Below are 144,179 nucleotides of genomic sequence, written 5' to 3'. Positions count from 1 at the left end.
CAACGTATAAGATGCATTTCATCTGGCCCCTTCCCATGTCTTTATAAGGCTCTGGACTTCTTAGCCATCAGAGTGAGATTTAATTCACTTTAGTTCTCTGTGATTCCATTTTCGAACTTACTCTCCTGAAGAGACCACATATTATGAGTTTTATCAGTAAGCAGTGGCTATGAAAGAACAGATAATCCCAGAAGGAATGGCTGGATGCCTGACCTATGATGTAAAGTATATTTCAGGGACGCCTCAGCGCTGTCTGCTTTTCCACAGCCACAGAGAAGCTGCCTATCCCAGCGTATCTCTGGTTAGCTCTCTTTCCCCACAGCTCTGCATCAACCACCCTTACACCATTCCCCGTGGAGCATCAGTACAGCTCAATAACTGCTGTCCGACGCTGCTCTCTTTGTAGAAAGCGTCTCCAAATGTCTCCACATACATGGGGCATTGTTGTGGTTATTGCCTCCTTCGGGGCGTCTTTCCAGGTTGGTAGCAGCAGACTCTTCAGTAGCGATGTTGTCACCTGCGCAAGGGGCAAGCTGTGCTCCTCATGCTGTGTGGGATGCGGTCCTCCGGGCAGGCGGGTGGTGGAGGAGCCGGACATACCTTATTACGTTGCCCATTTTCTCTGATCACTTCTGCTTTCACCTGTGGTTTTCACGAATTAATTGGCAAGAAGGGTGTGGAAACAGTAAGAGAAATGCCCCAGGGACAAAACCTGTGGGGAGGAGGAAGAACAGGTTGGGGAACTTCGAGATTGCAGCAAAGTAGTTGTGAAACCAGAGGTGAGGGAGGAATAATTGATAAGAATGTCCCTAGACCCCAGGGTCTTGAGAAAGTCTTTGATGGGATCTGGAGGGGATCCTTAAGAAACTACCTGGATGGAGGAGTCTGTATTGGTCAAGAGCAGCCTGGCGCCAATGTTTCTGCTTCGTTAACTCCTTGACTTGGCATCCTAGGGTCAGTGTGAAGGTCTCCTTCAAGATGGGTGAGATCCTCTGGTTCCTCTTAAGAGAGGTGTGAGGGGGCTCCCCTTTGTACACACTCAGCTAATAACCCCAGCTCTCAGCTCTGGAGTCTACATTGCTGCGATCAAAGCTTGTTTGTGTCACTTGTCCAAGTGATCCCTGGTAAGGTACTTAATTTCTCTAAGCTGCATTTACTGTTTCCTCTCCGCTTCTACTCTCTTCCCTCCCCTTCTCCTTCTCTTTCTCCTCCCCTCCCTTTTGCTCTTCCGCTATTCTTTTCCCTCTCCCCTTTCTCTACCTTAGCACCCCCCCCCAGGAATTCACTACATAGCTCAGGTTGGCCTTTAAGTCACTGTGTAGCTTAGGCTAGCCTCAAGCTACCTTCCTGTCTTCCTGTCTCAGCCTCCTGAACACTCATGGACACTGGTGTTAGATTACATGTGTTGTTTACAACCACATGGAGAAGAGAAGACTATTTTCTTGTTTGAGTTCTCTTGTTTGTTTGAGGGAATAGAAGAGCTGAATTCTTTGTTAGTCACTTCTTGAATGTGACCCTTCTCTGATATTGACCAGAAAGAGACTGTTTTCTCAGGGAAGATTAAGCAGCGTGCATCGAAGATAGTTTTCTGGGTCCAGATTTGTGTCTAAACCCATAAATAATGGCAGACCTGGGCAGACAGAGAAGGCTTCTGACTGGTCTATTGGTTATGTTCAAGGATGTAGATGTGGTAACCCCAAGCCAGGCTTCAAGACAGCTATTTAATTATACTGAGATATTCTCTCTCATTATCTTCCATTTTAAACCATCCTAAATTACATTAAGTATTTCTTTATCTAATTAGACATAGGACTTTAATAATAATATAATCTTCCTTCATGATAACAGGGTTATCCCTGTGGCCATTAATTATTACCCCAGGATATATAGGACAAAAGCTTTGGAATTTAAAAGCTTTCAGATGTCTTGTCTCCTAGATAATTGGGAATACACACACACACACACACACACACACACACCTAAAACATTAGGGTTTTTTTTTGTTGTTGTTGTTGTTGTTGTTTTGTTGCCTGTTCTTGAAGCAGTATACTCATTTCTCCTTCCCCAGTTCCAAGAACAGAGGCCTAGTAGTAACTGTACTGTCAATGAATTAAGGCAAAGAATGCTGTGACCACAGTTGAAGTCTGAGAGGTCCTGACTGGAATTGAAGAGGATGTTTAGGGGACCTTCTGCCCATTGGCTCCAGCCTTGAGTAGTCCTCCTCCCTCCCTCCCTCCCCCTCCCTCCCTCCCTCCCTCCCTCCCTCCTCCCTCCTTCCTCCTTCCCTCCTTCCTTCCTTTCTTCCTTCCTTTCTTGGAATTATTTTCTTAGGACTCATTTCTACATTGATAAAACAGAAACTTGGAACAGGGATATTAAAGCCTCAGACTGGGACATGTTGCACGGTGTTGGTAGTCAGACTTTGTTGAAAACGATGTTAATTTGCAGGGGCAGCTTAGTGAAGTAGATGAGGAAGCCAGTTAACCTGCACACCACTTCCTGTTCTCTGTATTCGTGCACCATGCTGCTGGTTTGCAGCACCGTGACTTGTGGGTAAATCTGACGAGGAAAGTTCCACTTACAGTCCTCCTTATCCAGTAGCTAGACCTTTGTTGGTGTTGGTTGCTTTTCTCCAATGGATTGAAATCTTTTTTTTTTTTTTTTTTACAAAGTAACATTTTATTGATTCTTTCACTGATTTATAAAGCTAAAAACATAGTTAAATAAGACCTCAACCACCAGTGTATTTTTCTTTTTTTTCTCCATCTTTATTAAATTGGGTATTTTTTATTTACATTTTGATTATTATTCCCCTTCCCGGTTTCCAGGATAACATCCCCCTAACCCCTTCTACATGGGTGTTCCCCTCCACATCCTCCCCCCATTACCGCCCTCCCTCCAACAATCCCGACCACTGGGGGTTCAGTCTTGGCAGGACCCAGGGCTTCCCCTTCCACTGGTTCCCTTACTAGGCTATTCATTGCTACCTATGAGGTTGGAGCCCAGGGTCAGTCCATGTATAATCTTTGGGTAGTGGCTTAGTCCCTGGAAGCTCTGGTTGGTTGGCATTGTTGTTCATATGGGGTCTCAAGCCTCTTCAAGCTCTTCCAGCCTTTCTATGATTCCTTCAACGGGAGTCCTGTTCTCAGTTCAGTGGTTTGCTGCTTGCATTCACCTATGTATTTGCTATATTCTGGCTGTGTCTCTCAGGAGAGATCTACCAACGGATTGAAATCTTATCAGCAAGATTAAAAGACAAAAGACCTCAGAATTCCCTCCCCCCATCTCCCCTCCCTGACTATTTAAAAGCATCGAAGTGTCATTAACTAAATAGACCACTGGATGTCACACTTGATCTACATTCTATAGATAAATTTTCCTATACACGGTGTCAGTTTGACAGATACAGGCCTTCAGATTTTGAGCCATCAGCGATCTTCCAGGCCCAAGTCAGAAAAGTCACAGGCTGTCGGGAGGTTTTAATTTTGCATTTGTCTTATTTCCCTTTGTTTCAATTAAACTTAAGTGTGTTTAGACAAAATATGTATTCTTCAATCTGCTCAAGAGTTGACCCAGTTGGATCCTATACTAGATTCCTGCTGGGATGCTCATTCATTTGAGTGACCCAACTGAAGGCACCAGTGTGGAGAACCTTGATCACATTTTACAAAGAAAGAGCCTGATTACTCGACATTTTGACGAGACTGGAGATGGGGTTGGGACTAGAATTCAGGCTACTTAACCTTTCAGGCATGGAGTAAAGCATTCTGGAGAAGCACTGAGATTATGCTCTGTTAAGAACTTTCTAGCAGGAGCTAGAGAAATGGCTCAGTGTTTAAGAGTCTGTAAGGCTTTTCCAGACAGACCTGAGTTTGGTTTCCAGTAGCCATATCAGGCAACTTACAATCACCTAGAACTACAGATTCGGGATACAGAGGCCAACATTTTGGATTCCTATGGATACCAGCAATCACATGTACATGGCTCTCCCCATGTAATCAAAAATTGACTAAATCTTAAAAAAGTAAATTCTAAGATTTAGAAATACAATGAAGACTGTGAAGCTGCCTGTGTGTGCTTTGGTGAGAAAGAAGTGTCTGGACAAGGAAACACAGATGCTACTGCAAAGAAAGAGAAGGAGCATCAGAAAGTCATAGGAGAGACGGGACAGTGGAAAGTAAACAGACAACAAACATTGCACAGAAGAAAGTAAGGAGAACACAGTACAAGCCATGGGACTCCATGGGAGTTGTGGGCAGTCATCCAAAAGTAGTATTTTGACTTCATCCTATTGGTTTTCTTGTATACTTTTATTATTTCATTTTGTTCCTCTTCTTGCATTTACCTAAGTTTGGTTATGCGTTTTCTTTCTGTTCTTACTCTGTACTCTGATCTTTTCTAACATTTTCCATTCTTCCACCTATTTAATTTAACCCTTCTCTCCCAGTTTTCACCATTCTCAGCTCCCTTCCTTTATCTCATTTGTTTATTATTCTATCCTTACTCCAAATAATAAACTTCATAGTACACTCTACACTATTTCACCATTTTCTGGTTATGTCCGTTGGTGACCTACTTGAAGTTTTAAATCAGTTTCAAGACTATTTCTATGTCTTGTATGGTTTCCGTTTGCTTTTTCGAGTGGTACCAGGGATTGTATCTCTAGTCACTATGAAAATATTCCTGTTAACGTGGATTAGTTACCCCCAAACTAATGGATGTACAAATTGCAACATGGAAACCCAAGAAACATAAAAGAGCAAGGCCTCATGGGGTAGAAAAGGAAGGCGATGTAGATATTACAATATCTGACGAAGTAGGCTTCAGACCAAACTTAGAGGAAGCAAAGAAAGACACTATAAACTAATCAAAGCACGATTCATCAAGACATAACAAGTGTGTAAAAAACACAAAGACATAAATGTAAAGGCAGAAATCAAGTGGTCATTTCAGTTGTACAAAATGACAAAGTTCAACATTCCTTCAGAATAAAAAGCCCTGAAGGAAATAGGAGTAGAAAGAACACAACATTAAAGACTGTGTATGACAAATTGCTAGCCAATATTCTACCAAATGGGGAAAAACTTTATGTAGTCCCTTGGCAGAGACAAAACCCCCATTCCCTCTGCTGCTGTTTGAAGTGGGGTTTGAAACTGTATCTGGAAGACTACACGAGGAGTAGACGGAAGGAATACAATAGAAAAGGAAGACACCGAATTACCTGTTTGCAATGGACACGATCCTATACTGAAAGCCAAGAGGCCATCTGCAAACGCTCAGATTGGATAAACCCGTTCAGCAAAGGTAGCAGATACCAAAAGCAGCACACCAAAATACAAAGCCATTTTTTATATACCAATAATGAACCTGTCAAGAAAGAAATGAAAGCCATTAAATTCTCAACAGCCTAAGACAACAGCTACAACAAAATAAACGACAATGACAACCCCCAAAAAACCAACGAATGAAACACAAACAAAGCCCACCTAGAAATAAACCCAACCAAAGGAGTAAGAGACTTCTACAGAGAACACTTAAAAATACAGACAGGACTAGAAGACAGAAAGGCCTGCCACGCTCGTGGATCTGTAGATTTAGTGCCAGTCATTCAACGCATTGTGCACCAAAATAATAATGCCATTCCTTACAGAACTAGAAAGAAAAAAATAATCTCAAAGTTCACAGGGAAGTACGAAAGGCTCAGAGCAGCTAAAGCAGTCCCAAGCAGAGAAAACAAGTTAGAGAGAATGCTGAGACCTGACCTCAAATGATCTCAGAGAACCATAGTAACAAAACCATCATGATATGGGAATGAAATCAGGCACATGGGCCGATGCAGTAAATAGAGGACCCAGAGGTATAGCAGTCTCGCCCAGCTGTAATAACCCCAATGTTTGGCAAAGGTGTCAAAAGCACACACTGGATAAAAGATATCCCCTCTCCCAACTGGTGCTGGATAAAGTGGATGTCCGCACATAGCAGAGTGCAGTGGACACACATCGCTCATCCTGCACAGAGATCAGTTCTAAATGAGTCAAAGAGCTGGATAATACAAAACCCTTCGGGAGAGGCAGAAATTTTCCGAAAAGATCTCTAGTAAGACAAGACATAATCCCAAGGAGTAATAAATAGGAACTTGAGAAATTAAAAGGTTTCTGCATAGCAAAGGAAGCCCAAAACTGAGGAAAGAGACACTCTACCAAATGGGGAAAATCTTTGCCAAGAATTAACTTGATAGGGGATTATTAAAGACTCACTGATAACTGACCTGGACCCCTGAGATCTCTCAGACACTGAATTACCAATGAGACAGCAGACACCAGCTGATATGAGGCCCCTGACACACATACAGCAGAGCACTGCCTGGCCTCAGTGAGAGAAGACGCACCTAACCCTGGAGAGACTTGAGGCCCCAGGGAGACAGGAGATCCGGTGAAGTTGGGGTAGAGAGACATCTTCTTGGAGACAGGGGAGGAGGGATAGGAGGAGGAACAGTCAGAGGGTGGACCGGGAGGGGGATAGTGCTGGACTGTAAAAAAAAATGATATATACATCCATTGAAACTAGACAATATTGATGAAGCCAAGAAGTGCATGATATAGCCATCTCCTGAGAGGCTCAGAGTGTGACAAACACAGAGGCGAATGCTAGCGGAGGGGGATGGGATAGGGGGCGTATGGACGGGGAAGTCAGGAAAGGGAATAACATTTGAAATGTAAATGAAAAATATCCAATAAAAAAGAGAAAAAAACTGAATGAATAATAAAAAAATACTGATATTATCACTCCCATCCTGAATCCTCCAATTCATGAGCTGATGCAATTTATAGACCGTTCTCAAAAGGAGAGGAACAAATGTTGACTAATATTTGGAAAAGTGTTCTAAATTCTTAACCATTGGGAAAATACAGATGGGAACTGCCTTGTGATCCCGTCTCACTCAGAAATCTCTTTCACCAGGAAAGCCAAATAAATGAGTGCCATGAAAATATGATGAACGAGGCATCCACATTCAGTGCTCGTGGGAGTGGGAACCTGTGCGGCCACTGTGGGAGGCTCCCTGACAAACGGAAACTAAAATGGCCGTATTATCCGTATTTGCCGATTGTAGGTGCATTCCTAGAGGATGCTGAGTTAGCAGACACAGAGAGCTTTGCACATCCATGGGTGCTGCTGCACTGCTCACAGGAGTCAAGGTACAAAGCCTGCGAGGTGCCCATCAAAAAACAGCAGAATGGATAACGGTGGTACAGGTACAGGTGTGAGGAAGACTCGAATTATGACATTTGCAGGAAGATGGAGGGATCCGGAACCATTATGCTAAGCAAAATAAGTCATACTGATGATGAGAAATGGGACTTGCTTTCTCTAATATGTTATCTATATTTAAATGTATACCTGTGTGTGTGTGTGTGTTTGTGTGTGTGTGTGTGTGTGTGTGTGTGCGCGCGTGTGTGCATGTGCATGCACTGTTTAGGTCGTATTAACAGGAAGGTCACTCTGAGGAGAGAGAAAGAAATCTAAAGGGAGAATAAGACTGAGAGGGTAATGGAGTATGTGTGTTATGGCAATAGCAGGGAGAATTATTTGGGTGGATGAAGAGGATTAACAATAGGGAGAAGGGAGGACTGTGGGACATGAATAAAAACACCAGTTATGTTTAAAAACATCCCGATAAGACACAATGAAGAATCATCACCAGGCTCGGCCTTTGTCTTAAACTCCATCTAATCCCAGGCCACAGAAGCTTTTTTTCTTTGCTCCAGCCCCAGCTTGGGTGTCTCATCTCATGAATATTTTGTCGCATCAACTTGGTTGGGAAGGAGACTGTGGTTGAACGTCGGAATATGATCCCCAAGGCTCTCAGGAGAGACACATTAGCCCATGGAGGAAGTGTACGACTCTAACAGGAAATCAGTAAGACAAACCAAGGGTCATGATTCATCCCAGCTCTTATCGGAAAAAGGAAGCCAAGAGTTCCCTCCGAGATCTAGTAAATTGTAATGCGAGTACATGTCTGTGTGTACATGCACACACACACACACACACACACACACACACACACACACTTTAAATTATTATAGCTGCTGGACAGATGATATGGTAACATATTGTCCACACCACAGTGCTATGTTAGAAAGACAAAGCCAGAGACCATAATTGTCTTTACAATTTAGTTTCCGCTAGTTGTGCTGTCATCAGATCAGCAGAAAGCAGGCAAGACAGCTACAGAGTCAAGAATGACTCAGGGTTAACTGGGTCACATGTTCTGAGAGCCACGTCCTTGTGCAGGAGGGAGCACCTTCCCTGGAGACCAGGAAGCGTTGCAGGTGAGCTGAATTGGTCTTTTAGTCAGTAGACAAGTTGAGATTTCCCGAGGAACTTCACTGGCAGTCTCTTTAATGCCTATTTTGGAGAGAGCCGATGTTCGAAACAACAGCACAGCTGTTTGAAGCTGTCCAGTATTAGAGCATCACTCCTCGGCACGTGACACCACAGTATCAGAAAATGGGTCCAGGCGTGGAGGAGGACTGGGCTATGGAGCAATTCAGCTAGGTTGGCCATTTTTGAAACCAGAGCACTGGACTCATCCTTCCTTGATTTTTTTTCTGATTGTTCTGCTACCTTTCCTATTTCATACCCAGGTTTGGTAGTTGTTATATAGAGGAAGTATTCATACCCACTAAGGTACACATAGTGTTCTATGACTTGATACATTCTGACAGATGTTCATTGGCACAAAATCATCACCACGGTAAGGTGACATACCAATCTCACCACATTTAAAAGTTTCTTAGTGCGGTTGGGTGTGGAAGTGCGAGCTGGTAATCCCAATCCTTGGGAGGCCAAGGCCAGAGGACTTTTGCAAGCTCGAGGTTTCGTTGGTTTATGAATGAGCTCAAGGACAACCTGAGTTTCATAATAAAACCTTGAATCAAAATTAGAATAGAAAGCAGGGAAAGGAAAGGAAGGAGCAAGGGAGGCGAGGAGGGAAGGAGAGGGATGGAGAGAAGAAAGGAAGATTCATATTGGGGCCTGTGATCCCTCCCCATGCTTCTCTACCCTAGGCAGTCACTGATCTGCTTGCTTTCTCTTTAGGCAAGGTTGTGAACTTTAGGAATTTATACATGTAAAGTCATACAGCATACACGCACACGCACAGACTTCCTTCACGCAGCATACTTAATTCTGAGGAGTCCTTGCTGTAGAACGCATTAGTACATCAGACTGCTCATTGTTGAGAAGCCGTCGAGGTTTGAAGGTATCACAATTGACCCAGCCTGTTCATTCACCTGCTGATGGATGTTTGAGCTGATTTGGGTGATTGGTCATTGAAAACGAAGCTGCTGGAAGCTTTTGGACATGTGTCTCTGTAGGGACACGTGCTTTTGTTCCTCCTGAGTCAGTACCGAAAAATGGAATGGCTAGACTGATACAGATGTGTTTAGCTTAAGAGTAACTTTATTGCGGTATAATTGAGATATATGCATATGTTGCATATTTCAATTGCATAAATTAGTATGTTTTGACACTATCTATGGAAATGTCACTCTATCAGGCAATGAGCATGGATCTGGGGAGATGACTCAGTGATGAAGAGACTTCTCGCTCTTGCACAAGGCTAACAGATGAGGAAACAGAAGCGGGGATGGTCAGGACAAATCCAATTCTGACTGATTGCAAATCTATGCTTGTGCCAGTCCATGCTGAAGCCTGAGGAGCAAAAGACCAACTTGGAGCTCTGTTGAGGTGGGTGTTAGAGTGGAAGGTTTCAGTATACAAACAGAAAAGGAAAAAAAATCACGTAATTTTTCTATGGCTATTTTTTGTCTGATCCGTGAGGATGAAACTGAAAATCACCAGGAGTCACCCTGTCACTCCAGAGGGGTTGAAATTCTAACAGTGGTCTTCCAGCTTCTGAGATGACCAAATCTCTGTCCCCGTCACCGCCTTTACTCTCCTTGGGAAGTCTCTGTCATGTTTAGGGCATGGGCACATTCTTGGGCTGTTCCAACTCACTTTGCAGTTGTTCTGAATCCGGCCGCCGCCTTGTTGGCTCTGCTTGGAAGCAGAATTTCAATTCCCCGTGTGCTTGGTTCCTTACATTCATATTTTTTCTTTCCCCAGCTCCATCTTGCTTTAGCTCCAGGACCACACATTCCTCTCATTGCTTTTCTATGATACTGTGTCTTAATTATGAGTTACTTTCTCTCTCTTTTTACTCCTCCTATCAGACATGCCCAAGCTCTGACACCAGGTGGGCATGCTGTTGTTGTCTATAACCTTCCTGCTAGAGAACCACATAACTGAGTCTGTCTGTCTGTCTGTCTGTCTGTCTGTGTCTCTGTCTCTCTCACACTTAGTGTGTGCGTGTGTGTGAGCATGTGTGCGTGCATGCACACACATACACACATACACATACACACACAGAGAGAGAGAGAGAGAGAGAGAGAGAGAGAGAGAGAGAGAGAGAGAGAGAGAGAACACCATGAGAAAAAAACCCTAATGCTATAAGTTGTTAAAATTTTGTACTGGGCCTTATTCTTAGCTATTCTGAATGTACAGTCTGTGAACTGGGACATACCTATCAGGACACTGTAAATTATTTTAGCTACTAAAACTTTTGGTAAAACACAGTCAGAACATTTCATATTTGGCAGGTACAGAAGCAAAGATGGACAGATGAACTTGCTGAGAAAATATGGTGAGAACAGAAGTAAGTTATTACCCAAAATATTTGGCTACAAGTGAAGACATCTGTATTGAGTTTAGGAAACCAACACTTTGATTACTGTCTGCAGAGAGGTGTTGCTTTTTAAAATAAGCTGTCTGTAAGTAGTTTTGCTAATAATAACTTAGTTTCCTGGGAGTAAAGACAAAAACTGAGTGTGTGTGTGTGTGTATGTGTGTGTGTGTGTGTGTGTGTATGTGTGCATGTGTGACTCAATTGCATGTCTTCTGAAAATTTGTAAATGACAATAGCATGTTGCAATCTCAAAGCTCGGAGAGGGATGGTTTAAGGAAGTAAAAGAGAATGCAATTCTTAGTGAAGATAGCGTTGTGGATAAGTGGGGAGAGGAGTGTGATGCCAACAGACTGGCCTTAGGTGCTATCCTCAAGCATCGTACCGTATATCTGTATGCATGCCTGTGTGCATGTCTGTATGTATGCATGCATGTATGCATGTATGTATGCATTCATGTATGTCTTCCTGTATGTCTGTATGCATGCATATATGTATGCATGCATGTCTTTATGCATATATGTATGCATGCATGTCTATATGTCTGTATGCATGCATGTCTGTATGTATGCATGCATGTCTGTCTGTATGCATGTATGTCTGTCTGTATGCATGTATGTATACATGTATGTATGCATATATGTATACATGTATGTATGAATGTACGTATGTATGTATGTATTAGAGAGACAGGCTTTCTCATTGGCCTAGAATTTGTTGAGTCAGTCAGGCTGGCTGGACACTGATCCCCGTAATCTATCTTTTTTGTCTCCTTAGTGTCAGGATTACAAATGAGAATTGTACCTGGCTATGTCTTGTGGGTCTGGGCATCAAATTCCAGTTCTCTTTCTTCTGCAATAAGCACTTTACTAACTACTGTCTCCACAACCTAGAAAGCACCATTATTCTGAAGTATTATTACATTGCATGACTTCTTGTGACTATGTGAAGACCTGAGATATATATAATTGAGGTTATTTCAAAGGTCAACAGAGACCAGCTGAGTCAGTTTCAATGTTTGCCAAGGGCGGGGAGGGCTTGGCTGCCCGTATGCTCCCTATGGCTAGGCCTCCTTCTGCATTATCATTTGTTGCTCCTTAGGGACATTCAAAGGAAACAGAAATTTAGTGTACCAAGGAAGCAGGCATCGTGATCATAATACATTCACGACAGGAAGCTTTAAAAGGCGTTGACCCAGCTGGGTAGTGTGGTGCCCACCTTTAATCCCAGCACTCAGGAGGCAGAGGCAGGTGGATCGCTGAGTTTGAGGCCAGCCTGGTTTAGAGTGAGTTCCAGGACCGATGGGGCTACACAGAGAAACCCTGTCTCAAAAAAAGCCAACCAACGAAACCCAATATTGACCTAACCACCATGGTCATCACATGTTTGGGTCTTTATTTTCTGTCACAGTTTCTGAAATCCCAGTCAGGTCAAAGGTACCACTAGGGCAGAGATTCCATTCTTCACAGGACTTACATATCCTTAGTTTTCATATGGGAAGGTTACTTCCCTTTTGGTGAAACTTCCTGGATCTAAAGTGGTTCCTACTGTGAAGTGCTCAGAAAATGGAAATTAGATTGTCCCCACCCCTGTTCTTTTCTGTTTCTTCCATTCTTCTCCATTCTTCCCTCCCCCTTTACACCCCTGCCTTTCTTCCAACCCACTTGGTTTTTCCCTGACTGCCTCGCCCCTCTCCCTCCTCTCCACCTGTACCCTCCTCCTTCACTCATTCCTTCTATGCTTAGGCACCCACTTTTTCATGTGTAGATATTTCCTTGGTTTTTATCTTTTTGGAGGCAGACCGCATACTCCCACGTACATCAGCAGCAAGTCTTTATCCGTTGCCGTGACTCTCAGACGGCAAACACATTCGAATTCATTATCATTTTTACAACTTGTGTTGGTTGTGTCAGTTTGTGGACTCATAAAAAATTTTCCAGAAAAATGCAATTTCAGGGACGTTTGTAATTTTGATGACCCCGAGGCTCTGTCCTCTGCTTCAGAGACTCCATCAGCTGCACCCAATGCATTAGTCAGGCCTCACGTCCCCTCAAGGCTCAGCTGAGGGTGCTGAGCTCTGGTCATGGTTGCTGGCAGGACTCAGTGTTTCAGGTTCTGGGCTTCAGACTGCTATTAGTTCTTTACCACAGGATCCATTCCCCTGCACAATGATAGCACGGAAGTTTTCTTCCTCATCGGGACCAAGCAAGCAGTGCTAGGGAGATGGAAATGATGTCTCTCTAGAACCCATGCTTGGGAATGATACATGGTTACGTCTGCCAACTTTACTGGCAAAGTGAAGCCACCAGATCCAGGCTTTACTCAGTAGGAGCTTTCGTGCTGCTGTGGATGCCCGTAGGTAGGTACAGGTCACTGCAATCCTCTCTACTACTGTCCTCTGTTCAGTACTTAACAATACTTTAAGAAACTCCAGGGTAACGATCTCCTCTTAGCTGATGAAAGCAGGATGACAGGGGAGCAGGGGCCACAAGTTTTTGACCACATATCCAGGCACATTCCTGATGAGATCCTGTGCACTCCTCGAGTTTGATTTTCACAAACTTCTTGTGGTGTATCTGTGGCAGACAGCTAGTTTTTCCTCAATATTCATGTGCTAGTCTTTGTCACATGACTATTATGGTTCTCTAAAGACTGCATTTCTCAGTTGCTCTTGTGGCAGGGAGTGGTCAGAAGCTAAAGTTCAACCCAGACCTCAGTGTTGTAGCAGCTTCCAATAACTCTCTCTAGGAAATACTGGGAGGTGACTTTTGTTCCTCTTTAAACCCCCTTCATTCTTCTATTTGGAATATAAATCCTAGATGTTGAAACAACATAAATAAGTTAACAAGAGGGAATCTGTGTTTAAATGCTATGAATGTGTGCTCAGTGTCATTCTTCCTCCTGTCCCTTCTGGGGCTTACTTAAATGTGTGCTGTTGGGTATCCAGGTATTAGCAGGCTTGGAAGGTCACTGAGGATGGGCCTCTTTGTAATTAGCAGCTTGGGAAAGCAAGAATGACATTGTAGGACTCTAATTGATGGTCAGAAGGATGGACTGTGATAGGCTAGAGAGATGGCTTGATCAGCCATTAAGAACATGCAGAGCTCTTGCTGAGAACTTGGGTCAAGTTTAGTTCCCACCACTCATGTGGAACAGCTTTCACAATACCTGTAACTCCAGTGTCAGGGGAATCCAATAGTGCTTTCTGGTATCCAAGGCCACTCATGTTCATGCCCCCACCATATACATAATTAAAAATAAAAAAATATATTTTTTAAAATAAAAATAATGGAACATGAGTGTTTTCTCTGCTGGGGCTCAGCTCCAGCATTCAGGTACTGAGGTGGGACACAGCACTGAATGAAGGCCAAAGGCTGAGGACTTTTTACTGTTCTGGCTATTTAACTCTTACTATTCTGGGGCCAATAGCTGATGACTTTTGGCAATTTCACAGAGAAAGAAAAGAAAGAAAGAAAGTCAGATGCACCCTTTTCCCCCACCCCCCACTGCCTGGGCCTGACCACCTATTTCATCAATTTTATAAGTGCACATACATATTTATATACATACACATATACCTACATACATATGTATGCACATGCATATAGACAGATATATATATACATATATATACACACACACACACACATATATATATATATGTATATATGAAATAAAATGTTACACAAAAGGAGAGTTACTGAAGGATGTTGATAGTAAGTTCAAAGCAGTGCTTCATTCTATCAGCTCATTATAAGTTCAGAGCAACAGTTTCACATGGCCTTGCTTTATCACAGGGCATATCTGTGACTGCATCCTTGGACCTGATCTAGAATGAATGTTTTTCCTTGATCACAAATCTGTCCTAAGCCTATCTTTCTTCTTAGTGTAATTTATGAAAACTCATTGTATTCCTTATTATGAAAAATTTACTTACTATTTTATGAGGAGGGGTACATTCCTTTCTTGATTCTAACTTTATTACATCTTTCTGGCATAACAACTAAGACCATCTACTTAAATTTTCTTCCTGAAATTATTTGAATCAAAAAAAGAAGTCATTAATTCATTTAAAGCCTGAAATCATGAAAATTCATGTTCATTTTGATCTGCAGGAAATTTGCTCAATTTTTAAATATCCTCTAATATTTGTTGTTTCTATTTTATTAATCATTCCATTCATTTCCATCTCAAATTCTATCTCACTTCCTGGTTACCTCTCCATAACCCCCATCCCATATCTGCCCTCCCCCTCCCATTTGCCTGTATGAGAGGGCTCCTCCACCCAACCACACTTTCTTGCCCCACTGCTCCAAGGGCCTTCCCTCCCATTGTTGTCAGACAAGGCGATCCTCTCCTACATAGGTATCTGGAGCCATGGATCCCTCCAGGTACACTCCTTGGTTGGGAGAACTAGGTGATCAGGGCAGCTATGTTGTTCTTCCAATGGGGTTGCAAGATCCCTCTGCTCCTCCAGTCCTTCCACTAGCTCCCCCACCAGGTTCCCTAAGCTCAGTCTGATGGTTGGCTCCAAGCATCCACATCTGCAATGGCCAGTTGCTGGCCTGACCTCCTAAGGAACTGCCACACCAGGTTCCCGTCAGCAAGTGCCTCTTGACCACAGCAACAGTGTTGGGTTTGACGTCTGCAGACATGATGGATCCCCAGGTGGGGCAGTCCCCGGTTGGCCCTTCCTTTAGTCTCTGTTACATTTTTTGTCCCTGTTCTTCCTTTGGACAGAAACATTACTGTATTAAAAATTTTGATAGGCTGTGCCTATCTACTGGAGGTGGTCTCTAAGGTTCTATCTCCCCCTTCTCTGCACATTTTGGCTGAAGTCATCCCCATTGGATCCTGGGAGCCTCACATTTCCCTGGTGTCTGGGACCCTCTGGTGGCTATACCAAGTTCCTCATCCCCCCTACTATATATTTTTGTTTGATTTCCTGACCCTCTGTCCCAGTTCCTGATATTGCCACCCCTATTTCCTCCCCCTCATCTCTCTTTTTTCCAGGTCCCCCTCTCCTGTCACCGCCCATGATCATCCTGTTTCCCCCTCAATGCAGGACATCCTGGTCTTTGTTCCTTCTAAGCTCCATATGGTCTGTGGATTATATCATGGACATTGTGAGCTTTTGGACTAATATCCACTTATCAGTGAGTACATACCATGTGTGTTCTTTTGTGTCTGGATTACCTCACTTCGGATATTTTCTAGTTCCATCCATTTTTCTGTGAATTTCATGAAGTCATTGTTTTGAATAGCTGCGTAGTACTCCATTACGTAAATGTACCACATTTTCTGTATCCATTCTTCTGTTGAGGGACATCTGGGTTCTTTCCAGCTTCTGGCTATTATAAACAAGGCTGCTAGGAACATAGTGGAGCATGTGTCCTTGTTATATGTTGGACCATTTTTTTTGAGTATGTGCTCAGTAGTGGTATAGCTGGGTCTGAGGTCAAAATACTTCCAATTTTCTCAGGAACTACCAGACTGATCTCCAAAGTGCTTTTACCAGCTTGCAGTCCCACCAGCAATGGAGGAGTGAGTTATGTATATCACCCAGTTTTTCCCCAATTACTTAGTGATTTTAGGATCTCAGCTTTTGAGGGGTTAGAGAACCAGGCAGGCATGATGGAACTTGAATGCCATTAAGGAAAGACCCAGTTTTGGGGAATCAAGTTTGGCTTATACTTCCTATTCCTCTGTAACATTAAAAAGGGAAACCCCTTCTTAGGATTTAAATATGATACAAAAAGTTGGAGGTATCTGGACTTGGTTGGGGCCATTAGGGCAAAACTACTTCTGTCTAGTTAAAATAATAGAATTCAAATATTATATCTGGCTCAGGGGAAACCTGACATTCTCAGATACTCAACGTGTTCCTTACTACTGCCCTCTCCTTTTAAACACTTAATCTAGCTGAGGTTGTTAATCCCACAAACAGAAGTCTACCTCTAGGAAAACTGCTTCTTCTGAAGACATGCTAAGTAGAGGGGAGGACGGACAATCCCACGTAGTATCCTTTCCACAGCCCCTCCCTTCCTGCTGACACTTTCCATAGCCCCTCCCTTCCTGCGGACACTTTCCATAGCCCCTCCCTTCCTGCTGACACTTTCCATAGCCCCTCCCTTCCTGCTGACACTTTCCATAGCCCCTCCCTTCCTGCGGACACTTTCCATAGCCCCTCCCTTCCTGCTGACACTTTCCATAGCCCCTCCCTTCCTGAGGACACTTTCCATAGCCCCTCCCTTCCTGCTGACACTTGCAGCCAGTGCTTCCATCACGGAGCACTATCAAGGGAGCACTATGGAGCCTATCCAGTTTTCAGAGACCTAACTTAGAAAAGTATACCTTTTCTCTCTCTTTTCTATCTCCATTTCTGACAGATACTGCCCCAAGTCTTAAGCACACTTCTTCTGGTACTTTTCAGCTTTCTCTGTCTTTCTCTGAAGCCCCCTCTCTTGCCATGTGGCCTCATAAGGACCTCTGCTGATGACTTGCCCGTTTTCTTGGACCAGCTCAAAAGACATGGTCTCCTCTTTCCTTTCTCCCTTTTCTTGCTCCTGGCATCTGGTATGATTTGCAGCTTGCCTGGGCTGCTATTTCTCTTGAGCTCTCACACAATCCTCACTGAGCCCCCTCTTTTATTGAGGCGATTAAAAGCCCCGAAAGGGGACTCCAATTTTCCCAATAAGAAAGGAAAAACTTGGGGGGTTGGGAATTTAGTAAGCGCAAGGCCCTGGGGGGTGGGGGGAAGAAAGGAAAAACTTCAGGCTTTGCTATTCAAGTATAATTGTTGATAACCACAAATTCTTGCTTTTTAATAATTTTTCCTAAACATCTTTTAAAATATTTGTTATAAAACAAACAACAACAAAACATTCTTCACTAAGCTCTTTTACTAATAGGAACAATTTTTAGCTGAGGGATCAACAGACAGGATTTATTCCCAGGGGACCATTTATTGATGAGTTTTCCTTTTCTCTAAGGATTAGCAAATGCTCCCAGGCAAACCTTGACATCACGTTAACCTGTCTGAAGGCTTTTTTTGTCTTTATTTTTAGTTTCTGGGTTTCTTTTGCCTTCTTGTTGACTTGGAAATGATATGTACTCTCGGAGGATATGCTATAAGAAAATGACATAAACACAGTGCTGGGAACTAACCCAGTGCACATTGCAGGTGTGCACCATTCATGCTCAGATGCTTAGTGAGAAAAACCCAATCAAAAAAAACTATAGCTTTCAGGAAAGAAAAATTAGCAAGCCGCATTGATAAAATTTTATTATGGAACTTGAAAACATAATTAAACCCATATCACCATCCTGAAATTTCACAAAATTGTGTCATTTCGCATTTCATTTTGATTTATGATTCTAAGGTGACCAGTACATTTGTGTTTTCTAAAGCAATCATCATTTTCCTAATAATAGAATGATATAATTTTACTTAATATAGTTAGATTGTACAGCTCTATAAAACATTGTACTCTAAGTACAAAAATAATGCTTTAGGCACATTCTTTAATACTGTTCTTTTAATATAACTTTCTTTTGGTACTCTAGATAAATCCATATAAATAACAATAAAAAGAAAAGAACCAAGAGTGTTAACCCTGTGAACTGGAAATACGGTTTGTTTAAAGCTTTGTTTTCAATAAAAGATAACAGATAAAGTAATATCTGACCATATAGCAGTCGCAAAAATTGGTTAAAAGAAGAGATTTCTGTGAGAAAATACCACTAAAAATACCAGTGATTAAATAGTTAAAGCAAGATAATGATGCAATAATCATTATTAAATGGACATATTTGCAGTTTGAGCTCTGAAACATCTCCTAGGAATTATATTACAAAATAACAAGTGTGAACATAAAATTGTATATTTGTAAAAGAGACAAAGACTACAGTGTAAATCACTTCCGGTGAGAACATGGAGATATGGTTAAGGCTTGGTAAATAGAGTTTTGAATTTTATAAACACAAGCACATTTAGCAACCAGAAATACATGATGACTAAAATGTTTTCAAGTAAATAAGCCTAGTGTGGGCTCATCACCATCTTAAATCAGGTACACATTCCTTACATCCATAAGTTTAAAGCTTGTAAGTAACTAAACCTTTGTTTTCCATTTTTGCATAGTTCTTGGTATTTTTCAGGGAAGAAATACTTGAAAATTCATTAGACTCTAAGAACAATCATTGTTCTTCAATGTTGGGTAGTCATACTGGATATGCAAAGGTTAGGATGGAATTGACTTATTCTGGGGATTTCGACCAAGTGACAAAGTTACCAGCTGATCTAGTTATGTTCAGTTTTGAAAAGTGCAGGATGCGCTCCTTGGATTGTGTGCCTATCACAGAGAGGAACAGAAACATGTGTGTTTGTATTTCCCATGTCTGGAATAACCGTGGGCATATAGTAAACAAAGAAGACAGTAGACAAAGACGCGTCATTCTGCCATGGATGAACAGGTGGGTCAATCAATACGGCTTGTAAAATTCTCCACATTAATTAGGAAAGGCAATAAGTGATAGGCAGGAAGTTCATGAAGGGGAGCATAAGCCATTGTTGCTACTTCCCACTAGGAATCGACGAAAGCCTTGATTGGGAGAATGTGAAGCATTTGGGTGAGGAAGCTGAAGAGCAATGGGAACAGAGAAGTTAAATGCAGAGGAAATTACCTTGGCAGGCATCTGTTAAATGAAAGGAAAGGGCAAACACATTTCCACAGAAATCCTTTCGAGTTTGAGGTATCACTAGCTTAGCTGAAGGAAGGAGAGAAGCAGCAAAAACTCTGAGACCCTCCTAGTCCTCTGTGAATAAGGATATATTTGGTAGGATAAGCCAACATCCCCAAGCGCCATCTTGTCCCCTGTCCAGTCTGGCCTAGATTATACTGGCTCTGCCAAATAAAGGTGGAAGCCAGGTCTGTAGTCCAGGGAGGCTGAGAGGAAAAAAGGAACAGACACAAAATAGTGAGAGGGACAGCTAGAGAGAGGGTGGCAGAGGTGACTTGGCCTAGAGGGGATGCATTGCTTCAGATCACTGAGCTCCTGCACTGATTTGCAGCTGAGCCCGTTAGTTCAAGCTGCACCTGCCTCTCAGAAGAGCAGATATTGCAGTTGCAAGACTGAGAACCAAACCAACATAGCACAACAAAGAGTCAGTGGGGGAAAGGGTTGGTGTGGGGAGACAGTTGAGATTAAGAGGGGGTACAGTCCTGTGGGGTTCAGTCATAGCTAGGGCTGCCCTGCCTAACAGGATGTCTTGTTACCCATAGAGAAACATTGCTAATCCCTGAGCAGGGAAATACTCTTCAGTCTCCAAAACGTTCCAGTGACTTTCTTTTCTAAGGGGCTGGGTCTTGGTATCTCCCTTTCTATTAAACAGGGCATAAGAGAGAAGCGAGGAGCTTTGTTCTTCCTCTTGATTTCTCTCTCAAAATGGAGAAATGTCTGTTGGGAGAAACAGTGTAGACTTCCAGACTTTACCCCAAACATACTTGAAAGAATGAAGGCTTTTGGTGTGTAACTTCTTTCACTTTTAGATTAGTTACGAATTCATTACCACAAAATTGAGGTGAACTGGGACCAGAGATTTACAGTTTGCCATGAATGATGCTGGGTGTTCAAGATGTACATTGTGGCACTGTTCTTTGTGTAAACATTTCCAAACAAATCTAGCGCTTGAAAATATTGGTCATAGGGGTTTCTAGAATATTCTATACTAACTTCTTGTTTGATAAAAATGCAACGTTTTACTTCGCAAGAAAAGAGATACGATAAAAATGCTATCATTTTCCTAATAGCTTCACTCCTGACAACATGATACGCTTTGTTCCAAGACTGACATAAATTTAAGGCCTGGAAGGGTTTTTCCAAGACAGTGCTAGGATAAAGGGAAGCTTCATCACTGAGTTTGAGAGCTGGGTAAAGCTGTGGAGATGGTGTCAGGCACACCAAGTGGCAATGAGCACCTCCTCATTTCCTTCATCTGTCCAAGCTGTATAAAAACTCATGACATAATGCCAATGTTTTCTTCTCTAACTATTTATGACACAATCGCTTATCACCCTGTATTTTAAGTTTAAATTTTATATGTAATATTTAAAGTGTATTCATAAGATAGAGAATGCGCCAAGTCTCCAGGTTAATTTTTTTAAAATGTCCCTTTTACATGAGTTCAAGGAATTGATCCTTGGTGACAACTACATGTGACAATTGAGTATTCTGTGTTCCCCCTTTTTCTTATACATTACTTTTAAGAAATCTTGTGTGGGGCCGAGTTGCTCAACACTAAGAAACTTCACCAATTTCATCTGAATTAAAGAAATTGTATTCCCAAATATTAACTTCATTTTTGGCCCTTCCTCTACAAAGGACAAAATGGTGCATCTCCCCTCTAACAAGGATTTCAGTCATGGCTCAGTTAACCAAGAATTCTTAGAGCTATGTAAAATATACTGAAAATGAACACAATTTGAAAATCCCAGATAAAGCATTTTGCTCTTCTATGTGACTGAAAGAACTTAAAAAAGCTTTAAAGTGAAACAAAAACTAATTTTATGTGTTTAATTCATGACCCTCCTTGTCAGATATTTTCGATGTCACTGTTCTGTTACTCAAGGTAGTTTGCCAGCAGTGTATCGAGTGCTGTTCAGCTCGATCCTGTGCTGGCTGCTGGAAACACCGTAAGTCATTCAGGAGCATTTTGTTTGCTGCAGTTGGAGATAATCTCCTTGGTTTGCTTAGGTATTGGCTAGAAGAGCAGCCCTTTGAGGAAGGACAGCAGTTGACGGGCAAGGAAAATGAGACCATATCCCACCTGTTTCCATTTTTCTCTATTCTAAGTGACACCCAGCCGGTTTCATCAACAACCTACCAAGTGACAGACTTTAGAAATCAAATTCTAAGTTGGCAGAGGCTTCTAAATGATTGCTCAGGGTGTCTGTCAATATCATTTGGTTGTGCTGACGATTTTAAGTTTTTCTATGAAGAGCTAAGAGGCACCCGGGGAAGGGAGAAGAAGATGGAATATGGTTCATAAGGTCAGGAGGTATTAGTGCTAATTTGCTAAATCTAAAATATAAACACTATGCAAAACTAACCTTTTATTTGACACTTGATGTTCTCAAAGTTTATCTTGAGATAAACTCATGGGGGTACAAGTCCATGAGTCTGGCACTCAGGAGGAAGGGAGAGGATGTTGAAGAGTTTGAGGCCAGCCTGAGCTGCATAGGGAGACTATGTCTTTAAAATGTAAAAAACAAAACAAAGCACAACAAATCTAAATCCAATAACAATACCTCCAGCCCAAATAGCAACTTGTTTTCTCCCTAGATTCAAACCTAGTGCACCAAAATTTGGCCTGTCACTGTAGTAACACACTGACGCTGTCTGTGAGTATTTTACAATGGAATTCAAATTCTTCTCTATGTATTACTAAATAAAGTAAAATTTCAGAGTCACTCCTCCAAAAAAAGAGGAGGAGGAGGAGGAGGAGGAGGAGGAAGGAGGAGAAGGAAAAGAGGAAGAAGCAGAAGAAGAGGAGGAGGAGGAGGAGAAGAAGCAAAGAAGAAGAAGAAGCAGCAGCAGAAGCAGAAGAAGAAGAAGAAGAAGAAGAAGAAGCAGAAGAAAAGCAACAGCTATTTCATCCATCCATCCACTTAATAGTATGTAGAACAGCCCCAGGGAGGCAGATGCCATTAATTAATTGTGCTTTCTCTCAAAAGTAAGCATGTGCCATCCCGCTGGTACTTTTCTTGACACTTCCATTCTTTTTTTTTTGTAGCCTTTGGTATTATGTTGCTAACCTCTTCAGTGGATAATGCTATCAAGCAGTTATCTTTTCCTTTTAAATGGATTTCAATCTTCTACTGCATCTTTTATCTTGATAAAACATGTAGTGGGCCCTTTCCTATTTATTTTTGAGGATTTTTAAAGAAATGTAAAACTTTCTCAGGTAGATTTGAAATGTCTTTTCAGGCTGAGGAGAAATTTGCCTGGCCAGAGGACATTTGTGTGTCAATGTAATCTCTCTCTCTCTCTCTCTCTCTCTCTCTCTCTCTCTCTCTCTCTCTCTCTCTTTCTCAAGAGGTTATGGCAAGTGTAAATTTGAATATAAGAATTGCTTTAAGGGACATTCAATTTTCCTTTTAAAGTTTGACTTAAGAATTAGTTTGATGCCAACATAAACTTCATTCAAGCTCAGAGCATGTGTCAGATGACTATAAATGGTAGCTATATGATCATTTGTTTTTGACTAAAACAATGTATATGCATTGTGTAGTTGGTGCAAGTTGAATTATAAGGGAAAGAATGAAAGAAGAGGAGTGGCTCTACAAGACTCTTTACAGCCCCACACCAAGCTACTCATTCAAATCACCCAGGAATCTTCTCAAAACACTGACATCAGGCCCTCACGCCAAGACTCTCTAACACGATTTCTAACACGTGAGCTTGGCCTTAACGTATTGGAAGCTCTTCAGGTGTTTTGGATGCCAAGTTTGGGAGTTCCTGTGCTTAGGACAAGAATCTGAGAAGGAAGGCCTGTCCAGAAAATCCAGAGCCTTTCAGCCTTCGCTGGAGGTTCTCTGTTTTAGGTGTCCAGTTGAAATTACTGAACCCAAAGGTTATGAGGTAATCATCTCTGGTTAACATTTGATTGGATGAAATTTGGCCTGATTTTAGATTCTAGAATTCCAAGAAGGAGTTGACAATATTTTCTGTACCTTTGTCGTCTTTGTTTTCTCTTGAATTCTCCAGACTTTCACAGGAGCCAAAATTTTTTTTTTTTAAATGGGGATTCAAGCATCTTATCTCCTAAAAAAATCACTAATAAAGGCTGGAGTTATATCTAATTTGTTTCAGAACATTCCACCCTTTTTACCTGTATGCAGCTTCCCTCCCCAGGTCACTACCAGATGGTCCAAATACTCAGGAACACTTTTACTGAACAATGACAGGATGGTCTCTAAGCAACCATGATGGGTGTAAGGCTTTCCTGGAATAGTTTCAGGGACTCAGCCACGGTAGAGCCAGCTGCACACATTGAAAGAGAATTAAAAAAGTGGGGAAGACAATGCCTCTCGGTAGATTGATATGAACTGGGTAGAGAATTCAAAGGTAACCTCAATTTTAACATAAGTGCTTGGAGGTGAGTATGGTGGTGTAGCAACAACACCAGCATGGGGTGGGGATAGAGGCAGGGAGATCACAAGATGGAGGCCAGCCGGGGCTACACACTGAGACAAAAATCAACCAAGTTCACTTTTCTCTTTGAGATGACTTTTTGGTCAACTTTGATTATGAAAATATCATGTGATTTTTTATATAGATCTGATTCACTTTGTAGTGTTTGAAATCAGCAGAATGAGTCTGAATGAAAACAAATTAATATGGACAAGCCGGACTTTCCAGACAAACAAGTCGTCTTTCACTCTAGAGCTTGGTCCTGGCATGGTGTCTGTGATTTGGGAGTCCCTGAGCAGGGTAAGAATTCTAAAGGAAAACAGTGCCTTAAGGGGTTGAATAAATACATGGCTTGGATTTGCCTCAAGCATATCTGAAACACGTGGTATTGATTACTTAGAAAGTCCCCAGAGGTTGCAGGGACAGGAAGGTGCCGACCTATGATAGATAAAAGGTATGGAACTTTCAGACCAAAAGTAACAAGGGATCTATAACGTTTCAGACAGTTTTGCTGAGCTCAGCCTGGTCATACCCCACACACAATGCCGAAGGCCTCTTACAAAGCTTCCTGGTTTCCTCTGGTGTCTAAATTCTGTGAATGATGAAGCAGCTGTGAGCCGGCGACTGAGATGGGGATTTTACTGACTGTGCCTTGCTACTGACTGCCCAGCTCTCGGTCCAACAGCATACACCAACTTGTCAGGGTGTTCTCCTCTTCCTGAGACATCCAGGATTCTTGGAAGAACTTTTGCTGTCCGTGGGTCTTCAGGTTTCTGTTAAGTAAAAGGCTCCTTCACCTTTGATTTTGTTGAAGAGTAAAATTCACATTTTGTGAGAAATATGATAAATAAGTCATGTGGTCTCAGGGAAGGCATTGCTTTGGGGAAGGCAGACTTATGATCATGAGGGATCTGGTTAGAGGTTTGTGTCTCCTACAGAGCCTCCTGTAAAGGCTTATTCTTAGAGGAAAGGGATCTTCAGAAGGCGCCATATGCATCACCTCGGGTGGTCACTGCAAAAGTAGGGTAGACCTCATAGGTTGTATATGCTGCTAAGTCTTGTCCAAGTGTCACTGCTTGCTTGAGCTGGGCTGTAGACACAGGAGCGGTGGCACTGGGGACAGCGTATCCTGGAGGAGGAGGCAGAGAAAATTTTATGAAAGGAATTCAGATTTCCTCCCTCTTTGGCACATTGCTTTCTCTTAACAATACTAAAAATTAGCATATTGCTTAAAGCAAGCGAGTATGTATGGTGAAACTGTGCTCTGAGGAGATACAGTATGTGAGCTTAATTGGGTAGAATAGCATTGGTTTTATTTGTCCATTTTTGGTTTTGCTCCTTGAATGTTTTTGAAACAGGGTCCTAGCTAGCTATCCTGGAACTCATATGTAGATCTGTACCTCATAGAGATCCACCTGCCTCTGCCTCTCCAGGGCTGAGATTAAAGGGTGATACCATCACACCCAGCTGGAATAGCATTCTGAGTGAATATGACATTTTCCAGAGGGAACCAACTTCCTTGTGTGAGGCTTACTTCACCCTAGCAAGTAGAGACATGGGAGAGAAGGTCCGGAAAATGGAAAGGTACCTTGTGTTTCCAGCTTGCAATACAGAACTTTGCCAGGAATGCGAGCCAAGATGTTGGGGAGTTGCCATGGTAGCAGTGAGATCTATGGATCTAGTTCTGCTGGACACTACATTGGTCTAAAGCCTCACACTTAAAAAAATAAAATTTCAAGGCATCCTGGTTCATGCCTTTAATCCCAGCATGCCAGGGAACAGCATGGAGACAGTAGCAGGAGGATCTTTGTGAGTTTGGTCTACATAGAGAGTTTCAGGACTGTCAGGCCAAGAAAGAGACAGAGACCATGTCTCAAAAAAAAAATTAAAAACATCTTTCATACAATTAGAACAAATAGAGACAAGGTATTCTAGTAGATGAGATACTGTTCTGTTTTGGAGCATCTTAATGTATCACCGTAAAAAGAAATGATTCTTTAAAAAGATATATTTTGTCAAATATATCTATATCTTTGTCAAATATATTTTTATCTATTGCAAATGCATAAAAGATTCCCCATCAAATGCTGCTAATGGAGGCAGTAGAACCCTGAGAACTAAGCTTTTGGTATTCTTTAGAAAAGTAGCACAAATCACACTGTAAATGTCTTCGAACTTGGCACAAAACAGAAAAGTTACCTTTTCTTTCTTTGGTTTTTGGATAAAAGCTACACATGCTTTCCCTGGTACTCTGGGCTTTCTTACTTTCTCTGAAGAAGTCCCACCCACTTCCTTTGGTCATGTGGCTTTTGTGGATCTCCAGGGCAAACAGCATGGCTTCCTTTCTCTCCTCCTCTATTGCCCTTCTGCCAAGACTCATTGCTTGCTTACCTGTTATGTATGTACCTATGTATGTATGTATGTATGTATGTATGTATGTATGTATGTATGTATCTTCCATCTATCTATCTATCTATCTATCTATCTATCTATCATCTATCTTCCATCCATCATCTGTCTGACAGTTTATCCCTATAATTTAACTGCCCTCAAGCTTCTTTTAATCCATTTAAAATTTTGTATTAAACAGTCTAAGAATCCTCGAAAGAGATCCCAGTCTTTCTGGTAACACCAGGTTCAGTGAGAGACTTTCTCAAAGGATGACATGCAGGGATTGGAGAGACGGCTTATGGTTGAATACACAGATATTGCTCTCACAGAGGATCAGCAGTCATGTTGACTGCCCAACTGCTCAAAACTCCAGCTTCAGTGGATCTAACATCGGTGGCCTCTTCAGGGGGTTGCACTCATGTAAACACACACACACACACACACACACACACACACACACACACACACACTACACACTACACACACACACACACACACACACACACACACACACACACACACACATATGCACACAGCCCACATGCATACTTTTATTTTAAAAAGATGAGGTAGAATGTGAGGGAGCAAAGCAGCTGATCCTGACTTCTAGGCTCCACATATACACTTGCATTCACACAAACATAAATATATATATATATATATATATATATATATATATATATATCACAGACATACACACGTATATGCACACATAGGCATACAAACATAAATATTTTTTAAAAAGTTGAAAAAACCCAAACAACAACTAAAAGTTAATCAATAGTGGTCAAAATGCTTAATCTTCCCACTCCTAAACTTCTTTATTTGTAATACGAAGGGATTGCATTCTAAGACAACATTAAGTGCTATAAGGGTCATTGGGGGGAGTATAAAAGCTTGCTGAGTACTTCAGTGAATGACCAGATCATAGCTAGAACTCAGGTAAATACCAGCAAATAAAAGTATCAAAGTCTCCTATTAAGAGTGAAAGCCAATCCACACCAACCCGGACTCCGGGGTGTTGATTCATTCAGGATCCCACCATTTAAAGAAGAAGCAGATGCCGACCAGGTAGGCTGCTCTGGTTCAGTTTCTCAGATCTCTTTTTTGTCTGCGTGTAGTCGAGGTCCTACAAAGAAGCAACCCCCACCCCCACCCCCAGACATTCTGCAGCCTGCAGTTTCTGGCTTGACTGATCCCCGCTCCCCAGTACCTGGAAACACGGTGGCGGATGTGGCAGTGGGTGCTGTAGTCCCAGCGTCCCCTCCTTCTGTGGGGATGCCTAGTGTCTGTAGGGTGTGCTCTGCGGCGTACCTCTTTGCTTCATCCACGTAGGCGCTTAGCTTTGGGGGTGTGAAAGGGTGGCTGGAAAGGGCAGTCATTCATGTTAATTATTTAGAAATTTGAGTTCTCAGGTGAAAAATCAAAGACATTTTTAGCTTTTAAAGATGATTGGATGGTGGGATTTTGTGTAGCGGGGGTGGGGTGGGGGGATGGTGTGGGGTGTGGGGGTAGCGGAGTATTTTTTCTTGTTTGTTGTAAAAAGCTTCTACATAGAAGCCTACTCGGGCGTATTTGTGAATTGATCTAGCACTTTGTTAGCAGATGGGATTCCTGGGAACTCATATAATTTTATGACTCTTCTAAAGTAAAGATGGTTCGTAAAGTATACAAATGCAGCCTGGAGGTAAAAATCCAGAAGCTGATATCTTCTACTGATCGGGTCTTTGATGTGAAATTTACGAGGTGGGACCGCGGGTTATGTACTGAAGTGGCAACTTTGCACAGATCACCTATGTCAATCTCAGCACTGCAAGAAGGAACCACTTACAGTCTGTAACCATCTAACCATTAGCCAGTTATCCTGGAGAGTCCTCCCAATGTATGAAACCATGTGGCTTTTAGATGGCAGTCTAACAGCTGGAGCATATATCCCAGCTGAGTGCCTGCTGCTTTGTTTAGTTACAAGTGAGTAGGTTGAGTATGTTTCTGGAGTGAGGATCACATACGGTTAATACCCAGGCTAATCTTATCTAAAATTTCTGTTACTAGGAGCTTGGAGAAGATACCCACATGGCAGGATTCTGGCTGGCCAGCGCTGGGATAGTTACTTTGTATAGGAATAACTGTCTTTGGTCTTGTCCAATGGCAGAGTGCAGCTGGTACACTGGCTGTCCCCAGTTATTTTTCTGACAGATTTCTTCTAATATCTACAAGAGAAAAACAATGGTTTCTCCCTCAAATGCCACATTTGCATTGCTTCTCGAGAAGTTAAACTCCGAGCTCTGAACTTCAGATTCAACTAATAGAAGAGAGAAAATGTCATGAGGTGTAATGACTCATAAAATTTAAGTTGAACTCAATCTGGACTCTGTTTGAACTGTGAATATTTATTATAGTTCATAAAACCATTTCCACATCATTTACTCTAATAGTTTTAGTTTAGTCCATATATATGAATGTCTACTACCAAGAGCTTAGCTTTCTTCTCTCTCTCTCTCTCTCTCTCTCTCTCTCTCTCTCTCTCTCTTCCAGTTTTTTTTTAGGAAATTGTGGTTGTAGTAGTTTGTAGATGGATTCTCTCTTATCTCTACTTAAGCCCTTGTTCATAGGGTTATGCTTAGGGTTAGAGTTCTGCTTATTATGGCTATGATTAGGGTTATGGTTATAGTTATAGTTATGGTTATGGTTAGGTTGGTTGAGGGTTAGGGTTATGGTTAGGGTTAGGGTTAGAGTTCTGTTTATTATGGCTATGATTAGGGTTATGGTTATAGTTATGGTTATGGTTATGGTTATGGTTAGGGTTAGGGTTCTAGGGCTATGATTAGGGTTATGGTTATAGTTATAGTTATGGTTATGGTTATGGTTAGAGTGAGGGTTAGGGTGAGGGTTAGGGTGAGTTAGGGTTATGGTTATGGTTAGGGTTAGAGTTCTGTTTATTATGGCTATGATTAGGGTTATGGTTATGGTTATGGTTATGGTTATGGTTGGGGTTATGGTTAGGGTTAGCGTTAGGGTTAGAGTTAGAGCAGTTAACCTGAGAACATATCTTTACTTCTTACCATTCATCAAATTTTTTAACTGCTTTTTAAAAAAAAATCAGGAGGTCTTATGGGTCAACATTTATTTTCTCACCTATTTCATTTGTTTTGTTTTATATGTATGCGTGTTTTGCCCGATGTATGTGCATCACATGTATATACCCACAGAGGCCAGCAGAGGGCATCAATCTAGAACTGGAGTTACAGTCGTTAGCCACTATCTATGGCTGCTGTTGGGAATCTGACTGTGTCCTTTTCAAGAGCATCAAACGTTTTTAACTACTTAGCCATCTTTCCATCTTTTGGGGGCAGTATTTATTATTTATGGATAAACATTAAAAGGTAGTCACAGCAGTGTTTTTCTTTTTATTCGGTTGGCAATGTGCCACTTTTAGTTATTTTTACGAGAACCTGTTTTTATAACCCATCTGCATATTTACTTTTTATTTCTGTAATTCCCCCCTCCCAAATTCATGCTTACTTTACTATGGTACTGAGGTCCTGATCCTTTATTCACACAGCAGATTCAGTATCTGTGTCAAAAGAACGGTGTAAGGGAACGATGCCCCCACCCCTGTTCTCTGGAGCCTCTTGACTCATTGCTCTCACATTAACCCAGCTGCTGTCTCCCAGGACATTTTCCAGTTTATTAATTTGGAGATTGAGCTTATTTTTCCCATTATTAAAAAGCACTTAGTAACATCTCCCATAGTTTGTAAGCATGCTCTAAGTTCCTGAGTAATGTCAGTCAGCTTTTCCTGTCAGATGGCTGTCTGCCCATTTATGCCAGTTGAACAAACAAACACACGGAGAGGCATGTTCTCTGCAGCTGCCGGTTGGGCAGGGCACCTCTTGATCCCTACTGGTTGGCAAGTCCTACCTCTAATGGGGGATTAGCCTCTAGCCACATTGGCTGGGGTGGCATGGTCTTCAATTTTTCAACTCTATTTGAAAAAATTCAGAGACATCCTAGTTAACTATCTCTCACCATGGCCAACCTCTCCCCTAGGTTTAATGTATAAGCAGAGAGCTTTGCTCACAAGGGCTATTTTCATGATGACGCTTACCTGATTTCATTATAGTTATCTGTTCATGTGTCAACATTATTCTATGGGGTGCCACCTGAGTTATGATCGCAAGGACTTTTCTTATATTCATTTTTGCCTCTTTAGTATCTAACAAACATGTTACACCAGAGAAGCTCAATAAATGTTATTTCTGAAACAAATAATCCCTGTTTGTCACTGGAATAGACATTCTTTTGTTTATTTATTTATTTTTTCTGATTGCCTGAATAGAATCTGAAGAAAAATTACTTAAACGTTACATAACAGAAGAACATTGACAATACACCTGCCTCATTCTCTGGTCAAACTTCTACACACCATGTTTGCCTCTGGTTTGTAGTCCTGATGCTACTTTTTCCCTTAAATCGGAGTTCTGTTTTCCTCCTGAGAGCAAGGATGATTCCTGTATAATCCACAGCCCATAACTATAGCGATTTGGCCGAAGTGGCTTCAGAGGGAGAGCAGGTGATGCACACTAAAGAACCCGGGCTTAACAGGGATCAAGTCTTTTTTGTTTTAATTTATCAAACATGGAATGTAGCTTCCCTATTGGAATAATAATTGTAACTTTCAGTTTCCGCTAATTAAAGCACAGTCACACAGAAACACAGAAACACAGACTATTAAATGAAAGCAAATAGCAATTACCATCATGAAACAATTACCACTATAACACTGCCCAGTAGAGAGCACTGTAGAAGACTTTATGTGACTTTACACAGTTAAGAATTTACCGGGATTCCAACATGTCTCCCTTCTCCTCCCTTTCTCCAAAGCCTCCCGCCTGCCCCTCCCACTCGCCTTCAAATTTGTTGCCTCTTTTGACATTAATTGTTAATGCATGCCTATACATATCATGTGCATATACCTGTCTAAATAAGCCATTTTGTTTGCGTGATGTTACTTGCATGTACACTTTGGGGCTGACCATTTGGCACCGGACAACCAATCGGTGTGCTCTTCTCCAGGAAAGGCTACCTTTCCCGCTCTCTGATTGCCTATAGTTACTCAATTGCTATAGTTACTTGTGGAGGTTGGGATCTACCGGATATTACCCATCCACTATGGCATGTCTATTGGTGTCGTTCCATTAACTCCAAGAGGAGTTCTGAAGAATATACACTGGGATCCGGCTGTGGGGCCCCTTCTCTGCAGTTGTCAGCCAATGCACTTTAATGGGCATTTATTCTGAGCTGGGGGTCTCTGCCTTGTTTCATTTTCATTTAAGATTTTGGTTGACATTACTTTTCAGTATTTTTTTTTTATTTTGCTGGGTCATGATGAAGGTCCATTTAGTGCCAGAATGGCAGTTGGTCTCAGCAGCCCGTCAAAGTCTGCTAAGCTGTTTGCCACAGAACAGTAGCCCAAATGAAAGAGTGGAGCAGAGACTGAAGGAAAGGCCATCCAGAGACTGCCCCACCTGGGGATCCATCCTATACAAACACCAAACCCAGTCACTATTGCTAATGCCAAGAAGTGCTTGCAGACAGGAGCCTGGTATGGATGTCTCCTGAGAGGCTCAGCCAGAGATTTATTGATACAGATGAGGATGCTTGCAGCCAAACATCAGACTGAGCACGGGGACCCCAGTGGAGGAGTTAGAGAAAGGACTGAAGGAGCTGAAGGGGTTTGCCACCCCATAGGAAGAACAACAATACCAACCAACCAGACTCACCAGAGCTTGCAGGGACTAAATCACTAGCCAAAGAGTTCACATGGAGGGACCCATGGCTCCTGCCACATATGTAGCAGAGGATGGCATTGTTAGTCATCAATAGGAGGAGAAGCCCTTGGTCCTGTAAAGGTCCGTTTTCCCAGTGTAGGGGAATGCCAGGGTGGGAGTGGGAACATTGTCATAGAAGCAGGGGGAGGGGAATAGGGGAGGGGGGAATGGGATAACCTTTGAAATGTAAACACACAAAATAATCAATCAAAAGAAAATCAAGTCTAATCACTTGAACAATGGTCCCTGGCCCAACTTAACTACCTCTGGAGCGAGCTTACCTGAGGAGCAAGTTTCACTCCTTGTGGTTTTAAAGAGATAGTATTCATCGGGGTGAGCTCCATCCCAGGCAGAAGGTCATAGAGTTTGTCTTGTCTCTTGTCTCCTTTGACCTGGTATCCTCGACCCAGGCCTGTATATGCCAAATACCCACGGCCGCCCAGTCCTCTCACTCCCGCAGCCCCTACAGGGACATTCATGTAAATTTCTAGGAATGTAAGAAGGCATTAAACCGAATCAAACCACCAGAAAATCACCCTGAATCTTACTGTAATGGAAAAGTTAGCCCGAGTCACATTGATTACTGCCCCGAGGATGGACAGATAACCTAAGATTCTAATGGAATGAAACTCAACATCAGGTAAGGCTCACAATAGACTCTTGCTTTCTTAAAGCTCCTCCGGAAGAAAGCAGTCCCTTCTAAGAGATTGATAAGTACAACACCACTTATAATTTTGTCAGAAAGAAAAGTATTTTTTAACTACTGTTTTGTTAAGTTTTGGGGGGAGACTCACTAAGGTTCAGTATGTACTTACTGACACATCCCAATATAATAGGACCACTTGAATTATAGTTAGTCTGGGATAGAGACTATCAGAGTGAATGCCACTCTACCAGTCAGGCAGGAATGAATTTGACTGTCACATCCCTGGTGGGTCATCAGGTAGACATTTGGAAAGCACCTTTTCTTTAAGTTCACCACTCTCTCATTCATTGTTGAGGTGAGGCTTAATTTCTGTTGAGTTTCATACATAGATTCCTTTTGATTTTTGTTTTGCCATATTTTCATATTGATTTCCTATTGGTGACATGAAGGAATAAACCATTAAGTGGATCACTCTATGCCCATAAATATCATTCACTGATTATGTTTTTGTTAATGCTATGTGTTATTTTCCCTTGGAATGGAGTTTGTTGTTTTTTTTTCTACATCACAACTGGCTGATAATATGTAAGATGTATGGACTGATTAATGATATGTTAGGTAGATGCATAATTTGTTATGATATATAGAAAGTATTTTGAATAAAATCTTCATTATTACTTTTACATTACAATTTTTGTAGGGGTGATTGTATTGTAAGCATAGAACTCTTAAGGCCATTGAAGAGTTCTTAAGATGCTCAATTCATTTTTTTCCATGAAAAATAATGCAACACAGTAAGGGAATTATTTCTATAGTAATCTGTATGGGCCTATTCTAAGTTACACCTGAGAGTGGATTTAAACACTTCGTTTGTTCCCATTTTCCAGATTGCTGTCATATGCAGGAAAACAGGATTGGGATCCAGATAATGTTGGCTATAACCAAGAAAAAACTGTAGGAAAAGTTACCACAAGGCAGAGACAAACTATCTTTATAATTTACTAAATTTACTGAGCTCGGAAACCTTCTCAAACAGTGAATCTGTGTAAGATTTAAACATAAAACGCAGTCTGGCAGTGAGATTGAGTTTGTTTTTCTATTTTTAACTTATTTGGTTTCCATTATGCTAAAGCAATATTAATCTCCTTGTTTGATTTGTTTTTTCAAAGTTATTGCACGTGTATGTGGTGCACACCAGCATGTACAGCAGTCAGGAAGCAGAGGTAGATGCTGGGAGTTCTTGAGCAACCTGGAATATATAGTAAGCCCTTGTCACCAACATACAGACAAACACATGGGCTAGCAAAGGTCTAGCACACATATCCGGGAGAGAGGTTATATGAGAATGCCTCATTTGAGGCAGGTCCCATTGGGCCCCAATGCTCTCCCTTGAAAGTTCTGTAACCGGTCTAGTTGGTTTAATAAGGAGGAAGAGGCAATAGTTATAAGAGCAAGGTTATATTGTGTGCATATTTTGTGGATCCAATTTATATACTAAAAGGATCTCATTTATGGACTGGGCTCATTCATACCACGTTCTGACAAGTATTTTTCAATAACCAGTTGTAATGTGAAAAAAATAGATTCCTATATGACAAGAGATACTGATATAGTTGATTTTTTTAACAGTTTTCTACTCTTTTTTTTTTTTCTCCCAGTGATTCCATCCAATCTATTTAAGGCTTCTGAAGTATAGTTTATAGTTCATTTAAACTAGTTTATTAGTCATTTGAAATTTGGAGTTATGAAGAGACAAGAGCTAGCTAATGTTACCTCTGACAGAAGGGGTCCGGATGAGAGCTCTGTTGCTGAGATGTCCTTTGGTAGCTGGGAAATGAAGACTTGGAATGGCTGCGTAGGCTTGGGGAGTATAGAAGACAGGAGCTCCAAGGTAGGTTGTGGTAGGGTCATAAACATGGCTCAGAGGGTAGGTGTATTCTCCTTGCAGCATGGTGTTCCTGCCCCCGGTACCCCGGGTGTATCTAACGTAACTGTCCTTGTCCACTGGCTTGGCCAAGGTCACTTCTATTGGGGAACCATCCAGCACCTGTTTTAGAGAGTGAGGAAAAGCCAAGCAGAGAAGCCATCTGACTACTGGGGATCATAAAACATGTCTACCATTTGCTGACTTGAAATTCTTAATGGTTTTGTCCCTTACCAGGTTCATGATTCTGTTTCAATTGATTATTCTCTGAGTAATCTTGTTGATAATTGCACAAGACGCCGACAGGCTTAACAATGCCATTTTGACCACTGAATTTATAATATAGAGGCAGTTACTGAGACATAAAATTATGCAATATTTTCTATTAAGTGTGGTACTTGTGTTTAAAATTACATAGTTATTCAAGTCTAATACGTTGGGGGTCTTTAGGGGTGAAATACAGGTTATGCAGCATGATAAAATGAAGGTGATAGAAACCAGTAAAAATAGCATTTATTAACACCATGAAGAACAAGTCCCGCCAAGCTCAACAAATGGCTCATTAGAGCAGATACACAATAGATATTTCCTAGGGAATGGAGAGGAGCCTAGGTAGATCCTACTCAAGGCAGTGGAACCTAGTGGACTGTTGGTGCATTGTTCATATAAAGCAATTGTTTGCCCTGCTGAGAAGTTAGACGTTTCTAAACAGGAATGGCAAGGGTTGGGTTATAGGTGAGAGAGATACTGAGAACTCTAACGTCATGTACCACTTAAACATGCTCTTGAGAATTATTGCAATAGTCGGACAGGTGCATACACCTTTAATAGCAGCACTAGGGAGGTAGACAGTAGGATCTCTGTGAGCTGGAGGCCAGCCTGATCTATATAGTGAGTTTCCAGAAAGTCCAGACTATGAAGAGATACATGCCCTCCTTCTTAAATACCCAAATTAATTAGTTAATTAATTAATCTTAAAAAAGAAAAAGGAAAGGAGAGATCTTGCTACACACCCTGTGCCAATTCACTGGTCTTCTTAAATTATAATATGATCACCATCTTACAAAAGATCCCCAAAGCCTAATTTTTTCTAATAAATATAAATACCCATAGGGTATAATAAGCAGCTTAGGAAAACTTGTATATTTTATATTATGCTTAATCATAGCAGTTAATAGTATTCACTAGTAATATTAAACACATATTTAGCTACATATTTGTAAACATTGTTATAGAAGTGTCTAGGCACAAATAATAACTGAGCTTCCTGAATGGATACAATGTGACTAGTCATCCCATGCTCTTGTCACTGCCTCCAGCTCCTTTGGAAGAAAGCAGTACATATAAGGGGATTGATCAGTATGAGAGCAATTTAAACTATTTATAGTTGCATGTTTATTAATATTTTCCTATAGATTCATAATGTTCAGTACGGACTTATTAAAACATCCCAACACAATGCGACCACTTGAGCTATATTTAGTCTTGGCATAGAGACTGTTCTAGTGAATGCCATTGTTTCTGTCAGTAAGTCAGGAAAGAATTGGACTAGCTCATCCCCCTCCCTCCCCACCATGATGGACTATCTCTTAAAATTTAAGCCGAACAAAGCCTTCCTTCCTTAAACATGCATTATTTTTCACTGGGATTATTCCAGTGTATTATTTAGCACTGGGTTTATGATTGCTGGTCTTTCTCAGTAGAGAACATCTACATTCAGGCATGTTTATCAAGAGAAAGGTACCTTAAACATTGTTTTTGAACTAGTATCATTTCTATGATGCTAATGTAGTAATCAATGAAGAAGTAATGTTTTGGCTATATGGTAAATTTAAATATCCATTGATTTTACTTTATATTTTTTTTAAGACTTCAGAGCGACCTCTTTCTTCCCTATAAGACTTAAGGATGGTGAAGGTCCCTGAGGCTGGACGTGCCCTAGGCTTCCCCACGTCTGGAGGAATCTGTGCTAAGACTTTCCCTTGTCCTTCAGACCCAGTTCCCACCAATGTCCAGTCTGCAGTCTATTTCAGTAATTATTCTATAGAAGTTCCTCTTTGGGCTCCTGGGCCCTCTGCTTTGTCATTGAGTTTGGCCAACAAAGAACCTTGGATATGAGGACAGGATGAGACTTCAGTGAATATAGAGTGTTTTTGTTCCTGGCTTCCTCCCTGAGATGTCTTCTTGGACCCACTGTATTCTTTGACCAAAGAGTTTTCAGAGAAGACCCAGCAGCCTTAGGGTAGGTCAGTGTTCCTTTCCAAGGGGTCTGCTCTCCACAGCTAGCTCTCATTTTGGTTTTCTACTAATTCTTCAGCTCCTGTAGGAGGAATGGTGATGGCACCTTTATGTAAATGCCAGAGGCTGAGCAACCACAAAAGCATCTCTTGCAGGAGGACCTAATTGAGGACTGCCTGAGAGACCAAGGATTGCTGGCACAGACAATTCCAGCCAATTGGGTGTACAGCGAAGGACCCATGGCTCCAGATACCTATGCAGCAGAGGACGGCCTTGTCTGATATCAGTGGGAGGGGAGGCCCTTGATCCTTTGATGTCTCAGCATGGGGAGATGCTGGAGTGGTAGGGTGGAACATGGTGTGAGTGGAAGAACACCCTCATACAGGCAAACGGGAGGGAGGAGAGGGCGGATGAGCAGGGGTAACTGGGAAGTAGGATTTCATTTGAGATGTAAACAAATGGAGTAATTAATAATCAAAAAATATGACATCAAAGACAAAAAAGGGAAGAGATGATTTCTTGGGACCAATGGGGCATGGATGGAGGGTATTAAAGGAGCTTGCAGCTGTGTTTAGATGAGCTTGCTAGGGCATTTCTCATCTGCTCCTTCCTTGTGCCTTTACTGCCAGAAATCTGTGAGTGCTAGCTTCTGACATTGTGGTTTTAAATTCCCCTTTTTCACAACTGTGGAGTGAATTTCTTTCTACTCATCTTCTACTGGAACCTGAACTGTTAGAAGACTCAATGGACAGAGCAAGTCTCCTGTGTATTGCGCTCTGCCCCAATTTGCTGTTCTCAGATTTTCTCTTGATAGTTCAAATTCTGTCTTTAAGTCAGACTTCCCTGGCCGTGATTACCCTTTGAAAGTATATCCAACTTCCATAGGTTCTTTTGCATAGTATCTTCTCATCCAGGGTGGTTTTCTGAATGTTGGTGACCCACTTTTCTGAATGTCTTACTTTTTTTTTTTTTTTTTGGTTCTTTTTTTTTTTTTTTGAGCTGGGGACCGAACTTCTTCCTAGGCAAGCACTCTACCACTGAGCTAAATCCCCAACCCCGCGTCTTACTTTTAAATGTCTTCTAATAACATTGAGCTTTGCAGAGGTGTTTGTGGCCCCTAGTTCTCTAGACTCTTAACTCCTTAACAAGCATGTTTGCTTTGATTAATTTTCCATCCTGGACATTACTAACAGATTAATGGTCCATAGATGGGTTTTGGTATTTATTTGATTGAGCCAAATACTATAAAAGTTTTTGTAGGCAAATATATAGTAGGGATACAGAAGTTGATTTTACCTCAGGCTTCACTCTTGGCAAGGAAAGGAATTCTAGGCCTCCATGTTGGGAAGATCAAATACTGAGATCAGAATGACAGCTATCTTGACATTTTCTGGCTAATGTTCCTTAAATTACTGTATTATAAAGTGCAATGATTAGAAATAATTAGAACTTAGGGGATTTAGTGCTTTGAATGAGGTTTGCATGTTTAGTTCCCAGTTGATGACCTGTTTGGAAAAATTAGGAGGTGTGGCCTTGTTGGAATAGGTGTGTCCCTAGGACTTAAAGCCCATACCAGGCCAACTGTCTCTCTCTGCCGGATGCCTGCAGACCAAGATGTGAAGCTGTCAGATACTCTGCCTGTCGCTGCATGTTTTCTGTCATGATGATAATGGACTCACCTCTGAAACTGTAAACGAGACCCTAATTAAATGATTCCTTTTATAAGAGTTGCCTTGGTCATGGTGCTTCTTCACAGCAACAGAACACCAGCAAGGACTGGGGAAACATCTGGAATACTTTAATCCCTTCTTCACACAAAAATTGAGGTCAGCAACTTGTTCAAGTCATAAAAAGAAGAGTTGGGATTAGCTATCTAGCCACCTCCTGTTCTCTGTATCTTTTTCTGCCATTTCTCTATTGTGCATCCCCAAAGGACTGCAGGTTCTGGGTCAGCGATGGGGAAGGAGCTGGCCTAAGATGGACTCCAGAGATTATGCTTTGGTAGAGCATGCCCACACCGAGCTTGGATGGAATTCTTGTGCATTTTCTTCTCTCTTACATTACCTTGCCATTCAAAGCCTTCATGGCTTCAACTGCATCTTCTCGGTTACTGAAATGCACAAAAGCATAGTCTCGGATCTTCTTCACCCGCTCCACAGCACCTGTAGATATAATGCCAGTAGCACCATTAACAAACTTGAGAGAGTGATGTGACCAGCTTCCAAGAGTGTAAGCATCCTTTGTGTGTCTAGGTTTAGAATTTTGTACAACCAATGTAAGCTTTTATTTGCCATAAAGATGCTTATGATCTGATTTATTACAAATAGTTATGAATTATGTTTTTAATTCATAGATTATAAGAAATTTAAAGATAAGAATGACATCTTGGTAAGGAGATATAAAAACATAAAAGGTAAGAAATAGAAACGATAATATTCTATCCAAGGTAACATGTTACTAAACTGACTTGATATCGGTCATCTTGTACACCTATATTTAACTCATTTACTTCAAAATACTCTTGTATCATGGAGGTCCAAAGCAAGGTAAGGAAGTAAGAAAATGCAATTGCAGCTAGAGCAAGAGGATGAACAGGGAACTACTGCATGCAGCCTTGGAGAGGAGAGATGGGTGCTGAAGTCTTTCCCCAGTCTCTGTTATGGAGAAGAAACAATACTGTGCAATGATCCATGGGTGGAAGAGAAGTCACCATTTCCCATCCTATTCCCATTGGTCAAATTTCACCCTGGGAGTGTTCGCTGCTCCATTTTCCCTCCCACCTTCTAATCTGGGTTAGTGTGATTCCATGGAGTGCCTGATCCCGTGTCCTTCCTGAGGTGGAACATGCATCCACGTCTGCTGGGAAGAGAAGGAAACTCGGGTCATGCGGATAGCCAACGTCACAAGAATGTGATGGTGTGTCTGACACACCCTTCAGAGTTCAGTACTGTCTGCCTTAGTTCCAAGATGGCAGAAGCACAGTGTTCAAAGGCTTTCCATGAGGTCATTTACTGGTAAGTGATCATGATGTCAGTGGAGTGTGATTCAGGCCACTGTAGAAGCCTATGGGAAAAACTTAACTCACTACCATTAGAAACACCACGCTCACTCTGCTGAGAATACCCTATTTTATTGTGTATAAAAGAAATCTGGAATTAGGGGAGACTTTACAATGCGGAGTGCTAATTTCTGTTTAATTATTGGAAAACATTACATATCTGTCTATGCACAACTATTTTCTATAAAGATAACAGTTATGCCACTGTAGAAATAGCAAAATATAGCAAGAGCCATTTTCTCAGAAATTATTAAATTTGACACATTTGTACAAACTCCATTGAGCCTTTAAAGAGATTAGAGTAGGATTACACGTACTCATGTGGAAGGATCCAAACCCTATAGTCTGTTTCTAAAATTTATTATCGGATAAAGTGTATCTGTTTTAAATATCTAAACCCATACATAAATAAACACAAACCCACATATATCTATATCCAGAGATACTGGAAAGGTGGATATCAAACTGCTAAACACGGTTACTTCAGGAATGGAGAAAAGTGTTGGGGAAGGTGAAAACATTGTAGATATTCGTTCTATTTTTAATTACATGCATATGTGTGTATGTGTCTGTGTAGTTATGTGCATGTGAGTGCAGTGGCTGGTGGAGGCCAAAAGGTGGTGTTAGATCCCATGGAGCTCAAGTTACAAGCATTTGTGAGCCAGCTGACATGGATGCTAACAACTGAATTGGGGTCTTCTACAAGAACAGTGCAAGCTTTTCCAGCTCCATGCATGAAAACATTTTAACTGACATGTTTTTATGGATGAAGCAAAGAAGTGCAGGCCAACAGGAACCGGATGTAGATCTCTCCTGAGAGACACAGCCAAAATACAGCAAATACATAGGCGAATGCCAGCAGCAAACCACTGAACTGAGAACGGGATCCCCGTTGAAGGAATCTTAGAAAGGACTGAAAGAGCTTGAAGGGGCTGGAGACCCCATATGAACAACAATGACAACCAACCTGAGCTTCCAGGGACTAAGCCACTACCCAAAGACTGTATATGGACTGACTCTGGACTCCAACCTCATAGGTAGCAATGAATGGCCTTGTAAGATCACCAGTGGAAGGGGAAGCCCTGGGTCCTGCCAAGAATGAACCCACAGGGAACGGGATTGCTGGGGAGAGGGCCGTAATTGGGGGGAAATTGGGGAGGGGAACACCCATCGAGAAGGGGAGGTGAGGGTTAAGGGGATGTTGGCCTGGAAACCGGGAAAGGGAATAACAATCGAAATGTGAATAAGAAATACCCAAGTTAATAAATATGAAAAAAAAATCCAGAAAACAACTTAGCCTATTTTTATGTAGAAAGACCGCTATACATACTGATGATAACAGGTTAAAGAAGTAGTTGAACAGAGATGCTTAGCGTTATCTTTTAGACATATTTTTGCCCACTCAGTATTCTAAACGAATGTTTTCTTTAGTTGATGGTTAAGGGGAAATTTGTCTCCCTACCACTTGAGCATGTTAGCTAATCTGTCTTTTTGAACGGCTAGGCTTTCTTCTCAGAGATGACATGATGCGGCACCAGTCTGAAGAACAGGAAGAGAAGAAAATCCTTTCCCTATCAGAGTTCCGTTGCTCTCTCAGATTCGGGGTCACTGAAACATTTAGAGCTCATACTGTATGCATGGTTCGATGACTATGAATTACTTTCCTTTGGAGCAATGGGAGACATATAATCTAAGGATAATTTTAAACTATTGCAGCAGTTCTCTTTAGCTTTGGTATCTCGAGTATCATGAAAAGCCCTAGTGTCTCATGACAATAATTACACAGAGTGAAATTATCTGGCCAGACTGAGAAAATGAAATAAAGGCATGTGAACCCATGAAGCCCGGGGCATATAATTAACTGAGATTTTAGATCAGTCTCCTCGGTCCTTCGGGGTTGGATGGAATGGTGAAAATGGATTCATGCCACAGCTTGTTTTGGTCAGAGAACCAAGGCATCATCCAGGATGGCCCCCATTCTTCCCCTCCACTCTGCTCTTCTGATCTATAGTTTCCCAAGGCAGGGGGAAATGCTTGCTTTAGCTGCACAAAATGTCATCTTCACCTAGCTCTTAAAGGATACAAGGGCTGGTCTCTCAGTAAACACACAGAGCCAACATATTATTAATCAATTTCCACATACCCCATCAGTCATGTGAATTATGTAGCATTTATGTTGATAATGGCTTTGGGTGTTCTCAAGTTCTTGCTAATATTGAAATCATCACACTTTTGTTTTGAGCAGCAATAGTCAGACTTTGCTTATGGAAAGCTTCATTTGTGAAAAATCTGAGCATAGAAAGTAAATTAGAAAGTAGGGGTTTGAATAATACGACATGGATTTCTCCCATCGAAATACTACCCCGGCCTAACCCTACTCAGAGACCAAACAAGAGTCACCACGTTCAGGGTTATGGTCAGGGTTGACCAGCTTCTGTAGAATAGCGGAGGCCACATGCCACTTCAATAGATTCCTTCTCAGTGTTTGCTACCATTATTCATGGGTTGTCCATCAGCAAAAAAACAGATCTGTGATCCGAACACAGAGATTAGCAAAGCACACTCAAAGTATAGTTCTTTACTCAGTAACATTAGCTGGACCTGGGAACTTAAGAAATACAAATTTGTGGACTCAACCAGATGGGGTAAGCAATCTGCTTGTAGCAGCCCTGCAGGTGACTCTGCTACTGTTGAACTGTTTAAGGGAGCAGATTCTTAAAGAATACCATACTTAGCACTATAGCAGATACCCTAGACTTCATGGGAACAAAATATCAATGGCACAATGTTTCTGTGACGATTGTTGTTTTCCAGAGTATTGATGCAGTATTTTCCTAGGTTATTTGGGGTTCAAATGATATACAAAGTCAGATTTCTCAATGGATAATGAGGTTTCTCCAAAACCCAAATCTTTAAAAAGAAAAATTTAATGTTATTTTTCTCCTTCCACAAAATTTTCTAATACAGTCGTGATACAGTATATTGTTGCACTGGAGAAGAAATTTGTGGATTTGTTTTTTCTCTCTCTCCACAGGATCGATATCTGCCTATTGTTCATATTCTTTTATGCATCACACACAACATTATAGAGCCCTGAGTATTGTGTCACTGGCCTAAGAAGTGCCCCAGAATTGCTGGGAATGTTTCGGCTGAAAACAAGGATAATGTAGTACTATGCTGGGGGTGGTTGTAGCTGAAGTCATGGGAGGAGGGGGGGAAGAGAGAGGAAGAGGAAAGAAGGAACAAGTTGGCATTCATTATTTTCTTACAGCTTCTAAGGCATTAGAGTCTAGGCGTATCTATCTTAAATGTGCAGACTGGACATTCACATATTAATTGTGTGATAATCATTCACAATTAATTTAAAAAAAGTCAGTCTTTTGACAGTTTCTCGTTCTAACCCCTTTCAAAACAAAAGCGCCATTTTAACTGGGAGGGAATGTAAGTATTATTCACTCTGGGAAAAAGAAATCCCAACCCGGAGTGGACGGAACATATACACACATGTACTAGTTCCCAGCCTGGCACAACCACATTGGGGTTCACCCTTACCCGTGAGTGACTTAGGACTTGGCTCTGCATGCCGAGAGCAGGATGGTTTAGCTGTGACTTCTCTATAAATTCCTTCCACACACAGCCCACATCTGCTAATTCCTCCCCCAGTACGTGGCATGCTGAAGCCACTGATGGAGCAGCAGCTGCATGAATGGCTGTGTGACTGGAATGAGGGTTGGTGTGAGGGTTCAGGAGGTTGTTAAATCTGGGGTCTGCCAGCTGCTAGCTGTGTGACGATTTAACTACTCTGGGCTCTGTTTTTCACATTATAGGAAATAGGAGATGCCATGAAGGGACCTCCAGGATAGGGCATTGTGCTGATAAGTGGCATGTGATGTGAGCACGCCCATTCTAATTCTAGTGGATTTTTTTTTTCAGTTTCTGTAGTAACTGTGGATTCACAGCTGTTGGTATGCAACCATGCCATGATACTAAATGTCAGGGAAGGCAGAGCTCGTGAGGGTGAGGGAAGTTTATGCTTGGGAAATCTGTAAAAGGAAAAAAATAGTATCCTTGACAATTATCTATAGAGCTTACCATCCTAGTATACATGTGACATCATATCCACTTACAGTTGGAAACAGACAATCTCAGGGTGGAAATACTGTCAGGAGGCTTAATACAAGAGCATCATGGCCCGTGCTTGTTAGCATCCTATAGAAATTGCCCGAAGCCCAAGAAATTCTCAGTTGTGGGAAGATGTTTCTGTGATGGACACAAGCTGGTATGACTAAGTACATGTCAGACATATGAATGAAAATGTCAGGAGATGCTTTTGGTTGTCCTCTGGGGCAGGTTGCTATAGCTGGCAGGGGTAGGCATGGACCTTGCATGTTGTTCAATACCCTGCAATCTACCAAGAATGATTTGCTCCGAAATGTCAGTAGCAAAGAGGTTGGGAAATCTGTGTTAGAGGGTAGACATCCAGTAAGAGCTTGGCATCATTAACACAGTAAATATTTACTTTGTTCTCAGTCTGGGTCTAGGGACAGAGGAGCTAATTAGAAGGAGAAGAACTCGCAGAGTTTGGTTTAGCAGAGGTGATGTGTATTCATTAAATAACTACACAGATAAATATATACCATAATATTCCTAAGTGCTGTAGGACCGTATGTCTCTTTCAGAGCCCCAAAATGGTGAAATACCTGAACAATACACAACCGATTAGGAGAATAAAAGCTATTCTCTTTAGCATTGTGGGTGACGCCCTCCGGCATAAGTGTTTTTAAAGCACAGTTTGAAGAATTAATTGCTCATGTGACCCACCTGGTTTAATACTGTTGAATTCCTTCTCAATCATCTCTTCCGAGGTAGACAGCATAAGGTTCCTTACGTACAGGATTTTCACGGAAGACATCGTGTCTTCGTCAACTTCGACTTCTGGCTCTGCCCAGTCTACTGCGATAGGATGTCCCCACAACTGTATTCTTCCTGTTGACAACGATCAGAAGAACGATGAATTATTTAGAAATCACGGCATCCTCTCAGCTCACGCTGATGGTCTTTTAAATTGAACTGACCGTTAAGGTCTTAAATGACCAAGACCACTAAAAAAAGATTATTATTGATTTTTTTAAGACATTCGAATAAAGCAGGAGTTGGATGGGAGAGTCTTTAGTGTGACTAGTGGCTTATCGTAATGAGTGAATGTAGAGAGAAGCAGGATGTGGTTTGAAATGGAGAAGTGGTGGGCACATCTGACTCGAAGGACAGCTTTTACAGGGGGGAGGTAGGCTTTAAGGTGAGATAATAAAGGGGGAGAAGGAGCAGATTTAGGGCTCAGACACAGAGTCTTGACTCCGTGAAGCATTAAGAGGTCACTTGGACAGCATCCGCCGCGGTTGGAATGTGCTGTCTATTAGCCGGACACCACCACTGAGACATACACAAATGAGCCAGGGTTGGTGGATGGGATCAAACATTCTTTGTTCTCAGTCTCTCATATTTGATCCAGGGCTCAGACCAACTGTGTGCCTTCCGAATCCCCAGTCTGAATACAGGCAATGTGAGAACTCGGAGAAAACATATTTAAAAAAAAAATCCCAATTCAGAGAAGACTAAGAAGGCAGTTGAGGATAAAAAATTAACTCGTCTTAAAAGAGTGGGTGTTACCCAAGTCAGCACAGGTTCCTGTACCCTACAGTGGCAACTTACTAGATGGTTCCTTCTACACTGTGTGTTTCCCATGAGCCTCCCAGTTCTCTCTCATCATGATCTTGTGGAAGGGGGACAGCACCCATGTTGCCAGCTTCAAAGATTGTCACCAAACAGGAATTCCCCATTACTACTTCCTTCCCCTTTGATGTTGCCACCCAACCACCATATATATCCCTGGAGGCTCCATGTTGAAGCGGTGGGATAAGGTGAGAAGTCAACTCAGTTTCCACATTGTAGGGAAAATCTGGGTTATGTGTTTAATTCACTGATTAGAAGCAAGCTGTATCTTGTAGGGCGCACAGAACTGGACAGAACAAAATCAGGAATTGTCAGTGTTCGGAAGAAGGAGTCATGGGTGCAATTATTACATAGGGGGATCAAATATCCATCCTTTCATTTCTTACAAATCAATCATGATCTTTGACGTTCCAGGAGCATACAAACCCAAGTGTAATCTCTTTAATAAATAGCACTAGGGGGCATTGGGCATAGTGGTACTCTAGGGGCAGAGGGCAGAGGAGCTCAAGTTTGAGGTCAGGCAGTCCTAAGTAATATTTTAAAAAATTCTGCAAAAAGTGGGTATCCTAATCCACATATAGAAATCAGATCTCTATCCTAAACTGTGTAAAAACAGTAATGAGTGCTGGAGAGGTATCACCACTTTTTTTAGCTGCCCCTCTAGCTGACTTCATTTCAATTCTGAAAGCCTACGAATGGCTCACAACTGATTGGGACTCAGAGGAGGTAAAGAAGATGATGGGGAAGAGAGTCTACTAGAACACTGAAAATGTCTCAATGCTAACTTATAAAGAGCAGACGCAGAGCTAGGACCTAGCTGAGCGTTCGAATGCTGGCCTAGGTCGCTCAAGACCCTCTGTTCAATCAACAGCCCCATTAAAAACCAAAAGTGCAGTCAAGAAGGACTACATGAAGCCGAAATAAATTCAGAGTTTTGAGCCGTTCCACCTGTCCTCATCTCTCACAGTTTTTATGAGCGTGGACCCTAGTGTAAAGCTTTTTACCACACTAGATCACTGATTCTCAACCTGTGGGTCAGATATCCTTCATGCTAGACATTGAGTGATAACAGTAAGAAAATTACGGTCATGAAGTAGTAATGAAATAATTTTATGGATGGGGTCACCACAAAATAAGGACCTGTATTAAAGAGTCAGTATTATAAAAGTTGAGAACTACTGGTCTAGATAGTTTTTTTCCCATTAGTATGAATTCATATTAGCACTTGACTGTGTTTTAGTGAATATTTTACAGAAAGCCAAGGAACTTTGAATGCTTGCCTGCATTGTTCTGACCCAGGCAGTTAAACTCATGAATTGAGGCTTGGTGCTCATGTGTGTCTGGAGTGCCTAAAGAGAGATGTGTGGGAAGAACGTGTTTCTTACCTCCAATTAGATGGAAATGATTAGAAATTGGGAAACACACTGAAAGCATGTCTGGTGGTTATCCTTGGGCTGGTGAGTGTCTATGCTGTGAAAGATAATACTGTCCAATTCTAACTAGCCTGTGAACTAATCTACATGCAGCTATATACGTGATGGGTTTGTTTAATCTTAAAAAGTGTCTTCGCCGAGGATCCTCTGTAGGATTGCTATTGATCAATGTTCTTTCTCCTCTTGAGCAGATGTATGACTTTCCAGAACACATCTGTAAAAACGTTACGGAACTGAAATAAACAAGATGAAGAGCTGAAAGGCGACAGGGAAGCTCATGCGAGGTCTGCTGCGGGTTTGGAGTCCCTGTTCAGGAACCAGGCTTACCTGGCAGCAGCCTCCGCCTAGCCATGGCGGCTGCGCGGTGACTCTCATATTCCACGAAGGCAAACCCCCGGTTTTTGGTTTTATCGGCAGCGCTTGGGTAGACAATGACATCAACAACTCCTTCAGTGACCTTTTTCATCTCTGACAAGATTTCTTCTCTCTTTTTGGTTTTGGGGATTCCCCCCACAAACAACCGGCAGTTGTCCACACTGGCACAGACGCCCAGGAGACGGCCATTCCTAAATGGGGAAAAGCAATTTTCACAGGTGAGAATCTGTGTGTAATGGAGGGCGGTGGCAGAGGTTGCAAATGTATAAAACTTTCGAAGACATTGTGGTTTCTTTAGAGGAAAGATGTTCCAATATAGACTGACACCCCTCCCCTCTTTTCTTTTGTGGTACCAGGATCATTGCGTGTGCTGCACAGATTCTGCCACTGATCTCCTATATATACCCAGTCTTGACCTCTGAACTTTTTAAAAAGGAAAACTAGACGAAGGGCTGATTGGTACCTGGTCTCTTTAGACTAGATGTAGGTTTACCACTTGCCATCCATTTTCTTCGCATCCTGATGTCCCAGCGCCAAGGCATCCATACTGGGCCCTGCTCCTACGCCTACTCACCCTGTGCTACTGAGGTTTTGCTACTTCTCATGATGCAGCAAGTCGAGGAGCTGTTCTGATATGATTACTGTTAAAAACGCACCCCTCCCCCCATCTTAGTTAGGGTTTAACTGCTGGGAACAGACACCGTGACCATGACAAGTCTTATAAAGGACAACATTTAATCGGGGCTGGCTTACAGGTTTAGTCTATTATCTTCAAGGTGGGAGCATGGCAGCATCCAGGCATGCATGGTGCACGCATCGCTGAGCGTTCAACATCTTCATCTGAAGACTGCTAGTGGAAGACTCACTTATAGGCAGCTAGAGTGAAGGGTCTTAAGCCTACACCACAGTGACACGCCTACTCCAACAAGGCCACACCTCCTAATAGATCGACTTCCCGGGCCAAGCATATACAAACCACCACACCCCCCCAGTCCCAAAATTACGAAGAGCCAGCAGTATGGCTCAGTGGGTAAAGGCGCGGGTTTGTAAATGTGATGATCTGTATTCTCTCTCTGAACTCACATGGTGGGAGGCTCGACCGAATTCCCACAAGTTGTCCTTTGACCACCATACTCATGGTGTATGTGACATACACAGAATAAATAAAATAAAGTAGAATTAGTTTCTTATCTAATACAGATTTTCTTATATTATTTGTCCCATACAAAAGAGTCTGCGAGATGAGCAAATTAGGTGTTATTTCTATTCTATTTTCTAGACAATGAAATTAAGTGACTTGTGTAAGGCCTTATTGATTCTGAGAAGTGCAACCAGCCCTGGGGCCTCTGTTTATTCTACTTTGCAGAGCTACCTCTTAGTAAGACGAAGGAGGCCCACACTGGTACAGATGACTGACAAGTGTGCATAATTGTCGACCAAACAGTGCCCTTCTGGAACAGACGCTAGCAAACAGAGGTGAGGTCCAAGCCATAGCATGCAGATGGTCACTACGCTGCCCTGCACTACACTGCACAACAATACAATCCTTCAAGGTAGCTTTGTTGAAATGACATATTCTTGTACCTGGACATTGCCCCACTGTGTACCATAGCATATTATCCTCGTTCTTTTAAAACGCTTTCCTCTTTTTATGTATGTGAGTATTTTGCCCATGTGCATGTATGTGTATCACATGCATGTATGCAGAAGAGGGTTTTGGATGCTTTGGGACTGGGGTTTTAGACAGTCGTATACCATCATGTGGGTGCTGGGGACCAAATCTAGACCATCTGTAAGAGCAGCAAGTGCCTTTAACTCCCAAGCCATCTCTCCAGGCCACCACCCTGGTTCTTGACCACTTTCAGTCAATGGACAATTGTCAGGTCTTCCAAAAATGCCTTCTCCTTTCTAAATGTGTATAAAGAATGGATAGTGTTGCTTCTGACTGAGAAATTCTAGCAAACGAAGGGCAGGCTTTTCCACTGAAGGATGCTCTACAGCCGTTAACAATAGCAAGACAGAAGAACATGAAGCAATCAGGAGACACTTTACATTACACTCAGAGTTTGATTTTTTGTTTAGTTTGTGTTTTAGAATGTGAGAATTGTGGAGGTCATTCTTTTTTTTAACGAATAGTTTTAACTTTCATGCCGTTTGCCTTTCGATATTTTCTGTGTTAGGTTTTAGGCTGGGACTTCCTCCTGGAACTGGGATGAAGAAGTTCCCCACACTGCTCCTTCCTTCTTCCCCTCTGCCCTTCCTGGTAGCCTTTCTCCGTTTTGGTTTGGCTGATACTTTGTTTTTGCCTTTGTAGCTTCCACATTCAAGAGACAACAACATTAATATTTCCGTGTCCAGCTTATTGCTTAACATGGTGTCCGCTAAACAATAGCCATTTTCCTGAAATTACATACTGATAATATGTTTACTACTAGCTGAGAAAATACAATTATGTCTATTTACCAACACCTCGTTACATATTTATCAGTTGAAGAACATCTCAGCTAATTCTGTGCTTGGGGCATGTGAGTAGTGATGTAATAACATTATTGTGTAGATTTTTCCCCTTGCAACTATTTCCCTCAGATACCACCAAAGAGTGGCAGAACTGAATTGTACATATCATATTAATGTTATTTATATGAAGAACCTTATTTGCATTTTTCATATTGGTATCGTATGACATTTCCGACTACAATAAATGCATAAATGTTTCCATGATATCTGTAGCAGCATTGACTATTTTAATTTTATACCATTCGTGATAACTGGATTATGCTGGCATATTGACATATTATGAATTGAACTTTTCTGATAGCTAAGATCATTAAAAGATTTTCGTATAATTATAGACTATGTGTATTGAGAAGGACCCCTTTTAATCATTTGCCTATGTTTATTGATTTTTTTCTTTTGATGTTAGAAAGTTTCTTTTAAAATTCATCTACTCTCTGAACAATTTTCAAATTTTTCTCCTACTCCTCAGAGGATCTCTGTATTTTGATATTTTCTTTGCTCCTCATAAGCTTTTACTATAAAGTACTCCCATTTGTCGATTCCCAATTTATTTCGTGGTTATTGGCATTCTAATCAATAAATCCATGCCTTTTTTGAGATTGTGGGAAAAAAGTATTAGGCTGGATTTTATAAATAATGAATTCATTTTATAAATGAAAACAGTGAGGCCTCATTAACCAAAACTCATGTTCGTCATGAGTTAAAGGTCTCCTCTAGGCAGGTGGGAAGGAGACCATTCTGATTTTTCTGGAAACCAGTGACTCGTGGTTGTGGCACGGGTGTTCTGATCTGTCTGGTCACTGCTCATTGCTTCTCCTTTGCCGAAGAACCAAGGGCAGGAGTGAGAATTCACAAGTCTCTCTCACTCTTGCGACATTCCCCAGAGAATGTGGTGTCTTGGGGAAAGTGGGGACCGACAAAGTGATCTTCCTGCTGGTTTCTTGGTTTGTTTGTTGAATTATTTCTTTCAACTGTATTTAGTCAGGAGCTCACGTGTCTCAAGCTGGTTCCAAATTTGCTATACAGCCAGCTATGGCCTTGAACTCCCAATTCTTCTCTCTCCCTCTCTCAAGAGCTAAGATTGCAATTGTATACTACCATACAGGCTTATGAGATTCCTGGATTAAAACCCAGGCTTTGTGCATGCTAGGCCAGCACTCTATCATATACATTGCACCTCTAGCCCCTAGTTATGTGTGCTTTAAATTTTACTTAAGAAAGTATAAATATCTCTCTCATTTACTTAGAGATACTCTGGTTTTGTTGTTTTTTGTTTTTTGGTTTTTTATGGTTAGTGGGCTGTTCTGGTATCAGTTGCCAGCAGGAGCGAGTCTAGAATTTCTAAATGTGTGTCTGCTCAACATCCTTTCCCAGAACTGCCTGGAGATAAAATTCACTTTCTCACAAGCCAAGGACATGACTTTAATGTCTCCAGAGCCAGGCATTTAGAGGATGCTCAGTGAATATTTGATGGGGAGGAAGATGATGTGATAACTGCAGCTCTTCCCTGGGTAACAGCCTCATCCATCCCTGGAGAAATGGTGGCTGACAGCAAAATAAAGGTTATTGTTCCTTTCTGGAAGGAAGGTTTTTCTCTCTCTGGCAGATTGACCACAGAAGAGTGGAGGTTGTGAAGGTCTCTTCTTGACTGGTTCATGTTGAGTTTATCCCACTCCCTAATTTTTAAAGATTCTCTGTGCCTTTACCTTGCGTCTGGCTTCCAAATGGAGATTTGGCTATTCCCGGACACTTTCTCTTTCCATATTATTATTTCCCCCCTCTTTCTCTGCCCTCCCCACCAGTCACCCCCACAATTGCCAGTCAACTTACAGAACGCCCAATCCTTTGAGTGCCAGAGATCTAAGTACCTTACCTTTGCTATTTGTACGACACCCTGCGAGATAGAAATAATTTTAAAATCTGTTTTACAGAAAAGACAGTTGGATTCACGGAGGAGACTGTCAAGGAACTATTACCCTGTAGCATGGTGGGATTTATTTCACATCTTCTCTGTTTTCAATAGCGTGGTCAGTCCCTGCTGAGTAACCTCGGGTCGAATAGATACAACTCGCTGTCAATCTCCTGCACAGTCCAGTCCACATGTTGCAAATCAAAAGTCGCCTTAGGATTGCCCTTACCAATATGATGTCTATGTTTCAGAGAAGACTCGGAGATGCAGAGCCCTCTCATTCCTGGAATCATATAACTAGAATGCATACTTTGTTGGAATGGCTGCCTTAGTCTAGGTGAACGCTTTGAAAATTGGTACGATTTTAAACGTTATTTTTAAAAGATAATCATTTATTTAGTTTTATGTGTATGTATGGGTACCTCCATGTGTGCCTGTGTACCATGTCTGTACCCAGTGCCTGAGAGAACATAAGATGAGGTCAGAGCCCCTGGAATTGAGTTACAGACAGTTATTTTCCTCCATGAGGACGACGGGAACTGAACTCAGGTCTTCTGTAACAGCTTCAGGGGCTCCTAACCACTGAACTATTTCTCCAGCCCCTGTATGTTTTTACTTGTGGTTTCATTATTATAAAGTGATCTTTTTATAAAGCAAGTAAAATGACAATTTTGCAAAGCCGTCTCCACATTTGTCAGTGTATATTATTTTTGTCCGATATTTACAGCATTGCTGTGTGATATGATCAAGTACAGAGACAAAGGTGATGTTCCAAGAAGTTGAAGGTAAACCAAAGGGGAAAAAATGACCTCAGGTCTCCTGATTGGGGATCCGGTTTTCTGCACATCACACAGATTTCTTTTTAGCTCTGTAGAGGCTTGTGTGGAACTGACCAGCTTAGGCGGTAAAGATTGCCACACCCAGTCATTCTTCATGTAGCTAAAGAGTTGAAGAAAATTGAGCTAGTTTTTAATTTCTTCCCAGGATTGCGAGGATGCTTTGTGATGCAACATACTTTCTTATACAAAGTAGGAAAATACTAGGCAGCAGGCCACGCTGTCTGTGGTCAACAAAGGTAAGATTCCACTAATCTTAAGGTTTGTCTGCATTACAGAAAAGGGATAAATATGGAAACCGAATTTTGGAGTTGAACTGTGGTAACCTTTGTTATCTGTTGGCTACTATGTCCTAAACATCACATTAAGTTTTCAAAACTCTTTGATTTATCTTTATAATCAAACCCGGGAAATGGATATACTCTCTACTTTATAGGTGAAAGCTGGGGCTGGAAAGATGGGTCAGTGGTTGAAGCATTCATTGCTCTTGCAAAGGACCCAATTTGGTTCCCAGTATCCATGTAGGGCAACTCAAAACCACCCATTACGTACAGTCACAGGAAGTCAGGCGTCCTCTTCTGGATTATGCAGGCACACACTTACATGCACACACACATGCACACTCTCACACACATATACATACAAGTACATAAACACACACATACTTAAAAATAAAGTAAACCTTAAACACATGAAATCGAGTCACAAAGAAACAACTACTCACTTCCCCTTAAGTGAAGCTTGGCTGCCCCAAAGATTTACCTGTTGCTCGCCCTCCCAGGCGGCCCAGGGTTTCTTTAAGAAAGGATTTATGGCAGATTTTAATCCCTGGTGACATTTTTAGAAAGACAGTCTTATGAAATCATATTATTGGTTATACATCTTCAATTTTACCCTCCCGTGATCTCATGGTTTAAAATGCTGTAGAAATGATGTAATTGTGACCCCTCTCCTGCCTCTACTCTCGTACAGTTGCGCTACATCTTGCCTGAGGTGTCACATGCTTCCTGCTTCTCCCCTCGTCTCTCCTTCCCAATGGCTCACCCACTCTCGCAGACACTTGGAATCAAATCCCATGATATTTGCCCCATATCACATGTGATATCAAGTCATCATGTTTCCCCTCCTCTGGCTTCCCCAGTGTGTCTAGTTCTGACCCCTTTTTGTCCCTTTTGCTTGTGACCACTCGTTGAATCACTGTTATTCCTAGGATGTGCCTCAGCCTTTGACACGGTTCCCCTCTTTCCGGTCCTGCTCTACCGTAGTTGTCTGTCGACTCAACAGCTGTAGCAATGCTTTACAACCCACAGCGCCATCTAAAATTCTCCTCCAGTTCCAAGTCTTTGTATAAGTAAGTTCAGATTCTTCAGCAGGGACAATGTTCTCCAACTGTCCTGCCTTTAACCATTTCTTTTCTTTTTTCCCTGTCTTTTCTTCCTGTCTTTTAAACACATCAAACATCAATTTTGTTTCAATTTTAGGAATTTTTTTTCTTGCAGTTTGCTGCTTTTTCTTTTCTTTGAGTAACCTTGTTTAGGGTCTGACTGTCTTGCCTGAAATTTTTATCCAAATATCAGATCAAATTTCACCTTTTCATAGGATTTATTTTCTTAAAACCACCAAATTCAAATAGCATTCTCTCTACACAACCTTTCTGCTTCTTGTTTTTTTTGTCTGCAAGTTATTGATTTAATCTTTTATATTTGTGTTCTATGGGGACAGAGGATATCTTGATACATTTCTAATATCTTGAAGAGTATTCAGTACATATTAATGTAATTGGTTAATTAATAAATTTTATCTCTGTGGACTTTATACCTCATACAGAAATGAGATTAAATAAATGTTTAACCAGATCACTTTTACCGAAGAAAGACCTAACATTTCACTCCTAGTTTGGTTAGCTTACACACATACACTATCTTGATAGGGAACAGATGCAGGTGCAGTTTTAGAGTCAGCTTGCATCTGGCAGATGAGGAACTTACCGAATTTCATAATTATTAAGTTGCTTGATTGCATTCTTGGCTTCCTGCTTATTTGAGAAGGTTACAAATGCATAGCCTCTGTTGTTTCCATTGAAGTCCATCATCATTCTCATTTCATAAATTTTACCAATCTGCAGTGAATAGAAACAGAGCATTCTTATCTACATATTATATTCCCAAATGTATGTACACACACACACACTCACACACACACCACACACACATACACACACAGGCACACACACACAGACACACACACACACTCACACACACAGACACACACACTCACACACACAGACACACCCACACACACACTCACACACACACAGGCCCAAGTGATACTTGCTGAACTGCCCCCTGCTGTGTTTGGCATTTATATCCGTGGGGAATGGCTTGCATTCTTTTATGCCGGCTTTAGATTAATTATCTAACTCATGGGAAAAGCCGAGTTAAATAAAGAAAATATAGACAAATGGCATTTCAGCCTCCGCTAACAGAATGTACTTTTGGCTGAGCAAATGACCTTTGTCATACAAGTATTTGGAAATTTATGTACTGTCTTGGGGACCCAAAAATGCATTTGTCATCAAAAGCACAGTTTCCTGGTAGATTTGCCCATGCCTTCTGAGTCGTTCTCTTAACTTCTCCGTGCTTTGACCTTTACTTGGCTATGTTCTGTCACTGACATTTATAACAGGAAATGAGGGTGCTCATTTGGGACTTTGCAAAGCTAACTTCCTGGCTGTCTTTTCCCCACTGCTATGATGTCAGAATGAATACATCGTATTTCATAGGTGGCCTGGGGAATGCTCTTATTTTAGCAGTTTTCAGGATGAAAAGAAATGTTTGCCTCAATCCAACTGATAGAGGATCAGAACCGCATAGAAAACAGTACTTGTTCTCCGTCCACCCAGCTTGTACTCCAACTGTTGTGAGTAATGCGGGCTAAGCAGTTGATTACCCCTAGCTTTTGCAAGCAGGGTGGTCCAAATACATACAATGGTATATGGGAAGAGATGCCATTAAGCATTACTTCAATGCTTGGATGCTTTCTTTTTTTAAAAATTTTATTAGATATATTTTTTATTGACATTTCAAATATTATTCCCGTTCCTGGTTTCCTCCCCTTCCCCTCCGCCTCCCCTTCTTCTATAAGGGTGTTCTCCTCCCTAGCCACCCCTTTGCCCCCACATTCCCCTACACTGGGGGTCCAACCTTGGCAGGACCAAAGAGCTTCCCCTTCCTTGGGTGCCCAACAAGGCCATCCTCTGCTACATATGCAGCTGGAGCCATGGGTCAATCTTTGGGTAGTGGTTTAGTCCCTGGGAGCTCTGATTGGTTGGCATTGTTGTTCTTATGGGGTTGCAAGTCCCTTCCATTCTTTCAATCCTTTCTTTAACTCCTCTAAAAGGGGTCCCATTCTCAGTTCAGTGGTTTGCTGCTAGCATTCGCCTCTGTATTTGACATGCTCTGGCAGAGCCTCTCAGGAGACATCTATATCCTGTGATTGGGTGCTTTCTGCTTTGCCTTTCTCTACTAAACTCCAAAGGACTCACTGAAAACGATCTATTTCTCCTTCATGAAAGATGAGCACAGTTTTTACCTGTTCCATGTGCCTGCCATTTTCAGGAATTTTAGTATGCCAGCTGGGACTCTGTGTATAAAACCAGGGGCACTGGTTCAGAGACTACACTTGCTACCAATTGATTTTTATCATGTAGGGGAAGAGCCACATTCTCGTATTAAATGTGTGTGCCGAAAAATATACTTGGTAAAGTGTTACAAATTAAGTTTCAGATTTTGTTCTTTCTAATTTTGAGTCTAGTCTCAAGTTGCCATTTGGACCTAGGGAAATGGATTCATTAGTAGTCATATAAGGACATCGATAACCATGTTCTTAAGGATATTGAGTAACCATGTCCTTAAGCTGTTCAGTGCACTAAGTAAGACAGTCAATTCTACTTATAGAAGAAAATTTTATTCATGTCAATGCATATGGATACATATTTAAGCCATGACAAGCATACATCATTTCTTATATGAAATGCTGTTCTTTATGAAGTCACAGTAAGAGATCAAATTGGAGCAATATCTTATCACTGGCTGATTGCTACTCTGCTCTGTACTGTTACATACATTGGATTTGCAGTGATTCAGCTGCTAATACCGAGGCTGGGGGAAGAGATACGAATTTGAGAGTTGTCAACAGTGGTCTTTCAATTTTTTAATTCAACAAGACAAAGAGCTGGGCAAAGGCACTAATAGTAAGGGGACAGGAAGATTTTAACACTGTCTATATTTGATGTGTGCGACTTGGGAACAAACCATCAAACTGGGCACTGGAGAGATGGCATACTGGGCAAAGTGCTTGCCATACAAGCACGAGGGTGTATATAAAGCCAGTTGCGATAGCACACATCTGCAATCCCAGGGCTCCTACAGTGAGCTGGGATGCTGAAATGGGAAATCGGGAAGTTCCTGAGCCAGCTAGCCTTGCACGTGCAGCAGTGAACACTAAGAGACCCCGACTCAAATCAAACAGAAAGTGAAGACAGATACTGGTGCCGTCTTCTGGCTTCCACACATATGGATGAGGCTTTCATCCATATTCACACACACACACACACACACACACACACACACACACACACACACACACACACACACACACACATTGTACACATGCATTATACACAGAGATTTAAAGAAAGGCAAACAAAAAGTAAAAGCAAACTAGAGAGAATGGTATTTTTCTCCTGAACGAAGAAATTAAATTTGGACTCACTTTTTCACACAATGGTATGAGTTCATCCTCAAAAAGGTCCCGGGGAAGTTTCCCAATGAAAATCTCGCAGCCCCTTTCTGGGGGTGTAGTATCCCAGCCTGGTGGAGGACCACCATATTTTCTTTGTCCATTTTCCTGTGTTCAGGGAAGAATGGTGTATGAGGGAGAAAAGAACGTAACAAAGTCTTTAGTTTGTTTTTCTCATTTAAAAAATCATTTCAGTTAAGGACTATTTGGGGGAAATATTTGAGATTGTCAAGTAAAAATAGTTGATTATCTAGAAGATAAAAATTAAAGACCTATTTATGCCTCAAGACAGCACTTCTCTGCTTTAAAGGCTTGCTCAAGATAAGCATGGCTGACATTTACAAAGTGCCGAACAATAGAAATTATTCAAAGATATGTTTACATGATCAGTTACAGTGAGTGGGGGTATGCACCCTAATGGAGAGGTGTGATTCAGAACCCACCACAGGTCTAGGGAAAGAGCCAAAATCTGTGACTCTGTGTTTCATCTTTTAGGAAATTACTATCTTTGTCATTTCATTTTCCTGTGTTAGAACACGTAACTGAGTCCTAGCTTCTTAGCAATTAATGAGATAGTTTGCCCTATGGTTGTAGGAATGTCCCAAAGGTAGATTATCAAGTGATCAGTTATAATTGATATCTGGGCTCTGATTTAATGTTAGAGTCATGTGAAGTGGCAGCACTGCTCGAATGGGTTGTTTTGACTCCATTATTCACTAGCTGTGGGACTCTAGGTAAACGACTTGGTCTCTTAGCATCTTGGTTTTCTCATGTACAGAGTAGTGGCATCAGCAGCCTTCGTCGAGAGGGTAACCTACATCAACTAGGCAAGGCTTGGCTCTTGGCCCAATACTCAGCTGTTACTAATTCCTCTTTTCCCTTCTTCCCTAAGTCAAGCCAGGCAGTGGAGAAATCCTCTAAATAGAAAAACATGAAGATCAACACTTGGAGTTGGGGACTGGCTAATTTTGGGGATAGCTGCTGGGGGATTTGAGTATGTTTCCAAAGATGACAGGATAGTAGGATATGTTTCCTAATATTGTCTCTCATGTGAGGAGCAACGATGCTCTCAGTCCAAATAGCTCTGACTTCTATTTTTCTCTCTTGACCTAATAGAGGTTCTTTTTGGAGAAGGATGACACTGGCAACTCTCTGCTTTCCTAGGGGTTAGAGAGCAAAGCTTGAGCTTTGCTGCTTGATGCTGCAGTTCATTTGCTGGAGGGGGGGGTAGACAAGCTACACTGCACACCAGCGCAGTCAGAACTCTAGACTCATGACTATTAAAGGGGCCAAATGTTAGCATTCATCACAAAAGTCACCATTAATACATTAGGTGGTTTTGTGCCAGGATGCATGGCACGGTGTTGTGTATCAAATGTAATACACAGGCTAGAAAGAAAAACACCCACGTATCACTCCACCTGTCCTCAACAGTAATTGCGGGCCGGAGCTTCAGTCTCCCTTTCCAAATGTTTTCTGTGTATACTTTAAAAAGGTATGTTTCAGTTTACAGATATTGTTTTGTGAGGTGACTGTTTATTGTTTAAAATCAAAACAAACCAGCTTGTAACGCCACCTTTATTCTTGGCATATACGACCGTCAGCCATCATTTGTCAGAGTTTGCTCTAATGCTCTTTGGATGGCAGTATTTTAAATCATGTTTGTCGTCAGGTTCACCTTTATATGCTTAGCATTGCATATGATGCTGCTTTAAATAATAAGACACAAGGTTGCCTGGTTATCTCTTTGCTTCAAGCCATTGGGCAGGCTTCGTCTTATTAAACCTTTAAAGCTTCACCTATGGAGTGCTTGTAATTTCTTATCTTATCATCTTGCCCTAGCAGCTAAACCTTGATATCACTAACAAACCAGCAGAACTCTGTATTTTATTCATTTACTAAGACAACAAACGTATACACCTGCCGAGAATGTGGAATCTATAGCTTAACCGAGAGTTTTCTCAACATATCAATTTGACGTTTGTGAAGTTTTATTCAAAGTTTCTTTCCTGGTTACTCAGCTAATACCTATATGCCACATAAGATCCTGGCCTCAGAGCAATGTTTGGTCCATAGCCATAGTGGTCCCATTTTACAGAAGATTCAAGGTCAGAGAGTAATTTGTTGAGGTCATAAGGCTGTTATGCAGAGAAGGCAGTTTGAACACTGGAAGTCAGCCTGAGTTTATCAGCTTAATTCTTACCTATATTACCTAATTATATAATATATGTAAATTATGTAACAAAATATGTAATTATATATTATATAATTATTACATATTATGACATAATTTGGAAAGCCTAGGGACTTACAACCAACATAGACATTAAACTCAACATTTGAAAATGTCTTGTCACTAAAGCAGAAAGTGCCCTGCCTCACTTAACAGTCTTCAATTTCTAGTCACTCAATTACACAAAATTCTGTGGAGAGCATATTTTATACTGACTGTGTACAGATTATTATTAACAAAATTATTAATGTTGATCACCATTCCCTCTCTGGGCCAAATCTCGCTACTTGGGTGATGGCTATAATGTTTCCTGAGCATTTCAGATATTTGTAACACCCAACTAATCATTAGAATACACAATATGAATTTGACTAATATTTTTACCCCTCAGATTGAGGAAATCAAATTCATATTCTCTAATGGCAAGGTGAAACCCTCAATTTCCCAAGATTCCTTTGACTTGAAAATAACGAGCAATGAGCAGATTGACCTTTTGAAGTCCCATTTCTGTTGTCTTGACTGCTGTAGTTACTAAAAACACTGATGTACGCTACGGCTACGAGAGCTCCATTTGCTCATGTGCTTCAGAGGCTTATGAACTGTGTTTTTGTGGTTTCTATAAACACATGAAAAAAATGCCCAATAATAGTTCTGGGGATTGCAGAGTCTGACTGGTTTAGAGATGCCCTGAAGTTCATGCAATGGGGAGCATTTGCCCTGGGAACCACCCACTAGGCTTGGAATGCAGCAGCAGCAGCAGCAGCAGCAGCAGTAGAAGTTCAGAGCAAATTGAAGCAGGCCTTGGGCATTAGTCACGGGGTCAGAATAGCTGTCCATTACTCTGAAAGGACAGTGGGCTGATATTTCAGGCCCTATTTTTATAGTTGAGGAGTTTAAAATAGGTAAAGCCAGACTAGAACTGTGCTTTTCCCTTTTGGCTTTTATCCTCTGGGCCTTATTCTCCTCAGCAACCCAGACATATTGACAGCTTAGGGAAACAGGGTAGAGATATTTTCTTAGAGGTTTTTTGTTGTTTTTGTTTTTTTGTAAGTGAGAGGATGTTATTCAATTCTGGGAACTTTTACCTTTTTTATAATCAATTTTTTAAAATCTTTTCTGTTTTTTCACCCACATAAATAGGTAGAAAACTTCTAGCTGTCCAACTAAAAATAAAAGACTCAATTCTAGCTACAAACCCTGTTTCTTTTTTATGCATTGCATGCCGAGGCTGCCTCATAACTTGGTTTATGTCAAGAGTGTTTGGAATTTCCTCCTCCTCAGATATTTCAAGTTTTTCTTAATGAAATTATGGCTACCACCTTCTTGACCCTGCATAAAACCAAATAATTTTGTTTAATAGATCATGATGGGTAATAAGTTTTAGAATTAATGCTAAAAGTTTATTTTGTCCACAACCCATTGGAACTTTTTGTACACTTTGGAAAAAAATACCTTCTTGAGGTTTTAAAAATGTCAGACATTTGCTTTTCTAGCTTACTTTGCAAATAGGATAGCCATGGTTTTATTAGTGATAAAACTGAATTATGGCACAAAATTTTAATAGCTCACACTTCAGTGTTGAGCACTTGAGAATGGTGGTTAATTTCCTCATAATTATAAACCTGTGATGTGCCTTTGCCTTTCATACAAAAGAGTTTCCCTTTAGCCTGGTTTTCAAAACTTAAACTTTTGAAATATAAATACATGTACATATGAGCAGCACTAAATCGACACACTATGTTTTACATATATATATATATATATATATATTTCATCACTAACAATGCCAAAGAAGAGATCAGGAGGAGAAGAGAAAGAGAGAAGAGAGAGAGAGAGAGGAGAGAGAGAGAGAGAGAGAGAGAGAGAGAAGGAGAGAAGAGAGAGAGAGAGGAGAGATGATGTCAATATGGTTCTCATTTATGAAATTCTCAAAATATTGAATTAAAAACTAAAAATTTTAAGATACGATACTTTTTAAACACAAGATTTTTCTGTTTAACTAGCCAAAATTAACTTCTGTTGTCCTGGGAAGGCTTGTTCCCCCAGGGGAGGGGAATGCCAGGGCAGTGAGGTGGGTGGGAGAGGGAGCACCCTCATAGAAGCAGGGGGAGGGGAAATGGGAGCAGGGGAACCAGGAAAGGGGGATAATATTTGAAATGTAAATACATAAAATATCCAATAAAAAGGGATTAAATTGAAAAAAATTACCCAAATGACAATAATAAAAAAAAGTGAACAACAACAACAGCAACAACAACAACAACAACAACAGCCACTGTCAGTAAAACACCAGTGCTGTGTAATTGAGTCAGGCACTGCAAGGGCTCAAATGTATCGACTCACATAATCTTCCCCACTTGTGAAGATGAGGAATCAAAGACACAGAATGCACCTAAACACATGTACATAGTATTAATGGCAAAGACAAAGGGATCCCAAGACCAGGCTTTTAGTTACAACATTGGTTTCCACGGTTCATACAGTATTAGCCCATATTTACTTATTTTATGGGAAAAACAGGGTTCAGAGAAATTACATAAACTGTCTAAAACCCTAGCGGTTCAACTTATTGCAGAACACACTATACTGAAGATCTCATGGGTCTCAATCAAGTGAGATTTATGACAAATTTATTACTCAAACCTTTTTTTTTTTTTTTTGTTTATTTTATTCTCAGGCTAATTAACCATTTGCTCTCTGGGCTACTATGCTTACTTTCTTCCCAGTTTCACCAAATGGGTAGACCAGATGGCGATTTCTTCCTGTGTGTGAGTTCATTTATAAAAATGGAGATCATTAATTAATGACCCTCACCCGGTTTTTATTCATTTTAATTCTTTTGATGACTGGAGATTTTTATATTAAGTTTGTAATAGTTTTTTTTTGGTCCTCTTTGGTGCTTTGTATTTCTGTCTCCTCTCAAAAAGAGAAGAAATTATGCATCTTTCCAAATTGACTGCTTTAGGATCCTGACTTTATTCTCTACCTTGTTTATACACAGATGCTGGCCAATGGATCACTTTGTGGTAGCATTTCTAGTTCCCATAAGTCTGCTATAGGCAGAAAAATGGTTTTAGGGTGAATACCTCTGCATGGTTCTCAGCATCAGCACCAATGCATTGGGAACACGTGTCTAGGTTGTGTTTATGAAAGTTCATGAGTCCTCAGTATATTTTCCCAGCTATCAATTTGCAAGATTGACTAAAAGATTTTATTTAGATAGTATTTCTTTGATATTCTGCCTACATTACATCTCTCCCATTAGATGACAGGCAAGTCTCATAGGCCCGAGTTAAGATATACTAAAATGTAGATTTTTTTTTGCCTTCTACAACAATGCTATAGTGAACATTTCTCTTCTTAATTCTACACAAAGAATCATTTTGGGCATAGTTTATTTATTCATTTAGTGAGACACAGGTATTACCAGGTAGTCCAGGCTAGGGTTTCATCCTTCTGAATACTGGGATAAGCCCAACACTCTCATGTGTTTTGGGCTTTTACAGTGTGCCATTTAGCCAGTAGGCTCAGCTTGTTAAACTCCAGGTAATGTCTTCCATGTGGGGTTGTGTCAATAAACGTGGAGTCCTGAAAATTTTGGTACCAATAAGTTTTGCAACACTCAACAACCAAAAGGGTATTAAATAAAATGCGTGATGAATCCTTGGTGTTTCTGGGGGCGCTCACCTGCACTGCAACTTTGCTGCAGCCTTGGTTGTAAATACACAGCATGTGAGCTGCTTTATTGGCCCATTCCATGCCAGGTGAGTGCTATTAATACACCAGGGCTCCAACTCAAAACTATCCTATTTCACAAATTATAGTGTATTTTACTTACATATAACATTTTCTGGTTTGACAGAAGCATAATGGTTTAATTATGGGAAATGACCATTTTCTTACTCTTACCCCTCAGCATTAATCATTAAATTAGTGTACCTTTGGGTTTTATTATGTTAGGATGACTGACTTTTTTCAAGTTTTCCTTGAATTACTGACTTGAGTTAGATAATCATCAGATGAATTTTGGCTTATTTTTGGGACAGTTTCCAACAGTTTCTGAAATGGGCTGGCCTCTTCTGGTCTGTACTATGTGTGTATATGATGAGCTACTATCAGCATCATCGATTATAAGATCAAAATATCAATCAATTCTGAAAACCAGTAATGATGTTCTGAGCCTTTCACTACCAAACAAACGTGCAGCCAAGATTTAATTCTTCATGCAAATCAAGCACATTAGCTCTGAGTATTATGTTTGCTTCCATTGGGGTCAATGATAAAGCCATGGGTATATATCAAAGGAGACTTTTAAAGATAAATTTACTCTGACTTATTATCAACAAATGCTTGATTCGTATAGCTATTTTATATACCCATATACATAGGAATGCATGAAAGCTTACTAGGCAAAGGGGGGTTATGAATAGAAAAATGTTAAAAGACTCTTAAGTTAGGTATACCTTTTAAAATTGACTAATAGAGTAGCAGCTACAGATCTAGACAAACGACACGAACTGCCCATGTGTACATGGACATGGTAAGGGAGATTGGGTTTGGATAATTACTCTTCTGTCTGTCCCGGTTTCCACACATGCCAAGGTCTGTCTTCTTTAACGAAGCTGGTTTTAGGTGTGTAAGACATTCCACAGTATCTTTATTCTCTTTATCCCATCCTTGTGAACCTTGATTCTTTGAAAGCCAAGGGACTTGGCAAGACAGTGCTCAGTCAGTCTTTCTTGCCTTTAAGCTATTAAAAGTAGCCTTTGCTAGGTAATTGTAGTAGTCTTGTGGGAGTGTCAGAATGTTTTTGGAAGGGAGTTTTGATGTGGTATTGGAATGTGTGAAAAATGTTTACAGGATGAATGTGAGCCAATCAGTGGAGGCCTTACAAGTACTATTCTTTCAGTTAAAAAGACAGTGGATTTCCAGTGCACACACATAGCTATTCTGTTAGTTCCATAATAACTTCCTTTGAACTGTACCACTTCGATACCTAAAGAAGATTATGCATATATATATGTATATATATGTGTGTGTGTAGCATAAATCAAGACAGATATAATGATATTTACAAAACAAGGAAATCATGATCATGTTATTGGTTGGAGCCATTCATGTACCGAGAGCTCAAATCATTTGTCCTGCTCTCTCTGTTTGAATGATTATCGGGGCTGAAGGATTAAGACAGGACTCCAACTTTCCTTACCAAAATGCCTGAATGAATTGAAAATGGAATAATTCTGAATGGGATTAATTTCATTTAATACTATTACAACATTCCATGTATGACTGCCTCAGCTCCCTGCCCAGTACTTTTAGGTCAACATTGTAAAAGCTGCTGGAGTCATCAATCTCCCTATTGATTTGTATTTGACGATGTATTGATGGGTTTTATTGCTGTTGTTTATTTGTTCTGTTTTGCTTTTTATCTCTGACTAAAGTTTGGATTCTAAAAATGAAGAGTCACTTGTTCCTGCTTGCTAGCCAACATCAACAAGAGGATAGCTCTTAGGAAACTCTTGAGTTTGCCTGGAAACAAGAGTCCATAGTTAAAGCCCCTGTCTGCCTCTGCACATTTGGATAATGAAGCTCACACTAATTTTTAAGTTGATGAAATAGGACACTGCTTTGCTTCTAGTCTGAGGGAAGGCACCACAATGCTAGCTTGTGTCGATACTGATTCTTCTGTTTAGAATCTCTTGGGCTAAGTTTCTATTGGGGGTATTTGAGGATCAATTCATCACTATTTGAAAACAGTTGCAGGAACACATGTATTTCCTGGGATGATGGAGTTCCCAATCTCATGATGTTGGACCCACTTACAAAGGGGCTCACAGGATTGTTCCTTCATTTGGAGGATTCCACACTACTTCATTACATCTCTGTCAGAAGAAGCTCCTTCTGAGCTTTAAAACAAAACTGGCCTCTGAGAGTCAGGAGGGACAAGCCTGTGGAAGGAGAATGTCTCCAAGAATTTGACTCTTCCCACTCTGTGCTCTTAGACCTGACACACATGATCTAAGTTTTTGGACAGCCTGGGAAGGAAGAGGTGGTGAGAGGAGACAACAGAAGAGAAAGGGCCAGAAACTGTGCTTCACTGTGAAGTCTGTTTTCTCTCCCTTTAGGATGTATGTGCAGGGATGGAAAAGACTAACTTAAAGCTGCTCTGATATTGCCGCCTGCCTCTTTCTGAGCCAGTGTAGGTGACAGCAGCTAGTCTCCTCTGCAGTCCCCCTTCCCCCTGCAGTCCCTCTGCATGCCCCCTGCAGTCCCCATGCTGCCCACTGCTTTTATCCCACCATTTGCAGCCTTTTGTCGACTGAGTTCTTTATCTTTGTTTGATAACCTTTGTCTTCTTTTTTATTTCACATGTGTGTAAGGGGTGTCTTAACTTCTTATACTTCTTTGTGTTCTGCATGCACGAGTATCTTCCTGCTGCTTCACTTGAAGTTCACATGCCCTATCCCCAGGTGAACGACCATTCCCATTTAGTTGCTTTGCAAATTGTTTATTCCTTTCTTCTTTTACTGTCTTCCGCTCGGTTAAGTGACTCTTCTCTGGTAGTGTATTTTCATTTGTTTTAAAATGTAGCTGTAATGAGGATTTTACAATAAGATTAATTTTAATTTTACATGTGTTCCTCAAATACCCTACATATATGGGTCTTTTACAACATGCATGTGTATGTAATATGTATGTGCTTAGTACCCAGAGGCCAGAAATGGATGCTGGATCCTCTCAAGCTGAAATTACAGATACTTGTTAGCTGCTGTTTGGATGCTAGAAATCAAACTCCATGACTCTTAACCACTGAGCCACCATCTCTCCAGCTCCCTATAATGAGGTTTTACTTTGAGTTTAGCAGGAGGCTCATAAAACCAATTCTACAGTTTAGATTATTTTTAACCAATAACTAGGATCACGATTTTTTATAAGTAACTGATATTACAATTCATGCCTGTGGTAACACATCTCTCCTTGCTAACACTGTTGCTATTATGACTATCACTAGGACTATTACTATTTTGCAGAGCTAGAAGTGGAATCTGGGACCTTGCAAATGTTAGCAGTCTTACTCTGAGGTCTACCGTGTTCCTGTTGCTTTATTTTCTAATCATTTCATCTTTTGTTTGTCACACAAAAGATATAAGCAGTTCAATGTGATGCCCAATCTTCTGTGTCATTATGCCACAGTTGGGAAGAGCGAACTTAAACGGAGGAATTGCTTCTATTAGACTATCATATGCATGTGTCCCTGGGCATTTTCTTGACTGCTCATTGGTGCAGGGGGCCCAGCTCACTGTAGGTGGTTCTATCCCTAGGCCTGGGGAGCTGGCTCTATGAGAAAGGGAGCTGAGCCTAAAAGTAGGTAATGTTCTTTCCTACTTAAAGTTCCTGTCCTGCAGGAGTTCCTACCTGGCTTCTCTCAAGGGTGGACTTGTCACTTGTAAGAGGAAATAAACCCTTCCCTCTCCAAGTTGCTTTTGGCCATGGTGTTTATCAAAGCAACATAAAACCAAGCTAGAACACTTACATAGCATCATTAATCTTCTAGAGGATTCTGAACCAGCATTGATGTTCTCCTGTGAGTTTTTATACCATCAACAATTTTCATGTAACTCTTTGGTATCTTTTTGTCCTGAAGATCTCACTGTAACATATTTTCTAAGATAAGTCTGGTGGTGATGAATTCTATCTGCTTTTGTTTGGGACACTCTTGATACCTCTTTCTAAATGCTGCTTCTACTGGATCCAGTATTCTTGGTCAACAGTTTGTTCCTTCAGAACGTTGGCTATATACATTCACTCTCTCCCGGCTTGTAAGGTTTCCACTGCTCAGCACAATGGACTCTTGTATTTCAATTACTGCTCTTCTGTTGGTGTTCTCTCCAGTTCTCTTTTTGTCTGACGCTTGACAGTTTGATACATCTAACTAAAAGGATGGAAGTTATCTTAGTGTCCAAATAGGATATGGAATTATATGCTTTTATTCTAATTTGCAAATAATATTAAGCAAACACACAAATATATATATATGTATATATATGCCGTACTGTAAAAGGAATGGCATTAATTCAGCATAAATCTGTTAATATAATTCCATTGAAACCTTTTTAATCAGGCAGCCTATATATAGAATTTAAGGTTGAGAATTAAAGAGGGGGATTGTTAAAGTAACCAGGCTCATGCCTGGTTAATGTGGCAATCTTTGAAACAAATGTCTTTACTTCCTCAAAGCTGTTATGCATTTGACAACTATTTCAGTTAAGACAAGGTTCCTCTGCCTGGAATGTTGGTCTCTTGTCAGATCCTTGACAGGCTTGCTTGTTTCCATTTCTTAAATCTTCAGTGGCATCATGTCTGAAGAAGGTCACTTGCCATTTTGTCATGTGGCCTGGTTTATGTGGTCCCAAGGCTCTCAGGACCTGACTTTGATTGTTACTGCATTTTTTCTTTCTTGTTTTTGTTTTCCAAGGAGAATATTCTTCCTAAAGGTAGAAATTACAATTCTCTTGCAGAGTCAATCCATACATCAATAGCACATGGAGGGCTAAAGCCTCAGTGCTTGCTTGAGTTAGCAAGAATGGCAGAAATAAAGAAGGCTGCATCTATTTCCCAGGACAAATGGCTAAACTGGTGTCTATTTAAAATATCAAAGTAGGCCTGGTGCCAGCTTCTTCCAGCATCACTTGGTCCATAGCTGTTACAGAGTTTAGCTGGCGTACCCCACCTGGGCTGGGCTGCTGTTCGCCAGCAGCTCTTCTCCATATAGTCCAGCCATTTTGGCTATGCCTGTCCTTTTACCCTGGGCCACCTGTCTTGGTAGGTCCCTGGCTCCTCTGTTGCTTTCCCTCCCTCTCTCCTCTCTTGGTCTGGTTTAGTCTGCTGGCCGTGTTCAGCTTACACTCTTCCCTCCACCTGCATCCTTCCTTGTATCTACAATAAAAATATTCTCCATACTTCAGGAGGGGTCGTGTCCTCCTCCTTTCTATTTCTATTTCTTTTCTCTCATTCACTATTGTCTTTGGAAACATAATTTTCTATGTTGGAAAATTTCCTTAAGATTTGTGGATTAGCTTCTGAGACAGGGTTCCAGCTTAAGGTCAACATTTGAGATCAGGAGACTCATTTCTGTTAAAGGACCGATAGTTGAAATTTAGGCTTTTAACCAAAACATTAGCCCTTTAAATTGTACTTTGCATCCAGCCTTGAGTTTGGACAGGTGATAGCTGTACCTGGCTGACAGATCATTGTCTTGCAAACTGTGGGTGCGTAATTCTAGGGCCATTGTCTTACTGCCAAGAGGGGGGTAGGGCTCTGTCAATAAGAAGCAAACATTAAACACAAAGACTTGCCCAATGACTCCAGGTACTCATCGCCCAGCTGAGCCAGTGAATTCTCCTCTGTGAAAATTGCCCAGTTTTCCTAATGGAGCAGGTATGGTAGTAGTTTCTACATTATGATACTTTCCCTTCAAATAACCCTGTCACTGCAGAAAGACTGGAAAATAAAGACAGAGATCAGGCATGAAACCATGTACTTAATGGGAGAGAATATTTTATTTTCCAGTTTTAAAATAATGCATATGCAGTTTCTTAACACGTCATTTCAAGCATTCAGGTTTTAAGACTGACCGTTGAGGTGTAGACGCTTTTCCATGTCCTGTGATTTTTTTCCTTTAAGTCTCAAAACAATACTTGCTGGCTTTAGAAAGCTAGGGAATGTAATTAGGAGTGGAAAAGTAGAAAAAGAAAATCCTCAAATAGCTTTACCACCCAGAGGCAAGAGCTTTTTACATTTTAAAACTGTCGCACAATTTCCAAAATTTTACCTCATGCAGCACTGCCATGGGCCTTAAACTTTAACTTGTAGTATTTATATATATATATATATATATATATATATATATTTAGAAGCAATATTTATTTAAGTATTTTGGTTTTAAGGAGGTTGCATTGAATCTCTTTTCTGAAAATATGTTTGTTAAACACAGAAGGATATTCAGTTACATAAAAAGAGAAGTTACAATTTAGGCTTTTAATTCTCATAAGCACACATTGTTGCATCAGTGCCACATTAAAGGCTAGCTTATGTTATTAAGTAACTTGTAAAATTCTATTTTTGATAGCTGTGTTTGCCCTGCTGGTGATAAGAGAGCACAGATCTTTCACCTCTGTGGTTTGAATTTCGATACCACTGGAAAAACACAGGAAGACAAATCCTTCAAGTCAGAAGGGAATCAACATCTTCATTTTTGTTCAGAGATTTTTTTAAACCGATACTCTCTTCTATTTTCTATTAGTCATCGACATCCCTGAATCATAGAGCCCGTGGCTTTGTGGACTCTTCCACCTAAACAGCCCTGTTGGCTGCCCACCAGTAAACTGAGGTGATTCAGATCACAGATCAAGGCTAGCAGTGTGGGGACAGACCTTACTGACCTTAGGGGAAATTAACGTCTCCAGAAATTAGGAAACTTAAGGTCTGGCATGTGATAAGGAGCAGGTGAGACTGCAGAGCTTCTGATTGTGTCGCGTTCCACATTTTGAGCCCAATGCAGGACACATTTGCCAATGCAAAACCATTTAATTATGCATGTATTTTAAAACATGATAAAGTATATTATATGTGTATATATGCATATGTATGTATGTGTATATATGTACACATACATATATACATACACACACATACGATCACTTTAGTTAGAACACTTAGTTCTAAGCACCCAGTTTTGGAATACTGTGCTTCCATCTCATTAGAGACATCAGATCCAATAATCATTCTGCTAACAAATATTACTGAAGTAGTGCTGTGGTGTTTGTCCAACAAGGTAGTGTGTGAATGTCTCCCCCTCTCTCTAAAATGCCCCATGGCTTGTCTTCCGTCCTCTCATGAGGTGGCTAGTGTCTGAATGAGCTCAACGGAGAGAAGCCTAATCAAGGAAAGGGTGGCCAGAAGAGGGTCTGTGATCTTACAGAGGCTCCCAATAGCTTCAGTACCTCAGTTCCCTGTGCCACAGTTACTCAAGCATAACCTCCTCCCTGCTCTCTTTTTTTTATTCATCCTGCTGCTTCAAGGCAAAGTAAGACCTTGCAGTTAACAGAGCAAAGAATAAACAGGGAAATACAAAAGAAATTCTCTTCCACCCTGATGTGTATAGGAAAGAGACTCAGAGCTGAACTTATATAACTGTACTTGATAGAAATCTTAGCATTTTGACAAGAAACCCCATGTTTTTACTTTAATGTTCCTAAAACATCATAAGGCTTACCCTACCCTACCCTAAATTCTATTTTGCACGTGGTGTGCCCGTGTAGAGAATAAGGTTAATCTCTATGCTGTAGGATTTTCTCCTTGCATTTTGTTTGTTGAAGTCAATGGCTATGAGAGTTCATTTAATCATTTCCTTACTTTCTTCTACCTAGGTTTGTGATAGCAAGGCACTCATTGCTGTTCTAGACAGATTTTTACACACTTCTAGCTTAGGTAGACTCCCCTAATGTGCCTAAAACTGACCATTAGGTCTTAAAAGGTTAAAATATCTTTTCACGGTCACTTCCCCTGAACAAATGTTTCAGGCCTAACGAAATCCAAAAATGAAAGGAATTGATAAAGTCACTTTCTTTTTTTAACAATATTTACGGAAGAATTTGACCAAAATATTTATAAAATTTAGAGAATTGACTAAAAGAGAAAAGAAAAAATCTCATTTTAAAAAGAAAGATTACCTTTACAACAAACTGTTCCTGTCAACACATGAAAAAGAAATTTCATTAAATATATTTCTTCTGTAGACTGAGTTCTTTACAATTTTCTGTGATTACTTTAGTGTGGTGGAAAGATACATAAATATTTAAATTATTCATTAATTTTAGAGATTAAAAATATTTACACTTCGCTAATTCAAAATAACTCAGCTTTTAGTGGAGCAAATATCTCAGCGTCTCCCTTGACTTAATGAAACTTTAAAAAGTCACTACAGAATAATAAAAATGCATGAAATATTCAAAAAGCCTGAATAGCACTTCTTATTGGGATAAAAATATAATACTTGAGGCATTGTATAATGTATAATAATGCATTCATGATTTATAGCATTAGTATAGGAACATCTAGGGCATTTCCAATAATCCAACTCTAGGATGTGGCACATTCTGTCATTACTCACATATAACGGTTGTATTTCAAACAGTAGGGAGATTTGAATTTATTGGAGAAGTATGTAGGTGGAAACCAATGGCTGTTGGATTCAAACACATTGTCTTACTACCAAAGGGCATGTCATGTATCCTAATGGGGTAATTTTGATGATTCTAATACTAGACTGCTCTTTTATGCACCATATATTCCCTAAAGGCATTATCACAATGGCAAGAGTCACATGCAAATAATTCCTAACATTAGGTTTTTTTGTGATCCTTGTATTTTTGCTTTTCAAACGTTCAGCATGGACAGACGTTATTGTTGCATTCCCTAGACTGGACAAAGTGGAATAGATAGGCTAAAAAGAAAAGTTACCTTCTTTATCTGCAGGGACCTCTCTGGAAGTCCAGGTGATTATTCCTGAAGTTTGTTCTCCACTGATTCCTAAACCATTCGCTAAGGTCACCCTCCCTAAGAACTGGAGATTCTAACTGTCTTTTTGTATTCTAAAAGTGTTTTCTTTGAAATGGTCATAGCCTCCCTGACTGTGGTTAGTGGTTCTATTTTCAAGCAAAACATTAAGTTCTAGTGGATAATCCAGGTAGAAAGAATCCAGGTTACCTTGAGAGCTGAATGAAATATGCTATTCCTTCTTTTCTGTGAAAGACATTTGTATGGGAGTTATACCAGGGGTGCTGGCTTTCTGCACCAAAGGACATCAGTGTTTCCAGGACTCTGGATTTAGTGTTGAGTCTCAGCAGACGTTACAACAAGTTCCTACCTGGACCAAGCTATATCCTGTGCGCTGGACCAGTGCGCGGAGTGCTGCTTCCTTCTGGGTGCCGCTCAATCCATCCCCGGATTTGTGATTTGATTCCATTGAGAGTGATTATCAGCAAAAAATCAGGTTAATTAGGGTTGCTCACTGAAACCAAATTTAAGATAAATTAAGTAAATTACTATAGCCAAGTCTACATTGCCCTTCTTGTGAAGGGCAACTTTAGGATAGGTCTATACAAGAATCATTAAGGCTAGAACTGCCAACTGCCACATTCAAACAAGACTGGCCAACAGTTTTTTTTTAAATGATGTTTGTATAATTATATATAATTTTAAATGTTCAACCTTTTAAATGAAAACTGAATTGTATCCGTTCTCTAATTAAAACATACTCCACTCATTCTCAGTGCCTTTAGATGTCACTAGTCACTAAAATACACAAACAAATTAGTTCATGTCAGTTTAAAAAGATGTGAAGGGATATGGCTTCGCAGGTAACACTGCTGGGTGTTCAAGACCTAAAGACCTGACTTTGAATTTCCAGCACCACCTACAAAGCTTGTAACCCTAGCTCCATGGTGGCATCCCTGGAGCTTGCTTGCCACCAGCCTGGCTCTGGGGTCAGCAGAAGACCTCCTTTCTAAGAAGTGAGGCAGAGAGTGATAGAGCAGGATGCCTGATGTGTTCCACATGCCTTCAAGTGTACACTTGCTCATCATAAACCTGTGCATGTAATACAGAGAGAGAGAGAGAGAGAGAGAGAGAGAGAGAGAGAGAGAGAGAGAGAGAGAGAGAGATTGGGAGGGCAGAAGAAGAGAGGAGAGGAAAGGAAGGGAGGGGAGGGGAGGGGAGGGGAGGGGGAGGGGGGAGGGGGGAGGGAATGGTGCTTTATCTGTATAGATTCACGAAGAAGGAACTATCACTAAATCAAATATCCTGAGGTAAGAAGTAAAAATTGTGAGCTTGAGTCTGATCATCTATTCTGTGTTTCATGAGAGATTCTTGTCTGTCCCACAATCAAACAAGACTGGTTAAAAGATTTTAAAAAATCATTTGTGCACACACACACACACACACACACACACACACACACTTCTCACATTTTTATATAATACAGTCACATATATAAAAATTTAGAACAAAGATTTCAGTGTTTACAGTTAGAAAAGTTTTTTTAAATTTTCAAGTATTTAAATTAATCAATGTGTATGTGTGTGTGTGTGTGTGTGTGTGAGTGTGTGTGTGCCTGTTCACTAACCTTATCAGATCCCCCATGTTATGTAAATGTCACTAAATTTACTAAATATCGTTAAAGTTATTGTTGAATCAGAAAGCTCTCAGGCTCTCCCATTGTGCCTAGCTCATCCTGAAGGACCAGGAAGGACATGGGGGATACAATAAGGTTATTTCTATATACCTTAATAGCTTTGGCAGGCTGGAGAGATGGCTCAGCGGTTAAGACTGCTCTTCCAGATGTCCTGAGTTCAATTCCAAGCAACCACATGGTGGCTCACAATCATCTGTAATGCCCTCTTCTGGTGTGTCTGAAGAGAGCTACTCTTAAAAAAAAATAGCTTCGGTGGCAAACTCTACAGTCTGTTGGCTAAGAGAGTTTGTTTTTTGCTAGACTTCATTTCCATCAAAAAAGGTAACAGTTCATGGTTACATGATGAGTTCATATTTTGCAAAACCTGCCTTGAGTTTGGGTTAATAATTAGTAGAGGTTATTAAAGAAAATTTTGACATCAGAAAGGTCTCCCTGCTCCATTGGAGTACACTGTGAAGTTCTGAGAAGTCCTTCACAATATCTAAATCTCAAACCATTGCAATTGAAACTCACAATTTGCAACCGAAGGCACTTCAGGGATTGGGTGTGTTTTCTAGTGGCAGAACATTTGAGTAACAAGTTGGAAATCCTACGTTTAGACACCAGAACTCCCAAACAAAAGCCAACCCAACCCAACCCAAAACAAAACAAAACAAAACAAATGAAAAGGCAAAAGAATAATAGAGTTGGGGAAATTTGTAGAAGAAGCAGAGGTTGGCTTATGGGAGTGCTGATTTTCACAGATAGACTGAATGGCTGGCAGACAGATAGCCAAGTCTGAATTTCACGGGAGAGTTCCAGCCAAGACACTGACTTGGAGCTGATGTATGACAGATGTTTAGTCTTGAGACTGGATTAGCTCATGTAAAGATTAGGGAGAGGGTGTGTATCTAAGGCAGATCTCAAGATAACTCCAACTTCTAGAAGCCAAGAGATAAGGGAGATCCAGCAAAGGAGATCTAGATCACATACTATAAGAGAACCAGGATGCTGAAGTGGTTGAGAAGCAAGTAAAGAGGTCTGGGAATGGGGAGGTCAGCTGCCCAAGGCCCTCTAATTAGGCAGAGGCCTGAGCAGGAGCACAGACATGGGAAAAGCCTTCTTGTTCTCTTTTTGCCTTTCACTGTTGTCTCCAGCAGTCTCCTCAACACTGTGTCACTTGCAGCAATGATATCCCATGTCACTCCGGGGCTTAGGAGAGCAATATACTGAGGCAGCATTGGGAAAGCTCCTGGCTTGTACTGTAGAGTAGCATTAGGCATAGGATCCTAGCAGTAGTCAGTGGAGGCAGGGCAAGGCAAGGCAAGGGTCACCAAGCATCTCTACTTTCAATTCCCAGGTTCTGCTATGAGAAGTTGGGTTCCTGGCACAGCTGTGTTTGTCAGCGCAGATAAAGAGTGAGATAAAAATAGGAGTTGTTGGAAGAGGGTCGTGGCAGAATCGGAGGGAAGATTGTATTTGCATGCCCACTCTGAACATCAGGCTTTTCGTTTGTGAACTGTAGTGAAACAGGCTGTGGACACGTGTCTACAGTGAAGACGAATGAGAAAACACTTCCTATGTATTTTGTCAAGGTCTAGCACGTGTGATTCAATGCAATTTAGTATTTCTGCTAATAAGGCATAATGGCGGATATCTGTGAGATACAGGGGCGACAGAATAAATCCAGAAAGGCCTTGTCTTAGTTTATTTACAAAGTTGCTGTGATAAACACCACGACCAAAAAGCAATTTAGGAGACAAAAGTGTTTAACTTACAGGTTATAGATCATCCTTTAGGGAGTTCAGGGCAGGAACTCCAACAGAAACAATGGAAGACTGCAGTTTCCTGGTTTGTTCACTGAATTCTGCTTAGGTAGCTGTTCTATACAGCACATGTCTACTTGCTTAGGAATGGTACTGCCCGTAGTGGACTGGCCCCTCATATCAATGAGCAATAAAGAAAGTTCTTCACACACATGGACCCACAGGGCAGTCTGATAGAGGCAATTCTTCAAAGGAGGTTCCCTCTTCCCAGGTTAAATGGTTACATCAAATTACAACAAAGGCTAACCGGGACAGACTCCAGGATAGTATTCATTTGGAAATTTTGATATAAAAATGTCCTGGATCTTTGCTAGCACTGCCTAGCTACCATTTAGCAGTCTCGGGTCAATGTCTCCATATTTCCTAGGGCTATATTTTCCTTAGCAATGAAACTCTTATCTCGACTGTATATGACACAGAATATAAGTACATAAAAATTGACTCTGAGACAAGTGAGATGGCCATATCTGTTACCCAAGTCTATTTTGGAGGCTGCAGCAGGGGAATTATGAGTTCAAGGCTAGCTTGGACTACATAAGGAGATCCCCTGTTCAAAGAAAAAGAAAGCATTCACATGTATTCTACTTCCATCCCAATAGAAGGTCTTTGAGTCTCAATGTGTTTATATATATGAAATTAGGATAATAGTGTATCTTATTTCATAGTTAAGATAATTATTAGACACTCAAAATAGTCCCTGGCATTTAATACATGCTCAGCATTGGCTATTATATCTCTACATAATTCCATGTGGTTGATAAAGTCCCATGTCACCAGTATGACACATTCTCCTCAGTCCTACATCCTGGTTTTCCTTTGCTCATCCTTCGCACACCCCTTCTCTTAGCACCCATATACTTCCTTAGATCTCCAAGCTCACCGCTTACACTTCCCCTTCCTGTGTCTTCCAATGTCACTGTTTGGTCTCATTGATTCGATTTAGATTTGTTTGAAGCCTGTTTGCTCTATGATGCTTTCTTTGACAGCCTCCCTGGGTACCATTAAATGCCCTCTCCTTGGTGTTCTCAGGAAAGCCTGGACAGCTCTGCATTGCCTCACATGGTGTTGCAATGTTCCCCTGTCTCACTGAACTGTAAGCATGAGGCATGGAAGGGTTGTCTTCTACTTGTCATTTGTGCTTGATGTTATGCCAAGTGGTCAGAAAACACATGAGGAATGAACAGAAGACTTAGGGCCAACAACTTTATAGATTATAGTGACTTGTAGTCGATCAGAAGTAAAAAAAAGACATAAATTAAATGTCCTTGTATTCATTATTTCTAATTATTCCCAATAACGTTATGTAGTTCCACCCTAGAATAAACTTAAGGTTGAGTTTTGATGTTTTCTGCACATGTCATATTCATGAAAGAGACAAGAGCATATGTTTCTCAATGACAAAGTTACTAAAACTGAGCTTATATGGACATGATTTCTTTTCTACGTATTTATGATTTTTACATCCGTAATACCCATTTCCATTTGATTCAGCAGGACCTAGAAATTGTTCTTCAAGATCTCTGCTTCCCTTGAAGCTGAGGAAAGATTGGGATGGCCTTTTATCACCTCTCTAGTCTACCAGAGTTCACTGCTGGGAGGCATCAGGTCTCTGGTGGCAGTGGGACTTGGGTCAGGGAAGGTGGAAGGAGAAAGGATGCAGAGAAGGGAAGGTGTTGTGGAGAAAATGGTATCTGTCAGGTAGAGACGAATGTTGCCCTGCAGTTATAACCCTGCCTCTCACAGAGAAAGGAAATACGTTTATTTTGACAGTAGAAATTTGGTGCCACAAAGAGTTGCAAGTCACAAAGGACAATCAGGACAGGTTTGAAGATGGGGATTGTCCCTTGGATTTTCTTTTTGTCCTGGAGTGGCGACCAGGGAGACAAAAGAAATAGAGGAACAAACTTTACTTTCATTTCTAAGGTTTTTCAACAATGTGAGATGGGCAATGAGACCAAAGCTGGCAAAATGCACGAGAGGGAAGCCTGTTTAAAGCAAAGAAGTTAGAGCTTGGGACACAAAAGCAGAAATGACAGGCAGAGAGCAAAAAGGGAGGTGCAGAGAGTCAGCAGGAATCTTGATTCGAAGTGAAAATGAAACAGTTATCCTCAACTTTAATGAAGACTCCAATAAATATTGCTTTCCTCTAGATGAATTTCCTGTCTTTGGCAGTTTAGAATTTAGAAGGCTTAGTTCTGTTATTCCACTTACTATGCCACCCTCTTATTTGATGCTCTGGAAGAGGTTGGACAAGAAGACTTCACGGGGAAAGAGACTGTGACTTCATCAGCAGCAGATAGAGGTCCTTCTCATTGAGTGGGAAGATCAGGGCTGTGGTGACACCAGACCTCATGCGCATTTGAAATCGTCAAAGGCTTCACTTGCTGTTCAGATCTCTCTAAGCCATATCATCTTTTGCTAATGTTTTATTGTGAGCGGGTCTTGCATGGTATAAGTGAGGTGTTCATAACCATTATTAAACACGTACAAGTCGTTTTGAAAAGAAATTCAGCCTTTTAAACTATCTCCCGGGACTTTCACAGAGTTACAGAAGTGAAGGGTTTGTGTTAAAAGTCTCTTAATGATGTGAAGTAAATAACACCTTGCATTACTCAATAAAAGAAATATAAGTTAGCTGAAAACTCGACAGAAAAATGTGTACAAATGAAAGCAATGGCTTATTCGAGTTTGCATCGTCAGCATAGAAAAGAATAAGCTTATCCACACATTCCAACGGGTTGCCGTGGTGATTACATGGATTAAAGAAATAGACATCATGCATTTGGAGATGGAATAAAGGGAGATAGTGAGAAGGACTTTAGGGAAGAAAGAGAAGGAGGGAAATGATATAATTATATTTTAACCTAAAAAGCTAAAAAGTATTTTAAAAGTCTTAATGTATCACCTTATTTAAAAATATTTCAATTAATTAATTAATCAGAACAATCTTCCTGTTATTAAGGCATCAGTTAATGTATGACGCATTAATTTGGGCCCAGATCATCTTGAAATAAAGAAATAAAAGTTGTTTTTAGGGATTGTGTTAATAGCAATTGTAATTCACAAAACCTTCTGGGTAGTAATTCTGTATTGGTTGAGAAGAACACAGTGGTATTTCAACTTCTGTTCTTTCACCATGATTTTAACTCTCTGAAGACTGGTCTTTTTCTTTCTCCATTTTACTCCCAACTCTCACAGAGCTTGTAAGGAAGCTAGACATTGCCCAAATAGCCAGCAACAAGGAGATATTTGCTTGAATAGTGGTATAACACTGGCTGATGGTCTAGACTAAGGAGTCACAACTGACTTTTGGGGAACATAACTGTTAGGTAGGTTGTAAAAAGAGAGTGTGGTTGAATTTAATTTATGTTAAATTTATATTCATAGGGCTGTTGATTATAAAAGGCTAACTGGTTAAACTGGGTGGTAGATAAGTGAATGTTTTTTTTTATTTTATGATATATGACTTCTAAAATTTACAACATAAAAATTCAAGTTTTGTTACTTTGTGAATATTTGATGAAATAGCATGTTCATCATAAAACTGGGTCAAAAATCCTAATCTGAAAAAAAAATGAATTACTGAAAACAGAAGTCACTGCAAATTAGCACTCAAGAGAAGAAGGTAGGAAAGAATCACAGTGGACCAATAGGAACCAGAGACAAAGTAGAATTAGCAAATCAAGGTTCTACTGGGTGAGAGGTGACAGGAGACAAGAGTCTACTCCACTGCTGCTGCCTTATGACCAGGGAGAGAGATGTGAATTCTTCAAACGAGAGGAGGGACCATAATCACAAGCCAGACTTATCACTAATGAGTATATGCTTCTAATAATTAAAAAGTAGATACAATGGTGTATTGGATATTTACTTAGAAAAGCATGGTTTTTTAAACAAATTTGTTCCAAGGATAAATTAATGTTTTACATAAACTAATAACTGTTTACTTGAACTGTGCTCTTATTTTAAAAAAGGTTTAGGCATATTTTAAACACTATTCAAGTAATTGTGGCTTGAGAGATGGGTCAGTGGTTAAGAATATTTACTACTCTTCCAAGAAGGTCATCATTCAGTACCTAACACCTATGTCAGGATGCTTCTAACTCCAGGGATCTGATGCCCTTTTCCGGGTGTAGGGGCTCACACACACAACACATGCACACATGCACACATGCACACACACATAAATAAATAAATAAATAAATAAATAATAGAATGAATGTAGAGAAGTGAAAGGAATAGTTGTTTTTATTACAGAAAGCCCTTTGAAGAATGGAAAATTATGGAAATTTATGAAATTGTGTGTGAACATATCACATCTTTGATGAAAACCACACAAATATATAATAAATCAGAAAACTAGTAGAAAAAAATCACAGGTAAGTTTAAATATGAACTGTCAGCACAGCACCGAGTTTACAAGACAGCATGGTTATAAAACACAGATTATTGAGTATTAGGGGTTCTGTAAATTTCATTCTCTTTGCTAATAAAAACATGCACGATTTTTATAGTGAATAAAGAAGTGCTACTAAGTGAAATGATATCTATATTAGTTTAAAGATACTGATGTTTTTCAGTGAGTTAGGAATAGAACTCAATATCCTCCTAGCGATAAAGGCATGGGAACATTGTCACATCAGGGAAGTACAACTATCCATTATCATTCAGAATATGTAAATCAGTTCAATGACACTGTTTTGCAGCTTGTCAGAGAGCACTGCAAGGGTAAGTCTAAATGTCCGCCAAGAGAACAAACGAGACGCCAGGAGAAAATCTGACCAATAAAAGGATAGAATAAGAATAAACATACGAAGTGCCTGAAATCATGTGAAGAAAATGATAAAATTCAACAGAAAGCCCTAATGAACTGTTCAAGTGAAAAGTCTATTACGTAACGAAATCTGTTCTTCCACATTTATCAAGTATTGTCATTCTAACTTAGATTCTATCATTTTGAAACTCAAGAAATTAACCCCATGATTCTTCTGGCAGCAAAAATACATTTGATAGTTGCCACAAGATTTATCAAGCTCATGGAATGACCTGGAGCCAGCTTAACCAACAGCAAGAAATGAAACACTCCCAAGAACAGAAAATCCATGTCACAGAATCAAAGGCCTTGATCCATAGCTGCTTTGAGATTGGTGCTTGCCAAGGAAGGGGTGTTATTTCAGATCCTAGGGAGGTTGTGGACAATTTGAGAAATAGATAAATTTGGACTATCACCTAATAACCTATGTCCAAATTCTAAGAGGATTAAAGAGATAACCTTTAAAAGCATTACGTAACTCTTAGAACACAGGAGAACATTCTTATACTCTTGTGGCATGGAGTCTTTCAAAGGAAGTGTAAAAATCCACAATGAAAAGACTGCCAGATTTAACTGCATAAAAATCACAAGCACATGTAATTGTAATGTAACCTTGGCAGAGACTGAAATAAATGACTGACAGATAAGTAAGAGTTAAGAATGATATCTGTAAAATGCAAAAAACAAAAACAAAACCACCCGTGTTTAAATCATTAACAGAGAGACTCACACATCAGTGGACAGATAATCAAAGGGCACAGTGGGTCAAAAGGAATAAAAATAACTTAAAAACTTGGGTTTCCCACATGATGATGATGACGATGATGATGATGGTGGTGGTGGTGGTGGTGATGATGATGATGATGGTGGCAGTGGTGATGGTGATGATATTTTTATAATAATTGTAACCATGTAAACCACAATTATTATTATTTATTATCATTATTATTATGGTTCTTTTGAGACAAGGTCTCTCTATGTAGCCCTGGTCCTGGAACTCACTCTGGCCTGGAACTCATAGAGATTATCTGTGTGTCTCTGCCTCCCAAGTGCTGGGATTCAAGGCGCATGCTGTCACCACCACCACTAGGCTCACACATGACAACCTTTAGTGACCAAGTTAAAATGCTGTTACTGCTTTTTGGCTGTTAATTGGCAAAATTTAAAATGATAAGTAAGAATAATAAACAAAGTCACCATGTACTAAGCATGTATTCCATGCTATGCTTCACATTTAAACATGGCTGATTTTTATCCCCATAAGAATCCCAGGAAGTAGGTGTTAGCATTTCTATGATTTGTGGTGAAAGCAGTAAGGCCAGAAAGAGAAGTTAGTTCACATGCTCAACATACTGTGGGTAACAAGTAACAGACGATCTGAATCTAAACATCCTGAGGCTCAGATCTGTGCCTTTAATCACTAAATTTTTCCTAATTGACTCTGTTTTCCTTCTAAAGGAAGTGGGTGAGGGTTGAAGAAATTGCAGATATCCCTTAATTCTGTCAGAGTATTGCTGTGAGGAACACAGGGTGCAGTGGGAAGTCAGAAAGGGCAGTGCTGTGAATTTACATTCTCACCCACAGGTTTGTTTAACTAGAGCATTGCACAGTTTAGTCTCTCGTCTGGACTGGAAATATCTATCGCACTAATTCTGTTGACTAGGCCAAGTGGATTGTGGGATGGTGCTCATGGACCAGGTCCTGACTTCCTTTGCCTGTGGTCCAATGTGAACATGTGATCATTGTCAACCCTGTGTTATACCCTGGTCAGTTCTCATTCAAATTCTCCAGCAGAGCGTAGCACTTTCATGGCTTACCCTGGGCCATATCATTTGGCAGGATATAACATGACGTTGTACTTATTTTTATTCTTCAATGTGAATTAAAGCAGTAAGTTTCATCCATAGCTCTTTGGCTCTTCTAGACTATAGGAAGTCAGACAGAAGGAAGTCAATTATGGACCAAATGCCTGACGGGATAGTGAGATGTCGGGTCTTGAAACTATGGAACCTTGTACAACACTAAACATGACTGCCCTGAGCGTAGGGTCTTGTCCTGTCTGCTCAGTTGCAATCCCTCACCCTTACCCTACTTCTTGCTCTTATTCTTGCTACAGCTTCTTTGATGATTTTCATGGCTAAGAAGTTGCTGATAGCCATGCTGAAAGCATGGATGAGCAATGCTGAAAGGCACAAATTTCTAAAGAAAGAGCTTTTGCAAAGGTGTTTGGAGCCATCATTAATCACTTCGGTCATAGCTTGCTTGTGCCTAGAATCCACACACCATCTGATTTGGAATCATCTGGGGTCTTACCTATAGTAACTTGAGCTAACAAACCCAAAATACTGAGAAATTACACCGTAATAAAGTATCTACAGAAAAAATAACTATATGAGGGGAACCACTGGAGCTATTGACTTAGAGTTCATTAGAGAAAAATAATAAGCAGATATCTCATAAACATGATATTTTGTATATTTTATACCACATACACACAAGTATATGAATATGAATTAGTGAATATATATATATATATATATTCACTAATTCATACATTTAAATTTGTTCTAAGTCAAGGGATTAAAGCATGCATAGTGAAGAGGAAATATATTTTCTAATATTTAACTTTTTTATTGGGTCAAAATATTTTTTTACTAAGGCACAATCTAATTCCAAAACATTACCAGAACTCTTGAGAAAATTTAAACGTAATCAGAATGGTGAATTGATCACGAATTTGCAAAACAATCTCGATACATAGATATGTTTTTTGTTTGAGGACGAACTGTAGTTAATTAGAATCATCCATTTTTATTTAAAAATCTGATTAAAATCCTATAGTGTGGTTCACTGGAAATGCTTCTAGCTAGGTGATAGTCTCATTAAAACAGGTGTTACAGAGATAGGCCTTTTCTGTTTCAAAGACATTTTGCCACTTATCTGCTTGAAACTTCCTTTAGCTGTTAAAGAGAAGCCCTTGAAATCCCTGGGATTTATTTAGCTGGAAACTAAACCGTACAAGAGAAGAGAAGAAAAGTGTTAACTTCTCTACATCTCAAAGCAGGGCGTTTGAGATTTAACTGTGTGCTAAAGGTTAGTAAGTGCCACTCACAACACCGAATCTCACGCCCCCTTCCTTTATCTTACTGTCAGAACAGCACCGTCATCTGCTCACACAGAGCTTGTGTCCAGCCTGAGTGAGGTCCTCAGGCTTTAGTTACTTGAACCATTAATTACACATTACGTGTACTGTTCTTTACTCTCACCAGAGAGCAGCCTCAGTAGAACCAGCTGATAACACATCCGAGATGGTGGGGACCTCTGAAGAAAGAACAGACGCCCGTTTGGAGTCAGCTCCTCTTCGGTGTTATCCCTTCTCAAGGTGTATGTGGTGTGTGTTTGTGTGTGTGGGTGTGTGTGTGTGTGTGTGTGTGTTGTTGTGTGTTTGTGTGTATGTATGTGTATGTGTGTGTGTGGTGTGTGTGTGTGTTTGTGTGTGTGTGTGTGTGGTGTGTGTGTGTGTGTGTGTGTGTGGTGTGGTGTTTGTTGTGTGTGTGGTGTGTGTGTGTGGGTGTGTGTGTGTGGTGTGTGTGTGTGTGTGTGTGTGTGTGTGTGTGTGTGTGTGTGTGTGTGTGATGTGCTCTCTATGTGTGTGTTTGTGATTTAAAACCAAGAAATGATATAAGTGGACCCTTGGTAACAGCACTATGCGATGGAGTTAATAATAGCTCACTGGAGCTCTAATATAAACACCATATGTGTTCAAACAAAGTAACAGAGAACAATTGAATACATACTGTCAAATAGGGTAGACACATAAAAGTGTACTGAAAAGAAGAAAAGAGTATGAAGGAAGGAAGAAACGAGATGACAGGAGAGAAAACGAGCCCGCATTTTCTTTAATAGTTTGCTGTTGACACACTCATGACCTTCAATGGATAATTGTTTCATAAGAGAGTCTCATTCTCCTGTATCATTACCAGATCTGGCTCAGCTGATTTGGGTTGGACTTAGTCTTAATGAAGTCCAGACAAGAAGTATTTTTATTAATACCTTAAAAAAGATATTAATATTAGCTGTACAAAATGATAATTTGTAGTGGTGTTTAGAGGGAAGGAAACAGCTATGAAGAGAGAATGATTAGGTCAAGTCAAGAAACTTTCATGTGAGTTTGAAAGGACAGAAAGTAGCCAAATAATTCTGCGGAGTCCTACCTTAGAGGCTTTTAACAATCTACGTGGCACAATATCCTGGATAGGGGTTCAGGGAGCCTAGGTCCTAACTATTCTTGACGCCCATGTATACGTATTCTTACTGGATGTTGTCCTTTCTCACAGTCTATGGCTAACACAAGGTCATACCCACTCCATAAGGTGTTGTGAGTAGGTATATGCTCACAGACTGGCGATGGTGACTGTGGATGTCTATACACAAGGGCAAATGAAGCCCTGGTGGCCAGTGGTGACAGTAACGTGCTGTTTATTTCTCCTTTCTTTTATGACTAGCCTAGAAACAAAAATCCCTTAGACAGCACGATGGGAAGATAAGAAACAATGAAATGAAGACATTCAAACACGATTGCTATTCTTTCAACATTAAAAATTTAAAAAGGAATGGTGGCTTTTTAAAAAATTTTAGTCCAAGAAACAAGTTCAGAAAATGTTAACAGATGAAAATTGCAAGTCTTTTGTAAGGAAGTTGGGGTGAATAATTGGACCTAAGAGAATTTTAGGTTCAAAAAGCATAAGGATCTTTCTTTAAGTTTATCCTGCAGTTAATTGTATGGGTCAAGTCATGTGGCTTGTTACAGAGATGACAATTCAAAAAGCTGTATTTGTTAATTCAGTATTGCTCTGAGATGGGATCTAGTCTTTCAACCTGTAATTCCTCTGCCTCAGTCTCCCTATGCTGGAATTACTTGCATAGTTAACGCCCATACTTTATTATTGTTTTCATTTACTGATGTCATTTATTATAATGAACTCATGAGTGAAAACGTCCCATAGCAACTCAGATTAACCCTTGCCTATTTCCAAGCTCTACATCTCAGTAAACTTCCGTTCAGTTAGAATGGCTCTTCCGATGACAGAGCTGCATTTCGTGCTTCACACGTCCCCATCAATTATATCTTTATATGTTTATCCGCCATCCATAAAAGAAAACAACGCTGACAGTGGAAGCTGTAGGAACAATTGCCTTGATGTCTTTTTTCGTGCCATGTGTGCCCTTGTGCCTGCAATCTGTCCTTCCTTACCCTCTACTATCACCCTTCCGTGGCCTCCTTTTTAAATGCTATTATACCCACCTGTCTGCTTCTGTGTATGTCCACATTACAGACTGTGATTCACATATAAGAAAGAATAAGGTTTTCTCTTTATGTTCCCTTCCTTATCCATTTTACTGCAAATATCCTAATTCAGCATTTCCACAGCTGAATAATCATCAATTTTCACAATTACTAATTTTTCAGATTATTCCAGATACAATATGCTCTGCTTTACTTAATTTTACAATTGTGCTGTATGATATTAAAACCCAGAGCCTCTCATCCAATATTGATTATTATTCATGATTATGATGTCATCTTCTTTGATTGATGCTTGAAGGCTGCAGTTTTGCCACTTAACACTATGCAAGCCTGGGTCAGGTTAATTAAGCCGTTTCTTCATTCTGAGTTTGGGTTAGGGATGTCTCCTCCACAGAGGCACAGTAGCAATTCAGCAGGCCGGAGAGTATGACTATCCAGCACGGAGTTTAACAAAGGGTACTCGAAGCTTTCTTGACTTTTCTCCTTCTTCTTCCTTCTTCTTTCTAGTGAGGGAATTCTTTCATCCTATGAATGAGCAATGTAACTTAAAAAAGAATAGAATAACTTTTCTGCCTTTAGGAAACCACCAGTTTACTACAGTTAATAGGGATACAGATTTTTTTTTTTTTTTTGGAAACTAAGAGACTTTGGGGGAAAAAAGGATGATTGTTTAATCTCAGTTTGCGAGAGATGGTTCTCCAACTTCTTTGATTTTAGAGACAACACCATCCTTACATTCAACACTGCACTTAGAAAAAGACAGGCTTCTACGAGGAAGCGCTGGCACACGTGAAAAAGTCAGTTCTCAGTGTGTAAGTTGTAATAGCCCCAACTTCTTCATGGGTGAGTCCAGCATCCAGATCCAACAGGGAAGTTGGCATCAACATATCACTTGAGACGGGAGGATCCGCCTCAGATTCTTGTTCACGAGAATGGTCAGCTGCTAACTGACGTGGAGCTAGAAATGGAGTGCAGATTGCTTAGGACGGTGCTGAGGACTGTTGCAAAAAACCCAAACTACTAGAATTCTTGGTAGCAGAAGGGACCTCTTTGTCCCACATAGAAGGAAGCATTTTCTTGGTGTCCCTTAGTGGATACAGGTCTGGAATTCTTTCAATGCAGTCTTGCTGATTCTCTTAGCCCTCACCCCATCCTATCCTCTACATTTAATTTTCTCCTCTGGGATATACTCATTGTAAAGTTTCTACACTTGTGCAGGGGTTTGAGGACTGGATAATGTACTGAATGCTTGCATTTTTGACACACTAACATTAGATGACTAGTAATCATCTCTTTAAACAGTCACCTGGAGTTTTAGAAGTGGCCTTGAGTGCTGAGTGGTTTGGGTTTCTCTGGCTGTAACTATGTCAATAACAAAGCCTGAGAGATTTGTACCGTAGTGTAAAGATTCAGCCTTCCACTTTGCTTGCTTTAATGATTACCCAAGATCCTTCAAGTCATTCTACACCAAAAACAACAACAACAACAACAACAAAACCAAGAAAAAAAACCACAAAAAACCCAAAAAACAAAAAAGCAGAGAAAACAAACAAAAATACAACCCAAAACACAGAAGGTCCCGTCAGTGATAGAGAATATTTATCCCTTGGGAAAACTGCCACAGAACTGTGGGTGAGGGGGTGCCAAGCTCACATTTTTCAAACTGGGGGTGAGAATTCTGTTAATTTCTCAGTCTCTTTGCATCCTAAAAACCACTCTCAATGTTTCAGCTCATGGTCCATCTCTCTCCTAATCATTTTCTTCTTCTAAAGCATTTTGTTCTCAGCATAGAAATGTGATAAGAATCATGGTTGTACCTAAGGTTGGCTGACCCTTGCTTGGTGTTGTCTGAAGCAGGTCACATAGAAATTCTGTTCTCCTTCGAAAAATTATCTTGATTTTAGTAGAAGTTAAGTAATTGACCCAAAGTCAGTTGGTCGAGCTAGGCTACGAATCTAGGCATTCTCAGACTAGAATATTTTGTTTTAACATAATATTTCCTTCTGCTATGTCAGTACCATATATTATTGGTCTTTATCTCATTCTTTGAAATTCTGAGATAATAAAGAGTATTGTTATTATGAAACATATTTAATTTTATGTGTTATCTCTGAAAGGTAAATGAAAATGAGTTTGTAGACATTACAGGTTGTTTTAATTTAAATTTTATATTTATGAATATTTTTCAAGCATGTACATTTGCACACTATGTGAGTGCCTGGTGCCCACACAGGCCAGAAGAGAGAGGTTTTGGATTTACTAGAACGAATGTTACAGGTGATTGTGAGCTGCTGTGTGGGTGCTGGAAGTTGAATCTGGGTCATCAGGAGGAACAGCCATTGTTCTTTCCTGAGCCAGTTCTCTAGCCTCATTATAGCCTTTTGAATTTAATTTATTTATATATTTAGTGTCTGTGTGCATGCATGTGTACACATGTGTCTCTCTGTACATCTCTGCGTGTTAGTATGTGTCTAGGTATTAGGTGTACATATGTGCGTGAAGTCAGAGAATGATTATCAGGATGTGGACATCCAATTCATGTGATCAGTCCAGCCCACAAGAGCTCTCGCCAGCCCCATTTTAGGGATTCCCACTCAGGTATTTTGTTTTGTCCTTTTTTTCTTAAAGGATCATATAATAACATTCTCAGGGCGACTCGAGTTCCGATCACTGCACATGCAACAGTGTTTGTTACACAGCGAGGGAGTGAGGGACACGCTGGGGTCAGTGTCCAGTCTATGTGATGCTCCCTCGACTAATAAGAAGTCAGAATTGTTTAATAAGTTTAACTTTTCACACAGACACCTCCTTCAAGTCCATCATTTTAGTCTCCCCTCCATGCCTTCTCTCCTTCACTATTCAACTTCCCCTTACTTACTTACCATTCCTACCTAGCTATGTAATACTTGGTCTTATCTAGGCTTTGAGTGCTAGAACGCACAGTCTACCTTCCAACTAATTTATTTTTTCTAGAAAACATATGAAAAACATTCACTCTAATGGTAAATAAATCATAATCTATTCAGGCTGGTGAAGTCATATTTAGGACCATTTAAATCTTCATTTAAAGTCCCAAATGAACGTGGTCTTATCTAGGACTCCCTGTATACACACAGAGCTAGTTAGTCTTCCTACTGGGTTAAGGATGTGTATCCAAGGAGATAATTTGTTATCTTCCAGATATCACAAGAATTTGGATGTGAGGCAGCCAAGTCCTTTATAGCAATTGCTTCATGTGTTCAGTGATAGCTCTATGGCTGGCCCTCCCACTGTGTTAACTATACCTTTGCACACATGGATTTCTTCTGTAAGTTGAACCTCTAGGTCCATAAGTCACATTTGAATTTCCTTTAACTGAATCTCTGTCTATGAATGTGATCACAGAGAGGAAGGTGAGACTTAATGAAGAGATAGGTCCTTATTGACATTGGAGGACCTATTACCCTGCCTCCTAGAATTTGCAGAGAACCAGGCTGAATTTCAGATGTGTGCAGTGGGTAGTAATACAAAGCAATGGCCCGCTAGAAGGCTAGAGTTTTGAATTTTGATTGCTGTTTTTAGAAAGACATTCTCCATTCTTGGGATATTCAGTTAGTTTTTCTCTGTAAAGAGATCTCAGTTTCCTAAGCTGCAATACGTTTTAGAATCACCCATCTGCTCTTAGTTTGCAAACTGAGGCATGCGGCATGGCTCGTTCTGGTTTCTTTATGTTCCTAAGCTTTAGTTTCTTGATTGGAGAAATGATATAGTAATCGTATCTATTTTGCAGAAGGATTAAATCGGCTCACCAAAGTGCCGAGCATGTGGGAGAGCCACGGGAGAATGTTAAAGTTAACTTGTTAATAATACCGCTATTCTCATAATTACAGCTTGTAAGTCCTAATTGGTTAGGAGTAAATGTGTGCATCCTACTGGGAGTGTGTGTGTGGGTGCTGTTATGTGGCTCTGAGAAAGAGAATTAGAAGATTCTTCTGCCAACATTGTTCATTCCCCCATGGTATCAGATTTAGATTCCTGACTTCCAGAACAAATAATCAGAAGCAATAGGGTTTGAGTACATCTAATAAGCCTGTTTGCTTCATGCTAATAGCCCCAGCAGAGTAGGTAAGTGCTATGCAGAAGCCCAATAAAACAGCCAAAGGGAAGATTATTAACACTGCTAGAAACAGAAAGCAATTGCGTCTGTCTGTGATGCTTCGCACTCTCCCAACAGTCTGTTAGGAGATTTTATGATTGTCTATACCTCCATTTCTCTCACTGCATTCTTCCACAGTAATGGAATGGTTCAGTTTGTTTTAGGGCTGCTTTCTTCTAGACCCTCTTTGGAACTGACTTTTCATTCACCTTGATGTATCCTAAGTGTGTTGTTAGCCTCTGACTGATTGATAAGTCAGTTGACATCTGCTAGAATAGCTGAAGACCCCTGAATCATTAGCACTCTACACAGACAGAGAAAATCTTCTTTAAACATCTTGAACCCATGGAATGATGAATCATAACTCATTTACTTTAAACCAGAACATAGTAAAATGAGCATGAAGAAGTTTGATATTAACTTATTTAATTCTTAGGTATGAAGTATTTTTAAAACATTTACTTGTTATAGCTAGTTGTAGAAGCAGTAGGATGCACCATCCCATGTGGGATACTTTTTCAGGAATTGCTGGTTAGTAAGCCCCCAGAAGTCTCCTCAAACAGTTCAAGTTCCTATCTTTAATCTTGGTTGCCCACCAGACCTAGATGATATGACTCCTTCATTCCTGATGACAACACATACCTTGATTGTAATGTGTGTGTGTGTGTGTGTGTGTGTGTGTGTGTATGTATGTATGTATGTATGTATATATATTAAGCTGGAATTGAACTAGATACTTCTATTCTGCTATATAGCTTAAAGGTGCCAGAAATGCTACTTAGACTACAAGGGGGAGATAATATATCATTGGTCTTACTCAGCTATCTACCAAATGAACTAGTATATCAACCTATCAAAACTATGCTCACATACACAATAGAGACATGACTGTTATGGGGCTGACCAAGCACTCCCAGGATGCATTGTTGGACCTGCCCTATAAGAGGGAATTCATGCTTGGCATTGTAAACTTGGAGCAGAGACTAAAGGAAAGGCCATCTAGAGACTGTTGCACCCTGGGGATCCATCCCATATGCAGCCACCAAACCCAGACACTATTGTGGATGCCAAGAAGCATACTGACAGGAGCCTGATATAGCTGTCTCCTGAGAGGCTCTGCCAGAGCCTGACCAATACAGAGGCCGATACTTGAAGCCAACCATTGGACTGAGAACAGGGTCCCCAGTGAAGGAGTTAGAGAAATGATTGAGGAGGTGAAGGGGTTTGCAATCCCATAGGAAGGACAATATCAACCAACCAGATACCCCATAGCCCCCAGGGACCAAACCACCAACCAAAAGGTACATATGGGCAGACCCATGGCTCCAGCTACATATGTAGCAGAGGATGGTCTTGTCAGGCATCAATGGGAGGAGAGGCCCTTGGTTCTGCCAAGGCTGGATCCCCACAGTGTAGGGGAATGTCAGGGCGGGGAGGCAGGAGGGAGTGGGTGGGGAGCAATCTCATAGAAGCTGGGGGTAAGGGGATGGGATAGGGAGTTTCTGGAGGGGAAACCTGGAAAGGGGATAACATTTGAAATGCAAGTAAAGAAAAAATCCAATAAAATAAGATAAAATAAAATAAAATAAAATAGGAAAACAACACTACCATGTCTAGGGAGGTCATAGATCCTAGAGGCCAACTTACTTCTGCTCTTTAGATAAATAGGCATACCACCGTACTGCGTTCTGCACATGCATGTTTATACAGATAGACAAATTCTATTCTTGGTTCTAAGGAGAGAAGCTTCTCTCTTCCATGAATAGCAGTGAATGAAGAGACTCATGACTGTCCAAGATTTTGAGAATGATAGGTTGCAGGCTCATGCCTCAGCAAGAGCTTCTATTAGTCCATCTGTGCCTCAGGGGATCATTCTGGAAGAAGGCATGGGACAAATATAGAAGCCAGAAGAAAGGGAGGAGAACAGCAAAATGCTATTCTCTAGAAATGACATGGCCATTGTAATCATGAAGTCACGGCATCTACAGTGACTTGCACTAGGCCTTCATAAGACAAGCTTTGCCAATAACCAGTAATGGATGGGGAAGAAGCTCACAAGAAGAAGCTCATTCCTTACATCTTAACTGATGGATTCTGGGAGAGTGAGAACCATTGTTTTCAATTGTGCCCTTATTTCTGAACCTACTAGGTTCCAATGGTTATTTCCAAACTCATCACGATCATCATAGCTGCCCAGTGGGCAAACTCAGTGAGTCACAAACAAAACAAAGTGCCTTGAATGTGACAAAAAGATTATTGGAACAAGGGTGAGAGAGACATAAAGGGGTAGGGACAATGAGGAGGTTGGCGGAAGGATAGTCAACATTAGAGATGTTTGAAAAGGCCATATAGGAATCCATTTTATAACCTTCACACATCCATATAGTCATATAAAGTCCTCAAATTGGAGTTACCCTACACAGAGGATAAAGAAGATGCTGCTCTCTCAAAAGCCACAGTCTCCAAAGTCTAGTGCTAGGTGGGATACCTTGCCTTGAGTTGTTGGTCAAAGGTAACCCATAGACCTCACAAACAATACAGGCTATTGACATTGCTCTTCGTTGCCCACCAGAAATGGATATATTTTTTCTGCTAGCAACATCATATAGATTGTATACAGAACATACAGAAATCAAGGCAATACTAACTAGGAAGTCTCCTCCCAGTTGAAATGCTTTCACACTACTGGAAGGAGCTATGCAGCTTACTGAGGGAAAGTCATCCACAGTCTTACTTTAGCTTGGAATCCTTGAACTCCATTGGTGTCTGGCATGGTAAGACATGGTACACTAGTGGGACAAATGTTATAGGTGTAACCAGCTGCTTTCTGAATGGAGTTAAGGCCTGCCCCACAGAATGAAACTCATGCTCTGTATTGCACACCTGGCCAAGAACCCATGATTAGGGAACTCATAAGCCTGAGGGTTGAATCTGACACTACTATTCTGCTAACCTGACATAGTATCAAGCTTCCCTCTAAATTCATCTCTTTCCACTCGTTGATTAGTGCTTGTCTCAGAACAAGTCAGAAAAGTTCTGTTTTGTTATGATTGGACAGTAGTTTGTGTAGAAACTCACATCTGGTGACAGTACAGAGTATAAGTGACCATAGGGTGTCAGCTACCATTATGGCATTTATATCACATTCACTCCTCATTACTTGGGGACCATTCAAGAAGAGGGGAAGAAGAATTGTAAGGGAAGGTGGTTGAGACAGATCAAAGTGAAAAAGTGACATGCTAGATTTTATTAACTCCCAGCAGTTGTGGATGCCTGAATAAGACCTACAGAAGACCCGCCCACTGCACAAGATCAATCCAGCCAATGCTCTAGCATGAAGTGAGAAGGGCTTCATGGGCCTCCCGTCCTTAACAGAGAAGGTATGTACAGTTGATAGCTTCTCACAGAGGCAGTTTGTTTTGTTTTGTGTTTGTTTGTTTGTTTTAGAACGTGGCTCCTCGGAGGACTAGTCAATCACCTGATAGATGGGATCGCTTATGTATCTCATGGAAGATGCATCCAAAAATCTCAAAAATATGGCATCTGAACAAGAGCAGAAATAGACATGCCTATGTGGATTGTGGGAATCTCACAAGGCTGCATGTGTAGATGCAATAGGTAAATAATGGCAAATGAGGTAGAGTCAGTCTTCTCCAGGGATCAAATCCCCGATGGCTCATCCAGTTCAAAGTGGTTGGCCCTAAACACATGTACATATGGGCAGCACTAAGGGACTCAGCAGCTTGGATTTGTAAATGTATGTGTGTGTGTGTGTGTGTGTGTGTGTGTGTGTGTGTGTGTGTGTCTAACTAAAATAATTATGAAACAGGAAGTCATGACTTCAATAGGAAGTTGCGGGAAGCATGGGGAGGACTTCAAATGATGGTAGGAAAGGTAAATGATATCTAACAATATTTGTGAAATTCTCAAAAATATCTAAATAAATGCATGAATAAAATTGTGAAGAAAAGGAGATACGGCTTCTGATAGGCCAACTTCTGCAGATAGTCTCATACCGAGATGTGTATAGACAGCACATATTTGATTTGATGGGTTAGCTATTTAATTAAAAATTGAAGACCTGAAGGTGAGGGACCCGGGAAGGTGAGGATGGATCATAGAGAAGTTGGGAGTAAAATGTGATCAAAATGTAGTGTGTAAAATTTTCAAAGAGTTAACACTAATATTTTTCAATAGAGAGGTTATGTTGAAAGCAATCACACACACACACACACACACACACACACACACACACACGGAAATGTCAAAGAACAAATTTAATCCATAAAATTTATTATTATTAACATTGTTATTAATTGTTGATTATTATATGCATGCATATGTATGATGTATGGGTATGAGTGTGGATGTGTATATATACCAGAGGAGAAATTTGGGAAGTTAGTACTTGCTTTTCATTATGGGTTCTGGGAATTGAATTTGTGTTTCTGGCTTGCACAGTGATTGCTTTTACCTGCTGAGCTATCTTTCTGGCCCTGAAATACATTTATAAACTAGACTGTGCCATGGTAATAAGATACAAGGGTAAGTAGTCCCCATACTCATCCCTAGTGTTCTTTAAATCAATAGAGCATCCCAACCGATTACTATTTCCTAATTGTTGGAAGAAGTAAAGTCATTACTACCAAATTGAAAAATAGGATTTTATAGAATTATTATTGAATTTGCTTATTTAGATAGTCTGGTTAAACTGTCGAGTGCTAATTCTCACTAGACATATTATTTATTGACGCAGAACACTCTGCAAACCAGGGAGCTATCATATCTTTATGACTATGTCCTTTCACTATTGCTAGAAAATAATCCCCAGTAGAACAAGCAAGCCTGGGATGTGTTCACATGATTGTGAATATCGATGCACATAAAATTTCCTCTATAAATCCATAAAGAATACACTTTCCTTAGATATCTTTCAAACTGTCAAGATAGAGAGTGAGGATGTCAGCATAGTTTAGTGAAGACAGTCATTTCTACAAGTGCAAACATACATGGACATCTGAATTTGTAGGTTCTCTATCCATAGATTCAGCCAACCACAGATTAAAATATTTGAAAGATGGGGCTGGAGAGCTGACTAAGTCATTATGAGCACTGACTGCTTTTCCAGGGTTCCTGAGTTCAATTCCCAGCAACCACATGGTGGCTCACAACCATCTGTAATGGGATCTGATGCTCTCTTCTGCTGTGACTGAAGACCACTACAATGTACATACATACATACATACATACATATTATAAAATACATAAGTAATTCTTTAAAAAATAAAAATATTTGAAAGAAATACATCTGTCTCGAACATAAATAGGCATTTATCTTGAATAAGATATATACAATGTATACAATATATACAATAAGATATAAACAATGCAGCATGAAACTCTTTAATAGTGTTTACAATGTGCAAGGGACAGGAAGTAGTCCAGGGAGAGCTTAGAGTGTGTAAAAGGATGTGTATATGTTATATGCAAACACAGAAATGTTTTTCTATAGGAGACTTGAGTATATGAGGATTTGGGTACCACCGAGGTCCTGGGCCCAATCCCTGAAACCAATTATCAATGTATGACTATATTTTAGCTTTTTATTTGAAGAGGTCAAAAATATTCAACACAAAACTTCGGTTGTATTAAATTAAAATGATCAATCCTAAATTTATACAAGTAACATCATATGGTCTGAGTAGGTTGTATTTATATATTTAAGAATATCTATCTAATTATCTTTCTATCTTCCCAAACTGCACGTGCGCGCGCGCATGCACACACACACACACACACACACACACACACACACACACACACACACAAGTCATGTATTTGAGAAAGAGCAGTGGGAGGTACATAGGAAGGGTTGGGAGGAAGGAAGGGAAGGGAGAAAATGAAGCAATTAGAAAAACAAAATTCTAAATAACCTTAAAAGCTTATAGCCTGGTTGGAATAGGGCTGATGGCTTAAAATGATAAGTCAATTTTCCTGATTCGTTTGGCAGTAAATATTTGTTAATGATAACTGACAAGATTTGCAGTTTTAAGCTAAGGAACAGATGGGTTTTAGCTGTTGAATATGCATGGTCACTGCAGGAGTGAGGCTTCTCTTCCAACTGCCTTTCCTGGGGGAGTTTGGACTGTTAGAGATGCACTTGAGAGAAACCTAGTTACTGTGTCTATGGATAAGATAAAGCGATGTTTATCCTCTGTCGATCGATACTGTCTTGTTTGAACTTTCTGAGTCATGTACAGACACATGTGGTAATGAAAGCCATTGGGCAATAGTACCCAGAGTATTAACCAGCATCCTAGGGGATACCAGAGTTTTTAGATAGTTACTGAAATAGGTTTTAACCCATCTGTCTGTGTAATAAAGTTAACATATACAGTGTCAGAATGTCAGAGTGGGAAACTATGGGTGCCAATATAGACATGTTGAGTTTTTAATAGCAGTTTTGAGAAATAGTCTCTAAAATAAAATTCATCTTGTTTGTAGTTGGTGTGTGTGTGTGTGTGTGTGTGTGTGTGTGTGTGTGTGTGTGTGTGTGTGTGTGTGTATACAAGTTCCAAAGAAGTGCAATGGCTTATATAAATAATGAGTGTATATTTATATAGTTTTCTATCTTAATGGAATTGTTTTGAGAAAGCTAGTGGGTGGTAAGTTTGGAAAGTAAGTTTTTCTGGAAAAAAAGAATTGTTATTAATGGGAGCATGGTAGAAGGGGTCAAGTGGGCGCCTAAGCACCGGTACATGGAACTTTATAATGTTCCGTGGGTAGACAGACATCCATTTCCCATCTGAAGAATCTGAGATCTCGGGAACTCAAATAAGGTGCACAGCTTCTCAGGCCAGGGAGGTTTGGAGTGAGTGTTCCAGCCTGAGTAAGCCTGTAGAAGAATCTGGCACTCTTGCTGGGATTAATTTTAAAGCCTTTAACCTGGGCTTGGCTTTGTTTGGTGGAGGATTGTGAAAGCCTGGGAGTTCTCGGATGGTTTGACTGAGACCGATCCAAACCTGGTGATTTCAGGTGATCTGGTTGTTGTGAATAACAGGCATGGGGTATGAAAGTATTTTACCCTTAGCCCGTAGTCTAACAAATAAAAATTTGGAGAGATGCTGATAGACAAGTGTTCCTGGAAGAAGGAGTTCTCTATAAAGGAAGGGTAGAAATCTACATTACCTGTTCCTTTGGCTAGTCCAACAATAAACACCCACATAGTAATACACATAGGATACACATCACATGGTAAATCCTAGTGACTTAGTACAGGGTCCCCATGTGCAAGGAGACCACCCAGCTGCATAACCTGGCCATGTCACTTGCCTTTAACAACAAGTCTGTTAAGTAACTTGTCTGCCCCTCAAACAAGTAACAATATAATACATGGTAGAATAGAATGATGATAGTATTGGCCTCATATGGGTATTCTAAGAAAACATGAGATTAAATTTGTAGCAGGTGCTTAGAAATGTGCTTGAAAATCTAATACCCAACAACCATTAGTTATATTGAAGGGCACCCAACTAGTAAGAAGACCTCCTTTCTGCTGTCTGACTTGACTCATTTGATTGCCTGTGGGAGACACGTGTTTGTGAGTCCCTATGTCCCCGGAGTGCAGTGCGGGTAATGTTGATATTGAAACATCACAGATTAACTTGTCTAGTTAAAAACCACTCCTCATGGTTTTGGATCCACTGTAGCATTCTGTGAGTGTCACTTAAAACAACCTGTTTCTCGCCAACTGTCTTTTATCTTTCCCCTATATTTAATGCACAGTAAATCTGTATGCATTTTTTAAGCTGAGAAAAACCACTCTTATTCAGAAAACACGGCCTTAAAAATAAACAAGGTGGATCTACTCCATGTCAGCAGGGGAACCCCTAATTGTTTGGACAAGTAAGTGACTTCACCTTTATCTCCAGATTCTGTTCTCTGACAGTGCCTTGTGCTTAGGACTTTAGGGTTTCAAGCTAGAACAACTCATTTCCATTCTCCTAAATTACAACTTGAGTGGAAACTTACTAATATGTGGCTTATAAAACATTAATCTTCTAGGATGTGCATTAAATGATTTCTCACTTTTCATCCCGTGTAGACCTCCATCTGTAACTTTCACTACTATAGGGATGTGTTCAATGGGGCCGTTCCGTGGCTGGCTTTTCTGATAGTGAAGCAACGACGCTTCACGCACAAAGTTGAGATTTCTGATAGGACAGAGAAATGCCCTGATCTATTTCCCTCTTTAGAGCCATTGTACTGTGGTTTTTAGCTATGTTTTAGGGCTGAGAAAAATGGTACTATGAAAATACGCGAACTGTGCTGTTTGCTTAGTCTATGAAAGCGATCTAATAAATAGATATCTCAAGGTTGAGATTTAACATACTCAAAAACAACCGCTTTTCCATAACGTTTTTCTTTCCTTGCTAGAAGGAAAAGCAAATATCTTAGGATATTATTTTGGTTAGCATGTTAATAGCAGAAGAAATAGCAAGAATCCATCCTGATTCTTTTTTTTTCTTTTTTAGGGTGGTAGTACATAGGAGTTGATTGAATAAGTGGGGTCTAAAGTATGATAGGACTCGGGACTGATACACACAACTCCAGAGGCTGTTGGAGAAGGGAAGCTATGTCTTTTGTTAATCACGTTTCTGTTTCCAGGACCTAAGAGTGGGACAGACAGTGAAACCCAGGTCTCCCTGATGGCAAGTGGAGGTTAAGTTTGCAGCACATGAGTTCCACTTGCGAACCCACAGTGATGACTCCACTTTCCCCAAGCCTTGGAAACATACCCGATCAAGAAGTATCTTGTGGAATTTTATCTCCGCTTGAGAAGACAGAGCAAGCCCAAGACATTGCTTTGATTTTCAGATAGTTTCATTAGTAAAAGACTCAAAGGACAGCTCTCCGGATTAGGCTCAGGGATAGGAGAGAGAGCACGAGTTGTTTTCATGCATTCTAACGGACACAACAGCACAGGATTGAAACAGAAAATACGAAAAAAGCATGGGCCATACCTGAGTAATTTCTGAGGTTCCCCCACCCGGAAAAGGTTTCTTGATTATGGTGAATTCCGCACACCACGTTAGTTATATTCTAATCATCGTATCAAACTCCAAAGGTTCAGTGGCTGTAGGTTTGGTTTACAATTCCTGGGAGTTAAACTTTAACTCACCCTCCTCTTGCATTCACTCAGCCCTTTGACCAGGTAATTGGGTCACTATGGCCTGAACAGAAGCTACAAAACTGTCTTCCCGTCTTGTTTACAAAATGAAAATGTATTTATTTCATATTACAACCACGAGGATCCATACTATTTTGAATCTAGCTTATGAACATAAATTTTAAAGTTGAATTCGTTCCATTTTAGGTAACTAAACCCGCCTTATTTATTTGCTATGTCAAAGTGATATACTGGGCAAGGTAATCTAGGAGAACATGTTGTTGTCGCCCCACTTTTTCTATTGCGATTTTTTGCATGGAGTAAAGTGTAGAGTTTTAGGTCAAGTATGGTAGATAAATGCTGGCTTTCAAACGGAAAATACAAAAAGGCATTTATATAACAAAGTAACTGAATTCAGGCCAGATCAGGCTTGGAAAACATTTCACTTGGTAGGAGCTGCTCATTCAGATTTCAAGAGGGAGCTCGCCCTTATGTAAGAGCCAATGCTGCTGTTCATTGCTTGAAAGTGCAGTACTCACTGTGCTCCTTAAAGAATAGAGAACTTGTATTTTGTAAAGATGTAAAGTCTATTTTTAAATTATGCAGCACGAGCAATATATATATATATATATCTTAAAGGATTTTTAAAAATCTATTTACAAATAAAAAGAACAAAATCCCCTATTATTTATTTATTTATTTATTTATTTATTTATTTATTTATTTATTTATTTATTTCATTTAAGGCTTGTGAAACACAGGCTGTAAAACTGGAATTAAGGAATAGATTCCCTTGGCTTTAGGTCACGTAAGAAGGGTTTAATTTCCCAGAAGCCAACTTTGCGCATTTTTTTAAAGCTATAGCAAAATGCAAATGAGCAAGGGGTGCTACCATCGATGAGTGCCTCTGAGTAGAGAAATTAAAGATCTCTTTATTGCAGTAGTCATTCTGCCTATAGCAGAATTGACTTACATTTGTCCCAGTGAGTTACATACCTGGTCTAACAAACACCTCTAGAATTGATTTGCCCTGGAATTGTGCTTATGGAGAGACAGCTAGAGCTACCAGTCACCCACTCTCACCTACGGACGTTCAAAGCTAAATGTCTCTATTTCTTTTAGGGACTGGATCTGGTCACCAAGAACCTTATTAGTTTTCCCAGGAGAAGCTGAAACAAGGCTTGTCTGGCTCCCCAGTGAGTAAGGAATTCTTACTTTGACTCTGATCCTACACAGAATCTTGATATTGAGAGGCTGAAGGTCCCGGCAGCAGCAGGGAATCCTCAAGTGTGGTAGGTGGCTGGGCTGTGATAAGTATCTGAGGAAATATAAAAAGGAAAGCAGGACCTCTTAGGAAGTTGGTGGAGACAGAAAAACATAACACACACACACACACACACACACACACGTACACTGAGAGAGAGAGAGAGAGAGAGAGAGAGAGAAGAGGAGAGAGAGAAGAAAAAGAAGAGAAGAGATAGAAAAAAGAAAGATGATAGAAAGAAAGATAGATAGATGAAATGATTTCTTTACACCCCCCCCCTTTTAGTTGAAAGCATTCCAAGTTTAAAGTGCACTTCCTCTGGCTAACTTCTTCTATAAGAGTGTTCCCCTCCCCATCCATCTCCCCTCCCTTCCCCGCCCCCGACATTCTCCTACACAGGGGGTTCAACCTTGGCAGGACTAAGGGCTTTTCCTGGGGTTCAACCTTGGCAGGACCGAGGGCTTCTCCCTTCATTGGTTCCCTACAAGGCCATCCTCTGCTACATATGCAGTCATGGGTCAGTCCATGTATAGTCTTTGGGTAGTGGTTTAGTACCTGAAAGCTCTGGTTGGTTGGCATTGTTGTTCTTATGGGTTTCCAAACCCCTTCAGCTCTTTCAGTCCTTTCTCTAATTCCTTCAGCGGGGGGTCCCATTCTCAGTTCAGTGGTTTGCTGCTGGCATTCGACTCTGTATTTGACATGCTCTGGCTGTGTCTCTCAGGAGACATCTATATCCGGTTCCCGTTCCTTTCAGCATGCCCTTCTTAGCTTCATCAATCTTATCAAGTCTTGGTGACTATATATATATATATATATGGGACACGGCTGTGAATGGCTGTTCTTCAGTTTCTGCTCTAAACTCTGCCTCCATATCCCCTCCTATGAATATTTTTGTTCCCTATTTTAAGGAGTGAAGCATCCACACTTTGGCCATCCTTCTTCTTGAGCTTCATGTGGTCTGTGGATTGTATCTTTGATGATTCGAGCTTCACAACCTATTTTTAATGAAGATTCTTAAATGCTTTAACTTCCCTTTTAGTCCATCACCCACCAGAGGTAGTGGGAAAGAAAGGATACAGGGTTGGAGGAGTGAACCTGTTTAGAAAGGTTCTTTGGAGCAACTCGCATCTGTGTTGTCCAGAAATCGGCAGTTGAGTTCACAGGTTAGCAGTGGCAGCTTGATCCACTCGAGAACACTTCACAGATACACCAGCAGTCCAGTTTTGGAGAACAGGGTTAGCAACAGCAGTGACATGACCAACAGAGATAGGCAGGCCTAAGCCTTGACTTGAATCAGCAGGAGGGACCAGGAGGAACCCCAGGAGAAGTTCTCAGCTGTGCCTCTCCCAGCAAAGCAAAGATCATAGGAGACACAAGACCCAGCATTGCAGCGTTAGCTCTATAAGCAAGCCTAGCTCAGCCCCCGTCAAGTTCTACTTAGACCCTCCAAACATCATATGTCCTCTGCCTGTCTTGCCCCAGCACGTGTCTTGTCTCAGCTGACTCTGCCAATTAGTCCATGTTCATGGAAATGACAAAAAACAGCTACTGCACACTACCAGAAGTTTTTTGGTTCTCTTCTCTCTATGGAGTCCTGACAAATGCAGCTCAACTATGCAATGTAATGCAGACCAATACATGGGTAGTATTAGCAAAGAATCCTTTGTCACACGTCCTTTTACGTGCTTGCTTCAGCAGAATATCCTTTCACCTATGTCTGCTTCAGCTAAATGTTCCCTCACGTGTTTACCCCAGCAAAATGCCATCCAACAGACTTTCCAAAGAACCCTTAAGTTTCCACCTCAACCAGCTCTAACCCATTTACCTTCAAAAGAACCTATTTCCAAATGCCATTGAATTGATGCTTAGTGTTTTAACATGAAATTTAGAAAGAAAGCAAACATTCTATTTCCAATGGTTTCACATAAAAGTCCACTGTCTTAGAAAAAGCCTGTCATTTCACATGGTACGATATGTTTGTGTTAAACCATAATCCACATTTAATTCACGAGGGCCAATGGCAGTAAAGAATTCATTTTATTCATGAGGGCCAGTGGCGGTAATGAATTGGATCCATTGTTAGCTTGTTTATTTTTATTTTCCAAACCATTTTATTATAACAGTAGGGATTTATTGACCAGAAATAGAGCAACACACAGCCAAGCAGCTTCACTCATAGTGGATCAGTCCCCGGACAAAGAATCCATCAGAATGGGCTCACTGTGTGACCTTGATTCCATCTGTCTAACCATGGAAGTTCACTATCGTCACAATCACAACATTTGCCTTTATTTTGTTAAAACAGCCCCAGTTTAAGCATTGCTTGGAAAAATACCAATTTCCCACTGGTTTATCTTACAAATTTCTGGAGAACTATTTTTTCTTAGGAGCTTTCATGATATAATAACGGTTTAAAGTATAGGACTGGTGATATGGCTCAAACAGTGAGGTACCTGTTGTACAATCATCAGGATCTGAGTTTCAATCCCCAGAACCTTTGTGGAAATTTGGACACATGACTGCAATCCTAGTAGTTGGGAAGAGGAGAAAGGTAGATCCCCAGAGTTACTTTAGCCAGTCAGTGAGCTCTGTGTTTAGTGAGAGACCCTGTCTCAAAAAATAAAGAAGAGTCATACTCATACAGAAAGATACTCTGGTGTTGATCTCTGACCTCCAAACATGGTTGCATACACATGTATGCATACCCAAATGTGGAAGAGAGAGAGAGAGAGAGAGAGAGAGAGAGAGAGAGAGAGAGAGAGAGAGAGAGAGAGAGAAATGGAATGGGGTAGGGTGGGGGACAGAGACAGAGAGACAGAAGCAAGTCAGACAGAAAGAGAGATGCAGAGAGAGATAAGTCTATTAGTAGGTTGTAGAACTAATATTCTATCAAACATTCTAACAAACAGGAAGGGTAACTAATACCTATAAGAACTTTCTTTTTCATGTAAGGTGGGTAATACCGTACTTCAAATGAGAAGTGATGGTCTAGGGAGATTTCTCAGGCAGAAATATAACTATCATGTAAGTATATGTGTGCTGATCATGATTTAAATTTATTTTCGATCATTGACCATTTTCTTTTAAATTTGCAAAATACTCTGCTAGATTTAGGAGTTTCATGGCTAACAAACCAGACCCATAAAGTGAATACATCATTATAATAATTGTTATGAAGGAGAAGCATAGAATGCTAAACAGTATTTAAAACATAAGAACCACATGCAGGGTAGGGATGGGTATTTAAAGTAGCTCAGGGAGCTCTTTAGAATACAAAGTATTTCCTTTGGATTTGATAGATATGTAGGGGTGTGTGTGTGTGTGTGTGTGTGTGTGTGTGTGTGTGTGTGTGTGTCTGTGTGTCTGTGTGTCTGTGTGTCTGTGTGTCTGTCCTTTCTAGCTGGTACAATCAGCACAGCTGGAGTCTGGGTTGAGTTGAGCACAGTCAAATGAACAGAGTCATTTGGAAATACTGGAGGAAAAGGAAGTAGGAGAAAGAGACTGGAGTTGGTGACAGAGTCAAAGCTGGTCATGTTTAAGATTCTCACCAATTTCCAATGTTACTCTGTTACAATGGGAAGTTCCAGGAGGGTTGGAAGGAATGCAGTCAACTGTATGGTTCATATTGTGATTGTAAAGTAAAGAAAAAGTTGTTGTGGAAAAACACCACCCCACTCCTCTCCACTGTTTAAATTGTCAACTTGGCACAACCTAGACTCTGAGGGATTGTCTAGATCAGGCTGAGCATGGTCATGTCATGTCTCTGTCAGATTGTCTTGACTACTTTAATTGATGTAAGATCCACCCTGACATGGGTGGCAACGTTCTCTGGTTTGAGGCTGTGGACTGTATAAGAGTAGGGAAAGCTAGCTAAGCCATGAACACGCATGCTCTCATTTCACAGTGAATGGGATGTGATAGCTATTTAAACTTCCTGCTGTCTTGATTTCTCTGTTACGATTGACTGTTACTCCGAATTGTGAGCTAACATACTTTCCTACCCTAAGTTGCCTCTTGCCAGATAGATTATTACAGCAACAGAAATCGACTTCAGATAACCCTTTCAGTTGTTTTAGAATTATTTTGTTTATGAATTTATTCAGATACTTTATTTTCTAGATTTCAGAGATGAAGACATCAAAGACCAGTCAGAGGAGAGGTGACAGGTGATGACAGCTGAGGCAAAGGTGATTGAATTGGACATGAAATTCATGAGGTTCAGTCCAATGTGGAGGCACCGAGGCATAAAAAGGACATGGGACAAGAGAGGGATACCTGGGACCTTGGAGAAGAACTTCCAAATTGCTGGATGGAGATATTTGCTGAATGGTGATGTTCACAGAGGAAGAAACTGGCAAAGGTGGGCTGAATCAGGTCAGCTCCTTACGTAACCACGGTCTTCAGTCTCTCATGCAGCCATCATTTGGCTCATGTTTTTATTAAATCCTGGTCTCATTATTTGATTACATTTATACTGAAAAATCATTGATTTTTTTCTCACTGGCAAAAATGAAGCATAAAGCTTTGGAAAACCTGAAACATGATCTAAAACCCAAAGTTTACCAGCTATCAATATAAGAAATCTCCTTTCCCTGCCAGCATCCCTTTCCCCTGACTCCCATCTCAGCGAAATCTTCTTCATTTGTTTCAGCTTTCTAGGAAGTTGACATTCAGTTTTGGATCATGTGGAAGGTGGGTGTGGGTATATAATTAACCAGAAGCATTCTGAAGGATAGAAGTGCTGAGTCAGATATACAATGTGGGGCAGGAACTTAGCTCATTTCTTTGTTTACTACATAGAAAGGGCACAGAACTCAAGAGTTAGACTTGGCATTCCCATCCAGACCATATGACTTAGGGGCTCTATAATGTTTCTGCCCCTTCTCAGAGTCATAGCATCCTGGCTTTAATGAGGAAAAATGTCTCCATCTTCCTCACAGATGGGTCATCATAATCATCACAATAATTAATCTCAATAATTTGTCAAATAAATTGGCTATAGGCCCATAACTTGAAAAGAACACAATACACGGATAGAGTTGAATTACTTTGAAGCAGGTTATGTGTGTTTCCTGCCAGGCTCTGTCAATGCAAAAATCTGTGACTTCCAGGATTTGTGCTTGCTTTTTGGCAACTTATAGCGGTTCAGACGTGAAGTCTCCATGCTCTTCTTGATGCCTGTCAGGCTTTTGAAGATAACAGTTCGGTTGAGTGGGTTGGAATCCATCTGTTTCCAGAGTAGTTTGGGACAGGACTTTAGAGTTTTGAAAAATAAGTGATTTTGTAGCTACAGCCATCTAGTGTCCAGTTGACTAAAAACACACTCCCCGTGCTCTCCATACACAACCCTAGCTGCATTTGGTTCACCCACCGTGCTGTAATAGCATTTCATTATCACAAAATTGAGGAATAAATGAGGATGTATCTGAAGTCTAGACTACATATAGAATGCATGGCAGCGAGTGGGAGCTCTGAAAATCTTGTCTTTTAAACCCAAGTTAAAAAATCTTGTTCCTGTTCATCATTGCTCCTTCCTATGGTCCCTCACTCCTCTGGCTAACAAATGTTCTCAGATTTAGAGGCTTAATGTCACCCACATTGAAGAACATTTATTTCCTTCAGAGAATCTTTATTGTTAAAGATATTACTTTTTAATTAGTGTGTGTGTTTGTGTGTTTGTGTGTGTGTGTAGAGTAGCATGCATGTGGAGGTCAGAGAACAATTTTTGTGAGTTGGTTCTCTCCTTCCACTGTGGGATCCAGGGACTGAACTCATGTAATCAGGCTTTCTAAGCAAGTACCTTTCCCTGATGAGTCAGCTAGCTGGCCCTTGTGTCACTTTTTTAAAATGTATTTTATGAAATCAGTAGGTTCAAAAATAGATGCTGAGTTTTGTAAAATAAACTTTAGGAACAAATCTAGTTAACAAATATGTTATTTTCTTCTGGTAATATCAGAAAATACGTGTCCTTGAGTCTTTAACCTATGTACTGTTTAATCTCTCTCTCTCTCTCTCTCTCTCTCTCTCTCTCTCTTTCTCTCCTGACATTTGCATTTGATTTTCTTATTATTTTTCTAGTCTACTGAACACTGAGTTGCATTTTTAGACATATGTACCATTACCTGTTCCCTTTACAATAAAGAAAATAAGTGCAGGTTAGTTGATACTGTTGGTCTTCCTATGAGGTTGCCATCCACTTCAATCCCTTCAATCTTTCCCCCAACTCTTCCATAGGGTCCCTGACCTCAGGCCAATGGTTGGCTGTAAGTATCTGCCTCTGTCTCAGTCAACTGCTGGTAGAGCCTCTCAGAGGGAAGCCATGCTAGGTTCCTGTCTGCAAGCACAACATGGCATCAGTAATAGTGACAGGGACTGGTGCCTGCCCATGGGATGGATCCTGAATTGGGTTGGTTACTGGTTGACCATTCCATTAGTCTCTGCTCCATTTGTGTCCCATTTAGACAGGAGCAATTTTGGGTCAGAAGGTTTATAGATAGGTTGATATTCCCGTACCTCTACTGGGGGGTGGGGGGGTCTTCTCTAACTACTGGAAGTGCTCTCTTCAGGTTCCATATCCTCACTGTTGGGTATTTTGGCTAAGGTTACCAACATTGAGTCCTGGTAGCCTCCCCTATCCGTGGGAGCTCCCAGAGACTGAGCCACCAGTCAAGGAGCATACTGGGACTGATCGGAGGCCCCTGGCACTTACATAGCAGAGAGCTGTCTTGTCTGGCCTCAGTGGGAGAGGATGTACCTAATCCTGTAGCAATGTTAATGCCCCAGGGTCAGGAATATCAAGGGTGGGGGCACCCTCTTCTAGGTGAAAGGGATGAGGGATGGGAGAAGAACTCTGCAAGGAAGGACCAGGAGGGGAGCAACATCTGGGATGTAAATAAATGAAATAATTAATTAATAAAAAAAGAAAGAAAATAAGCCCACAGGAAAGCCTATCTTGGTTTTCAGGGACCCTCTTGAGGAGTTTTCCCATAATATTCCTCTTCCTCATGCTGTTATGTTGTTCTTTGAATTAATTTTAGTGAATGTTGGCAAAAAAAGGTGCATTGTTTAGAATGGTGGGGAACTCTGGGAGAAAGCCACGTCTAAGCACAGCCATATCATATTTGGTCAGTGACACATTAAATGTCCAGTGGTGGGCCTGGAAGATTAAAAGGAAAATAGAAAAATCCCCATTGGCAAATGATTTCATAGCCATTGTGATATTATAGCTTGATGCTTCGTGGATTTGAAGAGACATTGGTAAAGGTAAGCTGGACTCTCCTGTCACTTAACACAGAGAACCATTACAGTACCCATAATAATGGGCTGTGAGTAAAATAACAGTGACTAATTCTTAGACCGCTTTTGCCATGATTTTAGTGGATATTGCTTTGTACTTATTTAACAGATGTTACTTGGACAACAGCCTCAGGCTGGTCCCTTTGGCAGTTTTCCCCAGGAGATGACAGCTTCAGGTATGCGAGTCAGCCTTCCATTACTGTGACTGAATAACCCCACACAGTCAACCTTTTCATAGAAAACGCTTATTCTGTTTCATCATTTCAAAAGTTTAGTTCTTGGTCATGTGTTCCGGTAGCTTTGGATGCAGAGTGGCACAATGAATGCCAATGGCAGTGCATGGCAGAGGACACAGCTGAAGCACAGGGAGAGAGGAGGACCTCAGGTCCCACATCTCCTCTGGGGGTACACCCAAGTGACCTAGCATCCTCTTGCTGGGGCTCAGGTTCATAGAGTCCATATTATTTCTTCTCCTCCTTCACATAAATATGCCAATAGTCCCATGAGCTAGGGATGAAGCTTTCAATAACATAGATCTTTGAGCATTTTCAGATATGAAGCAGAGCACCCCTGAGAGCCGTTTTATGGGACAGGATGAGAAGGTGGAAGTGATATGATGGATCTCTCTCTCTCTCTCTTTCTCTCACTCTCTCTCCCTCCCTCCCTGTCACTGTCTCTCTGTATGTTTATGTATATATTTATGTTTTTTTTGTAACAAATGATTTAAAATAATTTTTTCAGTAGGAGAATATCTACAGAAAGGAAATATGAACACTATGTTTGTATAGCTATACAATGCACTTGTGATTAAAACTGTGTGACAATAGATGGGATTTGTAGTGAGATTCTTAATGAGATCGAACTGCATATGCTGACTTAGAGTTGGGTCTAGATAGGAAGCTGTGGAGGGCTCTCTGCATGCCTTTCTTGGTCCAAGATGGTGTGAAGAATGCAGTGAGAGTCACTGGCTGTAAAATGCACTGACTGGGTAGTGACTGGAGCACAGGGCTTTGAGAATCCGACAGATGGACTCTATGGCTAAGTATACTGTCTCCTTACCCCTCTCAGTTTTTTCTCCTAGTTCTTACTTTCATCAGTCTCCTCCTCACACGTTGTCCTACTGAACTAAGCATCAAAAGAACACAGTTTGACTCCATGTCTTGACACACAGTTAAGTGCTGTCTGGCTTTAGGGGAAAATGTTGACCTCTTTTCCAATTGTCTGTTACAACTTGCTATTACCACTGGCTGACCACTATACCCTTCAATCATTAACTTTCCTCCCAGCAGTGAAAGCCTATAGCTGTTTCTTTCTACAACACCCTCCTCCCCCGCCCTTCTACCAGCTCTCTGTGGGATGAGCATCTATGAGGCTCCCACACTGGGTAGAGTTAAAGTTCTAGGCAAGTAGGAAGCTCAAAGGATGACTTTATGTAAACCATCAAAACAGGAGCTCCAGTTCACATGAAGAGAAGTTTGGAAACATCAGTCTGAGGAAATTGGGTTACAGAAAGAAGCTAAATAATCAGAGTTAACAGAAGGTTCAATTTGAAGAAGGACATGACAAAACACGAAGAAGCAACTTTCAATTTGGCTTCAGACCTTAGGCCTTGTGCTCACAATTAGATCACACTGGGATACTGTGAGCAGTAGCAATGCTAAGAGCCTGGTGAGGAGGCGGGGTGCATTGGGCCTTTCAGGGTAGATTTATTGATTATTTAATTTCGCCTTCTCTACTTCCTGAAGAAATCTTAATGATATTATCGTAATTTCATTAATGAAATTATATTTCTAAGACCCCTGATTCTACCAGCTCTTAGTGGTATGAGCACACACATACACACACACACACACACACACACACACACTCACACACACATACACACACATACACACTCACACACACACACACACACACACACGACTATATATAATATAGTTAATTTTATGCAGTACTAGAAAGTAAACCTAGCACCTGGCACATGTTAGGTAGGTTACCTATCATTGAACTATACACCATTTAGATTTTCAAAGTTTTAATGTATAATGTCTGTTTTTCTAAAATGGAGTATTTCAGGATTAATTAATAGAATTACAAAAAGCAATTAATCTACCATCTGGCATAAAAGGCTACTATGAGTGTTAGGTAGGTTACTGAAGAAAAACATGACTTACAATTATATGGTTTCATTATCCAGAAAAAGAATTATTAGTAAAAAGATGTTCTGGATAGTTTTGTGCCTACTTGACAGAAGCTGGGGTCATCTGAGAGAAGGGAACATCAGTTTCAAAAGGCCTCCATAAGGTTTCCCTCTAGGTAAGGGAGCATTTTCTTAATTAGTGATTGATGGGGAGGAGCCCAGCCCACTGTAGGTGGTGCAGCCTTAGTAAGCCATGGAGAGTGAGTCAGTAAGCAGCACCCTCCATGGCCTCTGCATCAGCTCCTGCCTCCAGGTCCTGGCCTCTGTTTGAGTTCCTGTCCTGACTTCCTTCAATAACGAACAGTGATATAGAAGTGTAAGTCAAATTAAACCCTTTCCACCCCAATTTGCTTTTTGTCATGGTGTTTCATGATAGCAATAAAAACCACTAACTAGGAGTTGGGGATTTAGCTCAGTGGTAGAGCGCTTGCCTAGCAAGCACAAGGCCCTGGGTTCAGTCCCCAGCTCCGAAAAAAAAAAAACAAAAACCAACCACTAACTAAAACAGAAGAAAAGGGAAAGTCATTTTATCTTGTTGTTTGTTAGAACACAGAAGACACACGAGGGCTCACAAATCACATGAGAGGGTGACTAACCCCATGATAACATGCTTAGCACGAAGATGACCACCAGTCTGACTTATCCTGAGGTGAGACAGTTGGAGAGAAAGGCAGCTTAAAAGTTGAAAATGTCGAATGTGGAGGGGGAACACCCTTATAGAAGAAGGGGAGGAGGAGGGGATAGGGGGTTTATGGATAGGAAACCGGGAAAGGGAATAACATTTGACATGGAAATAAAGAAATATCCAATAAAACCGTGAATAAAAAAAAGTTGAAAATGTCATCCAGGTTATATGAACTTCGGCCAGCTACAGAACTTCTAGATTTTTGTTGCTAGAGAGCTTTTGGCCTGGCTATATAGATTACTCCTGACTCAGTAATGCTTCATGGTTCAGCAATGTGGGCAGATGGAACCCGCTAATCTTGCAGCGTAGCCCGGCGCTTTCAACTAGCTTAAAAAAAATGAACTTTGCCTGAATAGATTGGTTTGCTACAAGAGGACAATCCAGCAAAGCACAGTTTAAAGCACATGCAATTCAGCACCACCTACTTTCTCTGAGTTCAAACACCTGACTGAGGGCTTCAGGACACAATAGTTGTTTGCTTATGTTTGTTTGTTTTGTTGTTTTATTTTGTTTTCCTTAAAAGACAAAAATATACTTAGCAAGGAATTAGATTTGAACTTCCCCATTCTTTGCACTTTATACAGTCTATGTATCTGTGACCAAGGAAATTCCATGAATGATTTTTTATCTCATTAAGGCCACGATGGGTGACAGAGAAAAAGAGAAATAATTTATGCCATGAAAGTAGAATTAGAAAGATTTCATCCTATGTCTGAGTTCTGGCAGGGCTGGTCATCATTTCTAAAATTTCACTCTCATTTGTCAAATGGGGGCTTCTTATCTGTATTCAGGGTGCCCTGAAGACAGCTTGGGAGGGATACACTCTGTAGTGGTGTCTTAGTTGGGGTTTTAAGGCTGTGAATAGACACCATGATTAAGGCAACTGTTACAAGGAAAACATTTAATTGGGGCTGTCTTACAGGTTCAGAGGTTCAGTCCACTATTGTCAAGGTGGAAGCACGGTAGTGTCCAAGCAGGCACGGTATAGGAAGAGCTACTCTTCATCTGAAGACCTCTATGAGAAGACTGGCTCCCATGTGGTTAGGAAGAGGGTCCTCATTGCCCACCACTACAGTGACACACTTTCTCCAACAAGGCCACCCTCCTGGGCTACTCCCTGGGCCAAGCATATTCAAACCATCACATTCCACTCCCTGGCCCCCATAGGCTTGTTCAAACACATAAGTATATGGGAGACATACCTAGCCATAGCACAATAAAAAGTACATTTAATTCAGTGTCCAAATCTCCCCGAGTCTATAGCAGTCTCAACAATGTTAAAGCCCAAAGTTCAAAGTTTCTTCTGAGATTCATCCAATCACTTAATTGTAGGCCCCAAAGAAAGACAGGAAAGCCGCTGGGCTAACTTTAAACTCTGCATCTCCGTGTCTGATGTCAAAGTGGTCTTCAGATCTTCAACTCCTTTTTCATTTTTGTTGACTGTGATAAACTTCCTTCTTCTGGGTTGGTTCCACTCTCGGTTAGCAGCTTTCCTTGGCAGTATCTTGGGGTCTCTAAGTCAACTTCAACTTCACAGCTTCTTGTTCCAATGTCTGGGATCCACACATGATCTCCTGGGCTCCTCCAGAGGGCTTGGGTCTCATCTCCAGCTCTGCCCTCTGTAGCACTCTAGGCTCTGGTTGACTCCACTCCACTGCTGCTGCTGTTCTTGGTGATCATGCCATGGTGCTGACATCTGTAGTACACTGGAGTCTTTCACTGCAACTAGGCTTCACCAATTGCCTCTCATAGGCTCTCTTCAAGATGCCAAGCTTCGACTTCTTTGCATGACCCCTTCAGTCCTGGGCTGTCAACTGAAACTGAGGCTGCACCTTCACCAATGGCCTTCCATGGCCTCTCACAGTGCCAAACCTCAGCTGCTCTCCATGACCCCTGCACGTCTTCAAAACCAGTGCCGTCTGGGTGACGCTTACACATTACCAAGTACAGCTGCAGCATGAGGTACAACCTTGGTTATCTCTGGAACACAGCTTCTTTTTGGTTTCAGAAAACACTTCCCAGAAGATTTCACCTCAGTGATGCTGGTCTCTTCTTAATCACCACTAATCTCTTAGCTCCAGCTGACCAGCATCAATTGTCTCAGTAGTCTCCTGTTCGTGATTCTAAAGCCAGAGCCACATGGCTGAAACTGGAGCTGGAACATGCCCCCCTTGTTCTATTACATTATCACTAGCCTTCTGTTTTCTAACTCCTTCACTGCCTAAGCTTGGCTGTCCTGAAACTTGCTCTGTAGATTGACCTTGACCTCAAAAATCTACAAGGCTCTGTGTCTTGAATGTTGAGATCAAAGGCATGTACCACCTGGACTTAAGCCTTTTTTCTACTTTAATTTGCTCTATACCAGGCTGGCCTTGAACTCAGAGATCTGCTTGCCTCTGTCTTGTAGGATTAGAGGTGTGTACCACCCATCACATCTGTACCTACACTTAGCTGGGTGGGATCTTGCCCCAAACTCACCACTCCCTCAATCTGTTTAAGTGGCTTGCTGCTGTGCTGAACAGAGACACATTTCTCCCATGATGTTTTCCTTCATGGCTTAATGGTGGCATCTTGAAGGAAACTTAGCATTAGAGATTTCATCTTACTTCCTAACCAGTAGCCTTGTTGTGTCTACATTGAAGAATAACTGTTCTAGATGAGTTTCCCTACCAGAAATGCTTAGAATATAGCAACAATCCAAATAACACCCACCTCCTCTTTATTCTTCTGTTTCTTACTTTAATAAATTATCTCAGTGTCTTCGTTACTCTCAATTGGAGGGAAAACAACAACCAGGTAACTTATAGAGGAAAGAATGTAGTTTGGGACTGGTGGTTCCAAAGGATTGGAGTCTAAGACTATGGTAGGGAGCATGGTGGTAGGCAGGCATGACATGAGTGCAATAGCTGAGAGCTCACAAGTTTATTCAAAAGCAAGAGACAGAGAAAACTAGTTGGGAATGGAGTGGGCGTTTGAAATCTCAAAACCTGTATCCTGTAAGAGTACACCTCCTCCAACAAGGCCATGCCTCCTAATCCTTTCAAACAGTTTCAGCTGGGACCAAGTTCTCAAACCTATGAGCCAATAGAAACTGTTTTCATTCAAACAACCACACCCCATTGCCATTTTTTTTCCTATATTGGTTTCATGTTTTATTGAAGACTTTGTAAACTTGAGGGTGTTAGTTTTGTTTGACTCTCGTATGGTTTGGGCACAGTGAAGGAAGAAGAACAAAGGAAAGTGATTGGGAGGGGGTGGGTATTTGAGCAGACAAGAAGGAATACAATCAAGGAGACAAAGAAGAGACAGAAAGAAGTGGACAGAGCTTAGAGTGGCTCCAGCCTGGATGTCATGTGAGTCTGCTGGTGATGCTGCCGGAATGCAGAGTCGGTGGCGCTGCCTGACTTTGTGCTTTTCTAACAAGTTCCCAGTTCTTGTCAAGACTGGGTGAGAGAAAGTGCTAATCACCAGTGTAAGAACAGGACAAAAAGATATGTTGGAGCAAGCTTACTAGGTGCCTAGGATACATATCAAAGTCAAAATACTGCTGAGAATAATGAGAAAAAAAATAGAGAAGTTAGAGGCATGAAGGATCAGTAGAACTGAATTCAGTGTCTCTCAAGGAGAGTCAGGGAGATGAAGATTAATGCACGACAGTGCTGACTCAGAGCTGGGATTCTCCATGGAAACAGGAATTTTTATTTAGATGAAGGAAAAATGGTACCTTCAGCATTGATCCCACCATTATTAGACTTCACATTTCAAATGAGAAATTATGCGTCTCATTCAACTTAAAATTTACATGCCTTGGCACCTTCTGAGGGCCTCAGGACTTTTTGGTAAGCAACACACACAGTTTTTCTAGCACTGATCACTGCTTTTTATAAAGAACCAATTATTCCTGTCAAATGAAATACACATCTGTGACAAAGTAATTGGCCCTTCATTATAGGTAAACACATGCACACACACAGACACAAATACAAACACTCACACATATATACATATAAACACACAAACACACACACATATTACACCCAGACACACAAACATATACATAAACATGAATGGACACACCCAAACACACTCAAATATATACATACATACATACATACATACATACATACATACATACATACATAACATACATACACAAATACATAAACATATACACATGTGTATATACACACATATACAAGCACATACACACAAACACAGACAAGCACACATACACAATATACAAACACACATACGCACAAACACACACATACATACACACATATATACATATACACATACATATGCACACACATACACAAGCAAAAAGACAGTAGTAGCAACATACATTTAGTATTCATATTTCTGTATTCCATTTATTTGCAAGGCTGTATTTGGACTGTAACACCTGTGTCTTAATATTACCTGGTAAAGATGGAAAGAGAATAAATTAGGCCACTGCTGTATACTAAAGGAATTTAATGACAGAAGAAGAGCCATTAAACTTGCAAAGTTTTCAGAAATTGTATCTCATAGACAGATTCCAAATTCAGGTCATACTTAAGGGGATGCTGAAGTGGCTGATTTAGTCACCCAGTAAGTATTTTATTAGCTGATTATCCATCATATAAAAGTGAATCGAACAGATTCAAATACTTGGTGTCTGTTATATAAAAGTTTCCTTTTTAGGGTAGAACAGGAGACAGACACCTGAATCCCATCTTTAGGGTACTTATAGCAGACGCTTAAGACAGGTGCCTGAATATTTAATGCAAGCCACGCAAGTATACATCTTATTAGAGAGCCAGTAGGAGGCGAGGCAGCTCTCAGGAAGTGGGGGTTTTCATCAGTCTACATCATGAATCAGATTCTGGAATTCAGTAATTTCATCAAAATGCAAAATAGACACACATGTCAATCTTGCTATCACACAAAATGGATAGGGCACCCAGATGTTGATCAAAGTTCTATGGATCTTGGAATATTTACAATTTTATAGTTCCTTTTCTGTGGCAAAGTAAACAAAGAGTATCATTGTAAATCTTTTTTTTTCCCTGAATGGAGCTAAAACATGAACCATTTTATTAGCCAAGGGATTGGGCTAACAAACCTAGTTATTAATAAATGCTGGTGGAGTTGTTTTATAATGGAATATTTAGAGCTTCTAAAATAATGGGAAACCTCTGAAAAGTTAGGTGACAAAGGTTAAGTGTAGAAAGCTGCAAAGTCTGTTACTGCTTATTTTCAATGGACACAGTAAATCTCTCCGGAGTTGGTGGCACTGTTTTCCTTCTGAGAGGGTGGGAGCACATATTATAGTGCTTCAATATTTACCACATGCACTTATAATATTAAATAAAAACTTAAAATGTAGCAACATCTGCCAAAGCAACAGAGATAAAGTCCCTCTTTCCAAGAAGACTGTGTAGACGATCTCTTTGACCGCTATGTAATACAGACTTGGGTCCAAACACTGAAGAAATGCTTTCATAGGGGCTTCAAGACCCTGTGGAGCATAGGAGCCCTGAGCGTATCTGCACTTAGGAAATGGTAACTAGATATGTAATCGGATGGTGTAGTGCAAGCACAAGACCAGGCAGAAAAAGTGTCATTGTGAGAGGGGGTGAGCATAGACTCATTGAAGCCACAGGTGCACTACCTCTAAAGGGAGGCTTGATAGAAAAGCCAACAGCGACTCTGTAGAAATATGGCAAACTTAATCAGGGAAAGCAGTGTCCATTGTGTGTTTTGTTTTGTTATTGGTAATGTGTAAACTATAAGCAATCCCACTAAAATCAGGAACAGGACAAGGCTGCCCACTCTCTCCCTATCTACTCAATATAGTACTCAAAAAGTTCTAGCCAGAGCAATTAGACAACAAAAGGAGATCAAAGAGATACAAATTAGCAAAGAAGTCAAGGCACTGCTATTTGCAGATGATATGATAGTATGCATCTGACCCCCAAAATTCCACCAGAGAATTTGAAGTTGAGATAATCAACTTCAGCGAATTGTCAGAATATGAAATTAATCCAAACAAGCCAGTAGCCTTCTTTTATATAAAGGATAAGCAGGTTGAGAAAGAAATTCGGAAAACAACATCCTTCGCAATAGCCACAAATAGCGTAAAATATCTTGGTATAACTCTTACCAAGCAAGTGAAAGATCTGTACAACAAGAACTTCAAATCCTTAAAAAATGAAATTGAATAAGACATCAGAAGATGGAAAGATCTCCCATGCTCATGGATTGATGGGATTAACATAGTGAAAATGGCTGTTTTACCAGAAGTAATCTACAGATTCAATGCAATCCTCATAAAAATTCCAACATAATTCTTCACTGACATGGAAAGAGCAATTTTCAGCTTCATACAGAAAGAGACAAAAACCTCAGGATAGCCAAAACAGTTTTCAACAATAAAAGAACTTCCAAGGGAATCACCATGCCTGACCTCAAGTTGTACTACAAAGCAGTAGTGATAAAAACCACATGGATTGGTTCATTGTCTGATTGACAGACAAGTCGATCAATGGAATAGAATTGAAGACCCAGAAGTAAACTCATACACCAATGGTCACTTGATCTTTGACAAAGAAGCCAAAAACATACAGCAGAAAAAAGAGAACATTTTCAATAAGTGGCATTGGTGTAACTGGCATTCAGTATGTACAAAAATGAAAATAGACCCATATTTGTCACCTTGCATAAAGCCCAAGTCCAAGTGGATCAAGGACCTCAGCATAAAGCTTTAGCAGGTTTTAAGCATGCAAAATACTGCTGTGTGTGGCCCTGCTGCTTTGCAGTACTATCTGGCTTTCAAATAGTGCTTACTACTAAGTACATAGTACATAGGAAATTCTTAGTGCAGGGCTGAAGAACGTTTTAATAAATAAGCTTTTGCTTTCATTTTTTCTTTTGCCCTATTTTATTAATATCTTTTAAAGCTGACATTCAGTGACTATAGCTACTTATGGGACTTAAGGTGATACATGTATACCAAGTATGACGATGAGATCGGAATAACTGGCACGTCTGTCACTCAGATGTGCATCAACCCTCTGTGCTGAGAACATTTGAACTCCTATTAGGAATACCCTTTAACTCCTCTGAACTTCTGTCAAGTGTATTCTAACACTCCTTAACTCTCCTCTCCATCCCCTCTGCTCCATCCAAGACCCTTCTAGGCTCTTGTCTACTCTCTGTATCTTTGAGATTAACTTGTCTTCCACATGTAAGTGAGAGTGTGCAGTGCCCATCTTTCTGTGTCTGGCCCATTACACAGTATCTTCCAGTTGCATCTGTGCAAACCATGGAAAGCTCATGGTCCTACGAAGTTTCCCCCTCTTGATGTGGCTGGGCAGAAGAGTACATCTTGTGAATTAAGGAGCACCAGGAGCATCTTCATGTTTCCTTAAATCTTATCTACCAAGAATGGGAAGGAATGTAAGATAATTACTGGACCACAAGAAATCGCTGGATCTTGGATAACGTCCCTCTCCTTCCCGCATGACTCCCTCTTAGCTCTTAAGCCCAACTATTCTGGGTGGGATGCCCAGTTGTCTGACTCCTAAAACACATAGACTGGTCCCCATCATAGCATTTATTGATCCATCTTATAAATATGCTCAATTGTTCCCTTTCTACCAGACCATTTCTTAACCTGAGGCTAAGAACTAATATATGCTTTTATTTGTATCCTTGTTCTAGAATTCTAGGCATTGAATCTCAGTCAGAAGATATCAGAATAATATTCCAGCTGTGGCAAAACTTGTCCTCATCAGTATAGTGCTGATATTTCAGAAGCATTGAATGGAATTAGGTCTATTCTATATTTTCTGGTTGTTCTCAGCTTACTGTGCCCTCAGCAGGAATCTGGAGTAGCATGTTTTGAAGACATTCACAGAAAAGTATCTTGACTCTCTGATAGTCTTCCTTCAAGCTTACATTATAGGCTGTTGCCATCTCTGGCAGTAACTAGAAGCACAGGCCACCATTCACAAAGTTCGGATGTGAAAGGAAGAATAGGCTAAACTCGTTTCACACACCACCCCCCTCACAGGGCACTAGACTCACAGTAGCTGACTCCAGCAGTGGTGTAAAAAGAGGTCAGTGACAAATTTAGGTTCTGATTAAATCAGGTAGCCTGGGAGGCAGCCAGAACATCAGGACAGCACAAGGAGAGGGGACAGAAGGTCAGGGAGGACATGATTCCTTCTAACGCTCTCTGTAGGAAGTGTCTATTCATCACTTCTGAGTAAAAACATCTGTACTTGAGTAGCTTCAAGAGCTTCAAAATGTATTCTAGCTGGGCTGTAGGTAGTAATGTTGATCCTATGTCAGACAGGCCAAAAATAATTTCTAGGATTTATTTTCCTCATCTTAATGCCTTTACACAGCAACTTGGTTTTTCCTCAGCTTGAAGTTTTGTGGGCTGAAACACCAAAAATCTTGATTAAGTAAGCATTTGGAAGGTCCTTAGCTTTTGGAAGTTCTCTTAAGAAGAATCAAGCCACTATCTAATACAGTATCTGGAACCAAGTTACCCAGAGGGTACCTGGCACCTTGGAGCATGTGTTGGAGCAAGGTCAGTCACCAAGTCCCTTAGGCTTAGACGAAGTCATTGTCCTTTTCGTAACCTCTGGATTTGGGTCCCATCTTCTCCTGTACTTGCCTTACTGTTCTCTTAAAGCTCATTAGATCTGGGTGGACAGAATGGAGACTGGAGTCAGTAAGTATCCATATCATCTTCTAGGCTAAGCACTGAAAACCCTACAGATTAGACTCTTACCTCACAGGTTACACAGATTCCATAGGTGGCTAAGATATGGTTAGTGGATTTGCTGGTTTTTGCCACCTATTCCTCAGCAGGAAGAATTGTGAAGATTTGACCAAGGAACATCCCTCATTAGCTCAGGTGTCTGAGCACTTGGTCTCTGCTTGGTAGCACTGTTTGGAAAGACTGTAGACCCCTTGGGATGTGTGACCCTGCCTGGAGGAAACATGTCACGAGGGTGGGCGTTGAGAGTTCATAGTCTCATACCCTTTGCAGTTTGCTCCCTCTGCTTATGTTTGTGTGTGGTCCCTCAGCTTCCTGTTTCAGCTGTCTGCTTCCGTGCCTTCCCCACTATTATGGACTCTCCTGCGCTATAAGCTAAAATGAACTTCTTCCATAAGTCACTTTGGTCATGGGTTTTATTATAGCCACAGAAAAAGTAACCAACACAGCCAAGTATGAGCCTTTCACAGCTCTGGTCTCAGAGGGACCACGCCATCTCCCCAAGAGGGGAAAATTCTGTCCTTTGAATGATTTAAATGTTCTCTCGCTTTTGCTTTTTCCCTCTGATCCCTGCCTCTTCTCTATATCTGTCATTCATTCAGTTTCCCCTCTGCCGTCCAAGGTGAGTCATGGTAGAAGGCTGCACTGAGGAACATGCTTACACCCAAGGTATTATTAGCATGACAGTTGGAACTTGTTCTCTGCTGTGATGGCCGTTCTCTTAGAATGCTTCTTTGAATGCCATAATCAAAGGCCCCCTTTTCTCTCTAGGCCTTCCAAGTGCTTGGTCAGAAGCAAGAAGTGGATAGTTGGTTTGTTGTAGGGATAAGCTTTTCCCTTCACTGCATAAACAGACCTGCCTGCTTGGTTATCCTTCCCTTCATAGAATGAACATTGTTATGAGTCTCTGTCTTTGGCAATTACTTCATAGAAGCACATATGCAGAGACCATAGAGTACATGAAGGAAAGTCTACTTAGCTTGAAAATTTTCAAATATATGTTCGGGTCAGTGTATCTGTGGACTCGCTTTGGCCTTTAAGTCAGTTGTCCTGTCTCCAATCCCTTCACGTCCCTGTGAATAACAGGTTGTCTCATTCATCTTCTCCCAGAGATTTATTTATTTGAGCAGGGTAATCCATTTTCATTTTAGCATTGATATTAACATCTTAACAAAAACCTGCAAGGTGAAATAGCAGAAATTAAATGACAGTTTGATAAGAATCTGTAGAATTTGTCAGGAGTTTTGGTATATCCTAGCTCTGTTACTTCTAGCTTCTCATGTAAAGAAGCCTTAGCTACCTCTGGTTGCAAACACTGGACACGGTACTAGCTGTATGTCATGATTTGGAAAGGTACTGAACAGCACTTACCAAAGTTGACTGTGCAGAAGTACCTTGCAGAGAACTTGCTGGGGTACAAGGCCTGGGACCCATGACTGATGCTTGGTCATGCCAAGCTAGGGACTGATAATGTACATTTAATATAGCAGATGATCCCAACGCTGGGCCACACCTTAACCCGTGCTGATGGAACAGCTCTTAGGACAGCAGTGCTCCAGCCTGGCCAGGAAACTGGATCATTGTTAGTAATACAGGTCATTGGATCTCTCTGGGGAATGTGATTCTCTAGTCCTAGGAGGAACCGATAAATATTATCTCCCCAACCCCAGGTAATTTTGTAACCCTGGATTCATGGCCTCAATTTGTATTGTTTTATTTTCCTGCTGATTTTATTTATTTGGGGACTTCATTTTTTTTTTAGTTTCACTATTTTCCACTCTCTTTAATATATAGGAATAGTTCCCTCTATCTTATATTCAAATAACTCTGATTCCTGTTTTTAATGATTGTCTTTTTTTTTTAAACTTACATTTTGTTCACAATATTTTTTACCGAAAGCTCCAGGCTACAATTAACTTGCTATCCTGGTTTGGATAGGCTTTTGTCTATATTTTCTTTTAATTCTGTGGCTTGTTTTGAAAATTATGGCAGGAAGTGTGGTAACTCGAAGATAAGGAATTAAGACTACCATGAATTGGAAAATTTTCATTCTAGCCAGCTCTGCAGATGTCTCTCTCCACAAAGGTCACATTCTACTCAGTTTCAGTTCTCAAGCACACATGCCTCATGAAATATAATTCAGAAGCACCTCTGAAATATGAGCATTGCTTTTTCTGAAATATGGTGCAGAGGGAAACGCTTTCTAAAGTCATGAATGGCTGGTTGTTCTAATATCTTAAGGGGCCTGTGTACATCAGAGGGGTGGCTATGGAGGTTGGAGTTGGCTCTCCCAGCACCTCCGATGACATAACTGCCTCTTTGGAGTGCTGAGTTTGTTTATATGTTCTCTGTGAACATAAGCCATCATTTGAATTTATTTTCCAAATCTGCATGGCATCTGAATTCTTGACACATTTCTTCAGACTCACTATTTTGAGTCTGTAGAAGTCTGGTTTCTTGGGTTGTGATAATAGGTTCAAATGAATCAAAAGTAGAAAACAAATCATTTGAAATGTATTGGACATGATCTTCAGAAATTGCTGGAAAGTGAGAGAAATAGGCTCCAACCTCGAGGAGGACCAGGGGTGGTGAGGCATTGAGGGATTCTTGTTCCCTCAGCAGAGATGGTCTATTTAGGAGGCCAGCAGCAGACAGCAGCTAGCAGCTTTTCCATAATAAATTTATACCTACCTTTCCCAACACAGGGACCCAAGGGTCATATGTGAGCATTCTGTTACCCATTTATTACCCACCTTCGTTGACTTTGCTTTACCTGACTGAGAAAATAGTACGAGATGGAGAATATTTAAAAGACAGGTATGTGTTACAAGTATTCACTGTAGGTGTCCCCTCTTCCCATTGAGGTGTAATGGCAGGAGAGGCTTTGTGTCCGTCTGTATGCCTTTCCTGCCATACTGTACCAGCCCTTCGCTATTCTATTTCAAAGTCTGACTTCTTGAGGTTCCCTTTATAAAATCTCCTTTCTGTCAATTTTAAAAGTAATTTTCATCTCAAAGGGCTAGCTCTGACTGCTTCATCTAAAGCTGGAGCATATATTACAGGTAGTAGGGCTTATTCGATAAGGATAAACACTTTTGCTTACAAATAATGGAATTCCACAATAAATATAAATTTAAAAAAATAACATCTTGGCTTGTCATTTAGTAATTTAAAATGTCAATGCTCTTAGGACTTTCAAAGATGGCTCAATCAGTAAAGTATTTGTTTTGGTAATCATTTAGGACCTTGAGGTTGTTAGAATCTAACATTCAAACAAGAACCCAGCTAGCTTGCATCCCCATATTCCTAGCAGGATAGGTAGATAGAAGGATCCTGAGAGTCTGCTGGCCAGCCAGCCCAGCCAAGTAGGTTGGCCACAGTGAGAAACTCTGTCTCAAAAAAAAGGGGAAGGATAATATAAGGAGACATCCAAGGTCAACCTCTGGCCTCCCTTGTATGCACCCACATACACACAAGACACACACACACACAGACACACACACACACACACACACACACACACACACACACACAATCCCTCATATGTCAGGACTTTGCTTTTGGCCTAGAGTCTATGTCATTTTCTTAGTGTTTATACCCTAATTGCAGAATGGTATTTAATCACTAGGCATGAAAACTTGTAAAGATGCTTAGTAGGGAACTTATTTCCAGTCCTTAGGTAAACCTTTCTCAGAAAGCCTCAGGTAGAATAATCAATCTCTGTTTGTTAAGACTGACTAATGGTTTAGCGCCAAAGGTCTAGCTGGACAGGCTAATAGCTGTTTATATTTTTATCGTGGGAAATAAACTACAACACTGAGGTAGGGGAGAAGATGACTCCTTGTAATCAATAATGTTTTCTTTTTTCTTTCTTTCTTTTTCTTTTTTCTTTTCTTTTTTTTTTCTGGAGCTGAGGACCGAACCCAGGGCCTTGCGCTTGCTAGGCAAGCGCTCTACCATTGAGCTAAATCCTCAACCCCAGTAATGTTTTCTTTAATGTCTAACTTAGCATTCCAGCATGGAGGAAACTGAGCCCAACAGGATTAAGCATTTGTAGAAATCACTAAGTTGGTCAATGGCAGCTTCAGTGATGGTGTCAGTGAGAGCTGTGTTGAGAACTCCTTCTCCGTGGTTCATCTTCTCTACACTTTATTTCTCCTTTCCCAAAAGCTCTTTTGAAGGAAAGAATTGCATTTCAAGCTTTCCATGTCATCAAGTCCATCACTATACGATGAGGTTGTGATATAACCACCTCAGGCTAGTTGGGAGACTTTAATAGTAGAATAAACTATATTTTATATCTTCTGTGTTAGTTTTGGGGTACTGTGTTGTGTACAAGCAAGAACTTTAACCACCTAGAGGACTTTTTTTTGTTTCCCATAAATTGTTAATACTGGGGCTAACATACTTGAAAAAGGAGGAGGGAGATGAAGATGAAGTGGAGTGTGTGTGTGTGTGTGTGTGTGTGTGTGTGTGTGTGTGTGAAAGAGAGAGACAGAGAGACAGAGACAGAAAAACAAAGAGACAGACAGACAGGACAGAGACTCAGAAACAGAGACAAAAAGAGATAATTTAAACAGACAATTCAACTATAGAATAGACATGAAAGTTTGTGAGGGAAGGCTGGACCAATCTTGTCATTTGAAGAGGGGACAATCTAGAGCCCTTGGCTCCTCTCTGATGCAGTGCGAAGAGCATTTGAAAATACTCATTCTTTTTGCTTATTTGTTTCTATGATACTCAATGTTCCGGCCACAAAGTACTGGGCAGATGGAGATTACATGAGCACCTCTTATCATGATTGCTAGCTAAGTGGGCAGTTGTGGTGCCATCCTGTTTAGGAGCAGATCTGTGTGAATTTCATTTGGTTTCAGCAGTCATTCAGCTCTGACAGCTGAGGTTCTAAACAGAAGGTGAAGAAAAGGACGTGTGGGAGAGAGACAAGCAAGTGACATGAGATGGATGTGACCTGGGAAAACAACAAGTGAAGAGGGAAGGAGATAAAAAGCCAGTGTGCTTTATAGAGATCTTCACATGTTTTATGGTACAGACACAGAGGCTGGGTTGGCTTAAAGATGTTTCCTTCGCATGTGGTATTTAAAGAAGCTGGTTTCCTAGTTGTGGGGAGTAGCTGAATGGGTCCCAGAGCGGGCTGCGAAGACTCCTGAAAGGAGTTAACTAAAGAGTACAATCTACAGTTAGCTTAAAGAACAATTTTTGATACCTATGATTAATAATATTTGAAATAGCTTGTTTTTTTACTAAGGAATGATAAATATATGAAGTGTTGGATGTCTTATAATTCTGATAGGATTATTACTAAATAACACAGTCTCTCTGTATAAATATATGTTTAACTGTGTGACAAGAAAAAGATACTTTACTTCTTTTCCCTTATGTACAAACATTTAAAACAATTTTTCTTCTACTCAGAACTCATTTAGATGTCCCTATACATTTGCATGCCTTGGTTTTCTCTGGGCTCAGATAGTTGAACCTAGAAAATGGCCTTGACTATAATGTGCCTATGTGTTAGTCATTCAGAAGATATTATGGCATGGCATCAGGAGAATAGCAGAACCAATCAGATTATAGCCCACTCCTCATTGTTCCTACTTGCGCTGAGGGGCTAAATTTGCACCAGTTGGTGATGTGTAGAAGGTTAAATTTTATGAAACATAGTTGGCTACACTGAGCCATGTGTAAGGTGAATTAGAGGAGCTGTTGGTGGGGAAAAGAAAATCAACTGCACTCAGGAGTAGAAACTGAGGGTTGGGAACTTAGCTCAGTGGTAGAGCGCTTGCCAAGAAAGCACAAGGCTCTGGGTTCAGTCCTCAGGTCTCAGGGGAAAGGGGAGTAGAAACTAGAAACCTGGGGAAGAAAATGGGAAAAATGAAAAGCTACTTTTGATTAACTTAATTTCTAATGAAAATACCACAGGCTGGAAAAATGCTTGCTTTGTAAACACGAGAGTATGAGTTTGGATTTCTGAAGCCTACATTAAATCTGAATGGAGAGTATAATCCCTGTGCTGGGGAGTTAGACATAAGAGGATCCTTGGGGCTTGCTGGCCAGCTGAGCCAAACTAGTGAACTCCATGTTCAATGGGAGACTTGCTTTGAAAACTAAGGTGGAAAAAAATAGAGGAAATATTTGATGGTGACCTCTGGCCTTCATGCACACAAACTTGTACAATACATGTGTAGCCACATGCATGTAGACACAGCACACACACACACACACACACACACACACACACACACGCACGCACGCACGCACACACACACACACACACACCACTGATGCTCATTTATTCTTTTTCTGTCATTGGTCCAGGAAATACTTCTATTCCTGTCATTAATCGTAGATTGTAGTCATGGTGATTTGTTTCTGTTCCTCGTAACCATAAGGGTTACACAGTTGAGTAGGACGAGTCAGATATACCTGGTCACCTGAAGTTCATTGCTAGAGATCCCCTGCCCTGTGCTAAATGTCATTCTCTTCCAGAGTCCTTCTGAGAGTGAGGTTCACTGAAAAGTGGTAGTCCTGACTCCTTACATGTGTTTTGCCAGAGTATGTGCTTGGTCTATTGAGGTAAGTGAACTATGGGTGAGGGAAAATACAGGGAATGTGGGAAGCCATGTCTTCATTCACATACATGTTACTTTTTAAAGTATTATTTATTTTCGTTTTATGTGTGTGGGTGTTTGGCATTCAAGTATGTCTGTCCACTATGTGTGCAAGGAAGGGCTAGAAGAGGGTGATAGATTCCTCAGAACCGACATTGTAGACAGTTGTTAAAATGCCATGTGGGCACTGGGAACCAAACCTAGGTCTTATGAGAGTACTCAGTGCTCTTAACAAGGGAGCCACCGCTGAGCCCTAGATATTGTTTATTTTCAAACTACACTGTAGGAAAAAAGCTCTATGAGGGAACAAGTTACAGGAAGGATAAATCAGGTTGGTTTTTAAAAGTCAATGACAATGATGTCAATAGGATGGGTAAAAGGGAACCAAGACTGTAAACTTTTCTTGACAGTAGCAGTAGAGTCAAAGATCCTAACAGGGATTTGCCTCTAACAAATATTCAACGATTTTCAAATAATTGATTGAAAGCAGGGAAAATAATGAATTGGACCTCCTTACCATCGATGTGTCATAGGAAGTCTTCAAAGATCTTTAAATATACAAAGACCTGGCAGCAGTCTCATGTTGTCTTAGTTACTGTTTTATGGCAGCGAGGAAATATTCTGACCAAAGCAACTTAAAAAATAAAAAGCATTTATCAGAGCCCTACTTATGTTTCAGAGAATGAGTCCATGATCATGATGGTGGGAAGTATGGCTGCAGGCTGTCAGGCAGGAGGGTGGGCAGGCAGGCATGACTTTGGGGCAACATCTGAGAGCTTAAATCCTGATACACAAAATATACTGGGCCTTATTTCTGCCCAAACAACTCTACTAACTAGGGGGTCAAGCCTTCAAATTTATGAGCCCATGGGGGTCCATTCTCACTCAAATCACCAAACATGTCTTCTCCTCCTCTTTTTCATGAATGGAGTCTGAACATCAAGAGAGAACATCGTAAGGCGTTAAGCTACAGGTCAAGGACTTTTCATTTAAAAAACTTTCCCTTAACCATTTAACAAGCAAAAAAAAGACGAGTGTGGTTTGCATTTCTGCTACCTTGAGTATGGAAAGAAAGAAGGTAAATGTTCCCCAAGACAGAATTAGTCCAAACTGTCCTGGGTGTGGCACAGTGATGCGTAATTTTTTTTTTAAAGCTCTTGTGTTCTGTGCTTATAAAACCTTTAATCTAGGCTGAGAACAGAAGCAACAAGTTTTAGTAGTATTATTAGCTGCTCAGTGCAATCACATGGTCTAAAATTATGATTCTAAAATTACTAGTACAGAATTTAGGACACTGCTTAGATTTCAGGTCAGTGCTCCTTCCCTCCCTGATTTAGAGAAATTTCTCTAAGAAAAATCAGCAGCCCAGATTTCTGTACGAAGAAGGCAATTTTGAATGGGATTCAAGCAGTGGCGTGTGAGAAGCCTGTTCTGTCTCTTAAAAAAGATAGTTTGGCCTATCCAAAGGTTATTCTTATATGTTTGTTGGGCGTCAGTCATTTCAGGAATGAGGATTGCAAATGACAGGAGGGGACATGTAAAGGAAGAAACAGAAGCTATAATATCTCATCCGAATCGAGCTAAGAGCTGGCAAGCACATGACTGCACCCACTTGGGTGTGATAGACTATTAAAAGATGTTTTGACATCCAAAACGGAATATATGTTATTTAATTGATAGAGCTCCATTTGTTTCCATAAGGACTTTTCACTTTAAAAGCCTCTCTGGGTTAAAGGTGTTGGATAGAGGTGTGCAGGAAGGAAGAAAGAAAGGAAGGAAGGAAGGAAGGAAGGAAGGAAGGAAGGAAGGAAGGAAGGAAGGAAGGAAGGAAGGCAGGCAGGCAGGCTGCCATCAAGGAAGATTAAATGTATAACAAGGTGCTCTTTGGAAATGCCCAGTATTGTAGGATCACAGACTATTAGACATCTGGTGAGCTTTTCCTGCTCTCCCCACCTCCTCTCCAAAATCATAGAGCCCTGGCATTTTTCTTCTCTTCTCTTCTCTTCTCTTCTCATCTCTTCTCTTCTCTTCTCTTCTCTTCTCCCTTCTCTTCTCTTCTCTTCTTCTCTTCTCTTCTTCTCTTCTCTCCTTCTCTTCTCTTCTTTCTCTTCTCTTCTCTTTCTTCTTTCTCTTCTCTTTTCTTTCCTCTTCTTTCTTTCTCTTTCTTTCTCTTCTTTTTCTTTTTTTAGGTTATAAAATCTGTGATGCCAGAGGAGACAGAGTTGGAAAGCAGTTCAGGGTAACAAGGAGGTGTGAGATGAAAGGTAGCAACATCAGAGGCGTGGACTGCTTCATCCTGATATACTCATTCACAGGTGTGATGCAATAATTCCCAGATTGTTTTTAGTTCAACCACTCGGGAGTTTCCCAGCACGAATATCCACTGATTAGGGAGCAACAAGTCCCTGAGATATGTCAGTCTTTTAGATAGAGCTTTCTTCCTCAAGCCAGGTCTTTCTTCTCTGGAGACTGGGCCATGACTTCTATTTCAGGATATCATTGTAAACTGCATAAACTCTTCATTTACCTGGGGAGCTGCTCATAGACGCCCTTTCTTTCTGCTTCCTGTGCCCTCTTGCATGGTCTCTTGGGACAGAAGAGCCAATTTTAAATGTGAGTTTATTCGAATGCTGATGAATATATTCTTCCTGGAATGTTTGCATTTTAGAGGCTTACACAGGGGCAGGGAAGGCTCCTGAAGGGTGATAGAAGGTACCTGAGTGAGTGTATACACTCATGATACAAGACTTTGGAGACTCCAGTGGTTCCTGATTCTACTTTACCTGAATGGAGAAGAGCTCACTGAGGGAGAAAGAAAGTACGTTGGATATCTACTGTGTAGATCACTATCTTAGGAGACTTTTCACCCTATTACTCTTCAAAGACACTTTGAAGGATAAAAACAATGGTGCTTGGTTTAGAGATGAAGATGATATGGGCATCAGGGAATTAGCTTATTAAAAAGAGTGCAGCTTAGCACTGGAAGAACCGTCGCTTAAACCCAGGTGTGCTTCGTGTCCTTCTTCAGTCTCCATTCACTGGTTCTCTGATTCCTTCTTAGTTTTACCATGTGGCAGGAGCCAATGGTCACAGCATTGTTTAAGAAGACAAAATTATAGCCGCATGAATCTTACTTCAGTGAGGGAGACAGAGAATAACAACAGCGATAGCAAAATTAGGTAGGGTTTTATTAGATACACCACCATAGGAGTCAGGATTTTGTTTCAAGTGTTATAGGGAGTTGGTGTTTTAAAACAAGGATGATACAATCTTGTCTCTAGTTTCAAAAATAATAGCACTGGCTGTTTGCATTGGTGATGGTGTAGGGAGCTCTAAGAGAATGAAGAGAGGGTAGTTAAGAGGTGACTGCTATGAATAAGAGAGGAGTCTATGGAGTAGGCTTGGAACATTAAGGGAAGAGGTGAGAGTCAAGGTTGGTTATTATTTACTCATGGTGTTGCTTCCATTACTTCTCTAGACAGGGAATCAGCCCTCTTATCCATGCTGGATTTTCTCTGTCATCGGGGCATTTGCTTGTCAATCTTCAAACCCAATGAGAAGAGGAAGATGACCAACAACCAGTTCCAGGGAGTGGACTTAGATCAGGAAAACTTGAGCATGGTTCACCTCAAAACCCACATGTCCCCAGATGTCCTTTTCCCTCATTGTCTCTCTTACTAACCTACAGTATATTACCAATTGCCACATCCTGGACTTAAGACTTTTGGAATAACAACTTTTTTTAAAATTTGCCCTTTGTGTAATTTCAGTTTCCAAACCTGTTTTAAGGTCTGAAAATATAAGCCCTTTATCTGTGCTTGCGATTTCAAAACAGACCAGGACAGCACTTAGATCAGAACTTTCCCAGCACCGGGGAATCTGAGCTAGTCATTGTTGGCCTTAGAGTGAAATGTGCTCATTAACCAAGAAAATTGGAAACTAGGCAGCACTTTCCATTAGCGTGCTGCTTTCTGAAGCATTAATGGACCTTGCCACTGCTCCAGAAACTATTAATAATTCTCCCCTTGGTGCCCAATACAATACTAGTGACCCACCGTGAGTAGGGCATGTGATTAAAATTTCTTCAATTATTCAGAAGGCATATTGATAGGTATAACAGTAATCAAAGTTATTTTAGTTCTGAATATTGGAAACTAACAGCAGAAACAAATACCCAAGTTGTTACACAAGTGGCTTTTATAGTCTGTCTTTTTTCACTTATGAGCTTATTTTTACAGTGCATAGGTCTCTTGCATGGTTATTGCGTGCTCTATTTCTGAGCTATGCTAGAGGCTCACACAATACAGCAGTGTTTTATATAACTGACAGGGTAAAATTGCAGCTGGATCTTGGGGATCACTGGACTCAAACCAGAAAACCTCCAGGAATGCAGGTATCGGTTTCCTCTTCCCTTGCTCTAAACTTTGCTTGGCTCTGTACTAGGGAATCCAGTTATAGGATCAGGCTTCTAGGCGGGCATAACTTGTCTGTGGCCATGTTACTATTTGCTTTTTCCTCAGTAAGTGGTTAACAGTTAATGTAACCAGTTGTTCCCCTTGTCTGGAATACTCTTGGTTTTGGTCTTGTGAAGTTTGGTCACCCTAAACACTGCACTATTGCATGTAATGTGGGTTTTTGGGGTACAAAGGAACTAGAACCTGAAAAGATCCAAACTGAGTGCAAATACATATTTACATACTTTATAATGTTTATTGCAGTCTTGTCTAGCTTGATGTCCCTGTTCTTGCTAGGAAATAAATCACATCTTCTAGGAGGCCGGTTCCATGTTATTATCATTCTCCTTCTACTGCAACAGATAAAGTGCCCATCAAACAAGACAAAAGTTTTCCTTGCCTCCTTCAGTCCTTGAGAAAGTCTTGTCGCTCAAGCTGGTATTGAACTCGTGTTTCTTCTGCCTTAGCCTCACAGGTGCTGGGGTTACGCAGGTGTCAGCTGTCACCATGCTCAGCTGCTTTCCATTCTTGTCAAGCAATGGCGGATTTAAATCCAGCACTATGTGGCTTGGCCTCCATTACTTGGCTGCCATTGAAGAGAAAACTCCGAGGTGTAACTAGCAATTCCTCATTCTATGTACAAAGTCATGATCTCAGAAAAGTGAAATTATTGTCAGTCACAGGGGTTTCCTAGTTGCCACCTCATTCACCAACATCACACAAAGATTCATTTCTACTTATTCCAAAGGTGGAAGATGAGACTAGTGGCCCTTTGTCTCTGACCTCCACAGGATACATCCCCCAACTTAAGGTCTTAAGGCTCTTAGTTCTTTTAATCTTTGCATTGGTATTAAACCTAGAGATCACTGAATTAAAGGAGGAGGAGGAAGAGGAGGGAGAGGAGGAGGAGGAGAGGGAAGAGGAGGAGGAGGAGGAGGAGGAGAGAGGGGGAAGAAGAGTGAGGAAGAGGAGAAGGAAGAGTAAAAAGGAAAAGAGGAGCAGGAGAAGAAGAAGAAGAAGAAGAAGAAGAAGAAGAAGAAGAAGAAGAAGAAGAAGAAGAAGAAGAAGAAGAAGAAGAAGAAGAAGAAGAAGAAGAAGAAGAAGAAATATAACCTATATTGTTTGGGTGTATCTCTTGGACTCCCATGATTAAAAAGTTGAAATTCTCATGCTTGGTAGTAGACTTTTGTGAGAGAGTTTATGGCTTTTGGAGGGAGCAGTATCACCAACTTCATTTTATCTAGACATACATTTATTATACATACATATACATATATATAATGTATACATAATTTATATATGTATGTGTACATATATGTGTATGTATATAAAACTATGTATGTATATATGTATATACTTAAATATGTGTAATTTTGGTAAACATAAAATATTATTTCATATGGATTTTTCAAACATCCTTAATGTTATTTATCTCTTCCCCCTCCTATTCTTCTGTGCTGCCTTCCCTCCCTCCTCTTCAATTAAAGCCCCTCCCCCAATTTTCTAATCCTCCCTTCATAGTACCGTGTCCTTCTGTCCCCCTCTCTAGAGCTTCCCTCCCCTTTGCTTGCATGGTGTCTTTTACTCTCATGGTTTTTGTGGTTATTCCAGATTTTATACTCACATCTGAAGTCTGACAGCTAGGATCCACAAGTAAGGGAGAATGTGTGGTGTTCGTCTTTCTGGATCTGAAAGTCACTTAACTTAATGCAACATTTTCTAGTTCTATCCTCTTCTCTGGAAATTGCATGATTTATTTTCTTTGTAGGTGGATAGAATTCCATTGTGTGTGTGCACACATTTTTGATATCCATTCATCAGCTAAATAACACTGAACATACTTCCCTTTCCTAGCTATGAGATCATTTAATTTTATGTGACCCTGGAACTTTAAGGATTATGATGGTGTTGTTTTATTTTATTCTTCACATCGATGTTTACACTAGCGGGACATATAATAGAAGGAAAAGCTGGTTTTGTTCCTGGCCTTCTTTTGTTCATGTTTGTGCCATATCACTCTTCTAAAACACAGATGGAGTACGCCTCATACCTGCAGTGTGAACACAGCACAGCCATGGTGAGACACAAGCTATTATCACAAATGCCCTTGGGCTTGCACTCCAGTCATGCCCTGGACAGAAATCTTGGAAGCCCCTAATTGATAATAGGGTTACATAACCGAATATTGACCATACACAAATTTGATACAGTTTTATTCAAACCCAAGTCTATTAATTTATATTTTGTCTGTGACTGTCCCCTCCCCACAATAAGTCACTATATTGTACCAGCCTAGAAAACCGAAATTTTAATTTCTTCACCTACCAGTGATATGTTGGATAGACCAGAATTAATCAATAGTTGTTGAGGATTTACTCTATGTGAGGCATAACGTTAGGCAACTTTATATCAATTTTCACATTAATTTGATTTCTCTCTCATTTTATAATCTTGAATGGAGCTGTCATAAACAACCTCTTATCCTACCCAGAATACCACACGGTTTGTTTCCCTGGGGTCAGGCCTTTGCGTGTGTTGCCTTCATCTTCTGGAAGGCTTCTCTTTTCTTTTGGAAAAACTCATCTTTCACTATGTACCTCTGATCATTCCCTTCACATTTGTCAAAGACAACACTGTTTCTTCATCGTGAATTTTAGGACCATCGATGTACCAGTCAGCATGCTGGACCCTCGTGTGTCTGAATTTTCCCAGTGGCTAACATTCAAAAACACACACTGAACGATGTCCCAGAAGTCTGGGATCACGCACCTCTTTGCTTCCTTAATGAGGTGCTGGCTGTACTATAGAAAAGTCTTGTTCTAAATATGGACATTCGGGGTAGGAAGCTAAAATTTAGGTGTGTTACCTGAGTGTGGGGCAGAATCAATAATGTGTATGGTTCTGCTAAATAGTGTATTTGTAATGATGAGTTCAGAAATGGGGAATTGCATAGGTCATTGTGGTTTTGGATTTTGTATATTTATTATTTTATGTGTATGAGTGTTTTGTTGCATGTATGTATGTATGTATGTATGTATATATGTATGTATGTATGTATGTGTAGTACATGTAAGCCTGGTTCTTTCAGACACTGTAAGAAAGCCCTAGAACTAGAGTCACAGATGGTTATGAAACTACCCTGGGCTGCTGGGAACTGAACCCAAAGTGCCTTCCCCTCCCCATGCACAAACACAAAATTTAAAAGACTCAAATTGCTGTTTCTTGGGTTAACCTAGAATTTAGAATAAAAGTTGTATCTACTAATAATACAAAATAAGTAAAATGTGTGCTTTAAATTCCAGCCTTCTTTCTGTTTGTGTAGAGGCAAGCACTACCAAAAGTCTCGTCCATTCAGAACAAACATCTACGCAGGATGTTGTTGGAATGTCCCTTCTATTGACTCAGTGGCGTCAGACTTTAAATATGTCATAATCCTGGATTGTCCCTGATAGGGTGGTTACTCTGCCAGAACTGCCCAGTCAGTACTTTTGTCAGATCTCTGTCTGAATGTCACGTCTCCGGGAGACCTGTTCTACCTGCTCTCTAGACCCTCATCCTATTCGTTTGTCCTGCTACTTTCCAAAGTTATACATTTCTTTGTTTCAATGTATGTACATGCAAGCCTTTTCTAGGTTAGAACCTGGGCCCCCAGCATACAGGGTAGTGCTCGATACTTCATAGGCACTTGATAAACGTTTGCTCAGGAAATGACAGAGAGAATGACTAGCCACTCGTTTGTGGTAACTTTTAAGTTAAATTAATAGCTAATTCACTGCTTAGTTGTGGGTTTGAAAGAGTTTGTTTTTCCTCTTCATTGATTCATGATACAGTGTAGAGAACTTTCAGGAACTTTACCATAGTTTCATACTCTTGCTCATGCCATTGAAAAGGAAAGCAGAGGACTTAGGAACAGAAGTAAAGGCTTCTGGGCTAGATGCCGTGGAGGCCCCAGGGACAGTGTTTGTCCCAGCAGACTATGTGTCTAATCCACTTTTTAATTGGTAGCAGGAGAGCAGATCACAATGTCATCAATTGTCACAACACTGTTCCCAACTACAAATGGTTATGTGATTTGTCTGCCTTAGAGAGAGAACCTAGAGCTCTTTTGTGGCAACCATTATGGCTGAGAGGAGCCTCTTCTCCAGCAACATAGAATGCAGGTGCTAAGCTTCCTATGACAACCATCAGAATTCTTCCAAAGTGTACAGCTTTGTGAAAGCTTTTGAATATTACGTTTGCATGGGTATTTAAAATGACTGCATTAAAACTAAATTTCAAATACTATTCCTTCACAGATTTAACTAATTATCAGGGTAACCTGTTGATTAAAATAGATAGCCTTCATATAAAGTAGGTGTTTGCTCAGGTAGCTTAAGTTCTACAAAAAGACAATTTTTCCCTCTGATTCTTCTACCCTCAAATGCACAGCAGTCCACTAGATAGATAGACTTTAATTTCTAGCTTCCATTTATCTATCTATCTATCTATCTATCTATCTATCTATCTATCTATCTATCTATCTATCTATCTACATATCATCTATTTTATATGGCATCTCAATAAGTGGCCCAAGGTAGCTTCAAACTAATGGCAATCCTCCTGTCTCAGATTTCAGAGTTCTGTGATTTTATGCTAGGGTTTGGGCTCCACTGACATTTTTGTGTTCTCACTACCAGTGTACAGAAGTTCTCTATTTTTTGGATGCTTATCTGTCGTATAGGAAGAATCAGGAACTTGTATTTCTAATCATGACTGAGGATGAAGTTAATTCATGTGTTGATTATATTTCTTTGTGTGTGTGTGTGTGTGTGTGTGTGTGTGTGTGTGTGTGTGTGTGTGTGTGTGTGAATCGCCTGCTCAGACATTTTTTTCTATTAGTTTCTTTTTGGTGGGTATATTTAGTTACTTGACTTTTCCTTTCATTAGTTCCTCGAAAATAGTGATCCTCAACCTTCCTAATGCTGTGATCCTTTAATACAGTTCCTCATGTCGTGGTGACCTCTAACCATAAAATTATTTTTTGTTGCTACTTCATAACTGTAATTTTGCTACTGTTATGACTTGTAATGTAAATATCTGATATTTAGGATATCTGATATGCGACTGCTGTGAAAGGGTTGTTTGTCCCCCAAAGGGATCAAACTCACTGGATGGAAACCATTGCTCTAAAACACATTGAAGAGAATGTTGAGAAAAATGCTCACTTCAGATGACGATGACAATGACGACGACGACGATGATGATGACAATGATGGTGATGATGACGATGACAATGACAACAGCCACAGCAGCAGTAGAAATCACTTTATGCTTTGACCCATTTATTCTGCACACTTTTAAATGGTTTTCCTGATAGTGATTTCATGTTTAGGTTCAAAACCTAAAGACACCCTTGGGCGGAGTTATAAGCATTCCCAAGTATTTGATTGCTCAGCTGTCAAATACCATTTCAAAGTGCGAAAGGATCTCTCGCTGTCACTTTACAGAGCAGCAGGCCCATCTTACTTGAAAATTCTCTCTTCTTCACAGAACATTGGGGGACTGTAGTCACACATGGGAATCTTCTTCATGGGTGCTTCAACTCTTTCACAAGTGATGCTAATGGCTTAGGAAATGCTTTAACTGAAACATGATTATAACTCGATGTTTAAACATTTTAGATTTTTTTTTCAAGAAACTCTACTGTAACAAGAGTTTAGTCCTTATTTTTACCTCTGAACTTTCACAGTTTACCTTTGATAGAAATGACAAAGGATCACAACTTCTGTGACTAACGTTTCCAAATAGGATTCACTTCTTGAAGAGATCATTATGAACTAACTAGCAGTATACACTTTACGTTTAGCATGGCTTCACGGTGGAGATTTAAAATACTTCTCCATAGGGTATTTAAATAAAGCTTAACATTTAATCTCTAATTCTGCACCTTTAGAATGATAAAACTGATGTTGGGAGGAATTAAAATAATGTTTATTATACATTTTCAAAACAGAAATTTGCTTAATCCAACCCCACTTTTAGGTTATCAAGCTTTAAAATAAACAGCACATTTTTTTCTATAGGAATGGGATGGCACATTCCTATCACTTTCGTCTCATATTTCTATTTGTAATCTTTTTTCATCTGTCATTAAATGCCCAAGGAGCTCCCTTTTTCAAAATCAATATCCCCCCAAAATGCTACTCTAGCAGACTTGAGATGGGTACTTACTAGTTTCCAAATTCAGGTTATTTTCTATATATAGATGTACATGAGGTCATTATTATTAAATTATGTAGTATAGACTCATCATCTCCCATCAATCACCCACGTCTAAAATAAGAAATTTGCTTTTCTTCTGGCAGAAGAGACCATTACAGGAGTGATGACTTTTCTCTTAAAGATGGTTTATATTGCTGAAATATTGTGTTTTAATTGTACAATGGAGAGATGGCCAGCTGCACAGGGTGTGTCAAACTCAAATATATTTAAGGTGTTTGTAGAGTGAATATGTCAGTGTGTTGCATGCTTATTATAGGTTAATGTATAGAAGAATCACATGTTCTTGATGATTTACCCTGAAATACTGAATTTTTAATAGCAAAATCAGAATTCTATATCATCTTCCCCAAAAGCACTGTGTTTCAAGTGTTTCAAGAATTCCCTTTTAAGTTGTTTGCCCTAGTTGATATTGCTCATTCCCCTTGGTGAAGAATAGTGTAGTGCCTACCATTAAAGCTTTCCATTTACGGTGCCAGACATCGTCCTAGCCATATATGACATGGCTGCAGATAGTGCTGTAAGCACTGATTGCCCCCTATGTGACTGCCTGTCTCCAAAACCACACACATCTCACTTCAGCTTTTAGAATAATCCCATAAGTAGGTGGTATTAGGTGTATTTCTCAAAGAGTCTGGAGCGTGGAGACCTATCTGAGGGGTACCATAGCCTAAGTAATTTACATAAGAGGATGGAAGGCCTGGCTGGGTACCTTGAGAATCCACACTGTGAACAGTTCTCATCTTTTTTTTTTTTTTTTTTTTTTTTTTTTTTTTTTCCAGCTGGGGACCAAACCCAGGGCCTTGCCCTTCCTAGGCAAGCGCTCTACCACTGAGCTAAATCCCCAACCCCAACAGTTCTCATCTTGACAGAAGTCATCACAGGCAGCTGCTGGTCTTCACCATCCCCAGTGGTGTCATCTGCCGTTCTTCCTTCCACAAGGACCTACATTTCAAAGTCACACACGCCCCTGCTCCTCTCTCTCTCTCTCTCTCTCTCTCTCTCTCTCTCTCTCTCTCTGTCTGTCTCTCTCTGTCTCTGTCTCTCTCTCTCTCTCTCTCTCTCTCTCACACACACACACACACACACACACACACACACACACACACACACACACACACACAAGCAGAATTTAAAAAAAAAATCCAACTAGCCCATGCGAAAGTATGATCAAAATTTGGAGATGAGGGCTCAGCAATCTTTGCTGTGCCCCCTTCATGCTGAAAGTCCATTGTGCATTTCAAAATATCACCCATCTTCTAAAGAGAAGTGGTATTTTCATTCTAGCCAATATATTCCTCCAGTTTTCCTTACATCTGGAAAAGTCACCACTTTGTGAACTTTAACTTTCAGATTCTTTAACAGAGAGGAGATAGTCTTTCTCCTTTGCCAAACAAAAGCAGTAAGCGAGGAGCCAACCACTAAGAGCAAAATTGAAAATCGAAGAAAATTGTTTGGCCTTCAATTTCATCTCAAACCCTGAGTCCTTGTTTGAGATACACAATGAGTTCACTCTACAGGAAGAAATGAAATGTTATTTTACCAAACTTATTGCGTTGTTCATATAGGACACATTTTCTGAAATAAATTCTATTGAGTCTGGTGGCAAGACCACCTTTAAAAGTAGATGGTTGGTGATTATTTATGTCACGGTGACATCTGTAGCCAAGTTTACTTTCCTCTGAGCTGTCTCTGAACACTTTTGCTGTCTTACTTTTGATGAAACATTAGAAAACAGGTAGAAATAAGCAGCTGACCAAGCGCCTTTAAAAACCATACAAAAAGACTTAGTTGGAGTTAAAAAGAAAACATGGTAAATTGTAGAAGCTTCAAAGAATATTTTACTAAGCGACGCAGACACTAAAGATTTTGTTCTTTGCTCTTAGGACCTACTTTGCTGAAAGCGAAGGCTGTGAGTGGAGAACTGCAAACACTCGAGTGATGTCAGTATCACCCCAAATAAGTCTTGCGCTGGAAGCCTTAGTTTGTTGGGTTTGTGGCTGAAATCCCCCTCATTTGATTGCATAGTACTCTCTGCCCAGGAAACAGAGAGTAGCGAGCGGTTGCAGTCAATGATCTGATCCTCTGCCGTTGACTAGTTGTGCTTTGTCGGATTCTTAGGAAGACTGACATCGCTGTGTAAATTATTTAAATTTCTGTAAGAACGAGTGGCTGGTTGATCATCAGATCCTAATAATCTAATGACTAAGGCATAAGTAAATAGTAGACCATGTAAAATGTACAAGTTTGTGGCTGGAATCAACTTTAGTTTTCATTGAATTAAACCAATTCATTTCACAAAGACAACACAAAATGCAATGCTTTCTAAAAATGTCTTTTTTATTTTTTTATTCTTTGACAGATTCATATGTGTACATAATGAATTTTTGTCAGTTTTACATCCCACAACTAGCCTGGATCTACTCTTCTTCTCCTACCAAAACGCTTTTTCTTCCCAAGAAGTCTTCTTCCTTTATCTTTCCCTTGTGTGATCCGCTGAATTGACTCTGGGCTGCTTGCATGATCTTGACTGGAAGGTTGTTTGCTACAACATGGGCAACTTATCCAGTGGCTACCTCTTCGAAGGGAGCAGCACCTTTTACCAGAGCCTCCATTAACTCAGAAGGCTCTAGAGAGAGATGGTACCTCATAAACCCTTTCCCATCTCATGACACACAGTCCCAATCTCATTCAAACCTTTGTGCAGATCCACAGCTGCCCTGAGTTCATGAGTACAGTGGCCATGGCAACAAACTTTCCTATACACTGGCTCTTCCATAAGGTGGGAAGAAGCTAGAGGTAGAGATTTCTGAGTGCATCTCTGACTTTTGGGCAAAGACCAAAATTATTATTTGTTCCCATGGGCCCAGTGACCCTACCCTCACCCCCACCCCGAGTCCTATCATCCAAGGCTACTTCTAACTAAGATTAGGGTGCATTGGCTTTTGGGGGCTTTAAATCCTCACTGCTTTCCCTAGTCTTCTTCCTAATTAATCATTACCCAGCCTTCTGCATTTACTCTTGAAATAGAGCTTCCCCCAGGAGGTCTTCCTATCCTCCGCTGCCAGGCAGCTCTTGTGGTGCTCATGTTTTCTTTGCCTACTACCACCTATCCCTTTCTCCTTGGTGTTCTCTAAGCCCACGGAGGGCTTCACCTCTGAGTGATTTTCCTCTGTTCTATCCCTGGCACAGCTCCCACACAGACCACATTCAATTCGCATTGGTAAATGAATGTAGGCTGTGGATGGACGTATTATCTGCGTTATGTTGGGCCAGGTGAGGCTGTGGTTTATGGGTAAGGGGACTGCAAGAAGAGATCAAAGATCTTCTGCTGGGAAGACAAACTTTAGTGTTTTCTGTTTAGCCCTGCTTCCTGGCTGACTGCCAGTTTGGGGTCTGAAGAGCCAATTTCCATCGCAAATGGAACCATATCTTAGTTCTTTGGCAAGGGCATGTAAAATTCTGATCAATTAGGCACAGAAGGGTCAGTGCAAATCTGTTAGGGCTGAAAAGAGTCGTTATAGGATCAGCAAATTGCCACTTTCATAAAAGGGAAAGTAAGACTTGCCTGGACAGTCAATGCACTAACATACTTAAAAACCTGGATTTGAGGGTTCGAGTAACAACACCTGGGTATTTAGGTCTATGACAGAAGACGGACCGTTGTCATATTTTGCACACTTACTTAGATTGTCCTCATTCTGAGTAATGTAGGTTGATGTCTTACACTTATGTTCATTGTCTGCCAACTTCCATTCTGAAGACCAGGGGAGAGCCTGGTTTTCTATGTGTGCATTAATGTGTTGGGGCTTGCGTTAAGGAATTCTGTGAGCCATGGCTCGCACCTCATGTAACTGATTCCTGCTTTTCAGTAGAGTCACTGAGAGGACAGATTGGAAACCTTTGTGATTGCTTTAAACGCAGAAGAGTTTCTACATTTCTCTTATTGTCACAGACAGAAACAAACAAAAACAAAAAACAAAAACAAAAACAAATAAACAGAAAAACCCCAAAAAGCCAAAAAATTAGTTCGCCAGTTTCTTATCTTTCCTGAAATTCTTGCTATTTGCAAAAATCTATTAAAAGGTCTTTGATTAATCATTTTATAAGACTACATAGTGTTCTATCGCATGGGCATTTCTTCATTTAACGAACTTTGACATTTGATCATCTAGGTGGTTTCTAATCTATCAGTTATATATGTCGGATAATGTAATATTTCTCCAAGATAAACTTCTAGAAATCAAATGATTAGTTGTGTGGTAGAGAAATTTGACTGTAACTGATACATGTTACCTGATACATGATTTGATTCTTTTTCAAATAGTTTCTTAAACTTCTGGACAGCAGAGCTATTGTTAAATACTGTTATTTCCTAGCAGTTAGCTTACAAATGCCTTAAAAAGTCAAGCATAGAGGTTCTGGCATACCATACGTGTATCTGCTTGATTGATGTCTAGCGTTAGTAACCCTGACCAAGCTCTTTCCAACTGTTCTTTGAGCTAAAGTATAAACGTAACATCAACTTTCCTCAAATAAATCTGCTGGTCAACATTTTTGCCTGTGGAAAGTTTTGGGTGGACCTTCTGATAGATCTTTTGTTTCTGTAACATTTCATGGAAATTGGTTGATTCTTGACACGTGTAGATGATGGTGACGATGTGCATGTGTGCGGTGTGGTAAGGATGCAGGTGGAGAGTCACAGCTTTTCCTTACCTGTGTTAAGTATTTAACCACTGAGCTCTGGGATACACTTCTATGGTCCTGTCAAGCTTCTATTACTGAACAGAAATAACAGCCTGAGCCATAAGTTCTGTTAGCAATTATAGCTTGAGATCTGACCAACATTTGCATTCCCATGAATTCTCAATCTCTTTTTAAAATTCATTTTTATTTTTTTATTTCAGTCTTTTAGTCATTTTTTATTCCTTCTTTTATTTAAGTTTTTATACTTCAGGTTTTATTCCCCTCCTAGCCCACCCTCTTATTGTTCCACATCCCATACCTTCTCCCCATCCCGCTGTATCCATGAGGATGTCCCCACCCTACCAGACCTCTAAACTCCCCAGGGGCCTCCAGTCTCTTGAGGGTTAGGTCCATCTTCTCTGACTGAACACAGAGCCGCAGTCCTCTGCTGTATATGTGTTGGGGGCCTCATGGAAGCTGGTGTATGCTGCCTGGTTGGTGACCCAGTGTCTAAGAGATCTCTGGGGACCAGGTTAATTGAGTATTCTGGTTCTCCTACAGGGTTCCCTCCTCCTTAGCTTCATCCAGCTTTTCCCTTATTCAGCCAGAGGGGTCAGCAGCTTCTGTCCATTGGTTGGGTGTAGATATCTGCATCTGACTCGGCTGCTTGCTGGGTCTTTCGGAAGACAGTCACGATAGGTCCCTTTTTGTGTGCCCTCCATAGCCTCAATAATAGTATCAGGTCTTGGGGCCTCTCCTTGAGCTGGATCCCACTTTGGGCCTGTCACCGGACCTTCTTTTTTAAAAGAAGTATTTGTTTTGTTCCTGCTGACTCTAGAATTGTACATTGGAATACTTGAGAATCACATTCTTAGCACTAGATGGCGTGTTAGAGTCATCCCACTAGCTGAAGTCGTGGGCTAGAGCTTGAAGCAGAAGAGTAACTTCCCATTGTGACTTAAACACTATACACTCACTTTACAGCCATCCAGCTCTATCCCAAGAGTACTCAGAATCTAGGAAAGAACCGAGGTGCAGACCACTCAGTCTCACTGCACAGAAATAGCCACTGCTCTGTGGTGTGGACTTTCTAGGGACATGTTAGGGCACATCTATAAATATGTGTTGCTAGGTAGATACTGTTTTGAAAACTACCAAATATGTAGCAAAATATCTATTTTACCCAACAACTCACAAGTGCTTTATGATCCTAAATGTATAATTTTATACAAGTTAGATTTACTTAATAAATTTCTAACCAGTTTATTATTGCAGGTTTAGTTTGTCTGTGGGTTGTGCTGCTATCAACATTATTGAAATTATCGTCAGCTGCAATGCTCTCCATACTTTTCCGATTATTTATTTGTAATTTGAAACGCCAAATGATGTAAGTATTTGGAATGTGGACACTTGTCCTCCCAGATTAGCTGGAGTGCTATTGACCGGATTTTCTCTCCCTGCCACTGCACATATTACACAAGTGGCCAATTTCCCCAACACTTAAACCAACACTGACTGTTCTCATTCAGTTGATTGGTTTTTAGTATGAGAAGTGAAAAATTGATAACGCATTGCCTTATTTGGCAGGGTTCTGTTGTATTCAGAGTTATTAATGAGAATGCTCATTATTTTTATTTTAGCATTTCTTCTCTATTTCACAGCCAGATGTTTGCATAACCTGTTGGACACTACTTTGTGGTAGATAGCAGAGGTCCTCCTGTATTCAAAACCTTAATCCTTTGTGCCTTTTGCGTTACAAAAGTTTAAACGGTTATTTAATGTTAATTGTTGGTTACTATTTGCTATTTTGTTTGCATGTGGACCTTGTCTGGAACTTCCTAGCCTCCAGAACCTTAAGAAGTGGTGTTTAGAAACTACTTAATCTGGATTTTATTCTAATGACCCAAAGTGGACCATGACATTCCTAAATCAGAAATGGTGTAATTTTTGTAATCATATGCCTAAGAATATTGCCAGTGGTGATTTCTTAAATATTTGGTCATCCACCTACTTATCCATCCACCCGCCCATCCATCCATGTGTCCATGTATCCATCCATTCATCCATCCATCCATGCATACATGCATACATACATACATACATACATACATACATACATACACCCATCTGTATAACCATGTATCCCTCCATCCAAAACATATTCTTCAATACTTTGCAGACACCAGGCTCTGGATATATATGTATATATGTATATATGTATATATGTATATATACATATGTGTATATATATATATATATTAGTAAATGGATAGGCATGACCTTAGCTGATACAAATAAATAAATATTCAAATCTGAGGAGGAAGTAAATACAAACATAAACCCATAATAATTTTATACTTTATGTAGCCTTTCTAAATACTATGCGAGCCCATGAACCTCTCTCAAAGGACCCAGGCAGAGGCAGCAACCAGCCAAAGCTAAATCATGACCACTGGTAGGAGCTATCAGGAAGCAAATACAGTGGCGAGCTTTGCTTGTCAGGGTAGGCTCATTGAAAAATAAGTTGTAGCAAAAGAGAATCTTGCATACTCAAGGCTTTGAAAGGAGGCCAATGTAGCTAGAAC

At 40.5% G+C, this 144,179-nt stretch overlaps 1 protein-coding gene across 2 annotated transcripts; it reads right to left on the bottom strand.

Annotated features, from left to right (window-relative positions):
• Positions 1-23,544: 23,544 nt before the first annotated feature.
• A1cf (APOBEC1 complementation factor) lies at positions 23,545-99,284 on the bottom strand. Of its 2 annotated transcripts, none has more exons than XM_032891800.1 (12): positions 99,201-99,284; positions 72,791-72,934; positions 57,600-57,734; positions 54,815-54,945; positions 47,517-47,755; positions 44,848-45,012; positions 39,033-39,130; positions 34,580-34,853; positions 32,442-32,647; positions 28,403-28,539; positions 27,543-27,694; positions 23,545-25,067 (listed from the first exon to the last, which is right to left on the bottom strand). In XM_032891800.1, exons 2-12 carry the CDS (start codon positions 72,887-72,889, stop codon positions 24,916-24,918), a joined length of 1,788 nt encoding a protein of 595 aa, XP_032747691.1. In that variant the 5' UTR covers positions 72,890-72,934; positions 99,201-99,284; the 3' UTR covers positions 23,545-24,915. The 2 variants fall into 2 exon arrangements, with proteins under 2 accessions (XP_032747691.1, XP_032747692.1); XM_032891801.1 differs by having other exon boundaries at positions 32,442-32,623.
• Between the last annotated feature and the right edge of the window lie 44,895 nt (positions 99,285-144,179).

Source organism: Rattus rattus, chromosome 2, assembly GCF_011064425.1.
Source record: "Rattus rattus isolate New Zealand chromosome 2, Rrattus_CSIRO_v1, whole genome shotgun sequence".
Taxonomy (NCBI): Eukaryota; Metazoa; Chordata; class Mammalia; order Rodentia; family Muridae; genus Rattus; species Rattus rattus.
The sequence above is the reverse complement of the archived record's forward strand: the minus strand, read 5'-3'. Positions and strand labels throughout refer to the sequence as shown.

Coding starts and splice junctions, on each gene's coding strand:
- A1cf (XM_032891800.1), bottom strand. CDS start 72,889: ATGGAATCAAATCACAAATCCGGGGATGGATTGAGCGGCACCCAGAAG. Junction 57,735..72,790: donor CAGGATATAGCTTGGTCCAG/GTAGGAACTTGT, acceptor CCCTGAACACAG/GAAAATGGACAAAGAAAATA. Junction 54,946..57,599: donor TCATACCATTGTGTGAAAAA/GTGAGTCCAAAT, acceptor TATTCACTGCAG/ATTGGTAAAATTTATGAAAT.